General features: G+C 39.4%; 10 protein-coding genes across 10 annotated transcripts in view; 4 read left to right on the top strand and 6 right to left on the bottom strand.

Moving 5' to 3' along the window:
- gpc5a (glypican 5a) overlaps window positions 1–29,119 on the bottom strand; it is a gene marked incomplete at both ends in the record, with an annotated part of 180,721 nt that extends 151,602 nt beyond the window's left edge. Inside the window, 2 exons of the mRNA XM_083900499.1 lie at window positions 20,240–20,401; window positions 28,975–29,119. Coding sequence (XP_083756625.1) covers window positions 20,240–20,401; window positions 28,975–29,119 — 307 coding nt within the window. The remainder of the gene's footprint in view (window positions 1–20,239; window positions 20,402–28,974) is intronic.
- A 14,308-nt stretch (window positions 29,120–43,427) lies between these two features.
- LOC310936869 (ephrin-B2a-like) lies at window positions 43,428–52,806 on the bottom strand (the record flags this gene model as incomplete). The annotated part of the gene is made up of 5 exons (XM_083901024.1): window positions 43,428–43,804; window positions 44,796–44,894; window positions 47,621–47,713; window positions 51,601–51,884; window positions 52,685–52,806. The coding sequence occupies 5 exons, from the start codon at window positions 52,804–52,806 to the stop codon at window positions 43,428–43,430; spliced, it is 975 nt and encodes a 324-aa protein (XP_083757150.1).
- Window positions 52,807–56,158: 3,352 nt separating this feature from the next.
- On the top strand, window positions 56,159–71,988 carry LOC310936868 (C5a anaphylatoxin chemotactic receptor 1; the record flags this gene model as incomplete). The annotated part of the gene is made up of 3 exons (XM_083901023.1): window positions 56,159–56,202; window positions 70,062–70,221; window positions 71,044–71,988. 3 exons carry the CDS (start codon window positions 56,159–56,161, stop codon window positions 71,986–71,988), a joined length of 1,149 nt encoding a protein of 382 aa, XP_083757149.1.
- Window positions 71,989–74,732: 2,744 nt separating this feature from the next.
- Window positions 74,733–82,816, bottom strand: cenpq (centromere protein Q; the record flags this gene model as incomplete). The annotated part of the gene is made up of 7 exons (XM_083901022.1): window positions 74,733–74,873; window positions 80,446–80,565; window positions 81,474–81,603; window positions 81,795–81,863; window positions 82,007–82,118; window positions 82,559–82,610; window positions 82,712–82,816. 7 exons carry the CDS (start codon window positions 82,814–82,816, stop codon window positions 74,733–74,735), a joined length of 729 nt encoding a protein of 242 aa, XP_083757148.1.
- A 1,278-nt stretch (window positions 82,817–84,094) lies between these two features.
- On the bottom strand, window positions 84,095–89,342 carry mrpl16 (mitochondrial ribosomal protein L16). The gene is made up of 5 exons (XM_083900981.1): window positions 89,125–89,342; window positions 87,783–87,854; window positions 87,514–87,662; window positions 85,561–85,854; window positions 84,095–84,334 (listed from the first exon to the last, which is right to left on the bottom strand). The coding sequence occupies exons 1-5, from the start codon at window positions 89,195–89,197 to the stop codon at window positions 84,143–84,145; spliced, it is 780 nt and encodes a 259-aa protein (XP_083757107.1). The 5' UTR covers window positions 89,198–89,342; the 3' UTR covers window positions 84,095–84,142.
- Window positions 89,343–90,006: 664 nt separating this feature from the next.
- Window positions 90,007–91,920, bottom strand: txnl4b (thioredoxin-like 4B). The gene is made up of 3 exons (XM_083900407.1): window positions 91,753–91,920; window positions 90,786–90,937; window positions 90,007–90,644 (listed from the first exon to the last, which is right to left on the bottom strand). Exons 1-3 carry the CDS (start codon window positions 91,882–91,884, stop codon window positions 90,479–90,481), a joined length of 450 nt encoding a protein of 149 aa, XP_083756533.1. The 5' UTR covers window positions 91,885–91,920; the 3' UTR covers window positions 90,007–90,478.
- Window positions 91,921–92,390: 470 nt separating this feature from the next.
- Window positions 92,391–93,953, top strand: trmt10c (tRNA methyltransferase 10C, mitochondrial RNase P subunit; the record flags this gene model as incomplete). Its single annotated transcript, XM_083901021.1, has 1 exon — window positions 92,391–93,953. One exon carries the CDS (start codon window positions 92,391–92,393, stop codon window positions 93,951–93,953), a length of 1,563 nt encoding a protein of 520 aa, XP_083757147.1.
- A 1,526-nt stretch (window positions 93,954–95,479) lies between these two features.
- On the bottom strand, window positions 95,480–99,570 carry blzf1 (basic leucine zipper nuclear factor 1). Its single transcript, XM_083900401.1, has 6 exons — window positions 99,487–99,570; window positions 98,400–98,851; window positions 97,413–97,612; window positions 97,018–97,146; window positions 95,956–96,208; window positions 95,480–95,859 (listed from the first exon to the last, which is right to left on the bottom strand). Exons 1-6 carry the CDS (start codon window positions 99,503–99,505, stop codon window positions 95,674–95,676), a joined length of 1,239 nt encoding a protein of 412 aa, XP_083756527.1. The 5' UTR covers window positions 99,506–99,570; the 3' UTR covers window positions 95,480–95,673.
- An 819-nt stretch (window positions 99,571–100,389) lies between these two features.
- On the top strand, window positions 100,390–112,919 carry ercc5 (excision repair cross-complementation group 5; the record flags this gene model as incomplete). The annotated part of the gene is made up of 15 exons (XM_083901020.1): window positions 100,390–100,484; window positions 101,365–101,540; window positions 101,624–101,739; window positions 102,120–102,239; window positions 102,408–102,465; window positions 103,500–103,643; window positions 103,740–103,944; window positions 104,309–105,307; window positions 105,643–105,929; window positions 106,495–106,614; window positions 107,742–107,955; window positions 109,677–109,821; window positions 110,969–111,187; window positions 111,323–111,395; window positions 112,329–112,919. The coding sequence occupies exons 1-15, from the start codon at window positions 100,397–100,399 to the stop codon at window positions 112,917–112,919; spliced, it is 3,555 nt and encodes a 1,184-aa protein (XP_083757146.1). The 5' UTR covers window positions 100,390–100,396.
- A 919-nt stretch (window positions 112,920–113,838) lies between these two features.
- LOC310936864 (uncharacterized protein) lies at window positions 113,839–124,412 on the top strand. The gene is made up of 12 exons (XM_083901019.1): window positions 113,839–114,119; window positions 115,821–115,960; window positions 116,052–116,169; window positions 116,261–116,358; window positions 116,440–116,753; window positions 119,769–119,822; window positions 119,937–120,037; window positions 120,119–120,240; window positions 121,677–121,800; window positions 122,018–122,154; window positions 122,494–122,611; window positions 123,104–124,412. The coding sequence occupies exons 1-12, from the start codon at window positions 114,068–114,070 to the stop codon at window positions 123,505–123,507; spliced, it is 1,782 nt and encodes a 593-aa protein (XP_083757145.1). The 5' UTR covers window positions 113,839–114,067; the 3' UTR covers window positions 123,508–124,412.
- The last annotated feature ends 19,767 nt before the right edge of the window (window positions 124,413–144,179 follow it).

Genomic DNA, 144,179 nt, shown 5'->3' with positions numbered 1-144,179 from the left:
ACGTTAAGTCCAAGGGTCTGGAAGTGGTGATCTGTGTAATTTGACTCCATGATGACCCGGTTAAAACGAAAATGGAAATAAGACTATGGTCTTGTTTTGTAGACACAAACAAAACTAAAATGTGACCTAAACCAGCTATAAAGTCATTGTTTAGCTTATTTATCTTGTATTTTGCCTAAATTTTTCCTGTATTTGCATTTTTTTAGTATTATTATTATTTTTAGTTTTATTTCATTTTTATTTTATTTTATTTTATTTTTTATTTACAATTTAAAGCAGTATATAAGATTTGGTGGGATTGAACATAATAACCATTTGAATACCGCTTGCCTCATATCAAGCAACCAAGGAAATATCAGAGCAAAAAATATTGTTATATTTCATGGCTGCAACGATGATTAGATTATGAATAAATTACTAAAATACACTTCAATTATTATTGATAATCGATAATTAGTTGGTTTTTGAGTGTTCTGATTTTCCCAGTGTCATAAATGTGAATATTTTCTGCATGGTTTCAATTAAATCTTTAGAACCAGTGGGGCAGGATTTCGGTATGACCATTTAAAAATGGGAATTCATACATATCAACAAGAAATTATACTCATGTAATTTGTGTTTGCAAATAAAGAGTAGAGACGACTGTCATTTTCATTAAAAACACTAAATATAATAAAAATTAATCATGTACATACTCTTTTTGTAGGTTATTGTGCTGCTGCTCTGGCAACCCATGCTGACAGTATACCCACTAGACCACACTACACCACTGATTAGAACTGAACATTTTTGGTTTGTGGACAAAACAAGACACTTGATAACATCATCATCATCGTCATCATCATTATCCCGAGGTTTTGGGAAACACCGATCAACATTTCAAACAAATACTACATTAATAAACTGTGAAACAAATGGATAGCTCTAATTTCAAGGTGTGACAATGTATTGATTCTTTGTACCAATATGGAAATGTTCTGACCACTAGTTGGCAGCAGGTTTTTGATCATATAACTCTCTCCTTCTCCTCACACTCCTCACTAGACAAAGTGTATATTGTTCATGCAATTTTTATTTTTTATTTTTAAGTAGAGGAAGAAACTCAAAAAGTGCCTGTATTTTTGGGGGAAATATTTAACATTTTCTGCCATTTTAGTCCAATAAAAATGATGTGTGTCTCTCAGCGACATCTTAACAGATCAGGATGAATTCTGAATGTATGCCTATGTTAGATGGTAATCGCTATAAGCAGGTTAAGTTATATACAGACACAGAAAGTTCTTCGGCATCTATGTATCTCTGTAATTCTTCCCTGTACTTCCACTGTGAGTAAATCAGCCTGAAAACTGTGGCCGTGTATTTAGGAAGTAAATGACAACAAACAAATGTGAAAAGATGTTGTTCTTCAGTTTATCTGAGCGATGGGACAAATCTAATTTATAGACGTATGACCCTCGCTGAAGAGGACATCAGACATTTGACTCTCGGCAGCGCAAACGACGTTCATTTGTCACTCATGCCAGGATACTGGTGATAAGCAGCAAAACAATTATGCCATTATATCAGCCATGAAGGGGAGACGGACAGGATGAGGGGGGCGAGAGGGAGGAGTGGGAGCGGACAGTGCGCTTGGTGTGCTGCCGTGTGTTGCTGTGTTTAGGATTTCAACGCCCAGACGACCGCGGCCTATAATCCCTGGAGACTCCTTCCTCACATAGGAAATACTTCCCTCCGTCAAAACTGACAGGAGGAGTGATTTCTCTTCTCCAAAAACAACTGCAGTGAACCAGAGACGCGCGATGCTGAGAAACAGACCGAGAGTGAGCAGGGAAAGGAAATTGACACTGATGTTTTCATGAAAGCTGCAGTGACTTTGTGCTTAAATCATGCTTTCACTTTCCTTTTCTCAGCGTCAGCTGTTGTAGAAAGCTATTTTCCTCACTCGCATTGTAGAGGGAAAAAAAACAACCCCAAATTGCATCTGGTTTACCCTTGAGTTAACAACTAAATTATTTGGAGAGCGACTGTATAAACGAGAAGGCTACTTTCGAGAGGAAAAAAAAGCAGCCATTATGGCCCGAACCATTCACTTAACATACCACCAAATCAAAGTAACATGGTTTGTGTGGAGAGCTTAGAGTATGAGCCCGGCCTTTGCTAACTGTTGCACTTTTAGCTGCACAGACCAGATCTCTAACGCAAACATCACACTGCAGTATTACTCTGCTGGACTCCAACGACAATGTGACTCAGTGTCGGGAGGGAGGAAAAGCCTAAATTTATCATAAAGACACAGTTTATGTTTAGCAGCATGCTTTGTCATCTAATCTAGGATATGGGCCTAAGACAACAGCCAGCAGCCATAAAGCTCCATTTCAAACTGGCACACAAGAGACTAACAGTGTAAAGTGCTGACAAGTGGGTGTATTTTTAGGGTTTCATCTCACTGCAGTGAGTGGCTACAGTCAGAGTGTGTGCGAGTGCTTGTATATGTTGTCTCTTTGGGACGTTTTCTGGCATAAACACTGGCCTATAGTCAGGATCAGAAGTCTTCATGGAGACCAAGGGTGAATTCCAATTCCTTCCTTAACCCTCAATCTTAACCCTCAATCTCAAAAATGCGCGCTCCCGCTTGTGCAAGTGCTGTCCCGATTCTCAGAAAAATTAAGTTGAGGGGCAAGTTTATCGCCCTCAATATTGAGATTTTCCGACACCACCCTTGGGAGCAAGGGCTACCCAGAATGCATTGCATGTTTTCACATAAGAAAGATGGCGTCGAAAGCAGCGAAGCGAGTGCGATACAGATTAAGTATTTTCTTTGTTAATAGAGATATAAAAATTATGAAAACCATTGTATTATCTTAGTTTAGGCCCACATTATGGATTACTGACGTCATTGTTGCGTAACATTTATTTTTATTTTACGATCTTTTGTCAATACCCGGCCGGTGCGGACACGCGATCGTTCGCTATCGTTTACCCTTCAATAAGCCGTGGTGTGTGGTAACTGTCAGCTGAATATGTCCATGGTTGTGGTATTTCTATGAGTATCATCTTATAACTAACTGACAACCTAATAACTTGACTGAAATAAAATAATAAATAAATAATCGTGACGTAAATGTGTTCTTCTTCTTCTTCTTTTTTGGAGTTGACAGACTGGACGCAGCTTTCGCGTTATTCTGCCCCCCACAGTCTGAAGACGTATCTGCATTTAAGGGGTGTCCCATTTCTAAGTGACAAAATAACCCTCAACACTTGGTTTTGAGGGCCAGTTAAGATTAAGGGTTGAGCTTGAGGGTTAAGATTGAGGGTTAAGATAGGAATTAGAATTGGCCCCAAAACACGGTTCTGATGAGACAGAGCCTCATATCTAAAGAAGTTGTTATGTTTGGATGTGATGCCACAGTCACACTTGGACGTATTGCAGATTTGTCAAGCGGTGAGTTTACATTTACAAAGTCAACGCACAGATGTGACACATGAGCAAAAACTTCCCCTCATACAATGATGCGAAAACTGAAACTGTGTTTGAAGTCCGCGGTGAGATTCGCCGACCGATATCCGTGTTTTATGGTCAACCAGACTCAGTCGGGGTCACAATGTGTGTTCATCTTCATAAACTGTCCAAAAAAAGAAAAAGATTGTAATAAAGTCTCAGAGGAAGTCGGTAGTACATAAACTTACAGGATATGGACAAAAGTTTCGACCTGGTAGACATAATGGACGAAGTGCGTATGACACAGATAGGTGTTTTGTACGATGCAAAAATTGACATTCCGTCAAACTGCAGCGCAAGATTTGAATTGTGGTGAGGTTAAAGGGATAGTTCTGAATTTTGGACATAAGACCTATTTTCCAACTCAGCCGGTGTGATGGAGACGTTTTCAAGAAATTTCGTTCAGTTCTTCTAGAACTGCCGAGTTCGCTGGTGCTATGGCTAGCGCAAGTCAATGGTACAAGTTAGCATGGCATTAGAAACACTCATACCGACTCCACAGTGCACCGAGGCAAATCGATTGTAACGGCAGACTATCGATGTACATATCTGTGTTGATAGAATGTTTGAAATAAAACCAACCTTGCAATTTGAAGGATTTATGTCTCAGCAACAGCAGCAGCGTGTCATACGCTTTGATACCAAAAGTGGCCATTTTTTGGTAAGATTGAAGAAGCTAGCACTGCAGGCTACTCTGCGTCTGTAGCAATGACAGCAGGTAAACAAACTATTATAGAACCGGTAACTTATAAGTGCTAGGTGATATCAGTCCGCCGTTGCCATAGCCTAATAGGAAGTATGACTGGCTATGGTTAATGTAAGGGATAATGGTTTGGTCAGGCGGTCACATGAATGGAAGGCAGAAGGCAGTGTCCTACGAATAAATAGCAACGCCAACCTACGTCTTGTTTAAGACAGAAAAATGTGAGCTAGAGCTGGGCCAGCTTGTAATCAGTGAGTTGCCAGTTCAAATCCCAATTGGTCAAAGACTAGGGTACTTCTGAGCAAGGTGCACATTGATTAGGTTAATTGGAACCCAGCCATGGAAGGCCATATCCAGTGTGTATTCCTCGTGTCTGTCCCAAACCTAGATAAATGGGAGGGTTGCGTCAGGAAGGTCATCTGGAGTAAAAAAAATGTCTGCTACATCAAATATGCATATCCCTGAAAAAGCTGCTGTGGCCACACCATGAGAGAGAGAAGCCAAAATAAAAGGGTGAAAAAAGAAAAGGTCATCCATGCCGAAAACACATTGCTAAATAGTTTGCATAGTTTCAGAAAAAAAGTCATATGTTATGGGGTTTTGTTGAAAAAAATGAAGCTGATATTATATTGCTGATTCTTGCTCCAGTGACATCATTTCGAGCCACAGTGGTCAAGGGGTGGAGTCATGGTAACCTCTCCCGCACATCCCATTTCCCCTGCTTGGGGTATAGGAAGTTCAAATGCTGCTATCAACAGAACAATGCTGCCATCATCAACATCATCCAAACAGTTAGCATTTCACCATGTCCTGAGAGACCGAGTGCGATAATTGATTGTGTACATCTGGAGGTTACATTTGCCCAAACAAATGAGCCCCGAAATGTCAAACTGTTCCTGCAGGCACCCGAGAATGATAACACGATTAGAAAAGTGCTACACTAACTAGCATGAAAACAGTCCGGCTACTTAGCAGCGCGCTGAACGCCAGGCATTGTTGAAGGGTATCGAGTCTGAATAATCCTGCTTCCCTCTAAATCCTCATCCCCTGACTTCAAACACTGGGCAAAGACTTTCAATAGAACCTGGCATCCGCCCAACTTTCTCTCCATCAGTCCCTCATTCTTCTTCTTCTTCGCATTCTCTTTCACCCTCTGTCCTCCCCAGGATCAACTGTCCGGCCTCAAATCACAAAGCCAAGCCCAAAAGTCTGTGGGAATCAAGAGGAGAGGCCCCTGTGTTCGCTGGCATACACACACACACACACACACACTTGTAAGTGTGACAACAAAGACAGCATGGCTGTAGACCGTTGGACAAAGAAGGTCCCACACAAAGGAGCAGAGAGCAGGTTAGAGAGGATTTCAAGGCCAGCTGTGAGAATCTACCTATGAAATCTTCAAAACAAATCCCACCATATTCTATTCATTCAAGTATTCATCACACATTCATCTTGCAAAGTCTGCATGGTTGATGCAATGCTACTCATGTGTTAACTCAAATTCAAGCCTTATCGCCACCTTTCAGTTCCAATCGCTGGTCAACATGGTTGCATTTTGGTTCGTCTCAAAGACAGCTGATGTCTTTTCTGTCAATGAAAGAACTTTAGGACGCTCCTGTCACAGTGTGTACGCTGCTACAAACTTCTACTCCAACTTCCACCAGAGCCTACGATTTAACAGGTATCTTCACTATAAAGTCTATGTGCGTCATGACGTTGTAGTCGTGCCCATGTTTATTAAAATCAGGTCCCAAAGTGTGATTTGTAATGAGCTTGTGCAATCGTTGAAACCAAAAGGTCTATAGGACATTATCAACATTATCCTGAAATGAAGAAGATTTATTTATTAAAGGTTTGTTTAATAGGGGCAGATACAGTAGCATGTACAATTGTGCTGCAATATATCACTTCATTTGTAGCTACTGCTATGTCGTGCCCTCTTTTGACCTCAAGAATACAAAAAACAAAAAAATGCCAGTACACACACATATATACAAACAGCACATACACTATACTATATTCCCAGGTGCTGAAGCACAACCATGGCACTTATTCCAGACATATTGTTTGTCAGGGTTAGGGTTGAGTGTTGGTGGGACAGTTGGGGACCTGCTTGCGATGCTAGCACTTTGTCTGCTACACCAACTACATCTGTCTGAGGTAAACTATCTGGACAAAAGTATTCAAAAAACTGTTGGTGTACCAAATTTAACATCTCTCAAAAATAGCACATTAACACTGAGTAAAGACCTCAAGATTTCAATCTAGGCCTGAAGCTGGAGCTAGATTAAAAGTTACAGTATTGTTGTTTATTTTAGTTCTTCCTGTTGGGACAACTTGAGTAAATTCCATGACTCATTCGATCGCAGCAGAGATATATTTCCCACAGAGCCACAAGTGTCAACCTCATGGTGGTGCTGGAGGTTATGTCAGGGGATCAACAAAGTCATTCATCATCATAAGCTATAAATATCTCCACATCCAGTAGATTCACACGGCGACTGAAACATTTTACCTGCTGGTTTTCGCCAGAAGAAAAGTAAAGGAAGTGAAAAGTCATTCGGGGGTCATCCTGCAAGCTAAATGAATGACTGCACTGACATTTAACAGTGAGTTATTGAGACACTTCAGTGTGGAGACTGGACTTAAGTGGTGGACCAAATGACCAAGTGACACAAAGAGATCATCAACCCTATAGTCATGCCACTAGAGTGGCTACAAAAGAGCTTTAATGATCTACAAACATGCCACCAAGATGGCATTCTGTGGATAACCTCCAATCTTTTTAAAGAAAGACAAAACGACAGCAAAACATGTCCCTGTTTACTCCCAAATAACTCCACAACTCCCATCTTTTATCTCCTATTTCAGTATATTTGTAGTACCAGGAGATGTTCTTCCATGAGGATTAAAAGAAATGACTCAATAAAACAAAAAGCACCATCTACGAGGGACGGCCCGGTGTTTCTTGAGGGGAACGTAAAATGAAGAATGTTCATGAATGTTCAAGACAAAAGCTGCTAAAAAAGCAGAGTCCTATAAAAAGCCGCATATTTTCCCCGACTGAGGCAGGCAGCCAATTTGTGACCAACATAGAAACTTTACTGGAAGGAAACAGTGTGTTACTGTAGTCAGTGATGCGGTGCTGATCGGGTCTGCTCGCAGCACAGTATCTGTCCTTGGTGAGAAATGATTGTTTTAAACAAAAATACCTTGAAAAATACACAGGGCAAAGGAGCACTTAGGTAAGTGCGATGGCTCCTGAGAGACAATTATTGCTTTTGCTTTGACCTTGCTTGAAGAGTGACCTGGCATACCGCTGAAATAATACAGTAAATACTGAAAAATAAATGTGAAGTTTAAACTCCCAAAAGAACTAGTCAAGTGACATTCCAAAGTGTTTTTTTTTTGTTTTTTTTAATGTTAGAACTTGCACTAATTGAAAGTACTATACAACATTTTAGGTGAAAATACTTGGGTCAAAAAGGTGAGGTGGATTATAACATTTTATTTCTTTGACTGCAGCAGTTTGATATATTACCATTTACTATTCATCTTTACTGAAGCCTGTTTCTTGCTAAAACATAGTGGGTGTAGCTATAATTTGTGAGAATTGGTGAAACCACTAAACAATTCAACTATTTTAATAACTGATTAATCAGTTTTTTTTTTATATATAGTTTTTTTATATAACAAGTTTCCTGATTTTCCAGCTTCTTAAATATGAATATTGGGTTGTTGTTGTTTTTTTTACATACAACAAAGAAATAATTAAAACCCATTAATTTTGGATGGTAGACAAAAAAAAGGACATTTGAGAACGTCGTAATTTCATGGTTTAGGAAAACACCTCAACTCATCAACATTTTTTGACATTTTACGAACCAACAACTTTCGCGTATGATCGCGAAAATTAACGTCAGTTTATCCTGTGGTTCCTCTACTTAGTGCACGTGTCAAACTCAAGGCCCGGGGGCCAGATGTGGCCCGCCACGCCATTTTATGCGGCCCGCGAGTGATTAATTGGTCTCAAAAAGCTGTGTTAAAATAGGTCTATGCTGCTTTAAGGTGTGCGTCGACCATAAACTACATTTCCCACAATGCATGGCGATTTCGTTACCTGCAAAGTGTAACTATGCAGGGTGACCATTTTCGCAGTGTATATGCATCATGCGACGAGCGACTGGGTTACATCTATAATGCATCATATTTGTAACTCGAATAAGTAATAAATACAGAAAGTTATTTAGCAATATGTTACGGAGTAGTTACCTTTATTTTATATTGTATTTGATTACATTTAGTTACATTTATTCTGTATGACAGTTGCATCTGGCCCTTTGAGGGTAACCATTATGCTGATGTGGCCCTCAGTGAAAATTAGTTTGACACCCTTGACTTAGTGGTTCTTCGACCCTGTGATGATGTGCATGAATGTTGACATCATGGACACACTGGACATGCTAACACTCAGGAGATCAATGTGGGTCATATCTCTGTGGTAGAAATTATGCACGCCGAAAATTAAGACAAAAAAAGAAGATGAAATGTTAACATGTTCAACCAGGTCTTCACAAAAATGTCGACCAATAGAAAAAAACCACGTGCACTGAAGTTATTAGACCAGAAAGTGAATACAAATTAATTACATTCCCATGGAAATGTGGTAGAGTATCTCCACTCACTGTAGTGAATATTTAATTCACCTTCACGTTTGAGAGCTTTTATGTTTTTCCACTACGACCAATGTCCATCACTGTTCTCATTTCAAAACCACTCTGTGTGAAAGCAGTGACACGACCTCCAGTCAGAGCCAAGTTTATTAACCAAACATCAGATACGCGAGTGCAACTGCGGACACTGGCTTTGTGTGAGCAAATAGATAGTTTAAGTCCATGAGCTACACAGAGACTGGATGTTGTTAACAGTACATCGTAACCCAGATAGAGTTTTTTTCTGGATGATCACCAACCCTTGGATAAAAAGTAATGAGTGGAATGAATCCCTTAAAATAAAAAAAAACAACTTAAATATTTAGCTACAGGCAGCTGCTTTAAATCAATTTCTGTCAGGAATGTGCAAACAATTTTCTGTCCATCTATCTGCAAAACATTTTCCCGTAAGAACTGATGGATTAAGTGTTATTTCATGAATTTGATAAAATTCCCCTCCTTCTCCAGCAAAATAAACTATCTAGAAACTGGATTAGTTGAAAAATGCACCATCACAGGGAAGCAAATAATTAAAGGCAAACATTTTCACAGTAATTGCAGCTGATATCAACGTCCTCGGCTATTTGCTGTCTGAGTCAAACATTCCTGATAGTTTGCATCTTCATACGTGGTCTCTGATTCAATTCAGGAATTATACTTTTTTATCATTTAAAGGGACACTGTGTAGTATTTATGGGTTTATATAACCCAAAATCCACTTTTTTATACATATTATGTGCTCCTGCATTGTCTAGTCGCTGTATAATAGTTTTTGTTTCATTTTCGTAGTGTTTCAAAAAGTCATGTAAAATAACATGGTCGCGGGTCGCGGTTGCATAGCCACTGTTAGCAGCGAGACGCCATGTTTCTACCGGAGCCTGTAAGGAAAAACGCGAGAGAACAAATAAAGCGTCTCTTTACTTGTAGCGGAAGTCCCGCCTCCACTCTCTCCGCTTCGTCTGCTACGGCCGCGGTAGCTCGCCCTCTCCCTCGCCTCACGAACCTCATCTGCTGACACGGAGAAAGACGACGAGGACGACATTTGACCAGCTGCGGATACCGTAGCGCTCAGGGAAGGGAGGGGGTGAGCAGAGGAGCAGTTCTTTGTTGTAAATTTCAGCCTCTCCTCTAGATGGCACTATAAACTACTTACTTCACCTTTAACAATTAGGTTCAGTTCAAATGTATGCGATTAGGTTTGATGCAGTACATTTATACACCTACGTTCAGCTACAAATTAGAATAAGTGAATCTATAAAAGTATAACTTCTTACTGAGATTTCTACAAACCATTGTGTTTATGACTTAGACAAAGCATGCAGAATGCCAGTTGCTAAAATGCTGATTGCTAGTTCCAAAGTAGCTGGCTGCTAGTTGCTAAGAAGCTGAATACGGGACCGTATCTATGTTCCCCGGGTCCTATGTTCCCCGGTCACATACAAAGCGGGGAACATAGGACCCTTGCTCTAAAAAAGGGTCCTATGTTCCCCGCTGTTCACCCAAAGGGTCCCATGTTCCCCGCTTTGTATGTGACCGGGGAACATAGGACCCTTTTTTAGAAAAAGGGTCCTATTTTCCCCGCTTTCACCCAAAAGGACCCGGGGAACATAGGACCCTATCCATACCCCTACCCCTTACACTAACCCTAACCCTAACCCTTACCATAACCCTAACCCTTTACCCTGGAGCTCCACACCCAGGCTTAGGACCTTAGGAGAACATAGGACCTTTTTTGGGAGAAACGGGGAACATAGGACCCAGGGAACATAGGTACGACCCCCTGAATACTAGTTGCTGAGAAGCTGGATGCTAGTGTCAAAAGAGCTGGATGCTAGTTGCTAAGAAGCTGGATGCTAGTTGCTAAGAAGCTGAATGGTAGTTGCTGAGAAGCTGGATGCAAGTGTCTAAGAAGCTGGCTGCTAGTTTAAAGACTGGTATACTGAAGCTTTTTATATCTTTATACAGTGGTTTGCCAACATATTTGTGTTTTACTTGAATAATCAATTACAGATTTGCATCTCTTATCCTATGTTACACAAAATCTACTTTTAATTTCTTGTTTGAACTAACAGCACAACTGCTAGCATGTTAATGCTACGTCTTTAAACCCCTAATTGTCTTTTGAATCCATCCATCTATCTTCCACCGCTGTATCCTCCACATGAGGGTGACTTCTTTATTTGGTTCCTATTAAATTATAAATATTCTTTTATAGGATTGAAACCCAGGATGTTGTGGTTGCATGGTATGGGCGTTAACTGAATGAAAGCTGACTTTACTGGACTTAACAAGACCAGAATTTGTGCACTGAAATAGAAACTCTCAGACAAAGAGTATGGAAAACATCATCCACCCAATTAGCAGCAATCAAAACATAACCCCATCCCTCACTCCCCTAACGCAGACCTTCTTGGCACAGAGTGTGTTGCACTAATTTGACGGCTGACTGTGGTCTCCTCTCCAGTCAAGCTGTGGGGGCCACTGCCATTCAACCATGTTCCTTTTTCAGTACAAAGAGTGAAAGATGTGCAGTGGATCCTTTTAAAAGCTGGTAAACAGAAACACAATTAGCATTTATGGGTGCAAACAGCAAATCCTGAGCACAACAGGCTGCCTTTCCACTTCAGCGAGAAGCAGCACTCAGTCTCCGTTTGAACGTGAGGTTTATCAGCAGCACTGACAGAACAGAAGCTCACAATTAGACCCATTTGCAAATAAAAAGAAAACAACAAAAGAAAAAAAAGAAGCTGACTGACTGGATTTCTGTGTTTCATGTCAAACTTTTTTTTCTTCCCTGGCTCGAAAAAACCAAAATGTTATATCGACTGGAACGAAGCCCACAAGCCACAGAGTGTTAATGGTCACAACAGCTTCATGCCATAAGAGATTCGAGAAACGGTAGCATTAAATGTATACCAGCTGCTCTCAGCTTTCTCAGCACGTGGTCAGAGATGAATTATGAGATATTTTCAAAACGTACGCATTACTCAGCCTGGTTGTCCCAGAGAAACGTCGCTGTTTTTACTCTTCTGAAAACCACAGGAAATGTTACATTTGGACATTCTGAGCAGAAGAAGAAAAACGTTTAAAAGCAAGCGGTTTCAATCATGTCATATCAACATGTGACGTCAATCTCAAGTATTTCGGGTAAAATTGACGAGGCGGCAGCAGCGCTGGTGTCTAAAGCCCGTCCCACACTATTGGCCAGATTTTCTCTGGATTAAAACACTGAACATCGGATGAAGTTTATGCATCAAATCAAGTCTGACTTGAAAATCCTCTCGTGTGGGACAGGATTGACTCAACGCTCAGACTGTGGGCAAATTAGATCGTTTTAGTCAAATTTTAGCAGAGTTAATTACAAGTGATCAAATAAATGTTTGTACCCAAGCAGAAACAACCTATATGGCATCGATGTAAACAGAAATATTTGATGCCGACTAAGGCAATGTAGGTTCTCCAACACACTCGGAAGGGAATTAATTCATTTTGCACACAGTAGGCCTTAATCCAGGGCCACAGCAATTAGCCAACATGACCAGTGACTAAAGCTCTATGTTTACATGGACACAAGTAATCAGAAAGAAAAAGTCTGATCACGAGTAAAATATGCCAGTCCAAAAACTCTGATATAATACAACCTATTCAGAAAAAAAAATGTTTTCAGAGCAGTTTGTGGGAGTGGACTAAGAAAGCCAATGGAACATTTTAGTTGCTATTTGAATGCAGTAACTGGTGTTTGACCTTAGGGGGGCAGTAGATATGCCGATGTTTGTATAATTTCTATAATTTGACATTAAACTGTGAAGATTTGCACCAGGATCAGCAAATAACATGACTAAATATCCATATACACTGGATTACACCTGGAAAAGTGGTTCAGGTGCTTAGTTATAATTTAAAGGTGCCATATGTAAGAATGTGGCCAAAAACGGTTACTACATTGAAATTCAAAACACAGAGGTCTTTTAGGTTTCGTTTTCTGACGTAACTGGCAACCCGTGGTTGCTCGGCAGCTGAGACTCTACTGACTGCTATGATTGGTAGACAGCAGTAGGTGGCGCCACATGCCAAAACATGGTTTCAAAACATAAACATGATTTGCAGTCTGCAAAAGATTTTTTTTAATGCAAATATTTTGTCTGTACTGTTGTTGTTGGTGAGTTCAGTTTGTTATATGAACATTATTCCTGAGTCTCTGTGACATATTAGGAGGATTTTATGGCCAGTTGCTTTAGATTTGTTACAAAATGTACCTTTAATCCTTTTAAAAATCCCATATGCAAATAGGAATGTTAAAGTGGCAGCTGGTTTTCATTTGGACAAGGACTCACCAGCAGGAGCTGTGTTTCTAACGTCGTCTTCCCCTCATTACATCACATCAGGTGCAATGAAAACTATTTACAGAAGCTGGAGCATCCTTCAGTTCTGCAGTCAGCAATACAAGGCTCTTCAAACAGCTGCTGAGATAAAAGCTCGTCCCAGAGGAGGCCATTACTGTGATCTGATGATCTCAAACCATTTCACTGCTCACACACTTTTCTCTTTTCGCTGGCATTTCAACAGCTGATTCATTGTGGTGCGTCTGTTTGACTTTTATGTGACTCCTGCACTACGGGATGCTGGGATTGCACAGGTCGGTTGCCATGGATGTAAGACAAACCTGCGCAGGATAAAAATAAAAAAAAAGATGTCCCCTAAAGCCCCCCCTGCTCAGCAGGCTGCATATTTCTGCATTGTGAGGACGAAGTGCTGGAACCTCACAACCGGTGAATGAAAACACAGTCCTGAGAGACTCACTGAGAGAGCGAGAGCAAGTGAAATCTCACAGGCTGTCGGTTTGACAGTCTGCCATCAACATGGACTTTATTCTTCTTTCTTTTTTGTCTCCACCACAGTTGAAATGGCTGTGAAATGACTTGAAAGGCAGCGGTTAAGATACTGAAATGTTATTTTTCTAGGAAAGAAAAGGGGGAAATGTAATGAAACATTACTGCTTTGAAGCTCCGGCTGTAATTAACATCTCAAGCACTTGTTTTCACTTATTTGCATTGCAAATATTGCTGAAAGTACCAGGCAGGTTTTTCTGCACAAAGGGTGCCCTTGAAGTTCCCTTTTTTTTGTTTTAACTGTGTCCAATTAAAGCAGAAAAAACACGAGCTTTCAGTCCCACAGAGACAAAAAGAAACATCTTAAATAGCATTTTATGGCTTACTTTTATTTCTCAGTGTCTCCTCAGTGTTATCCATGCACATTCCTCTAATTTCTCTATTCCCCTCTGCCTTCAGCTGCATCACATAAAGATGCCCTAATTGAAGGCTTTGCACAAAACAAATGACCACATCAGCCGGCCCCCTTTTAACTCGTCCCTCTTCCTGTCTGTGGTGGTAATGCATTATACACTCGGCCTGTTCCGCGCCGTCTCTCAAATTACTGCAGCGAGCTGCCAATCATTTGGAGACTAAATCTACGGGACCTGTTTTTCCCTGCGTGTACTTACAACCCACCTACCTCCTCAAACACAAATCCTTCCTGTCAAATGTTCCCTTCCTGAGCGCCACAGAAGTATTTAGGGCAGAGGACTAATGTTACAGTGGTAATAATAATACTGATGATGACGATGATGATGATAAGGGCGGAGGGCAGATGCTCGATGTAACATTTGATTTCAGTTACAAGAGGAAATCAATAAAGATGTTGGCTCCATTTCCAGTTTTTTTTGGTTGCTACTGCAACCTGAAAAATCCCTGAAACAAAACCCAGCAGATGGAAAAGCAATCGATTCATTCACGTTAATTCAACACTCACCGGATATGTGAGTGTCCAATCGGAATGCTTGAGAGTGGCTTTTTCTTTTAAAGGTGAAGTAAGTAGTTTATAGTGCCATCTAGAGGAGAGGCTGACATTTACACCAAAGACCTGCTCCTCTGCTCACCCCCTCCCTTCCCTGAGCGCTACGGTATCCTCAGCTGGTCAAATGTCGTCCTCGTCGTCTTTCTCCGTGTCAGCAGATGAGGTTCGTGAGGCGAGGGAGAGGGCGAGCTACCGCGGCCGTAGCCGACGAAGCGGAGAGAGTGGAGGCGGGACTTCAGCTACAAGTAAAGAGACGCTTGATTTGTTCTCTCGCGTTTGTCCTTACAGGCTCCGGTAGAAACATGGTGTCTCGCTGCTAACAGTGGCTATGCAACCGCGGCCTGCGACCATGTTATTTTACATGACTTTTTGAAACACTACGAAAATGAAACAAAAACTATTATACGGCGACTAGACAATGCAGGAGCACAAAATATGTATAAAAAAGTGGATTTTAGGTTATATAAACCCATAAATACTACACAGTGTCCCTTTAAATCTCCACACGAACAGTCACTACCTTTAAGACACACGGAGACGCAATGCAAGGTTTTCCCGCCCAGTTTGGACAGTCGGCATGGCTGTGTGTCAGGGCTTCAGTCGCACTCAATCAAATGTGTTATTTTTAGCTGATTCTGGACACAATCGGGTAGTGAGTACCGTTTTAAATGAGTACGACCCAACGGCAAAACACAAGTTGCCAACAGCCAATGAGAAACAGAAGGTGGGACGCAGGAAATAGCATCAAAAGACCACAGGAAGTAGCAGGAATATCCACCGGCACCATCTCGTAGACTTGCGAGAGTCTGCCGTGTTCAGTTGGCTTCGGTCGGTTTGACAAACCGTGCAGTCCACGCAGTCGCTAAATGTGCGATCTCCAGTCTTTCAATCGTCATTAAAAAAAATGTTTCACGTACACACTAACCGACTAACTTTTGAACATTGCTAACGACTACGAAAGTTGTGTAGCTTAAGCTCGACTGAGTCAGGCAATGGGACAACTTGCCGAGTCCGGGTACATACATGCGGAGGAGATATTCGTGGAGTGTTTGACTCCACCTCCATAGGTGGCGCTGTATCTCTATAAGCTTGAGTGTTGACCTTTACGTCAAAGAAACCGCAAACTGTATGTTTCTTACTTGTGTATGTTTGGCATAGTTTTGTTTGTTCTTTTCCGGCATTACAGTTTATATGTCGTATGTTTCTACTTAGGGGTCACAGATGGAGCAGATGAAGATGTCTGACTCCAGTCCTGTTAAGCGTATACATGCTGGAGTAATCGGACTTTGAATGGACTTATCCAGGTATGTTAGTCCGACTAAGAATTGTTTGATTTTACTCGGGCAAACAGCAACTTAAGATCTCTGCACATTTGTCCCTTTGTGCTTCCCGTACATATGGACACAAAGGCTCCTGAAATGATGAAGGCCAAATGGAACAAAAGCAAGACACAACAATGTCAACCGGTATAAAGAGGAAGGACGGGAACAGTAGACGCACGTAGATGTCATTAAACCATTTATACACGACAAAAGACAGAGACAGACGGAGCCTTTTGTCCATTATTGTGTACGTTTGATGTAGATGAAACAGGGAATCAAAAAACTAAAACTTTGTCAAATACATTTCTGGATGACAATAAGGGCAATTTTGATGTTTTTGGAAATTACAATTTTATATCAATACTAAATGTTGTTTATTCAAACATAACAATTAATTACAGCTTTGATCAAGTTTTTTACATAATTAAGTAATAATCAACCGACGCCAATAACAGGAAAAGGGGCAATTTATTGATTTATTTATAATTAAGAGAGACAGATCATCATACCATGTTGGACAGCAATTATTCTACAAATTAAGATAATAAATGAACACATTAGGACTACAGGAACAGCTTTTTTAAAGGAAAATCCTCAATCCAGAATGATATCACCACCAAAATGTAATAAATTCTTAATTTAGCCATAGCCTACATCTTCCTAAATGTTCACCCAAATCCATCCATTGCTTTTTCTTTTCTTTTTAGCTATGGTGGTCACAGACGGACAAATGATGCCAAAAACAATAAGCTCTTTGGTGACAGTAAAAATAGCCGTGAGCTGCAGCCAAGGAACGAAACGAAGTTAAACTGAGTGATTGTGCAACTTAAATGGCTTAAACTCGCGCTGTCTCTTGTGCTGCGCTGTGCTGTGCATTGGGTGGATGTTGGAAGCAGCTGCTACTGTTTGCTGACTGATGAGAGATGATGTTGACAGGGAATTCTGTTTGGTTTGGCAGGGGCGCACACACACACACACACACACACACACAAGGGCTGCTGCCATTCCACAGATGAAACCATGTGAGTGGCTGCCCTCTTTTTTTTGTGAGTGTTTTCAAACAGCGACCAGGCCCTGCAGTCTAAACTGACCACTGCCCTGTGTAAACAAAAAACACTCACTCCATGCACTATTATGAGAACTCTGCGGGGCAGAAAGGGAAAAATACACCTTCGCAAATTCAAAAAGGGGGAGTTTAAATGATGCAGGAGGCACGGTGAGCGTGGCACATAATTTCAGGCTCCTACTTTTGCCGCCCCAAAAAACACCAGTTCCTACTCTGTGAATCATAGCAGATATGATCACATGATAGTGGGATTGTTTTTCTTTCTTATGTGGGGTCAGAAGTTTTCATTCCTAAAACTGAGTCACAAACTCAGGTCTCACAATCAGCTTTAGATTACATTTCTCTCCGTAAAAGCAGAGATAGGGAAAATGAGGCCTTTCCTTTCATGGAATCTGGTCCTGGGAGACTCAAACTCATAATCCTCATCCCTTAAAAGGAGTTTAAACATTGATATATTTTCGAATATACAAAAATAAGAAATTAACTGATCAATGAATGCCTACTTATTGTTTAAACCTTAGGGTTTTGCTTGGTTCACATTTTACGTGCTTTTCATTCTTTGTCTTTATAACATTATGATAAATGATCATTTTGACTGTGTTCAGGCGAAAATACATCATGTACAAAAAAGTGTTCTTAACTCAGACCGTTAAGTGCAAAAAAATGTCCCATTGAAACCCATTCAAATAATAACATGCATCTGGGTGTCAATCTGGGCTTTTGCCTGGGAATTGATCATTTTTACTACTCTCCACCAGATGGCGTCGTTTTTGGCCATATTCTGCATATGAAGCGAAAATGTAAATTCTGCTTTCAAAACCCATAAATAAGACATTACTCGGTAACTCAGTAATCTCTATGCATACTCACTAAAATACTAAACAAGTATGAGTACAAATAACAGTTTTTCTTCATAAATAAGTAAAATTAAAGAATAGGGGCCGGGTCAAAAATATCGATTTGGTGATATACGTATCGTCGTCCTTTCTTGTGCGATACTATAATCACTAAGCAAGGGCAAGTATCGATATTGTGGTGGATTATGGTGGAGAAAGCTAAAGTTAAGAGATGCTTAACATAGACTTGATGACCCTTTCACGTTAATGTTTTGTTTTCTTCAGTTAGACAGATATCTGATGTATCGCTATATGATTGTGTTGCACTATAGTGACAGTCACAGAATCGCTGTATCGTGATATTATTGGTATCGCGGACCATGTATCGCGTATATCGTGAGGTACCCTGTGATTCCCTCTTGTTTCCTGTTATTTTAGGAATTTATTTAGCAATTTCATTTTTTTAATTTGTGACTTGATTGACACGTGACAACTATGTCCACTTCTGTGCTATTTTCTCTGATATTTCACTACAGCAAACGTGTATCACCTGCCTCATACATTAAAAAGAAGTTTCATAAGACTCGCAGCGTCAATGGGTTCGGTTTCAAAGCACTGGTTTCCAGAAATCCCCATTCTTTACAAACGTCAGCATAGATGTTAAGTGTTTCAGTAAACATCAAAACCAGAGTATACACACATGAAACGTCTGATGACAAAAGGCGAACCGCGACTAAAACACTGTGATTACGCGAGACTCTCCTATAAATCATTTGAGTTTAGGAGGAGGATAACAGCACGCCTTTTAAACTCAGAGACGTCGTTAAAGTGAATTGGCGTAATGACATGTCTGAGACTGTACATTTCGAGTCATAAGCTCTGTGTTTGTTGCACACGCCGTCACGTGACGGCCTCTTAGCTCCAGTGGGAGAAACGTCCCACACTGGGCACAAACACACAGAGCAGCAAGCTGCTGCCTGTGAGTCAGCTGTCAATCACCGCTGAGAGAAATAAAGTAATTGAAGGGGGGGGAAAAGAGTTTAAAGACAAATGAAAAGATAAATACTGATGTTTTAAACCAAAGCCGCTCCCTGAGACTGAGCCTTGAACCACATAATGGTCATAGGAGAATTCCCTCTCCAGTCCTTTCCTTAAAATTTAATTAAGATATGTATCATTTCTGCATTAAAATATCTAAAATTGACAAAGGGACCGTTGTCATTCGTCGCCTTTTAATTACTTCATTCAATTTGCAATGTTTTAAATACTTTGCTTTTAAAAGTGTACATAAACAATAAACTTTTAAACAACCAATAACAATAATACCTGCAAAGATTTTCAAAATAAAAGCCTTGTTGAAAAACAAATGAATGGAAACAAAAACCGAAAGTGCTTTTACTTTGAAACTTTTACTTTGACTGAAAGAGATGTCACAAAAAAAAGAGCAGATGTTGTACAACATATGTAATTTAACAAAAGCTGGAAATCAAAGCAACTTGAGGAAAAAGACTGAGAGGATCGGTCACTTCATCAGGACGGTAGCTGAAGCTCATGATCCCATCAAACAATTCACTGGTTTCATTAACAGGCTCCCAAAAAAAACTTATATTAGTCAAATAATGTGATTTGGATTATTTTTTTAGTCCATGTAAATCACAGTTAAAATGCAAAAATAATCACATATACCAATTTTGAATCATATCACAATCACAGCCTCAATATGATTTCTTTTTTTTTTGCATATTCTGCAACTTTAGCTCCTGCCACAGTTGACCAAATTGGGTCACGAAGGTTTGTCATGTTTAAAAAAAAAGAAAAGGGGGGAGGGGGGGGGGGGCTCCCATATAGAGTTTGTGAAACACTGGCCTAAATAACAGGGTTTTGTGAGGATTTAAGGCAGCAGGACACATATTTACCCTGACACATGGCCTCCTGAGTCTCCTGCAGTAACAGCCAACCTGTCTCATGATCAGAGTGAAGTGCTAGATCTGCGAGGAGGACAGACCCTTCTCTGTTCGCCCTTCAGCGGAGCCTCACTGCACGCACACACACACACCTACACACCTACACACACACACTCTGACTCATCCACTGTTTTTACTGCACCCACACAAACCCTAACTCCTCAGCGTAGACCCAGAAGTACAAACAAACATCTACACACATACAATTATCCACATAAACACTGGAGCACTCATCTCAGCACAAGTTTGTGAAGTTTAACCCCTTTGACCCAGTTAGCTCTTACCTTGAAACGCGGCCACATTGCGAGAGATGAGATACTTGAGGCTGGTGCTGGACATCTGGAGCAGATTCTGGATGTCTCGCCGCGCTGCCAACTGGTACTTCTCCTCCATCTTTTTGGTGCAGCAGGTCAGGTTCCTGGACATGCAGACTTGAAGGTCTGAACCTAAGAGTCACCAGAGAGACATTTTTGTGTGATTTGAGCGCGTGGAAAAAGCAAATAATCGTTCACACGCGGTCAATTGAGAGTGTCCAATTTACCTAATTCCCATATTACATGTTTTTGGACTGTGAATGGAAAGCGGAGAACCTGGAGAAAATCCTGCACATGCACACGGGAAGAACATACAAACTCCATGCAGGGTTAGAACCTTGTTCCGACCGGGTCACAAAGCCAGGTCTTCTTGCTGCCAAGGCAAGAGTGCTAACCGCTACACCAACCGCGTGGCCCCGACATTTGTGCCATTTCACGTAATTTCAAAGACATAAATTATCGTACTGTGTAACAAATATTACTCTCCCATAATGAGGAAATAAGCAGCAAACAACATGACTCAGCTAAAATGCTTCCATTTTAGTGCTGGGTACATTAACGGCAGTTCTCAGCATCAGCAGCATCAACATTAACGGACATTGACGCATATTGCGTTTCCAAGATGACTGACCGGAAAAAGACGTACATGACGTCATGTTTACGTGCCGCAGCACTGCAGTCCAGGCACCATTTACCACTTAGCTCCGTTAGCTACGTTACCTCCTTTAGCACGCCTACAGTCGAACTGGATCGGACTGTTTATTAAACAAAAAGAGCAGCGATACAAATAACCTGCGTACCTGTGTACTGCGTTAAAGTAACGCTAAACTTTAAACTCATTTTAACAATTGGAGTCACGTAAACATGACGTCATGCGTTAATGTGCGCTAAGGTTGAAGCCTTTTACGCCGTTAACTGTCGTTAACGCATTAACGTGCCCAGCATTATTATATTTGTATCTGTCCGATATCCGATCCGGGGATTTTTACCAACATCGGGCGAATACCGACACCGAGTAACGCATCGGCTCATCTGCAGCCATAGTTAGCATAACTCCTCCTCCTCAAATTCTGTATCGATATAAAAACCCTTGAGCGAGCTTTTATGAGCAGTTTACCGTTCACTCAAGAGTAACTGCACGGGCATGGGTCAAAATATCGATTTGGTGATATTTCGTTCTCGTCGTACTTCTTTGCGCAATATAATAATCGATATTTTACAAACAACAAACACGTTAAAGGTTACATAGAGTGGTCCTGTTGCACATAAATGTTAGTTATGGAGGTCTACTTACATATATTAACTTGTTTTTATGGTCAAAAACCTCCTAGTTTCTGTAAACGAGCCGATAGAAATCCTCTTTTCTGACGGTGTTTTTCTGCTGCGAGATTTCAGAGTGAACTTTCACCCCCAGAAGACAGAGTCTTGTGATTGGCCAGTACTATCCAGCACATCCGTTCTCAGAAGCACAGCGCCCCCCTCTGGAACGGTGGATGCACTGCTCCTCATTATCAAAACATTGTTTTAACAGTGTTTAAAAATAGCTTCTTCACGACTCCCCGCCGCAGTCCCTTTTAAAAATATTGGGTTTTATTGTTTGAAAATACACTTGTTCTTTGTGCTCCCTGATTTCTTCATTGTGCCGTGGCTTTTTGTTTGTGCGCGGACCTTAGGAAGCTGCCTGATGATTGGAGACTGAGTTTTTTAGCGATAGCTGAATGGACCGGCATCCGACGACATAATTGTAAGCATCTAATGTTTATAATCTGACAAACATTAGATACTTAGAATTATAAGTTCTAGAAAATATTGACACAAATCTAATTCCATAGGAAACCGGTGGTAGAGTCGAGGGAGATCATTTTACACACTCTTTAAAAGAGTCAAAAACAGGAATGCTTACAGTGGTTTACAGGATTTGACAGCTCCTGCCTGTGCCTCTCTATGTGTTACTGTGACATTCCACTCACTGAGATAACCATTTGTTTTGGGTTTTTTTTTTTACTTTCGAGTATGCAGGATTGTCAGAAAAGACTTGGAAGAAAAAAAACTCCTGCATTGACTCAAAACCACTTCTTAAGTTGTAACAGTTTCTAATCCAGTTACTGGAGATGTGTCCTTGAAAAATAAGAACATGTACGCATGGTATAAATAGTAACAAGTAACAACAGTCAAATATAAGCTATAATGTGTGAATGGCTCAGCCCAAATAAATTAAGCAGAGTTTCTGTTTCTGTTTCTTTACCTAAATGTATTAAAAGTACACACGTTGTCAGTTCTTCTAATTATTTGGTCAGTAACAGTAACAGACAACACGTGTATGACATTCTCCTTGAAAACAAGTTCCAATATTAATTATCGATATTTAATAACTTCTGTTTTAGTCGCAGTGGATGCTGCACTTCGCTGTTTTTCAAACACCAACAGCATTTTTGGGACAAACTAATGCTAATATGCGAATATAAGGGGCAAAACCTAAACCTCTCGTTTTCTTCAAGACGCTCCACTTTGCCTGTGTCCTGTAAAGGCAAGTAAGGCGAGTGGATGTGACACCTTAAAGCGCTCGCAGGTATGGATGAGTGAGTGTGTCAAACTATTTTCAGTGTGTGGTATTTAAACATCAATCATCATCTCCCGCAATACAAATAGGATTTTAAACAGTTACAGGTTAGCTTTGACTCCAACTCAATTAAATGAAAAAAAAAAGAATAAATCACTCCACTCCTCTTAATCAGCAGGAAAACAACAGCCACGGGGATTAAGAGATAATTCAGGTTTACGAGAAGTGGTTTTATGATGGATTGACACATTTCTGTAGTGATAGCGCTGCCAAATCCAGTAGTACTGAAGTACTGAACGATTATATAAAACAAGGAGGTTCTATGAAGTAATGATGAAAATGACATGACTGATACCAAACTGAGTGGAGTGGAGTATAGTGTCCAATGGAAAAGTGCCAATAGATTTTAGTCACTTAACAAATCTACGCCTGCTGAAGTCCATGATCTCTTACGAAGTGTGTTTGCTGCCTTCTCTCATCGTTAGATGAGCCATAAACTTTGGGGAACTCGAGTTTTGAACTCCCAGCTCCCAAACTCCATAGAGAAAGTCAGGAATTTTACATGACAGCACACAGGAGTTCCTGAACCACTGCTGCCCCCATTAGTAAGTTCAAATGTGTTATTCTTTCACTCTAAAACAGAGGTGTCAAACGTACGGCCCCGGGGGCCAGAACTGGCCCGCCAGAGGGTCCAATCCGGCCCACGGGATGAATTTGTTAAAATGTCAATGTCAAATCCAATATTTTTGTCTTGACTTGAGATCAAATTGTGCTGTATGTGGCCCCTGAACAAAAATGAGTTTGACACCCCTTTGACATCCGATGTTTGGATTTACCCAAGTGACACAACCTTAGCAAACCAGGCAGCAGTAGACCAGCAGCTCCTGTGTCGCCACGAACCAAAAACGTAGGTTTTCTCTATGGACTTTGGTGCAGGCGAGTGGTTAAATTACACATTTTTGTTTCCAGTCTAATAAATGTATTGTTAAAATATCAAAGACTGGATCAGGCAGATACTTAAGTTGCTAAATGTCTGTTTTTCCTACCACAGGGTTCACAACCGCAAATAACCCGAGGGCCACAGCATTTAGTCTGGTCAGTAGGGGGGCGGTCAAGGGAAAAGTACAACTTTTTTGGGGGGAAAAAGCAGCCATAACAATATTTATGACAATATTTCACAATAAATGTGTATTGGAAATGTTGACATGGAACAATGTAACGTTCACAACAAAAACACATATTTATGATGCACAATTAATCTCTTTTAGAGCGTTGCTAATTAGCAATAACATCTGTCGTGTAGAGTATGTTTCAGACCGGCCCAACGAGCCTTTATGGTAGACGTAGACATACCAAAAACAATCAAGCCGTATAATACCTGTGTTTTTGTGGCAGCTCACAAGTTTAAAAAATGCTCAAGCGGAGCGAGAAAACCAAAACACCAAAGATCCCGAGGGGAGATCAGAGTCAAACGCGTTATCGCCTCAGTGAGCGATGTCTCAGATTTTTGTAAACAACCAGTACGCGCATATACGGGGCAATCAAAACATCCTAAGAGCTGCCAAAAACTGTGCACAAGCCCCTCTGACAAGCCTAGGCAGAGCTCGCAGAGACGTTTCCACAGACACTATCTGGGGGGGGGGGCAGAGGAGGAGGCGATGGCAACACACGCGCAGGAATTCAAACTTTTCCAGATAAAGGCCACATTATACTTCTCCGACTGCGTATGCGTTATCCGTCTGCGTCACCACGGAGACGCCTTGAGCATTTATACTTCTGCGTCGTGGTGACGGACACTCGCTGCAATTTCCCGCCCGATCAGTAGGGGTCGCTGCGCAAGGTTGTTGTGCTTCTGGCTACAGTGAGCAATGGCGTCCGAGAAAGAAAGAGAGAGAAAGACTGTTGTTGTTGAAACAGTGGCCGTTTCTCACTTTTCTGTGTCACTGAACGCAGTTTTAAGATAATTTGAGGCGAGAAATTGTCCATTTAGAGTCTAAACATGTGCTGTGTGTGTTAAGATATGACGTATTTATAGTTCGGCAGCGGCGTTATCGGCGGGGATCAGCTCCGCCTCTGTCAGGACGCCCGGAGCGCACTGAGAGCCGGCACAGAGCAGCTTAGCTCGGCCTGTCCTGAGGACCAATCGCAGCTCTTGCCGTCTCCGTTGTCCCTTGACGGAGTGACGGACACTTAAAAAATATTCCGTGCAGCCGGAGACGACGCAGAGGCTCTTCGACAGGTTCTGCGTCGACGCAGAGGACTCTGCGTAGCTACGCAGAGCACTTTACGCAGGAGTATAAATTGGGCTTAAGACAACAACGAAAGCACGCAAAAAAAAAGCCTTGCTTTTCTAAACCCCCCAAAAAGCTTCCCAGAACTGTTTCCACGTCCACACCACAGACACAGCTTTACTTTGGCTGAGACGACGCGACTCGTGCGACTTGCTGTGATCTGACCCAACGTGAAGGAAACGCACTTGGATTCCTGGAATTTCTGGAGGCCCACGCTCACTCGTAGATAACTTCAGAAATCACGCCCGTGGGGATCCGAATCTGATGTAATCCAGCTCCCTGCCTCCATCGCCCAGGTGAATTTGGGAGTTGGAAGAGATTATGCTAGAAACAAGTAGCAAGTGTTTTTTTTTTTTACAGCATCGCTACTGAATCGGGAGCTTATCGACGCTTGAACTGCGCGAGGCAAACAAGTCGCCACAAAGAAAGTCCTTCTCCGCGCACAGCTCTACAAAGAGAGGTTTAAATCCACACAGGCTCATTACTGGGGGGGAAGAAGTCATGATGGTATTATAAGGGGCTATTTAGAGGTTTAAGAGGCGTTAAAGGGGGTTTTTGTGACAAATACGCAGCCAAAAGGAGGAAAAAGGAGCAACGGTGGTTTATAGGGAGCACTTTGTGGCAGGACAGTAATCAACACCATTAAGATTTACTTTTCCAAGAAGAGCTGTAGAGCAGCGGCGGCAGCAGCAAGTGGACCACTCAATTACAGTCCACATGAAATACCCATAATCCTCTCCCCTCTGTTTTTGTACAGAACTGTGTTGAAGAACTGCAGCTTGGGTGGTGTTCACACTGTTAACGTGTCCAGAGTGTCACATTAAGCAGGGTTTATTATTGGCAGAAACTAGTATACGCTTCCCATAAGTATGTTTGTATAAGTGCATAATTGCTTTAAATAAAATAAAAACAATAATAATGTTTGCCTTTATCTAGGAGAGCTAACCCAACAACCAATCCTTGGTTTAGGAGTATATTAAGGAGACTCGTATGTGTGTGACACTGTTTCTGCATTCGCTCTTATGCCTCTCTCAATCTCCATTCCCGACCTTGAACTTCTGTACGGACACCGTTAAGTCGGCCTAATTACATGACATTAGAAAAGAAAAAAATCTAATTAGTGTGTTAATCCGGCAAAGACCAGACTTTGAAAATACATGTAGACATGTTAGCCTGACTGAAATTGTGTACAATTGAATTGTTTTCGGTCTAACACGACCGGCTTGTGCGGTCAATAGATGTTCAACTGGACTCAAACTGGACTCAAACTGGATTCAATCTGGACTCAAACTGGACTCAATCTGGACTCAAACTGGACTCAAACTGGATTCAATCTGGACTCAATCTGGACTCAATCTGGACTCAAACTGGACTCAAACTGGATTCAATCTGGACTCAAACTGGACTCAATCTGGACTCAATCTGGACTCAAACTGGACTCAATCTGGACTCAATCAGGACTCAAACTGGACTCAAACTGGACTCAATCTGGACTCAAACTGGACTCAAACTGGACTAATCGGGACTCAAACTGGATCAAACTGGGCTCAATCTGGACTCAAACTGGACTCAAACTGGTCTCAAACTGGACTCAATCTGGACTCAAATGTCCCACAGTTCCCAGAGGACAACATCGAGGCCAACGTGGTTTACTTTAATGGTTCGCAGAAAGACACAGAATTGTGACTTACGTGCTACCAACTAACCACCAGCTCACTTAGTTTGGGTCTGTAAATGTAAATGGAAAACACCACATAGGAACGAGCTGAAATTCAAGCATATCGCCACCTAGACGTGGTTCTCAAACTGTGGTACGTGTACCACCAGTGGTGCACGAGCTTCCTCTGGTGGTACTTGCAGGACAATCAGTCATACAGTTCAACTGTATGTACCGGGGTATGTGATCGGAGCAGAGCTGAGGACATTTGAAACAAGAAAAAAATTACACAAATAAGCTCGGGAAAAATCGACCACGATACCAAAGAAATGACGATGGTGAATGCTGCTTCGATTTGACGAAAAAAGACTTCAAATATTGTGTAATTTGCACAAAAAAAGAAGGAAAAACATGTCTGTTGTGCAAAGGCCTTTAGAGTCACCTCCATCTTCATGTAATTTCACTATACCAGTGTCTGAAGCAGGTTCTGAACTCTGCTGCCAGGGTTCTCACAAGGACCAAACCTTGGCAACATATCACTCCCACACTGAAACATCTGCATATACATATATATGTATACATACATACATATATACATATATATATATATATATATATATATATACATATATATATATATACATACATTCCCACATATACTATACATTCCCACTTAAAATACTGGCAAAACAAACAACTTCCCTGTTGCTCATCGTCAAATGTTAGAAAACTCGTCCTACAACACGTTTCATTATGGATTCACAGAACGTACGTACAGACGATCACAAAGTACAACTTCAAAGATGAAGCGTGACTTCAGTGAGCTCTAATCATGTGATGATACAGGACACACACACACGCCGCCGCCGCGTTTTCCCTGTAAATGTCTTGATTTTAAAAGTCTCACACAGAAGGATGTTATTTGACAAGATCAGTGAGTCGACTCGGTCCCTGTGTTCTGCTCGTCTTCTGTGTCATTATCACGACTGAAGTGCACACACACACACCCCCCCCCCCCCCCCCACACACACACACACACACACACACACACACACACACACACACGCCTCTGAAATGTGTTTGGAGGGAGAGAAGAAAAAAAGAGAGGCTGCGTTTTTAAAAGCTACAAAGAGCTCACAGAAGAAAATGACAGGTCAAAAAGCTCCAAGTGAGGATAATGAGCTCTTCTGTGTGTGTGTGTGTGTGTGTGTGTGTGTGTGTGTGTGTGTGTGTGTGTGTGTGTGTGTGTGTGTGTGTGTGTGTGTGTGTGTGTGTGTGTGTGTGTGGCAGCTTCATATTTATGTTGAATAATTCAACCGTTTAACGAGGACATGCTTTCATATGTGTAAAAGTGGTGTCACTTGTTAATGGGCACAGTTTAATTTAGGATTATTATGCGATGATGATTCTGGGGTAGAATTTTTATTATTTGGGACACAAATGATGTAGAAATACATAATATTGTGGTTTAAATCCATATATAATGTAGTGTGTGTGTAAATTGATGTAAATATAAGGGGGAGGTGTCGAAAAAAGTGCAATCATTTGTGTTACAGGCTTTTTTCACACATTCAGTGCTGGCAAAACAGTGAATTGTGAGGAAAACAAGTGACAACTTCTAATTTGACTTACTTATATTGACAATAAAGACTCTTTTCCTGCAAATAAATTGCTGTTAATTATAATTAAAAGTATAAATACATTGTTGTTTATTTAATTGTGTATTACAGATCTCACATTATGGGTGTAAAGTAAAGTACAAGCCTTGACTTCTTTCTGCTACTTTGGAATGTGAAAGTTTGTACTTTGTTTTATTAACGCAGGTCAAAAATGGTAATAATGTGTGTTGAACAGGCTAAATTAAAGGGGGAAAACTTATGATTAAGACTCTTTTTATCCAAACAAAATGCAGCAAAACTAACATGATGAACAAAATAAAGTGCAACTTTATAAATATAACTCATTAAAGGAGAATGGTCAGCATTTTTAAAAGTGATAGTGGCGAATTGAACAAGTCTTGACTTCTTTTTCCCCCTTGTTTATACAATATATTGTGTTTATAAGCATATGTGTGTGTTATTTGTACCCTAGTTAATGGAAATACAGGAGGAAAACAAGTGTTAGAGGCTGATTTAAGGGAATTCCACAGCAGAAAAATCATCCTTTCAATCACTCACATCAGTGTGTGGAGTCTTACCTGGTCTGGGGCTTAAAGGTAATAATTGGTTTGGTCCGATTTGTCTGAGTTGGAAAACTTTACGCACTTCGTCGCATCCGTTTCCGAACCCTAATCCACAGCAACACGCCAGGAGGAAAACGCAGTGCGTCCACAGTGGGTCCATTTTCACCAGATTTGGGTCCCAAATAAAAAAGAAAACAAACACAAATCAAAGGTTATCTCTCTCCCGCTCTCTCTCTCTCTCTCTCTCTCTCTCTAGAAGTGTATGTTTTCCTCGTAAATCTTCTGGTCCAGGTCTCAGGTGAAGGCTCGTGTTACGTCCACATGTCTCACGGTGTCAGAGTGCGCGTCCTCGCTCGTTTGAGTCCACGAGAGACGCAGCTCACGGCGACTTCACTTCAGGAGCAGCGGACGCGCAGGAAGTTACTGCGGCGCGACTCGCTTGAAAAGCGGCATGTTGGACAAATTGGTTGGACCAAACAGCGGAGGCGGTGCCGCAGACGTTACCTGCGCGCGTCCGCAGCTCAGCGCCAACCAAACAGCGCCATCTGGTGGACGCACGTGGCGTTACAGTAAAAAAATAGAATTTCCCTAAGTGGGGAATTAGTGGTGTGATTAAAAGTCTCAAAAAGTGTCAATTTTGTTGGGTGTTCGATTTGTAATGATGTGGAAGAAACTGTACATTGAAAGTTGTCATAATATTATGTTGATTTTGGTATTTATTTTATGTTTGTCTGGTTTATTTTAAGTTAATGGATGCATTTATTTTTTTGTTATCTTTTTTTAATCGCATTTATCAGATGGCATGACAGAAATTAATGAAAAAAGAATAAGTGACAACTAAATGAACATTTTCACAATAAAATGTTATTAATCCCAAACTGGGAAATGAGAGTGTAGCAGCAGCAAGACATACACAATAATAAAATAGAATAAAAATATAAAGATATAATGCAATTGTATATAATGTAAGGATGAGGAGTGTACTGATACTAAATATGTAGTAAAGTGCATCATTTTACAGTTCACTACATATGTATTATTTATTACACTCCTCATTCTTATGTTGTGTACATACAATTTCATTCTATTTTTATTCTATGTATATTGTGTGTCTTGCTACCGCTACTCCAATTTCCCAGTTTGGGATTAATAAAGTACATTTATTCTATTCTAAAAATTATAATTTAGTTGTCAGCTATTCATTATTGTCACTTCTGTCATGCTCTCCGACATGTGACTTTAAAAATACATCCATTAACAAAAAAAAAAAAAAAGACACCCTTCTATAATACACGTATAATTTCTTTCAGATGATTACAAATCTGTTTCGTCATAAACTCTTTGTTACCACAAACAGAGCATATTATTGTGCAGTTACTGCATTTTTCCCCTCCTTGGTCGACATACGTAAATAGCTGTTAAACTTGTTTTGAATCATTATCCTGCCTGAGGATGTTCAGCCACCACTGGCTACAATACAGTAAACAATCCTCTTTTCTTCTTTTTGACACATTGTCCAACAACATCATGAGTGGTAAATCTTTGACAGGGTTTCTAATACACAAATCCTCACTATAACACAATAATCCCTTACACTAACCTTTGTTTGACCAGGAAATCAAGGTTATAAGTTAGAGTCCTAGCCAAGAGATTCAATAAGTACTTATATTACTATAGTACTATATTAGCATGCTGTTTGATTTTATATAAAGTACTTAACAGATTTATTACACATCCTCCGACATCAGTAATTATGAAAATAATGTTATGTTTCTGTTGTAAATACACAATCTCTTTCACCAAATTATATTAATGTTAAAACAATCACATTATTCTCAATTAAGACGTCAAATTAGTTATTCACTTCCTGAAAATATGTATCGTGGTTGAATGTTTATGCTTGATTCATTCCAGACTTCTCCGAAAAGAAGTCCAGAGAGCCAGGAGCTAAAAAGGCAAATTCAGTTTGAGATTTGCCAAATTAATAAAAAATTTATGTTTAAACAAGTTTGAGAGATTTCTAAAAATTTAGCTTTCTTGTTTTTATGACAGGTGGTCATGGTTAAGAAAAGCAGAACAAACCGTCTCAAGTTCTTATTTTTACAGTTGTACTGTCGTATTTGGAAAGGGACAAGGTTGGACTTCAACATGTGGCCCAGCACCTCGAGCTACTGTCATTTTGAAGGCAAATGTTATTGAAATAGATTTTTTTAAAGAAAAAAAACATGCTTCCAAATGGGTTTCAATTTTCTACTGAAATTATAGCGAATTATAAAGGTTTCATATTTGATATCGAGTTCCGGTTTTGCTTTTATCACAAATTAGCATTACACCACATTTCAAATCTACCTGAAATCCACTACTTAGACTGCATTTAACAAAATAATTTTGACTTACATGACACATTTAAGACAAAAGGCTTTAAGAAATTTCAGTATTTTATTGCCACCAATTCAAACATGTTTTATAATTCATGATATAATCATAGAAGCATTATTTTTTGTCAACATTCAGGGTCCAGGTCAGCTCCATCTCCTCGTTCCTACACAGGCCGGGACAAGTGCAATACCTCAATGTACACAGCATTGCTACTAATCCCCACCTGCACCGGAAGGGACACCTCGACAAATCCAAAACATCACACATGCAAAGTGTAAATATACCCACCATAAAGCCAATCATCTCGGTGAAAAGCAACCCCCCCCCCCCCGACACACATGCACCACAGCAGCGAGAGAGAACAGTTCATCAACCTGGTCAGTTTTGCATGGATTTGCACAGCGAACATCAGTTAAAGCTGAATGCAAACCAGCAAAACTGACCAGACGACGACAAAACAAGACGAACGCTCTGGCGACCAGTGGCTGACATCCCACCTTCAGAAAGACGCGGGTAGTTAGAAGTACTTCAAGTGCTTACATTGCAGTAGATAGGAGACAGAACACTACCTGCACTATAAGCACTTTAGCACTGCTGAAACTGAGGTCAGGGGAGGAAGAGAACTGTCAAATGCTCCTGCTTTAAGAGGCACGCTAAGCAATCAGATTGGGTTCGATGCCCCCAAAAACCAAGCATCTTAACAGGTGGAGAGCAAGCAGGCCACCATCAGTTTTGCATAGATTTGCACAACTCATCTATTCTTGTAGTGCAACTATGCAAAACTAGCAGAGAACTGCGAGATATTTGAGCCAAATTGGAGATTAAAAATGGTCAGGTGGAGCATATCACAGCCCCTTATGCCAGAAGGAGCACTTAGGGCAGTAGGTGCTAGTCTATTTCACTATCTGCACTAGATGCACCTTAGCACAAAGACAGTACTTCAAAAAAGAAAACAACGTCAAAGAATCTGCACATCAGTGTCGGGGTATTGCTGTAAGTGCCTCCACTGCAGTAGGTATTACAGTGTACTACCTGCACTGTAAGCACTTTGACAATACACAGACTGATTACAGCATCACTGCCCTCCAGCACCATGAGGGAAACGGTCACACTGCTTCACAGACGGGGTCCTGCACATCATGGTGGACCTGAAAGCACAGAAGGACACGTGGTTCAGTTCAATCAAAGCGACTTTTTTAGAGATGCACAGCAACAAGTTACATGTGCAGATAGTGCAAGTGTGCGCATGTCTACTCAGCGAAATTCGGTCCAAGTCCGGTCAGACTTTACTCGTCTCCCGTGTTCCGTATTGATTTGTGATTCGTCGGCTAATTTCGCCGCGTTGCTGCAACGGTGCGCGATGTTATGATTTCTCGCGGCGAGCACGAGGTTGGGTGAAAACATGAATGAGCAGCGGAGCCTGCGGCCCGCGTCTCTGCGACACGGGAGCGCCTGCGCGGGACACAGTGTTGTTCACCCCTCCCCCACCGCCTCTAACATGGCGCCTCGAAGTGCGCCAACCTTAGCATAAAATGACTTTTGACCGACTGTGAGAGACGCAAACGCGGCGTTGTACACTTAAAAAACGCCGACCTGCTCGCTTGTTTGTTTGTTCAGCAAGAAAAAAAACCCAACGGCCCCGTGGTTTCGCAGCTTCTTCAAATCTGGGCTAAGGGAGCCGAGGCTAGCAGCACGCAGCAGCCGTGTGCTAGCGCTGTTTGAGCTGATAAAAACATGGCAAGACCACGCAACTGTTACTCCAGTTTAACATAACTACGCTGGAGAGTGCCAAAGGAGGAGCACGCAGAATATTATCTGTAAAAGTGTAGACGTATTTGTGTCTTAATTCGGCGGCTGGAAGTGTGAGCTTTAAGAACACTCGTTAGCCGCTTACCAACAACAAACTAGCACATTTGAAAATACACAAACGGCACGCGTGTGCCCGCATTTACTCGAATCCTACATTTAACCCACAATTCTACACATATGTATGTGTAACGGCGTGGTTGTGCCATGAAAACTCCTGTATTTAAATGCATGCAGTTAGGCTAGCTGGGCTAAGCTAAAGCGCGCGGCCTATTAGTGCCCCATGTGCTACTGCTTTGTTCTGGGGGGCACTTTAACTCACACACCACTGCACTCGAGTCCGAGCAGCGAATTTAAAAACACTTGCAAACTTATTTCCCCGAATCGTGGAACTAGTGTGGCTTCTTTAAGCGTTGTTTTGTTGATAACGAGGCCAAATAATTTCCCTCGATAGTCGCCACGGCGCAGCAGTGAACGCTCCCGGACGAGCTTTTTCAAATCTCCCTCATTCCCTCAATGGTGGAGCCGAGGGGGCTGCCATGCGCCTCACGTTACACTGTTTTCATCGCCAACATCTCATTTAATTCCCCACCACTCCCGCCGCCGCGATGGCGAGAGACGTAAATAAACGTTAAAAAAAACACACCACACACGTGTGTAATTAATTTCACACAAACGCAGAGGTTTTTCTTAAATTCACAACAACCCGAAACGCGACTTCCTTGCCGATAAACATGCGCTCGGTCAGACACACTCACCAGCCGAAATCCACCATCTTCTCTCACTTGCTCGGGCTGCCGCGTTAGTCTCAAAAAAAAAGAAGAGAGAGAAAGAGACAGATAAATACACAACTATCCCGAAAACTTTTCTACCGGCGGACAAAAGCAGCACACGGAGCGAAGTCCGAGGCGACCGTGCGTGGATTTGCAGCCCAGAAACGCTGCCTAAAAGACGGCAGCGGGTTTGGGAAAGTGGCGCGAAGGCGACCAGTTGGTAACCATGTGGGTGAATGAAGGGCGGCTCCCACTGAACGTAAATATCTAGCTACAACCCCCAACTCTCCACATTAGCATACATAAACTACGATACTTCCGACACACACACACACACACTCGGCTCCCAGCAGCAGCAGCAGCCTCTCCCGAGAAACGACAGAAGAAGAAAAAAACAACACAGCTGTTTGTTATTATATACACATGTAAACATATGCATACAAATGTATAGAAAAAGCATTCGGAAGTACATCGCTGAGAATATAAACAATATCAAACCACGTTTCCCTTTTTTTTATTTATAATTAAAAATAAAATCTAAATTTACATTTATTTTTAATGTAAAATAAATATATATAATTGCTTGATTCCACTGGAAGAGAGTCAAGGTTCTGGACACATTATCTGAGGCAAGTCAAGGCACCTTAACTTTCAGTGTGTTTTCAAATGGCCAACATTTATTCCTATTTTCCTTTAATTGTTCTGTGTTCTTGTAATTAAAAAAGAAAAATGTAAAATAAAATAAAATAAAATGATGTGCACACAAACAAGGAATTTGACTTAATTTCACTTGTTTCTTTCTAATTCAAACATACAAAGACAAAATAAATATAGACAATAATTGTGTGGTCTAAACTTATTTTATGAATACCAAAACAAAAACAGCAAACACAGTGAAACTGTATAAAAAGAGAATTAATCAACAATGCATACACATCATATGGATACATACAGAATATATATATACATATATATATATATATATATATATATATATATATATATATATATATATAAACTACGATACATATATATATACATATATATATATATATATATATATATATATATATATATATATATATATATATATATATATATATATATATACATACTGAAAATTAAATTGTGTTCACTAAAGTTAAAACCTTGTTGGATACATTCTGCCAAACTGTTCAACGGGAAAACAAAACAAAAACATGAACAACGCACAGTCAAAATGTGCAATTCATGACAGCATTGTTTGAAAAAGAAGAATGTAAAAAGAAATGAAGAAAAAATAAAGGAAATTTAAAAAAAAAAGAAAATCAAAGTTTCACCAGAAAAGGACCTCAGATTGTTAGGAAACTTAAGGTAAAAGCACTTTAAGATAAAGGTGATCAGACCTAGCACTGTTTGGGTTATTCCTATAGTAACATTGATCTCAGTGTTCTCATAAGGTTCTATTAAATTATACAGATCTATAATACTTTGTGGAGTAAAAAAATAAGGCAATAATGCAACATTATGGATGTTTTTGGGTTTTTTTACGCATAAACACATTTCCACAAACTCAATTTTCCTTTTAAAAGTACTAAACTAAACTAAATGAATTTATGCACACAAATCTGGAAGAAGGTGCAGCGTTTGTATCAAGAACACGACTCCAAACGGATTAATCTCACTGGAATATTATAGCGAAATCTATATGGAGACACAAATTGCACCGTTTGTTCAAACCTTCAAACGCAGACCTTACAAATGTAAAAGAAAAAAACAAAACACAACCACCAATCAGTGTCAGTCATGTCACACACCTGTGTGTCAGAGTATCAGAGAGGCCTCAAATGACTTTCTGTACATTTACGTTGTTAACCGTGCACAGTTTGGTCATTTGATTACACACAAAAGGTGACATTTGTGCTCCATAAACGATGTGATTTCACTTCAGCGAAATGAGAAAAGGTTCAACCTTTTTCTAATCTAATTTTATTAGATTTTTTATTGTGTTTTCAAACAATTATTTTTCGTTTTCAAAGAGTGCCAGGCCGTTTGAGTTTCACTCAGTGTCAGTGTATGTTTAAATAGAAGTATGTGAATCCTGAATCCACATCGAAATCATCACTGAAATCTAACAGTTTACTTTGGACCTTAAATTACTTTCATGTTTTTTACCCTTTTTTGGCAGATTAAAGAGAGGCAAATGTCAGCATAAACATAAGGTAATAATGTACACATGTAAAACACTGGGTTTAAACACAAAAAAAGCTGTAGCAACTTCACTGAAAACATGTCAAAGCTTCATTATTCAGATAAATCAGTTCTGGAGGTAAAATCAAAGACTTCTTTAGCTGCTTTAACTTTATTCTCTTAGTAAAGTTGTTGCCTTTTCATCCAAAATAACTTAAAATACACAAAACCACAAAGTCTTGTCTTGTGTGACGTGATCCAAAACAATCTAATTTGCTTAAGGATTACATTACAAACATCTCCAGAGTCGTGGCCCCCTTCCGTGTTTTGGCGTTTGCCTTGAGAAAGAAACCGAAAATATCTGCGACGCAGTCAAATATGCTCACGCCCTGCTTCTGCTTTGCTCTCAGATTTTTTCAAATGAAGCGTCGTGGACGCTGTGGAGGCTTTTACGAGCGATGGCATGAGCCAAGAAACCACAACAGAGGAGCGAGTGGAGTTCTGCGACAGACCCGAGGCCGTCAGACAGGATGCAGAGCCCCCAAAACTCCACACTCGTTAAAAATCCCACTTCAAAATTTAATATGATTGAGAGATTAAATAGTTGTTAAGAGACGCAGAGCCGTAGATCAATCCGACCTCAAATGTCTGAAAACACTCACTGTATTTATAGAAACTGCAAATGAGCCGACAGTATTTGTTTACGATCAGCTGCACTTTGACGACACAGAGTTTTTTATTTACCAAAACAAAGTTAACCCTTGAATAAAGTATATATGTATATGCGTACATGCCAATATTGACGCTTATTTCTGCATAAAATGTGAAGTAGAAAACAAATTGGTGCACATTCCCAAGTTGTGTCAAGAGTTTGTATCTGAACAAAACACGTTGTATCAATACAATTTAAAACTGCATCTACTTTTAGAGCTGCAACTAACGATTATTGTCATGATTAATCGAGCAATCGTTTGGTCCATAAAATGTCAGGAAACGTTGAAAAAACGTAGATCAAATCAGGAAATTGTTTTGTCCACAAACTAAAATGATTTGAGTTTTAATGATTTCTTTGTTATGTGGAGCAAAGGAACAAAGAACATATTCACATTCAAAAAGCTAAAACAATCAGAAATCATGTATTAATCACGAAAAAAGCTTCAAAATATCAAAATAGTTGACGATTAATTCAGTAATCGATTAATCGAGTAATTGTTTCAGCTCTAAACCCTGTAGTTTTAAATGATTCCTTAAGCCACAGTGAGTTAAGATTGTCCAGCATTTTGCATTTTGTTTCGAAAGTTTATTTTTAAGTTCTTTTACTGATAGATAACATATTCATTTGCCTTTGCAGCTTCAAGAATAATCCAGAAAAAACTATCTTATCTCTGTGTTTTTAGACAAATTCAGTTAAATACATAAACAAAAATAGAGGCTTTTCAAAAAACAAATTAGATACGAATTATTCTGCTTTATCACATCGTGTGTTTGATGAAATTCTGTAAGAAGTTGCTGAGTTTCTATCATGTGTTGAAACATGTTTGTGAAATACAGTATGAGCGCACGTGTGTGTGTAGTAGTAGAGTCTAGCAGCTGACCAGCAGAGGGAACTATAGCAAACTAAATACTGTACCTAAACATGATATTATGGTTCTTCAACTGTAACAAGAAACACTCACCACAGCTTCTTCATCGCCGGAGTTCCTGTAAGAAAAATTCACAGAGATTCAGGGAAAAGATGGAAGAATTTAATGGAAAGTTCAAAATGTCCACTGTATTTTTTAATGTAAAAACCCCTTTGTGAGGCATGAGAGCGTCTCTGATGAGTGTTTCTGTCGTTATCGTCGAATGTTGACTTTCAGGTTTAATCCACGCAGAAGGAGAACTTTTTTCTCAGAATTCTGGGATTAAAGAAGAAGTAAGATTTTCTTTTATCTCTTTTTTTCCCCCTCAGAATTCATGCTGACGTTTTCTCTTTCTTTCTTTCAATTTTTTTTTTTTTTTTTACATGTGACCCTAATACTCTAATATTAAATTGCGACATCGCAATAATAATAATTTTGACAATATTTCAAAATAAAAGTGTTTTGAAATGGAATGATATATATATAAAAGACATAGAAATACAAAACATATAAAAATAACTACGGGCCGTATGAAATCGAATTGGGGGGGCCGCATGTGGCCCAAGGGCCGCAGGTTTGAAACCTCTGTTCTAGAAGCTGTTATTGACTGGTTTTGCTAATAATTGCTTTTCCGACTTCTTTCTGGAACGCGGTGAACATGGAGGTAAAGTTTCTCCTGGGCTCCGACGTCCGAGTTCCGACGTAAATGTAATGCAGCATTGAGCTATGATGTCAGTGTTTTCCTATACAGTTTATGTGTTGTTTTAGGGCTCCAAAAATGCCAGATACATAAGGGTTAAAAAGTCGGTGCGATACATAACTTTTGTAGATTCCTCTAATCCTTTAACACAGAGTGTAACTCAGATGACATTTTTAAATAAACGCACTTTGCGTTACTGGAATTACAAAGCTGTTTGAGCTATCGAAAAAATGCTAAAGGTTTCTGAAAACTGAGAATTTGCACGTCGAAGCCGACAAGCGGTTATTACGGTAATTTCACTCGTGTTGATGTGAGAGGAGTGTTGGAAAAATGCCATTACGTAAGTTTCCTCTATTTTTGGCCTTTTTTTGCACATTGAAACAAAAACTCAAACAAATAATATTTTAAATATGTTTTTTACGCTGTATTTCTGCCAGATTTTGTAAGTTATTCTGGAAAAATGGACAAAAGCACCAGAAAATTATTTAGAAATTTAGAAAAATATTTTATGGCTAAAATAAGCAGTGTTAAAGCGGGGATATGGCTACTCCGATAAGTTCTGACAGAAAGTATAATATAAAACAAAGTCAGACACAAGTGGAGCCTTTAAACGAATGGAATAAAAACAAAAAAAAGTTTTCATATGACAAGAAAACATCATAAAAATATGTAAATCAGGAAAGTACAGCACAAAAGATAAGTCATTCACGTCCCTTACATGTCCTCTAGCAGAAGGGGAGGAGTTAACACCGGAGCCACGCCCTCCCTCACACACAGGGGACGCCCACAAAAACCAGACAATAGGAACAACTGAAGACTAAAGTTCCACATGTCTCTCCCAGGTGAAACAAAGGACTATTTCCACAATTTTTTTGTGTGGTTTTATAATCACATAAACGGATACCAGAAACTAGAAAATGTGTAAAATCCACACATGATTGTGTTCTTTTCCACTTCCTCTGTGAGTGAGTGAGCACTCAGTCATGACTCCCCCCCACCCCCCCTACCAACCCCCCCACAACACCAGTGACCCCTGGTGGGGTGAGTTCCTCTGCGTATGGAAGTGAAGTGGGGGGTGGGTGGACGAGAGAGAGAGGCTGTAAATCCACATTGTCCCATGGGTTGAGATAAAAGCTTTGGCCTTTTCCTCATCAGATGAGAACGATTATTCTCAAAGGTTTCCGTACAAATGATAGTGGACGATTTATCAAAGGAAAAATCTTATCTCTTGTAAATGTGTCATTTCAGGGGCCAGAAATTAAAGCAGAGGTCATTGAAATGTCTAAAAGTATCCTTAAAAATCCACTTTTAATGCACTAAGTGATTGTTATACTGTATATGTGCATTTTTTCTTTCATTATCTATCCATATATGATTGTTTGGTCTCAGGAAGAAAACATAGTATCCACAGTGTAAACAATGGTTAATCATGTGGTAAAAAACAAGTCAGTGTGTATAAAAGATCGGCCAAAAAAACGAGGAAAATTGATTTATAGAGACAGAAACATCACACATTTATAATTCAGTGGTAAAATAGGGCGTCTTCTGAAAGTATTTTCCATAATTTAACATGATGTAAAACATGCCACACCCACAAACAGTATAAGAGTATAATTATTTTTATTATTATTTTGTCTGTCATGCAACATCATTTGGTGAGTATTAATTTTCTAGTTCTTAAAATCCTTCATTTAACCTTCTCTCGTTTTTTTTAAAGACAATAAACTATTGTGACAAAGCTAAATCTGTGCCAAAGAACTCTTCTATAGTGCCGTTTTTTACATCTTATAATATTTTGATTTGGTAAACTAAACTTTTATGAGAGATATGCTTCATTAATCAACCACAGCTCAATTTTTGGCATGTTGTTTCAAGAAAAAGGGGTTGTAACCTCTGGGAAAAAGTGATTTAAACTGTTTAAATAGGGCATTTTAAATTTAATTCCATTCTCATAATGTCTTTAAAACTCAGGAATTTGGTTTGGTGAAGCCTGAGTTCCATTATTTGATAAATAATCACCCTGGAAATGATCTCAAATGCTACTGAAACAGCAGCAAAAAAAGGTTAATTTACAATAATGTAAACCCCACGAATCTAACAGACAAAGAAGTCACTTCACCGGTCGCCAGTACCTGAGATCCAAAACATCCCGTCGTCCCGATGCAGCTACCACACATCTGCCCCCTTCTCTCTGAAATGGCCTCCCACGTCTAAGCCCCTCCCACCAGAGGGGGGGAGGGGGGGCGTGAGTCTGGGGGTCTCAGTCTTGTTTTGTTCGGGGGCGTCCACCATTGTCTCAGCGTGACCCCGAGGTCAACTGAACTCACCTCTCCTGACCACGGCCTATTCAGCTGCGAAGCTTCACAGGAGACAAAAACATCACACAAGAGCGAGGCGCACACTGGGGGGTGGGGGGGGGGGGGAGCACACACACACACACACACATACACAAAAGAAGCAAACTCCTGCTATATTGTGTTTTTAAGACACTACAGGTAATTCAAAGTAACACAAAAACTGTCTTTTAATGCATTAAATATATTTTTTTAAGAACACACACTGATTGGACACAACTTTAAAGCTGCAGTACGTAACTGTTGCTGATTTATTTTTAATGTTAATGTTCTGCCTGTTTGGCCACAGACAGAAAAGGTTGTTATATTATTAGTATGCTGCGAGTGTATTTAAAAAAAAAAATTTTTTTATATATAATATAATATATAATATATATATTTCCTTTTACTTAAATAAGCAAAAAATAACAAGAAGAGAATACTTTAAAGCGCTGCAATAAAATTGTCTCGAACTGTTGACAACATAAGTTTAACTTTGTGGTTTTTTACTAATTTTGTGGGCCCTTGCTGATGCATGTGTTGTTTTATTGTACGTAGAAATTTCAGACTCTACAGCACAGATCTTTTTTCTTCTGCGCTCTTGAAAAGATTTTCCCGTAAACACTGCAAACAAGCACCCACGACGACTGTAAATGCATGAGGCCTGTGTGTGGCGCTATATCCCTGCCACACTGACATACAGTACGTGAAGCAAAAGCGTAAAAGTAAAAATGTAAGTTCTTTGCACTAAACAGGGCTCCCACACCTTGGCTGACATCGAGTTCAAGCACTTTCCAGGAACATTTCCCTCAAATTCAGGGACCAAAGTGAGCTCATCAAGTCATGATATAGAGATGATATAAGTTAGAACTTCTGTTAGCGACTACATGTCTATAGTTTTTGATGGATCAGTCTGAATTTAAACGTGAGAATCTTCCCACTGATGACGACAAAATTGAGAATGTGACATTTTCTTGTGTATATAATCCAGCATCTAAATATTATTGACTTACCATCACATTAAACAAGGACTGTCCTCATAAAACCATATATTTATCTACGTGTGTGTAAGAATTAGTGACCTCTAGTGGTGACACTGCACTCATCAGCTTACCTTTCACTTCTTCAAGCAAGCCGGGCAAACTACGGTGGCCTGTGCATACCGGAAAAAAAGCTCTGCTTCAAAAATGTCTCGTGGATTCAGGCTGCTGTGGAAACACAGTTGGCATAAGATGGTCGTCTGCGTAAAAGCAAGGCCCTGACACACATAAAAGGAACACATTCTAATATAAATACTGTACGTTTTATTTCAAAGTATTTATACACGGATACAAACATACTTTTGAGTTGAATGTTCAATTTCAGTCCAATAAATCCTCCGAAATGACCGAAACTGACATAGTGCGAAATGCGGGGGGTTCACACCCTGGACAGATCACCAGTAGCTGCTGATTTAGAGTCAGGCAAATTAACTTCACCTTCATTTTATGTACATTATTTCTTTTTCTGCATTTAATCAATTCTTTTTACCCACCAGGAGTGAACACACACACACACAGAGCAGTGGGCGGCAATGAGGGTTGGGTACCTTGCTCAGCAGTGGCACCATAGTGTCTATCTCGATATTTGAACCAGGGACCCTCTGGTTTACAAGCCCAATTCACTTCTACTTGGCCCTGGGCTGCCTGAAAAACACATACACATAAATCTTTACTAATGGCTAGTGCTGGGCACGTTAGCGCGTTAACGGCGGCAACCTTAACGTACGACGTGTTTCAATGACGACTAATAGGAAAAAGACCAGCATGACGCCATGTTTACGTGCCGCGGCACCGAAGTTCAGGCACCGTTTACCAGTTAGTTCCCTTAGCTGCGTTAGCTCCTTCAGCGACGGCTAGCGCGACTACAGTCGAACTGGAGCGGTCTGTTTATTTAACGAAAAGATCAGCGCTACAATTAACTAGCTTACCTGTGTACTGCGTATGTGTGCATCCGTTTTTAAAGTTAAGCGTTACTTTAGAGACTCATTTTAACAATCGGGAGTCACGTAAACATGACGTCACGCACGTCTTTTTTCTGGTAAGTCATCATGGAATCGTGTCATGCGTTAATGTTGATGCCGCTAACCGCTGTTAGCGCTGTTAGCGTGCCCAGCACTACTAATGGCACTTTTCATTATACAGCTCGACACGGCTCGTGTCAACATTGAACAGAGGAGTCTGGTGTATTTAGCGATAGCACTGATGAAAGCTGCCGATCGTGAGTCAAATCGCAACCCGTTCAGCTGTATTTCAGCTCAGTGACTGTGGTGAACAAATGTTTTTGATCGATTCTAATTATTCAGTTTCATCGAAAAACAACTGCTTCACAAGTCACTAGTTTGTGTGTTTGTGTCGCGTATAAAAAAACGTCACAGCAGTTTCGCGCAGACGTGCTATGACGTATAACTATGAAGTCATAGAAAACAAACTCTCTGATACCAAACCGAGTAGAGCCGAGTCGTGCTAGTAAAGTTTGGAAAATTGTGCAGATTTGTTTTTCAGACCCCAAAAAATCTCCCGTGACCCATCTGTGGATCCCGACCCAGTCTTTGAGAACCACAGTTTTTTAAAATGTATGTATGTAGCCCGAGGCCTGAGCGCGTGGAAATCACGACCTCTGACGTCTGATGTTGGAGTGGCAAACATTACACTTTGTAGTAAATGTTGGTGGGCGCCGACGTGGGCGTGACCTCCTGAACTATGTACACGGGCGCCCCGTAGTCTCCGCTGCTCACGCGCTCGTAGTGGCGGCAGATCATGCCGTCAGAAGGCCGCAGCGGGAAGACGACGTCGCTGCGGTCCGAGCCGTTGTTGTCGCTGCTGACGCTGTCCCGCTTGGGCACGGCCAGAGTGTTGAGCGACACGGATGCCGACCGCTGGCTCCCCGCGGCACAGCGGCGGCGCCGGTGCCTCCACAGCAGAACCAGCGCGGCGACGACGAGTAGAAGGACGAGCGCGCAGGCGGAGAGAATCCACACGAGTCGCCGTGTCTCAGAGTCACTGGGGTTTGTCTGTCCGGCGTCTGAGAGGACAAGAGGAGGACAAAAACGCTCAAAGCCGGACACTGGAGAAGAGGCTCTAATCCTCACTGTATGAGAATCCCACAATGTACTGTATGTGCATTTACATGATTATGAATGCTACATGCATGACTTTACTCAGAGCCCTTACTGTATCGCCCTCAATATTGAGATTTTCCAAGACCACCCTTGGGAGCGAGGGCTACCCAGAATGCATTGCGTGTTAAGCACAGCAAAGATGCCGAAAAGACGCCGAAAGCAGCGAAACGAGTACGCTACAAATTAAGTATTTTCTTTGTTAATAGATATATAAAATTATGAAAACCATTGTATTATCTTAGTTTAGGCCCATATTATGGATTACTGACATCATTGTTGCGTAACATTTATTTTTATGTTACGATCTTTTCAATAAGCCGTGGTGTGTGGTAACTGTCAGCTGAATATGTCCGTGGTTGTGGTATTTGTATGAATATCATCTTAAAACTAACTGACAACCTAATAACTTGACTGACAAACGGATCGTAATTAATAATCCTGACATAAATGTGTTCTGCTTCTTCTTCTTTTTTGGAGTTGACAGACTGGACGCAGCTTTTCGCGTTATTCTGCCCCCCACAGTCTGAAGACGTGTCTGCATTTAAGGGGTGTCCCATTTCTAAGTGACAAAATAACCCTCAACACTTGGTTTTGAGGGCCAGTTAAGATTAAGGGTTGAGCTTGAGGGGTAAGATTGAAGGTTAAGATAGGAATTGGAATTATCTCTTTCGATTCTTAGATTAAGTCTGAGATGAATCGAAGAATTCTGACAATAGTATCAGAATTATAACTATTTTCTGAGAATTCTGACTTTTTCTCAGAAGATTTTTTTTTTTCCTTTCTTTCAAATATTTATTTTTTACTTGTGGCCCTAATACTCTTCCGTAGTAATATCATACAGCCCAAAATAACAAAGACCTCTGGATATTCTTCAGGACATAATTTAGTTTGTACCGTGTTCTGTCACAGCAGTGTCCTTGGCCTTGGACTTTGGTCTCTTGGGCGGGAATCTGGTGGGAGACTCCTGCAGGGTTGACACCGGATCCGAGGAGTCTGGAATGTGAAGTGGAGCAGTTAAACAATCAATCAATACAAATCGTGTCTAGTTGTTGTCTCGTCATGACAAAGTGTCTCTGTTTGTTGACATTGTTTTGACAGTTGTGGAATTTTTAGCGTGTGTGCGTGTGTGAGTGTTTTTTTTTCTATTATTCAGATTATTATTATTCTGAGCCTGCCACTCGTTCAGGTAAAAACACATCACAGGAGAAAGTCGGGGAAACGTCTTCTTGTCTCATTAAACCACAGGAAGTGGCATTTGAGTCACCACTGAGACTCACTTGTTCTTGACGGGAAGAATTATAAACTGATATGTGGTCACACACACGCACACGCACGCACGCACGACACATAACAATCCACTTCTTTCCAAAAAGGTTTTAGGGGAAAGTAAAGGGGCATTCCAAAAATGTTATTGTTATGTGTCTCCTATGAAAATAAATGAAGTCGCCCCTTAGTGGATATTTAATACAATGAATGAATGAGGAAATAAATAAAATGAATGAATGCCAGCCATAAAAAAAACATTGACAAATACATTTCTTCAGTGTATTTATTTATAATTGTATTTATTTATTCATTCATGTATTTATTTCTGAAATTATTTATTTATTTTTTAATTCACCTATTTATTTGTAATAATTGTAATTATTTATACATTAATTTAGCCACCTCTATTTATGTATTTTATTTATTCATTCATGTATTTATTTATTTATCTATGTATTAACTGATTAATTGATAAATTAATAATTATTTTAGTTTTTTCAGATTAATATTATTACTTTTAATTATTCCTTTCACTATAAAAAACAAATGGGTATATATTAACATTTACTTATCACAATTATTAATTTCAGTTTAATATTATATGAAAAAAACATGATAATGTTTCCAGTTCCACAGGCGCCAAATACACTCTTGGGACCTTTAATACGCTGTTTGCAGATATTAATAGGAGATTACACCTTAATCTGAGTTTAATCTGAGTGAGAATATCATCTGGTGCCGTTACAAGTCTGTTTACACAAGCAGGATGAACACATATTTCTTCGTATCTCAAACCCAAATTCTTGAATCATTTATAAATAATATTCCTCATCGCTGAAGCAAATTAATTCCACTTTGGAGCTTTAACAGATTACGGCTTTTAAAGTCTTGGAAAAACACACAGAAACATGTTGATTTTATCTCATCATGTGACGCTCAACAGCACAGCAAACGATGTTTCCTCTTATATTTATCCCTTTAAACTGGTGTCTGTGATAATATCGCAGTCTTATTTTAAGGAATAAAATGCAGGGATTAATCCCAGGACATGTAAGGCAATGGCGTTGAATAGTGTTCGTTAAATTTTATGTATAAATGCACAAATACAAACACATGAAAATCTGCTATTCTGATGTTAATCCAGGAAGAAAAAGATTATTGAATGCAACAACCAATGTAAATCATGGCATGCAAGATAATACTGATGTTCTTAAGCTGCCAGGGGGGTTGAATTAGGGATTTCAGATAATTTGTGATGGTAATCTCCCTTCCAGAGAATGAATAGATTATGGAGATTATTTCACTATTTAGTAATTCCAGAGAGAATGTGATACAATGAAATAATGTGAACTAAACGGTGATTTAATTGTTTCTTTTAAACTTATCCCTTTAGCACCGAGCGGATCGCAGACGACACGCTCGCGAAAGCACACTTTGCATGACCGTAATTGCACCGCGGTTTGCGCTATCGGGAAAACGCCAACGATTTCTGAAAGCCGAGAAGTTGCTTGTCAAAGCCAACGTGTGGTTATTACGGTAATTTCACTCGTGCTGTTGCAGGAAGCTGACGAATCAGCGTCTTTGTCATGGTACTTAGTTTGCATATTGAGACAAAAAACTCAAAGAAATGTTATTTTAGATATGTTTTTCAAATTTAACATGCACAATCTGGTCTTCGTGTCCAACTACAGTATTATTTTCCTTCATTTTAAAGGTGCATTATGTAATAGATCGAAAGCAACTGGCCATAAAATCCTCCTAATATGTCACAGAGACTCAGGAATAATGTTCATATAACAAACTGAACTCACCAACAACAACAGTACAGACAAAATATTTGCATTAAAAAAATATATTTTGCAGACTGCAAATCATGTTTATGTTTTCATGATTTGGCATGTGGCGCCACCTACCGCCGTCTACCAATCATTGCAGTCATTAGAGTCTCAGCTGCCGAGCAACCACGGGTTGCCAGTTACAGTATTTCATTTGAGTATTTCAGTATTGTGAATGTGAATGTAGTAACCGTTTTTGGCCACAATCTTACATATGGTGCCTTTAAATTGTTAATACAATATTTCAACATGCAGTAAATTGTAAATAACCAGATATTGAAAGTTATTCTGAAAAAAACCCAAAACATTTTGAGGCTTAGGTGTTAAAGGGTTTTGAATTAATGTTCTTTTTTGCAGATCGAAGAGCAGCAGCATGCTTTTCTTTTCTTTCAAGGAAGTGACTTTGATGAGGATTTTTTTCGTCAATTTTATTTATTTATTATTAATAAATGATATATATATATATATATATATATTTTTTTTTTTTAAATCGCAACTTCCTCTGTTGTTTTGGGAATGATCCACAGTATGATGATCACATGACACATTTATCTCTGGAATTAAGTAAAAAAAATATATATATTTCCTGGGTGAAGTGGCCTTGGAAACACTACTTACTTTGTCCGACTCTCAGCACCACCTTCATGGACTGTGTTCGACACGCTCCTCCGTTAGTGTTGTCCAGACCTCGCAGAGAACCTGTGGATGTGGCTGGAGAGAGAGAGAGAGAGACACGTGTTAGATTACTGCTTCAATCAAATCCATCTTTATTTATCAGGGACAATGCAGTGAGACAGAGTGCATGGATCAGATTTACTGCACAGACAGAATTACATTGCTGTTATTTGCTTGTTTGCACATCGGCAAATCAGTTTCATTTCATTCGACGTTGAGTTCCAGACCCGAATGTGGTTCTGTGAAATGTGGATATTTTACAGTCGTTACTGACAGAGCTCCTGGTGAGTCTGCTGCTGTCCTGTCTTTGGACGAAACCACACATTTCACATTGTCTTTGCACGAGATTATCAAACAATGCACAGTTTCTTTATGTATAAGTTGTAGAACGTGGTGCCAGGAAACATTAAAAGATGCACCTATTATTGTGTTAATCTGACTAAAAACGCAATTTAGTGATAGTCTGACCCATAATTTTAAGATTTTACACATTGGACATTTAAAAAATAAATACACTGTTAAATCAACATATAATAGACAACTCTCAATGACAAAAATAAGCACCACAAATAAGTGTTAGTTGTAGCTGTACCTAATAAACTGACACAGTAATGGCTTTGGGGTTGTTTTCTAATTCACTGATGATGCAACTTAATTTATAGCAAATGTAACTTAAAAATTATTTCAATCAGGCAAAATAGTTGTTAAGAAATAATTCTAGAATTTTTTTTTAAACAAGATTTTTCACATTTGACCTTCAAAATATGCTGCATTGTTGAATCAACACATAATAAAGTCTCAATGACAAAACAAACACCATCAAATAAGTGTTAGTTGTCGCTTGGTGTGCCTAATAAACTGACCCTTCTAGATGCAACGTAGAAGAATCAATACTTTTTTTGCCAGATGAAATAATTTCAACATACTTTTACACACCGGACGTTTAAAAATTAGTCTCAAAAAAGTATTGTATTTACTGATGATTTCAGTTCTAGAAAGAAACTTCATTTATTTTAAATACAAATGAGACAAAAAAAAAACTGTAAAAAGACGCACAAAGAACTCTGGTTCACCCCAGTCACTTCCAAACACACACACACAGACTTGTTAGCAGCATTTAGGTCAGATAACAACATCATCACGAGCCACGTTGCCATGAAAGCTCCCTTCAAATCTGCCTGATGCTGTAAAAGCCTGGTGTGATTTGGGGCATGTAAGCTCTTGAAATCACACTGGCCTGCCAGAGCGAAGTGTGCTGTCAGACAGCGCCGCCACCGCCGCCATCACCACCGCGCTTGGATGAGGCTTCATTGTCAGACTTACTCTCTGTCTCATGCATCACTTGCCACTAAGACGCTGGTTTTAAGTGACAGCGGTCCAGAAACCAGGCCACGCTTCTTTTTTCTTTTTTGAATCTCACGCAAACTGACAGATTGAAAGGGAGTCAATGATGGTGGCTTCCTTTTATTCCAGGAAGAAAGAGGGACGGGGGTGGGGGGGATAAGAGTAAACACTAAGTGACACAGCTAAACCTGTAGTTTTACGATATAATAACTCCTTATTCAAGACATTATCAGATTGTTTTCCCCATTTGACAATTCAACCAGATGCTTTATTTGATATTTTTTGTGGGGGTAGCAGGCGTAAACAATAACAAGTTGTCCTGTATTAAATCGGACCTAGACCGGAAGTTCCTATTAACGCTGTTTTTTTGGTGTGTATCTGCGTCATTACCTTGTTTACGAAGCCCTGACGGTTCGAAACAAACAGTTCAGCCATTGCTGAGAACGCTGTGTTTTATTGTAATCTCGGTGCTCAACGAGATCACTGAAAATCCCGTAATAGTTACGTAAGCAGCGGTTCTCCTGAACAGCAGATCGTCCTGCTCCGGGCGGTAGTCCAGGCACATCCGATTACGTACATTGAACCGCAGAAGAAGAATAACGTCCGTTGTGGAGGTGTTTCACGAGCGTCAGTGTCTTCTGACTCTGGTTTAAAGTCATAAAAGGGACTGCGGCGGGGAGTCGTGAAGAAGCTATTTTTAAACATTGTTAAAACAATGTTTGATAATGAGGAGCAGTGCATCCACCGTTCCAGAGGGAGGCGCTGCGCTTCTGAGAACGGATGTGCTGGATAGTACTGGCCAATCACAAGACTCTGTCTTCTGGGGGTGAAAGTTCATTCTGAAATCTCTCAGCAGAAAAACACTGTCAGAAAAGAGGATTTCTGACGGCTCGTTTACAGCAACTAGGAGGTTTTTGACCATAAAAACAAGTTAATATATGTAAGTAGACCTCCATAACTAACATTTATGTGCAACAGGACCACTCTATGTCACCTTTAAACTCAAATTGATAAATGTGTCACTGCTGGCACAAACATTGAACCCACGTCTGCATCTCAAACTTGAGAAATTGAGAATCACGGTGCACCACAAAATCTGGCAACTGTTTATTCCTGTATTTCATCTATTTTACATATTTATTTATGATAGTTTTTCTCTATTAAACCCACCTCAGTGAACGAATATTCTGACAGAGAACTTACGTTCTGTCACTGCCTGTCACTTCTTATAGTACTATTGACCTCCGCCAGGAGGTATATGTTTTTGCTGGAGTTTGTTTGTCTGTCTGTATGTCAGTCTGTTAGCAACATAATTCGAAAAGTCGCGGACGGATTTGGATGAAATTTTCATCCGCAAATGGTACCCGGAACAAGTGATTAAATTTTGGGTGTGATCCGTAAACGTTGCGCGCCAGCAGGGTGTATTTTGTAGGAACTGCGCTGCCTTGGCGGAGGTCTGCGCTCTCTGAGTGCTTTTCTAGTTTTTTTTTTGCAATATATATTTAATTTTTGATGTTCTATGTTTGTCGTGTTGTTGATGTTTTGTAACTTTCGATTGGTTGTTTATGTTTTGAGCTATTACAAAATCCAATAAAATATGTTTTCACAAAATATATATTTCTGACAAAATGATCACAATATTTCAGTCACGATTCCATATCGCAATATTTCAGTCACAATATATGTCACGACATTTAAGTCAGAACTCGATATTATCACGATATTTAAGTCACAATGTGATATTATCACGACATTTCAGTCACAATTCCATATTATCACAATGTTTAAGTCATGATTCAATATCATCATGATATTTCAGTCAGAATTCGATATTATCACGATATTTAAGCCCCAATCCGATAATATCATGATATTTTAGTCAATTCAATATCATCACCATATTTAAGTCATGATTCGATATTATCCCAATATTTCAGTCAGAATTCAATATTATCATGACATTTAAGCCCCAATCCGATAATATCATGATATTTAAAGGTGCCATATGTAAGAATGTGGCCAAAAACGGTTACTACATTCAAATTCAAAATACAGAGGTCTTTTATGTTTCGTTTTCTGACATAACTGGCAACCTGTGGTTGCTCTGCAGCTGAGACTCTACTGACTGCAATGACTGGTAGATGGCAGTAGGTGGCGCCACATGCCAAAACATGATTTCAAAACATAAACACGATTTGTAGTCTGCAAAATATTTAAAAAAAATTATTTTAATGCAAATATTTTGGCTGGACTGTTGTTGTTGGTGAGTTCAGTTTGTTCTATGAACATTATTCCTGAGTCTCTGTGACATATTAGGAGGATTTTATGGCCAGTTGCTTTAGATTTATTACATAAATATACATAAAGTATTTGCGAAATCATATATATTTCATATTTGTAACATCAGTTAAAAAATCATATGCCAAAAAAAAATGAATCCTTCAATACACCTCAAAAGTAATATAATATTGCCTCACAAAATATATGCGATATTTCACTGTATTGATTCCCTACCCCTATTACTAGGCACTGACACACACACACACAAAGAGAGGCAGATGTAATGAATCATAACTCACAGGTGATATAATAGTCCTTCCCCTTGAGGAACTCCAAACCCCACAGGTTGGGGCTGAACTCCTGAAACTTGAAGGTGAACTTGACGTCCCGGTGAGGCTTGTCACAGTTCAGCAGGGGCGTGTCCATCTTATCCACGGCACAGCTCTCCATCTGGCTCCTGGAGACCAGGTAAACTCTGTAGAACTCCTCTTGGCCACCGGAGGAGGCATCTGACCGAGGACACACGATGTCCATCTTGTCCCCGATCTGAGGATACAGGACCAGACCCTGACCTGGAGCAAATCTGTGTGGGAGATTTAGAAAGTCATAATTCTGAAATTAAATGTCATGATTCTGAGATAAAAGGTCCAAATTCTGTGATTAAAGGTCAGAATTATGACTTTTTTTCTAGAATTCTGACTAATCTCAGATTTCTGAATTTTTTTCTCAGAATTCTGACTTTAATCTTAGAATTCTGACTTTCTTCTTTTTTTTAGATTAAAGGTCAGAATTCTGAGATTAAAGTCAGAGTTCTGACTTTTTCTAGAATTCTGACTTTAATCTCAGGACTCTTGACTTTTTTTCCTTTTTTGAGATTAAAGTCAGAATTCTGACTTCCATCCATCCATCCATAGAATTCTGACTTTTTTCTTTTTTTGAGATTATAGGTCAGAATTCTGACTTTTTCTAGAATTCTGACTTTAATCTTGGGATTCTGACTTCTTTCTAGAATTTTGATTCTTTGAAAAAAAAAAAAAACTCTACTTGTGTAGATAAGCCAAACATTAAGGTCATATTTGTTAAATCATCTGCTGGGGCCAAATACTGATGCTGGCAGGCCAGTTTTGGCCCACTTTCCACTTATTGCTGACCACTGTCTAGACTAGACAGAACTAGACAAGTCTAAAAATGGCAGAGCCGTCTGCGCTAAAAGAGAGAAAGAAGATCCAGAATCGAATCATGAGCTTAAAATCGAAAATCGAATCGAGGATTTGGAGAACCCCGACACATAATCTTCATCAGCAGCATCAGCATCAGCAGCAGCAGCAGCATCAGTACATGCACGCACACACAAAGTTGCATTGACCTGACTCCTCCACCTACTGTGGGTTAGAGTTGCTCCAGTGGATGGACTCCAGAGTGGCGGCACCGGCGCGACACCGGCACGCGACGAGCAGCAGCAGGACGCCGAGGACACCGCTGCTCCTCCGTGTGCGCCTCCCCATCACGCACTCAGTATCATCATAACACTACAGCGTGGAAACGGTTCAAAAAGTGTCCACGGCGCGTCATGTCTCCAGGTGCACGCGCTCACCAAACAGAACAGAGAGAGGGAGAAAGAGATCCAATACTGCTGCTGATGCTGCTGCTGCTGCGCTTGTATGAAATATTCCACATTGTGCGTAAATGGCACAAAAACATCCCTCACGTGACGAAATACATGAATTGAGGACAGACTATTTCACGTCAGCTGACTGACTGCTCCGCCCACTTTCAGTGTGTGTTCGTGTGTGTTTTTGTAATCTCCTTAGGAGACCCCTTTTTCTGTTTTTCTTAGGACCAGTAGTCCCCATGGAGACCAAAACCTGGTCATAATGAGGCAGAACCTCATATCCGAGTTTACAAAATCAAGTGTGTGTGTGTGACTTGTACGGGTATCCTTGTGAGGACCAAAAACAATGTATAAACAAGTGGTCAGCCCTGGGGCCCAAACTGGCCCGCCTGCATCAGAATCCTGTTCTGGGTGTTCTTTTAAAGCAGGGGTTCTCAAAGTTTTGATACCTGAGGGCCAATTTAGGAACCCAACATTGGACTGAGGGCCGCCAAAGGAACAAAAAAGGAAGAAAAAAACTGAAATAAATCCCATTTGTAATCATTTTAATGACCAGATTGCAGTTCTACAGTTTAGCGTTAAGTAATATAAGTGTTAATATAATGTAATTTAAGCATTAATATAATAACGCTTTATAATTTTTTTATTTTGGCTATTGTTTTTACCTTCTAATTACAGGTTAATACCAAGTAACACATTTCTGTTACCATATATTTACTGGGTAAATAGCAAGTAATTGGGGGCTGTAGCTACCTGCTTATAACCAGATTATAACCCAATAATACACTAATATTCACCATATAGAAACCAGGTAAATACCCAGTATTTTTACACTTATTGGTCTGTATCCAGTAATGTCCAATAAACATTTAACAAGGTTAGTAGCTCCTGGATTAAAACTATCTACTGTAATTCATTGAGGGCCGCCAGAAATGTTTCTGCGGGCCACCATTGGCCCCCGGGCCGCACTTTGAGAACCTATGTTTTAAAGTGATTACTGAGTGGATAACTTCCTGTATCTTCAGCATCTATCGGAGGCTGTAATCCCCTGATATTTGAGAGAATCTAAACTAGTGACTAAGTGGTTTTTTTTTGTCTGTTTTTTTATTAAAGATAATTCACATGCAGAGTTGCTGTCTCAAGACTAAAGCAGCACAAGCTGTCTCTGGCAGCAGCAAACTCTGCTATCCTTTCAGGATCAGGCCGGGATGTGCTCAAAGTGCCGTCAAGATCTGTCATATTCATAATTTATTCAAATTAAATAATTCATTTTTTGTAAGGAAAAGGCAGCAGGAGAGATGTTTTTCTCATGTAAACACGAAATTGTACGAGTCTGGCTTTTGGTGTGTGTGTTTTTCTGTGATGTTAGATTTTCCTGTCATGTCATTCAAGACTGAACAAATCCTGATTCAGCAACCAAGCAATTAACAAAAAATTAAAGACAGTAAATACAATCATACAATGAATATAGAAGAAGATTAGGGCCATACATTTTTAAAATGCCATAATTCTGAGGAAGTTTCTCTTTGAGAAAATTAAGAATTTGAGATTTAAGATGAATTCTAAGAAAAAAGTAAGAATTCTAAGAAAATAAGTCTTTGAGATTAAAGTCAGATTATTTTTTAAAAGGTGATATATATATTTTTTTTTCATTCATTTCAGAATTCTGACTTTAATCTCAGATTCTGACTTTTTTTCTCAGAGGCAGAGTTTAGTCATTACATTCAGAATTTGAAGAAAAACAATCAGAATTTAAAGTGAAAATAATCAGAATTTGAAGGGGAAAAACAATCAGAATTTGAAGTGAAAATACTCAGAATTCTAAGAAAAAAAGTCAGAATTTGAGATTAAAGTCAGATCACCAAAAAAAAAGTCAGAATCCTGATATTCAAGTCAGATTAAAGAGGTTTTTTCACTGAAATTAAGAAAAAAACTGAATTCTGACTTAAATCATCATTTAATTCCCAGAATCATGATGCTAAAATGTGAATTCTGACTTCAATCATTCAGAATGGGTTTAAATTCGTCATCAATTAAAAAATATATATAAATCAAAGCTGGATTAAGAAAAAGGGGGATTTTTTTGTTCCAGTCGCTGAACAATATGATATGACAATATGTTGGTGCCACTCAGAAGATAATTTTGGTTTAAACAAACACAAAAAGAAGTCTTCATGAAGTTCATTCAGTCATTAAACCTTTATTATTCATTTACTGGGAAGATTGAAATCTCCTTTTACAAGTCAACCTGGGAAGAAAATCACCATCACAAACAGCATCACAGAACTAAAAGTACGATAATGAGACAATAAAACAAAAGCAGCTCCGACGTGTGTCGTCCTTTATCAGTTAATTAAATCTGCTACAACTACAACTTCCTTTATTCCACGTTTAAAACAATTAAAAGTGACACGGGGATGGTTGTGATAATGTGTCACTGTTCTTGTTTATTTTAACACAGGGTGGATATTTAGGCTGTAAATAAAATTGTTTGTATAATGATTTTGCTATAGATTTATGGATAAGAGGTTTGTATACATAGATATATAGATAGATACAAGTTAAATATCACCATCAAAATATAAATCTCCTCTGTGATATGTGGTTACTAAAAGTTTGGAAAAACAAGGTTTTAGGAACTTGACTGTCTTGATCCTCAATTTATGCCAATGAACCCTCCGTACAGGCAGCCAAGAGGGGAGTTGTCAAGGCTCGAAGGTGCCCCTGAGCAAGGCGTTCAGTTTTTTTTTTTACATCGCAGAAACCAAGACTGTGGAAAACTTAAGGGTTATTATTAACAGAGGTTGGGTAATGGATCTACAATCGTCTATTTACAAAGTTCTAGAAGCTCACCTGAGGAGTGGGGTGTGTCTGGGGCGGTGGTGACGCTAGCAAAGTGTTTTTGGCGACTGAAGTTACACACAGGAGCTTTAAATACAGAAGTTATCTTCACTATCACTGATTATTTTGTGTGTGTGTGTTATAATGAGAAACTATAAATGTTATGCACTGGACCTTTAATGAAAACTGTCCATTAGAGGCAGTAGCTGCTGCGGCATTGTACTCTATATCAGTATTATGTAATTATTTTGAATGTACTTCGAGAAATGTTTAGTATTTCTCCTTTTACTTTTAATCTTAGAATATATACATATATAATTATCTATAAACATGTTTTTTTTTACTGTCCATATTTGGTGAACCGAGTTTGTTTTTACATGTTAGTCCACTGAAGTTTGACCGTCATGTGTCCTCCCATCCAGCAGAGGCAGCAGCAGCATTTCCTTTCGTGAGATCTCCCAAAGTGAGGCTAATGCTAACATGCTAGGTGTCTGCATAAGAACAACCCCTATCACGATTAGCATTAACCTCAACCTGAGACTCGACTGTTTTTTTGAATCCTGTGCTGCTGATGAAATCCTGCAGGGGGCGACAGATACAGTTGTTAGAGGAAACACAGAGGAAAGAATTGTTGTGAAAACCTGATTATTAGGGACTGGACTGCAAATGGTTTTTAATCCCAATTTATAATAGAAATCATTTTTAAAAAAGGCAAAGTTGAGCAAAAAATATAACATTTATATCAGTATTATACAAATATATCTGAATTTGCTTATTTTAATGTTTTGGTTTTAATGTTAAAGGTGCATTACAAACACGTGCTCTCTGTAACAGCTAATTTTTTTTTTTTTTTGAATTAGTTAACAAGCAATGCCCAAGAGGTGCATTTTATGTTACATTTATTTAAAGGGTTTGTAGTGTACATACAGCACCCCTAAATAAATTTAAAAAATAAATAATTAACTAACTAAATAAATAAAAGGCTATAATTTCTGCAAATCTCCAAGTGGTTAAATATGACTCAGGACATTACAAACCAGTGAAAAGAACAATAAACACTAATTTAATGAGCAGAAACTGTGGACACAATGTCCTTGAAAAAGTTGAAATTGCACCTTGAAATTTGCAAAAAAAAAAAATAAGTTCACTTTTGCAAAGTTGAAAATGGACAGCTGGGCTTCCATAGCACACACGTATCCCATCACTCTGAGGATTAATCTAAGGAGTGCTAGAGAATAGAATAAATGATGTTGTTTAATTTATCATTTAAGAAATAAAATGTTGGTCTGTTATGTAACATAATTTTTAAAATGTAAAAAATTGTAGGCCTTATAATAATCCATACAATTTCGACATTTATGTGTACAGTTTTTTTTGTGACGGTAGGTGAATACCCAAGTATCTACCCACTGATTATGTCACATCCACATCTTTTAATTGGCAAACATTATATATATATATATATAAAAAACATTATCTCTCATCAGATTTCAACAACATTTGGTACGTGCATGCAGGATTAGACATTCTGCCACAAGACTAAATTTCATCCACATCTGATTACGGATTACAGATTTGGCATATGGTTCATGGTTCCGTCCCATTGAATAAGTTCAGATGTGTACACGTCAGCGACATCTCAACAGATCGGGATGAATTTTGTTGTGTTTATGTCGGATGCTAAAAGCTATAATATAAGCAGGAAAAGTTCTATACACATCCAGAAAGTTCTTCTGGATACAGGAGATTTCTCCTGACCTTTTAGACAACTTAAATGTTTTTAAGTTCTAATTTAGTCACCAAACATGTTTTGAATGTTAGGTGTGACATGGCTGCTAAATTAGTTTAGCTTCTTCTCACAACTTAATTTTTGCAATCTTTTAAAAGAGTATCTGCATTTCCTATTTATTTGAAAAATGATATTGGTATTTTAATTTTCCTCTAGTTGTGACCCCCAAATGCCCAGAACAGGATTTTTTTCCAAATAAGGGTTTAAAACATGGACTTGTTCTCTGGTCGCTTTATCAGGTACACGCAAATATAAACTCAGCCAATCACACGGCAGTAACGCGATGCTTTTAGAGCGTGCGCGAGCACATGTTTCACAGAGAGAAAAGAAAGCGACGCCGGCTCTTGAGGTAAACGCATGTTGACAAACTAAAAACAAAAAAATTATCATTAGCTTTTAACTCTGACATCTCCACACGGAATAGTTTGTTATATGACTTTAAAACAGGCTAATAATCTGACGTTGAAGAGTCAGGAAGTGAAAAACGGTGTGTTACGGTGTGTACTGACCTGTCTCCACAGCGACTGCACTTCCTCTTTCAGCAACTGCTGTTCCTCTCCTCCTTTTGTTCACAGCTTCTCCCTCTCTCTCTCTCTCTCTTTCTTCCTCTCTCGACACCTCGTCGTATTCGCTCCCTCCGTGTGCGTCTCCCAGTCGACAGTAAACCATAACGTGGGTTTGCATGTCTTTTATAGGCTAATGTGACTCATGCGAAAAAAGTCCCCACCGCTAACTGAATGACTCTCAAAAAGTGAAAGAGAATCACGCAACAAATTGGAAGTAAGATGCCGCTCTGTCTTTTTTTTTTTTTATGTTAATGCCGCCTACGGTCGACAAAGAAACGCTCATTTACGGTTATGTCGACTGTTATTACGGCGGTCGGCGATGGCAGTTTAGCGTTAGATGAGTAAAATGTCACTGTTTACATTTTTTCACATAGGCAACAGCTCAAAGATTTGTCAGTAATGCGTGTCAAAGAAAATGACTTACTATACGGTTTTATGACTGATGGATTTTCGGTGTGACTATGTTAAATGTTAAATTAATCTGATAGTGACACCAAATTTTACATAATAGTCTAATGAATTACACTTAGGCTCTTTCTGTCGAAACAAAAGTTTCTTTTTACAGTGCTTCTTTTTCCAAGATGGTGGCTGAATACATAACGATAACTCATGGTTCATGGGACGATGTGGAAATGTTTATATATGAACAAAATAATAATAATAAATGTGAAAACGGAATAAAAAAATATTCAGTAAAAAAAACAATATTTTTATCATAAAAAAACAAAACCATTTATTGTTGAAAAAAAAAAAACTAAATGATACAAAAATTTCGCAAGAACATGACTTCCTGTCATTTGGGGGCGGGGCTTTGAGCGGAATGCCGTCAGGAGTGGGAGGGAATTGATCAATGAAATTTTTGAGTGACCGTTAACGGACAGAATATACAGTGAAATCACAGAACTCCACCTTTTTTTGAATTTTTTTGCATTGTTGATTGGACGCATGTGGCTCCACCATGTGGCAGTTAAATCAGATAAATCACTAAGAGTGTACGTTGGCGAGCAAGATGTCGTTTTTTCAAGTCACTTCTACGTTCGCCATCATACCGATGATGCTCATCAACTTTCTGTGATAGTTTTTTTTTTTGTTCACCATGGTGTAAAGCTGAAATTGAAGCTTTTAAAGATAAAGATATAGATATAAATAAATAAATAAATAAATAAATAAATAAATAAATAAATAAATAAATAAATAAAATATAGTTTGTTTGATCAGCAGCAGTACATTTTATTTTTAGATAAAACTGGATGAAAAAAGGAGAATAAACAGCTTTCAGTTGTCATTACTGTGTTAAAACTGATTGCACAATATAACAGCGATGGCAAAGTGACATCATGGGTGTTTATTTTTAATCTCCCATGAACTCAGAAAGTGGTTTCCGCAGGAAAATGGCGACAATAATGCATAAAGGAATTTATAGCATGAAGGAAGTTCAATTTTTTTCCATGTAATGTAAGTGTGTGTAATGTGGCCTGACAATTTCACAATTGCGTAGAGTTTTTAGAGAAAGCAGTGACGTTGAGTGCCGGGAGCCACAGGTGCTGATTTGCATGGGTCCCTGGGAAATTCAATGAGTCCCCAATAAAAATGAGTATTTCTTGAGAAATGTTCCTTTTTGATACTGGTATGTAAGAATCTTTAGCCATGACATGATATTAATGGCGTCAATCCATCATATGTGCCCACCTAAAGCATTTCAGTACAAGAAGACACATTTTTCAGATTGTCAACATTGTTTAAGATGCAGATTAGAAAGTGTTCAGAGTGTGGAGCCGCTTCACAAACGCACAATAGAATCTTTAGAAAGTTAAGAACCAATGAAGTTAAAAATGGGAAATTAATCAGACACATTTTTTTCATTTTATTCCAATGTTAGGCATTTACAGTCTATGCTGAATTGGGTGATGTTTTATCATAATAATTATAATAATAATAATAATAATCAATGTGTTTATATAATAACCTTTGCTATGTATATCAGCGGTGTAGTGCCCTCTACTATTCAGCCAATTTGTTTGGTCTCCCGCGACCCATTTGTGAGTCCAAACCCGTCTTTGGGACTCGCAGGATGAATTGTGGGTATTCAAGATGGCGACTGTAGTTATCAATAGTTTCTTTGATTGGTGAGCTGATATCTTCCTTCCTGTCGCTGCAATAAAGATTTTTGATTCTTCCAGTATTCGTCTACATAGTTAATTTTTAGGCGCATATAGTTTTTCAGGTTTTCTGGAAGGCCAGGTCGCTTCCGACACGTTATTGGTTGTAACTAATAAAGTGGACAGTCTAACGAGGGACAATTACGGCGAAGCCGAAAAAAGAAATTCGTTTTCATATTAACACCTCGACTCACACAAATACTAAGCGTCCGTGCCACCTGTGCGATCGCTGTAGCAGTTATGACTATGCGCCATCATGAAATGATTGGGAGTTCTCATTGTCAGTTATGGGATTGTCCTCAGTGGGGATTTTGAAAGAGACCCTTTTGACTAAATGACTGTGACCTTGCACACTATCCTCTTCAATAACAGCCTGTAAACTGGCCCAGGACCGTGAAGCCCGCAGTGTTTGCTTGTGGTAACCCAGTAACCAAGTCATCCCACTACGTTTCTGAGAAGACAAGGTGCCTCCCCGTGCATTTTTCGCTACCTAACCCCTCCCCCGACGCCTCTCCGGCACTGGGGCTTCACGCAAAATGCGGGACTTTGTCGCGCACTCTTCACTGCATCCCTGTGCGAGTGAGTGCTGAAGAGGAAACAAAGATAGAAAAGGACAGACTGGTGATGAAGTAGTTAAGGGAAAAACGGCTGCACGTACATGAAGAGGTGGGGGAAGAAAGTGCGACAGGGACCCCCCCTTCCTTCACATACTGGAAATTCACAGTGTGTAATATGGCAGATGAGCAGGGTTCAAACGTGACGCTCACTTCTTCTGTCTGGTTTTTCTGGCTTCTGTCTTCACTCCTCTGCTTTATACATTACAAATTCATGGAGGAAGTCGCTTTGAAAGTTCCCCCCCCCCCACCAATGATCAGAGGTGGCAAAAGCACTCGCAGTCTAAAGTCATGTACAGTTATATAATACATAAAAAAGACTCCGGTTAAAGTAGAAGTAATGATTTAACTTCCCCACTGAGATAAAAGTTACAAAAAAAAGTACAGGCTCTGGGATGAGTTTAAAGCTGCAGTGCGTAACTTTCAGTCATAAACAAATGTCTGTGTCCTGATTAATCTCCTCGTGCTCCACATGACTGCGTGTGACTGTTTAGAGCGGTGACATTTATATAGATACTGGTACAGTTGTTCATTTGTTAGTGAATTATACAGTAATTGTATAAATTGACATTGGATCAGATCAGTAACAAACTGACCTATCTACCAATACTGATATCACGAACTCCACTACCTATCGATATCGACATCCCAAACAAGAGTATCCACTGATACCGATATCAGAAATAATATTGATCGTGTGATCGGCGGTCTCAAAGGAGCGGCATCGTCTCCGCTTAAGTCCGCTGTGTGAGATCATTTAGGATTCAGCGTAGATTACGATGAGAATGAGAAAATCAAAACCGTACCGATACCGTGGATATCGAAACCGTATCTATGCAACTGTACCGTTGCATTCCTAGTATCTACTGATACCACAAACTTGACTTTCTACTGATACCGATATCACAATCTCGAGTATCTACTGATACCACAAACTTGAGTATCTACTGATACCGATATCACAAACGTTACCCATATCACAAACTTGAGTACCTACCATTACCACAAACTTGAGTATCTATACTGATACGGATATCACAAACTCACGTATCTACTGATACCGATATCACAAACGATACGGATATCACAAACTCAAGTATCTACTGATACCGATATCACAAACTCGATTTCCTACGGTTACCACAAACTTGAGTATCTACTGATACCGATATCACAAACAATACCCATATCACAAACTTGAGTATCTATACTGATACGGATATCACAAACTCACGTATCTACTGATACCGATATCACAAACTATACAGATATCACAAACTCAAGTATCTACTGATACGGATATCACAAACTCGATTACCTACGGTTACCACAAACTTGAGTATCTACTGATACCGATATCACAAACGATACCCATATCACAAACTTGAGTACCTACCATTACCACAAACTTGAGTATCTATACTGATACGGATATCACAAACTCACGTATCTACTGATACCGAAATCACAAACGATACAGATATCACAAACTCAAGTATCTACTGATACGGATATCACAAACTCGATTACCTACGGTTACCACAAACTTGAGTATCTACTAATACCGATATCACAAACGATACCCATATCACAAACTTGAGTACCTACCATTACCACAAACTTGAGTATCTATACTGATACGGATATCACAAACTCACGTATCTACTGATACCGAAATCACAAACGATACAGATATCACAAACTCAAGTATCTACTGATACGGATATCACAAACTCGATTACCTACGGTTACCACAAACTTGAGTATCTACTGATACCGATATCACAAACGATACCCATATCACAAACTCGAGTACCTACCATTACCACAAACTTGAGTATCTATACTGATACGGATATCACAAACTCACGTATCTACTGATACCGATATCACAAACGATACAGATATCACAAACTCAAGTATCTACTGATACCGATATCCCAAACGATACCCATATCACAAACGTGAGTACCTACCATTACCGCAAACTTGAGTATCTATACTGATACGGATATCACAAACTCACGTATCTACTGATACCGATATCACAAACGATACAGATATCACAAACTCAAGTATCCACTGATACTGACACAAAGCTTTTAAACTATGAAGCTGTTATTATTTGTATTGTATTAAAGTTAGAATTCTGAGATTAAAGTCAGAATTCTGAGTCAAATCTGGCAACCAGGGGTGCAGGGGGGCAGAGAACAGCCAGTATTGTACATATATCATCTTTAAAAATGGCAACCAAGTGCTCATACTTCATGACGTCCCGCCTCTGCAGATGATGCTGATGAGAGAACCTGAGGAAGTGACATCATATTATTTACTGATGTCAGGAGGAAACTGCCGTTTAAGCTTCCTGTAGGCGCGCATGTGTATGCACGTCATGCGGACACAACCGCCACCTTCACTCACAAGCCTCGACTCCTCGACAGAGGAAACCAGAAACGAAAACCAGTGTGAAAGTTTGTTCAAGAGTGCAAAAAGGATTTTTGTTTTTTTGTGTAATGTTGAGTAAAAAATATAAGCAGTTTGAGAGTTTCTTTTTCTCTGCTTCCTCAGCTCAGATTCAGTGTTTCCACGTGGGCAAACCAAACCTGACTTCACCCTGTTTTCCTGTCCTATGTGGGACAAGCATGAGACAAGTGACGCGACACACACACACACGCACAGCTGATATGATCTGATAACAACTATGCCGTCACACTCTGTCTCTGTCTGTGTGTTTGTGTCCTGTGAGGTGACAAACAACACAGGGAACATTTCAGCAGACACTTTTCTTAGGAATCACCAAACATTTGCCACCAAAATCAGCTACTTCTTCATCTCACACACACACACACACACACAGTATTTACATACAAAACACAGAACAAAGAGAAAGAGCTGTCTTTCATTCCTGCTCTTTCTTGGTGACATATGAGAGCGCTTTGGTTTCCCCCTGATCAAAACCCCAGCGTCTAAAATTAGCAGGTTTAAAGGAAGTGTAGGCGAGATTCAGAAGTGGAAAGACCAGCGCTGTTTAAGATTCAGCTCTAGAAACCAGTTCGAACAGACAGACACATACGCACACACACACTTCTGCAAAAAAAAAGTCTTTAATAAGTATTTTCCGCATAAATTTAATTTAAATACTGATTGCAAAAAAGCACATTCATTTTTCTGTATCAGAGAGTAAAGATTTGTTTGTGATAATAATGTATACAGTAAACCACTTTTTACTGTAAACAATTTTTTTCTTTGCTTACTTGGTATTAACGTAACTTCTTCACTTAGTCCACCAAATGTTTGTATTGTAAAGTACTAAGTTCACTATGTGTTTACTTAGTAATAACTTAACATTTTCCCTTAATGAATCATTATTACCTATTAGGTTAACTTAGTCTTCACTTATTTCACCAAGTGTTAATATTATTAAGTTCACTTAATAAATTAATGTCTTCACTTAGTTCACTTAGTGTTAATATTATGTATTTCGTTCATTTCGTAATACCTTAATGTCTTCACTTAGTGTTAATATTATTAAGCATTAACTTAACATCTTGACTAAGTGTCAGTATTATTAAGTTTTAACTTAATGTCTTCACTTAGTGTTAATATTATTAAGTATTAACATCTTCACTTAGTGTTACTATTACTAAGCATTAACTTAACATCTTGACTTAGTGTCAATATTATTAAGTATTAACATAATGTCTTCACTCAGTGTTGATATTATTAGTATCTTAATGAATTTAATTTCTCACTAAAGAAATGAAACCAGCTATTATCTGGTATTATTATCATTCATAGATAAGAGCTAATTATACTGATAAATAGAAATTTGGGGTATTTCGGTGGAAAATTGGGAGGGAATTTTTGATGTAGCTGAGAGAGAAATAAACAGAAATGTCCCCTGTAAGATGTGGACTGTAAGATTAGACTTTTGGTTAGGCTAAGGCTAAGGCTATGGTTATGGTTATGAATGGACATCAATGTGAGTCCTTAAAAGGATATTTTTAAGGATGCGCAAACCTGTGTGTGTTTGTGTCCCCAGAGGCCACGCCCCCAGAGTCTCAGCGCAAAGAACGTTGCTGAATTTCACATGATTTGAAACTTAATATCAAACATTTAGAAACGAAAGAACGAACGAAAATGAGCGAAAGAGTAAGAAAAAGAATGAAAGAAAGCGAAAGAAAAGATGAGTTTTTGTGACAAATTTAAATAACACATAAATTAGCTCGTGTTAAGAACTTAAGTTTTTCACCAAGTTAATATTATTAATTATTAAGTTCACTTAGTAATAACTTAAGGAAGTACGTTATTACTAAGTGAACTTAGTTCACTATGTGTTAATATAGTCAAGTATTAAGTGTTTACTTAGTAATAACTTAATATTTTCTCTTAGTGAAATTAAGTGTTAATATTATGAAGTATTAAGTTTACTTAGTATTAACTTAATGTCTTCACTTAGCTCACTAAGTGTTATTACCAATAAAAATTAACTTAAAGTCTTTAATTATTTCACCAAGTGTTAATTCAGTATGTAAGTATAAACTTATAATCTTCACTTAGTGTGTGTTAATCGTATTAAGTTCTCTTAATAACTTAATGTCTTCACTTAGTTCACTAAGTTAATAAAATTAAGTTCACTGAGTAATGTCTTCACTAAGTGTTAATATTATTAACTTTGTAATAACTTAATGTCTCCACTTAGTTCACTAAGTTTTAATATTAACAATTAAGTTCACTTAACGTCTTTACTTTAGATATGATTCCATATTTAGTTTCATTTACACGTGGAAATGTCTTTTAGTTTTAAATAAACAACAAACTGACAGTCAATATTAATACAAAACATATTCATCTTAATATGACTCATTTGAATCCGTTTAGAGATAATGGATAAGGGGTTTTGTGTCATGAAACGTTGTCATGACAACATTTCTACTGCTTCAGACCTCATCTCATCCATTTCTGTGTGAAAGCAAATAAATAAAACCAGTTCTTTTATTTTGCCTGTTTGTGTTTTTTTTTGTTTTACTTCATCACATGTTGAGAAAGGACATGAGTGCAGCATGAAGTGACCCTCAACACTGACTAAACCCTTTAAAACGTTCTTGTATTCATGAGAATGAATCATAAATGGACTGAGATTTAGAATTTTATCTTTGAGGAACTGAACACAGTTTTTGTTGTTGACAATTCTTTCACAAACAAGAGAAGCAACTGTTAAAGACCTAATTAGCAGGTTACGTTAAAACATTAATATTCAAATTGAAATGATACCAGATCAAAGGTGGCAATGAATAAAAAAAAAGGACACGTAACAAAGAAAGTGTTGTTAATTAGCAAAAATTTTACTTTTATGATTATATTTAGCTAAGAAAAGAAAATAATAATAAAAAAAACAATGGAAAGAGTAAGAGAAATGTAACGTAAGAATGTAAGATGTAGGAAAGAATTGGAAAAGCGAACGAAAGAAAGAGAGCGAAAGAACGTGAGAAAAAGTGAAAACGCGAGGGAAAGAACGAAAGAAAGAGAGCGAAATAACCTAAGAAAATTTGAAAGAGCAAGCGACAGAATGAGGCAAAAAGCAAAGAGAGTTCGTAAAAGAAAGAACATACGAAAGTTGAAAAGGACATAGTAAAAGAAAGAAAGAAAGACAGAAAGAAAAAGAGCGAAAGAATGTAAAAAACTGAAAGAAAGAGTTCGCAAAAGAACGAAAGAAACGACAGTAAAAGAAAGAATGATACGAAAGTGAAAGAACGTAAGAAAAAGAGTGAAAGAAAGATAGCGAAAGAACATAAGAAAAAGTGAAAGAGCGAGCGAAAGAAAGAGGTAAAGTAGGAAAGAAAGAGACGTCTGTAAAAGAAAGAACATACGAAAGTGAAAAAGACAGTAAAACAGAAATAGTGAAGGAACGTAAGAAACAGGGAAAAAGCGAGCGAAAGAAAGAGGTAAAGTAGGAAAGAAAGAAAGAGGTAAAGTAGGAAAGAAGGAATAAAGGCAAGAGAGTTCGTAAAAGAACGAAATGACAGTTAAAGAAAGAAAGAAATAACGTAAGAAAAAGAATGAAAGAACAAGAAAAAGTGAAAGAACGAGCGAAAGAAATAAGTAAAATAAAAGCAAAGTAGGAAAGAAAGAGATATTTTGTAAAAGAAAGAATGAAAGAAAGAAATGACAGTAAAAGAAAGAAAGAACATACAAAAGTGAAAAAGACAGTTTGTGAATGGAAGGAAGAAAGAGAGAAAGAACATAAGAAAGTGAGAAAGACAGTTCGTGAAAAAAAGTAAGAAAACCTACAAAAGTAAGAGATAAATAGTTTGAAATGAACGAAAGATCAATAAAAATAAAAGGTAGTAGTTTTTTAATTTTGAATAATTTATTAATCCCTGAGGAGAAATTGGGAATTAAATATAACACAGGATTAATAACTAGCAACGTTCATGATGTTTATATCAGGATTATTATTGTTTAAATTGTTTAAAGTTCACATTTTCAGGAAACACTGAACAAACACCTTATTATTCTATACCATACTCACTTGAATAATAAGATGTATAATTTAATTATAATTTAAAGCAGTGTTTATGCTTTAAATGAATAATATTCTACTTCAGTTTGTGGCTGTAACTAAAGGTCATCTTCATAATCTATGAATCAGTCAGTTTCCAGATTAATGGATCAGTTATTGGATCCATAAGATGTTAATTGATGCTACAAAAAAAAGAAAATATTCACTGAAAAATCTAAGAACTTAAAAGATGAAGCTATTTTAAAATCAAAACTGATTAATTGTTGCTCAAAATATTTAATTTAATTATTGATTAATCAGTGAAAAACTCCCAAAACTCATTTAGACATAAATGACGAATGAGAATGCCAGTTTTACCAAATAAACAATATCGCCACCTTCTGGTGAAGGCCAACAAGTGCATCACCAGTGAGAAAAAAGCTCTTAAATGGAGTCTGAACTTGACATTACCGTCAAAAAGGGATCGATTTTCATTTAAAAATGTTTAAGAAAACAATTGTGTTATTGTGTTATTGTGTGTAAGTTGTTTTTTTATTATTATTGTTATTATTTAATTATTACTTTCAATAATAATTATTACGATTATTTCACAATTGGTTAAAACACAAAAGGGACAAACCAAAGTCCAAAGGATTCACTCACTTTTCGTGATGTAATTGTTCGTATTCAAAACTAGTTTTAGTATTTTAAAAAACATTCCAACTCCACCGCTTATTAATACTTAACTTATAGTATACACATAAATGGAAAATTAGACAGGAAAAGCACACGTTAACATACACACAGCTTTGTTACAGTCACGTACTACATTCGTTTATTTTATTATAGGTAAGAAAAGAGGATTTAGGAAGGAGCCCATAAATGAGAATGAGGGGGAAAAAATATATATATATATAAACACTTTTACTTTGAAATAGAGCTGTGACGTTCACAAACGAGTCGAATCCCTTGAGCGGCTCTTTAAAAAGGAGTTGCGAACCGTTGCTTTGAATCTTACCTTATTAATTACAACCAGTGATTATTGTCTTGATAAAATCCCCTGTTTCACTTCTAAAGAATAATTGAATATAAGAATGAGCCACGACTCTTTAAAGAAACGGCTCCTCAAGAGCCATAGAAATCACAGCTCTACTTTGAAATTCGGTGAAAGATCATCATGAAGATCTTCGATGCAATAACATGATGGAATATTGTGCTCACCCGCTACTGAACAGATGTTTTTTTTACCCGGTATTCTCTCTTGTCCGGCCCCCTCTTGACCACTCCTGGACCCTTTTTACTCCAGTTTCTGTTAAAGAGGCAAGATGTAAAACATGTTAAACGGCGGCCATTAGTGTTTACAGCAGGTACTGCAACCACAGGTGAAAAAGCTGGAGAGCAAAATTCAATCATGCATTTACTGCACACTGTAAAAAACAAACAAAAAACTATTTTTGGACAGTTTCCCAGAACAAATACCTCAAATAAAAAAATAGAACAATGTTCTTTTTACGATTCAGGGTCAAACATAGGAAATGGCTTTTCCTTGACGACAAATGTGCGTGATGTTGGTTGGTATGTTGCCAAGAAAGATTGTGTGAGATGTGTCGCAATCACACAGAGAGAGAGAGATAGGGGAGGGAGGGAGGTAGAGAGAGTGAAATTTCTCTTTTAAACGCCTGTCGTCACACCTTCTTTCTTTTATTTCCTGCACTGTTTCTCCGAGCAGAAGGAAGATAAAGGAGGTAAGAACAAAACCCTTTAAATGATCTCCTCAGACTCTAGACTTTCTTACTTGATCACCTTTGAGTCGTCATTTCTTTACAAGCTTTTAATTACAGAACTCGCCACTGCTATCATTAACTTTGGCACAGAACAGATTTTTAATGCCGCTGCTACGGAGCTAATGGAGGTGTGATTATTAACACATGAATGCTGATGTCACAGTGGCTCAGTCTACATGTGTGGATTCATCCAGAGCTTGAGGCTGCAGGGAAAGAATTCCTACGTCTTTAATCATCACTGCTAACACAGTTGACATATGTGCATGTATAGGTGTGTGTGTGTGTGTTTTCACATTATCAAATACTGGTCCTTGAATGGTTAATTCTTAAATTGTCTAATACAGGCAGAGGGTCACAAACGTCTTACTTTGAAGGGCCAAAATTTCAACTTGATTTAGGCCAGGGCCCAAAAAAAATTCAACAGTCTGGTCACTTTTTTCGCCATTTTCTATACAGTGCTCCGCGCACACTTTCGGAGTACGTATTTTTACAACACAGACGTAAACATCCATCTATCATCTACCTATTTAACCTGACTGCTGTAAAACAACAGTCCTGACCATGCGTATCCGAATCCAACAAAAGCCGTTGAGCCTTGTCCATGCCAGTCGGCGTCTGTTTTTCAATCAAGACAACAATAACTCTTAAAATGGCTCAAACATAATGAGAAATTTCGTAGAAAGGTTAGTAGAAAGCTTAAAAAATAAAAGCTCAGTCACTCTATGGCCATAAACAAAGTTGTATTTGTGGCTCCAAAACCTCATAATCCCATTCACAACTAGTACTAAATACTATAATATAACCTCTCTAAGGTAGCCCTGTACATGCAATAGTGTAAACTGTTTTATATTTCTACAGACTGTTATCTAAAATGCATGTCTCGTGTGTTCCAGCTCGCTAAAGGTTGATACCAGCTCCACGGCCAACATGAATGGGACACAGTTTCCTGTTCATGAAGTGAACCAGCCACTGACCAACGCCACCGGCCGCTTTTGGCAGGTGGAGCCCATCAGCCAGGGCATCCAAATTGCCGCTACCCTGATCATCTTCCTGGTAAGATTCTACCCATCAAGCCTGTGCCGTTAATGTGGTACACTGCCATTGCATGTATAAGGCTAGCATGAAGAGGCTGTATTATGGCACATGATAATAACTGGGAAAGCGATTGTGAGACTGTGGAGTAGGGGTTGGTCAAATATTGATTTGGGGATATATTGTTGATCCTTCCTCTCGCACAATACGATAATTGATGCAGCAGGGAAAATATCAATATTTGAATGAACAAATTGAGTCACTCTACTTAGTAAACAGTCCCCACCAGTTATACTCACCGGGCGTCGCTACCTCATTTCTCCTCACGGCGGCGCTGCACAAAGGAATGATGCCCCATCCACGTTCAATACATAGACTTTATGCACAGAATCGTGCGATATTGTGATATTTTTGGTATCGGGGACCATGCATCGTGTATCGCATTGTGAAGTACCATGTGATTCCCGATCCCTGTAGCTACCTATACTGTGCCCAAAACCCAATTTGCATCACACGCATGTGTTTAGTGTGGCTACGTCCCATCAAAACCCTCGCTCTAATGTGAACCCTGAAAGCAACCTTGGTAACAGGATGTAGCCACACTTTAACATGTGCAGAACAAACTGGATTTCCTGTATGGATTGGGAAGTTAGGACCACACAATTAACTTTTAGTTTCAGTTTCACATCATCTTTGGTCTTATAAATCCTTCCTCTTATTTTTAAGGTTAAGGAATGTTGTGCAGTTGCAGATTAGTTCTGCTACAAAGTTGAGGGATGCTGGTCTGGATTGATATCATAGCCTACATCTAATTAACAGCCGTCTCTCTTGACTCCACTTCAGGTGGGCATACCTCTGAATAGCCTGGTGGTGTGGGCTCTTGGATTTCACGGTCGTCGTCACCTGATGCACAGAGGCACCAATGGATCGAGGCGTGCTGCCAGCAGTTTCCGTATATATGTCCTGAACCTGGCCCTGGCTGACCTGGTGCTGCTTGTGCGTACGCCTCTCATGTTGGGCTACCTCGCTAATGGAAACAGTTGGCCGTTTAGTCACGGCTTCTGTCGTCTGATCATGTTCCTGCGCGGCCTGGGGTTGTACGCCTCTGCCTTTCTCCTCTGTGCCGTGGCATTGGAACGATGCCTGTGCCTGCTGAAGCCCATGTGGGCTCGACTGCAACGGCCACCCTGGGCTGTTCCTCTGGCCTGTGGCATCTTGTGGCTGGTAGCTGCCATCCTGTCTGCCCCATACTTGCATAGCGCCACCCTTTTGGAAATTAATGAGACTTACCAGTGCCTAGAGAGTGGGAAGTTTAACATGGGCCTGTTTGTAACAGAAACCGTGGGTGGTTTCATTGTGCCCCTGCTGGTGTTCATTGGAAGCAACATTGCCGTTTTACTCACCATTCAGCAAGTAGCGCCTCCAACACCCACCTTCTCCTCCACTTCCACCCCACGCAGGATGATCAGGATGTACCATGTGCTCTTTTTCACCATGCTTTTTTTCCTCACCTGCTGGGTGCCCTATTTTCTTTGTCGTTTCCTACGAGTCTTGGTAGAGGGACGACCTGACTGGACCAAACTGTATACAGGAGCATTATATGGCACATACATATCACTGTATCTGGTGTACATCAAGAGTGCACTAAATCCTGTGCTGTATGTGTTTGCTGCCAGAGGCTTAGGCCGCGCCGTCAGAGATTCACTTGTCTCCACTATTGAACGACTTTTCAATGATGACTCCTCAGAGTCCCTACGAAGAAAATCACTTAAGAACTCACAGATTTGACGGGGAGTTTAGAGTTTTTGGTATATTAAATTTGATCTTAGGTTGTCTCCAGATAACCCACAGAGCTGAGCTCGGTAAATATTACTCCATTTAGATCTGGTATTAATATCTTTTCTCAGAAATCTGCTCCAATGTGCACAACCAAAGTGTGATTCCACCGTGAATTTTGAGTAACATGGTACCGGTACAGTTGGAACGGCTCCACCCAAAACAGCCAGCTGATTGAGCGACAGAAATACGTTACTCCCTTGCGATAGGTGTAAATATTTCAAGGCAGAGTCTTATCTCATAAAAATGGATGGATGTCTTGTCGAGACAAACAGCCACAAACCGAGCAGGAAATAAAGAGCTGCTGGATGTCCTCCTTTGTTGTCTGTCGCAACACAGCCATTGGCACAGATGGCCACGCCCCACCTACCAAGATACTGTTCGCAGTCTAAGTGGAAGTCTAACTAGGGCTTTATCGTTCCAAACTGAACCGTGCCATGATGGAAACACCGCTTATGAGTGCTGTGTTCACATAGAAATTAATGCCTTATTTGTGGGGCATGTATTACCACAAACACATCATCAGAAGCAAGCTTCAAGTTTGCGGGATGTGATGAGTCTCTTGAATGCATCTCAAAGCCACTGCTTTAGGCCAGTATTGTTAATATTGTGGTGGTGGCTACACATAAATTAAAGCATGGACGACTGAAGTTAGAGCTGTCTGCATGTATGTTAGATTACTTAGGACAAATATCAATATGAGGTCTAACAGGGTCTAAAAGTTATGTTTTGAGGAGTTGGATAGGAGGAGTTCAAATTTAAATTAGACCAAAAATCTCAACACATTACGATCTCTTGTCATGTACATGGAGAGGTTTTCCTACAGGCAGACTTGATTGATAGTTTGACTGCAGCCACTTTTGTCATTAGTACCATGTAACAAACACTTTGACGATATATTGGCAGGATAAAGTAGACAGAAACCATAACCAATACTTTTTTCCAGCCAGACCGCGAGTGTAAAAACATCAGCACCAACAGAGTGGTACAGAAGGACAAACAAAGCCACACAGGATTTCTCCACCATCGGCAAAAGATGACTGATGATGTCAAAAATGCTGCTTGTGTTGCTACATGCTGAAGGCATGGTCATAATTGGCATGAAAATGTATTCATGCATCATCTTGTCGATTGGTTTCATAGGCAGGAAACATCCTCTGCATAGATATTAACCTCAATGTCACTGATTCCAGGCCACAGAGCAACTTCTGTCGCATTACAGCCTCTAAAATAATTTTAAAAAATAACAGTATATTTGCACGTTCTTGTCCTGAAACATGGTTCTTAATGTGTTTAGTCAAACGTGAGATTTCCACGATAGAATTGGTCCTAATCTACATATCTGGTGCTACCTGCACCCACTGAGTGACATATTGAAAGTCTCTAAGCTCTAACACGACTAAGTCATCAGGATGTAAATATGTTGCAGGATCTCTTGTTGCACTGTAATTTAACTGCATCTATGACTATTTATGAAAAGATGATTGCATTATTTTTTTGTTAATAAAAGCAGAACTATCTTTTGTCATTTTGAAACAAAATAAACTTGCATTTTCTCTGCACAAAAACATTTTAATTAGACCAGATCAAACAGTCACTACTTCTCCTGTACTTCATACTTTTTTACAGCACACAAGCAAACATGAGCAATTTGTCTTCACTGGCAAGTACATGATCAGTTTTAATGAGGTTTAGATATATGAACTTTGTTGTCAAATAATAACCTTTCAATGAAGATACTCACATTTAACTAAATGCTGAACTGGAGGCAGAAAATGAAAGTGGCCATAAGCAACATCATTAAGCGCGAGTAAAAGTTTATTTTTAAGCAGACCGCAACATTTCTTTACTTGTTTTAACTTCTTCTGTTGTTGTAGGGCAAGTTGAGGTTTTTTCAAGTGTTGCTGTATGAATTACTGACAGATTAGCAACACCGTCTTTGCAGACGGTGCCACCGCACCTCCATTTCCGTGAACTTGCCTCAGATGCTCTCAGTGATATCAGGAAAATGGAACATGTTTCAGGCTCTTAACAAAAAGCTCATGTTAAAAAAGAATACAATATCTTATGAATACGGTTGATACTTTTTCTTGCCACTAGACAGCCTTTTCTGGCCAGTTTGCAATACGGTCACTTTCTTGTGCCAAAGCCCATAGGGAGAAATCCGCATTTTTAGCTTACACAGGAGCTTCCGGTCTACTGCTGCCTCAATTAGAACATTTATGTCACTTAGGTGAATAGAAATAAAAAATAAGACAGGGACATGTTTTTAAGAGATCATAGACTAAAGCAGATGTAGAATTTATTTATTCTTGGCTAAAATCGGTTTTCTCCTCCATCCCCATATTAACGCGGACCCGCGTTGGTACACAGATATGGCAGCAGCCGCAGCAGTGTGCTCGACAAAGCCAGTGTTGGCACCTTATAAGACCGTAAATGGCACTTTATATGGATTACATCCAATTATTTTTGTTGGATTTGTTTAGCGCCCATGATATTAAACCACAAAAAGTACAGCTATGTGACACTGAGAAATGTTTCCCCGTCACACTAACATAGCAAACATTGTGTGCGCACTGCTTACACCTGTTCACTTCCCTTTGTTCCAAGACTTCAGAGTTCAGAGCTGTGTAAACAGAGATTGGGCTAGCTTCCTTCAGAGTGAGGTTCACCACTGATCGGAGTAAAGCCAGCAGTTACAGTTCATCAGCGTGTTTGTGTGCATGAAGAAGCAGCACCTGTGCATTCTGTATGGCCTCCGATTTCTGCAGGAGTTCTCCCAGTCTTTGTGCAGTGGCCTCACGCTCATTGTCTGGTATTGTTTTTCTCATTAAAACCTGGGGAGGAAACACAAGATATCATTTAGCACTACTGTGCGATTCCACGAGAATGTGAAATGAGTCATCCACAGACCTCTGCACTTCACATTCTCTCTGAGACTTACGAAATACACTTGTCTTTGTTTTTTACAATAAACAGAAGTTGCATCAAAGTGAACATGTTTAGACTTACCTGTCAGGAACTGACTCGGACACATTCATATCTTACTCACAAGAAAGAGAAAATAATTTGAATAAATATCTGTATTGCATTACATTTGTTGTTTTAGCAATACTGTAATGACCATACATTCAATATTTTTCAATCTCTCTATTATAATACAACTTGAAAATAGAGGAAATATGTATGCAGCATAAGAAAACAGCTTATTCAGGCTCAATTGTCAAGTATTTTGTATGGCCTCCTCATACTCAGGACTATATTAAACCTAAATGGCCTCCAACCCTTAATAATGTAATTGGCAATTCCTGAATATAATGGCTGGCTTATTTACGACATACTTTAGCATTGCTTATAGGGCTGCAACTATTGATTACTTTCTCGACAAATTAAGTACTTGTTTGGTCCACAAAAATGTCCGAAAATGTTAACAGATGTCTCGTTTTTTCCACAACATGATTCCATTTTAACGATTTGTCAAATGTAGCAAAGAAACTAGAAAATATTCAGATTTAAGAAGCTTGAAAATCAGAAAGCTTGTTTTAATCATTTAAAATATAATAATAATAATAAAAATTGATTCTGAAAATAGTTGACAATTCATTTAGTAATCGATTCATCTTTGCAAACACGTTTGAGTTTTACGGAAGAGGATTAGGGCCACGGAGGAAAAAAAAAATTGAGTTCTGACTTTAAACTCAGAATTCTGACTTTAATCTCAGAATTCTGACTTTAATCTCAGAATTCTGACTTTATTCTCAGAATTCTAACTTTATTCTCTGAATTCTGACTTTATTCTCAGAATTCTGACTTTAATCTCAGAATTTTGACTTTATTCTCAGAATTCTGACTTTAATCTCAGAATTTTGACTTTATTCTCAGAATTCTGACTTTATTCTCAGAATTCTGACTTTAATCTCAGAATTCTGACTTTATTCTCAGAATTCTGACTTTATTCTCAGAATTCTGACTTTATTCTCAGAATTCTGACTTTAATCTCAGAATTCTGACTTTATTCTCAGAATTCTGACTTTAATCTCAGAATTCTGACTTTATTCTCAGAATTTCTGACTTTAATCTCAGAATTCTGACTTTATTCTCAGAATTCTGACTTTATTCTCAGAATTCTGACTTTAATCTCAGAATTCTGACTTTATTCTCAGAATTCTGACTTTATTCTCAGAATTCTGACTTTAATCTCAGAATTCTGACTTTAAAGTCAGAACTACGGGTACACCGTAAGGACCACTTCCCTTTTCATGCAGGTGGGAGAAACGCAGGGTGGCAGAAGATGTCCATCGGCGATTTTTTGCGTGTTCGGGGGGTCCCAGAGGAAGCTATTTCTTTAATGGAAGACCAAAAGGTGAGTGAAAATGAAATACGTGTTGTTTAGGTGTTCGGAGTAGCACGCCCAGGTTAACACCCGCTTACACATTAATGATGTTAGAGACAGTAAAGACCCGCTGCGGTAGTCGGCTAATTTTGGTCTTTGTGTAGTCAATTGATAATAATGCATTTATTTTGCATACGGACCAAAACAACATAATGGCATGGTCACGTTCATGTAGCAATAACATACTATCCACCACTTGTAGCTTAGCTTCCGAAGCTACTCCCGTTTGCCAACATAAACAAACGGATATAAACTAAGAAAACACAAAATCGTGTGGCGCATATGTACTTTTCTCAACTAAGATCTTAGTGATAAAGTAGTGATTTGTAGCGTTTGCTGGGCTGCGGTCAGTGCCGCTCACGGTACCACTGCTGTGTTAATTTCTTCTTTGTGTAGTCTACTACAGCGTCCGTCACTCATATTTCCAAGCCACTACTGCCCCCTATTGGCGGAAAATGGTATAGCACTAGTTATTTCAGGGGAGTTTCAAATACTAGAAATGTGACAGAAACCCATTTGAATAAGAACAAAACTATACATATACAAAATACCGTTCATCTGTTTATCTAAATAATTACACAGGCATGCCCCTCCTTACAATCAATTGGCCTGTCAATTTGTTGTTTGATCCAATAACAGAACATTGTTTCGGTGTGTTAAAGTTTTATTTAGAATGATCCAGCCATTTAGCTCCATTCACCCTAATTCTCTCAGGTACCAGAGGGCTGGTCAAATAGCCATGGATTTCCCACTATGAAATGGTTTGACAGAAATAAATTAGATAATATCAGGTCTGATTGCAGTATTCAGATACTCATAATAAGTCAGTGAATGTGTAGTCTCACATTGAAAGGGTTATCACTACCTAGCTTGACACCAGTGTACTGATTTAAGGGGCTTAACCTCAACATTATGTTTGCAATGTGTACGTAGAAGAAAATAATTGTCTTTTATTCATTCTTCTTCACAGATTGACAGTGACGTCATTGAACTGATGGATGATGTGACTCTGGTAGACCCATGACTGGAGACCAAATTGCCCTCTCATGATTATTAGATAGATAACAATGCCTGCAATGACAGAATTGGATAACTTGATTAAAATGGAAGTGTACTCCCAAAGGCCAGCTTACATGTGATGAGACTGTTTTTGAACTGTGTTGTTTGCTGATGGAAGAGAAGAAGGGATGGGATGCCCCAGCAGATCCTCTATCTGCAACTGAACTATACATCATGTTAAGAGAGGAACTACTGAAAATTATTTGATCAATGGACAAATCCAATTTTTACGAAATACAACATTAGCCCCAGTGATATAATTTAATAGTATTTGTCTTATCTTGTCAGTATGGACAAGTATGGCTATACTGCAGGTGTTTTAAGAATGTGAAGTAATAGTAATTAAGTAATAAAGTAATGCATTTTGGGTGCAATCAAACACAATGCCTCCTTTTTGTTTTATCATCTTTCACTATTGTTTTTCAATCCAGCTGACAATGAATTAATTTGTAACATTCTATTAACACTGTATTTTAAACCTTATTTAGCCCATCACTTTTTACAAATGGATAGGGAGCTTCATCAACATTCAACTGAAGAACTTGATACAAATGTGATTGAAAAAGCACTAACCCTAACCCAAAACATTTTATTAACATTAAAGTAACATTCCAATGCATAAAGTAGCATTTTACAGTCAACGAGGCTTTACTAGAGATCTCAACTAAAGTAATAGTCATGAGCTAAAAGCAGTTACTGAGTGAAAAGCATACAATTTAATTTTGATGGTAAATGAAAAAACTTAAAACTTTAGCCTTAGAGAGTCTCATGTAGCCTCTTTTTCATAAAATATCTTCTACATCAATGACCTAATGTAACATATTAACATTTCAGGTAATACCAGCTACTCAACTAGGGTCTGTAGTATCACAAAATACCTCCCATTTCATCCATAAACATGGTGTAGAATAAAGGCAAGTGTTAATGCGTAAGAAGATGTGCATACAGCTATACTAAAGCTATACTCCAGACTTGCTTATAGCAACAAGGAAATACTTTCTGGTATTGTAATGATAACAAAACACCTGAAAATATAACAATGTGGAACAAGGAAGACTCAACAATTACAGCACCTGCTATTATCAAATTGGTTGACACATTAAGTGTGTAATATAAGAACACAAAATTATCAAACTGAATTGTTTAGTGCTTGTGCAATAACAATCATATTGTCCAAAATTAGAAGAGATTACATCAGTTTGTGGTCTGTTAATATGAGATCACGACCAATAAGGACAGATGCAGAGTAGCTATATCTTCATAAGATTCAACTGAGACGTGGTGTCACAAGATACTGTAAGACCATCATCATTTTGGTTGATGAACGAACATGTGGTACCAAGAAAATATGACATATACATCAGAATAGCTTCAGTATTTACTATATACACTAATTTGCTTTTGCTATCTAGGAAGTGATATTTTAGCAGTCATCAGCTAAAGTACCTGCATGAAAAGGGACTCTCCCGCGAAGTGGTCCTTATGGTGTACCCGTAGTTCTGACTTTAAAGTCAGAATTCTGAGAATAAAGTCAGAATTCTGAGATTAAAGTCAGAATTCTGAGTTTAAAGTCAGAATTCTGAGATTAAAGTCAGAATTTCTGAGATTAAAGTCAGAATTCTGAGAATAAAGTCAGAATTCTGAGATTAAAGTCAGAATTCTGAGAATAAAGTCAGAATTCTGAGAATAAAGTCAGAAATTCTGAGAATAAAGTCAGAATTCTGAGATTAAAGTCAGAATTCTGAGATTAAAGTCAGAATTCTGAGAATAAAGTCAGAATTCTGAGATTAAAGTCAGAATTCTGAGAATAAAGTCAGAATTCTGAGATTAAAGTCAGAATTCTGAGTTTAAAGTCAGAATTCTGAGAATAAAGTCAGAATTCTGAGAATAAAGTCAGAATTTCTGAGATTAAAGTCAGAATTCTGAGATTAAAGTCAGAATTCTGAGAATAAAGTCAGAATTCTGAGATTAAAGTCAGAATTCTGAGTTTAAAGTCAGAACTCAATTTTTTTTTTTTTCCGTGGCCCTAATCCTCTTCCGTAGAGTTTAACTCAATAGAAGATGATATCAGAATTTGTCAGATGTGGGAAGGATAGACATGACTAACTTTGCAAAGAACATCAAAAGCGAGCCGCAGCCTACAACCTTTGCACAACACTGACAAAAAGTTTCTACATGCACAAAATACAAAAAAATGTCAATGATTCATCCAATATTGTAATAAAACTTGTATAATAACAGAACAAGTCAAGACTAATATGTTTCACCACTCACCTCTAATGTTGGTTCATCTGCTGGTGGGCGATGAGGGGGAAGGTTGAGAACTGTTTGTTCACTTTGCTGTAAGCTCTGTGTAAACAGACAGGAAGACAAGAAGTTCTGAGGAAGTAGTATTTAATACATTTCTCTCCCCATTTAAAGGTCCAGTGTGTAAGGGAATCGGGGAAACGGTGGTCCTTTATCTCTGTTTCAGTAATAAGCTTCCACTTCAAAATGCTAGTTTGTCCATTCAGGCTTCTGTAGAAACACAATGGTGGCCTCCAAACAGAAAGACCCTCCTCTAAATTACATAACAGCCGTATTCCAAGGCTAGGAGAGACACAAAAAGCAATTATACACTTACACAAACATACATATCGTTACCTAGATGTTACACACTGGACCTTTAATGTTAAGACAGAGAAGAAACATGAGTTTTTTTCCTGATTGAGAACGAAACAAAGACAGAAAGAACCGAGAAAGAACAAAACCCCGTCAGACCACAGAAAAAAGCCACATTTTGACAGCTGAACCACCAACACTTGCTGAGAGACACACATGTCAAACCCTCGGTTATTTCTAGAAAAGTGTAGAAGACGCACTAAGGAACAAAATCCTACAAAGTGAATGCAGAATTTTTGAAACATACAAGCCTGTAATAAGAGCCAGTTCAGCACAAACTTTTTTTTTTTATGTACCTCTTTGGCTTTCTCCTCCTCATCCTCCACCTGGTCTCTGAGCGTTGCGCATGTTTGCTGTAAAGACACGGTCTCTTCCTCCGTCTTCTCCAGAGCAACTATCACAGATTTCAAGTCGCTCTATAAACAAAAATACGCAGAAATGTGACATAAAACCAAGATACTACAGACACATTATTACTCATTCATGACTGGCACTGACTGATACTCATAGTGATTATTTCTCCTGTTGTAGAAGTAGCATTCATACAGCAGAGAACATCTACACACAGAATACTGTCAGCTTCACACAACTCTCTCTGAGGTTGTGTCGGGCAACATTAGATTAGGTTAGACTTTACTGATCCCACACTGGGATCATTTGCTTGCCAAAGCAGCAAAAAATGTCTGAGATGGACTAGTGTCAAATTCAAAGAAGAAACTAATAGAAGAATATAACGCTATGCTAGAAAATATTCACATTTACTCCCATCTACACCTTTTATGTCAATATTGAACTAGTAAATTGAGACTGCTGCAAACAAGTTGCAGGGAAAACACGGAACACAAATGCAGTATGTGCCCACAAACGTTTTCAGAAGTGAATCCTACTGCTCAAAAGAAAAAAACACTCTCTCAGTCAGGTCTGATAGTATTGCTGGACATAAACCGTTTGCAGAGAAACGACAGCATGTAAATAATGTTACACTGTTTTTGTTCACGGATGCAGAAGTTACACACTGCAGCTTTAAAAAGTGGATTGTAAATTCATTTAGCATTAAAAGTCTAATGAACTGATCATAAAACGGATTGAGACCTGAGACCACAGAAGAGGTCAGATTTCAGATTTCATGCAGCCCACCACTTAATGAGTTATTTTTCTCCATGTTGGTTTATAGATATTTTTTGCATCATCAATGTTTTTCTTGTCAGTTGCATATACTTACAAACATTTAATTATGAAATTCTGTCACATATTGTTATTGCTTTATCACTCTGGAGCAGGTCATTTGAGTTTGGGACCCTTGGACTACAGTGAAAATATTCACCTCCAGTTTTTCCAGAGTCTTCTTTCCAACCTCCAAGTTCTTACTCTCCCTCTGCTGGTGGTGAGATGAACACTCCATATGTTTATGTTTCTGGACTGGAACACTGAGCTGTGCACACTGAGCCAGGAACCTACAGCAGTTTGTAAAAATATGTCATTTAAAAACAGAAAATCGATATTTATATAATGTCATATATTTCTCTTTCTGACACAAAGCATAATATTGGTGTAGTGACAACCAGTCGTATTGGGTTAGAGCTAGCTATAACAATTTACAGCACTTCATGCCACTTATTTACATATATTTTGACCCACTGCTCACCTGACTTTCATCATGTTCAGATGTTCCTGACTCTCTTTCTTCTGTGTCTTCTTCAAAGCAAGAGTAGCTCTGTTAACACAGGAGAAAACTAATTTGGTTTCACCTTGGTTAAATAAAGAATGTGTATCCACCTGAACATCACCATACAGCATAAGCCAAATCAGTCTTTTTTTTTTTTCAGAATATCTTCAGTGCTCATCTGTGATACTTACAGAACTGATAGGTCCATTATATTCTCCAGAGCAGTGATGGTAGACGGTGGCATCAGCTTCCAGTTTTCCTGTCCTTTAACTTTCTTAGGTAGGGATGACGATCGACCAACAGCTATCAGACAAAATAAAAATAAAGGCATAAGTGCTGGTATCTGGTTTCTTTTATGGACCAAACCTACAGTATGCTGGGGTTGGGGCAAAAAATACTCTACAGACCCCTTGCATGTATTATTCACTGAATATGAGCTGTTGCCATGAAATAGACGTTTCAGAGAACGCCTGCTAAATGAGGTGGAGTTGAAGTAGGTTTAGGGGTTACACTGTGTGCAGTATTGTACTTCAACCAAAATGTTGTGTTGTGATGACATATACATTGTGTGTTAGGTTTGACGGCAAGTGCTGTTGTCCCACGTCTGATGTCATGTGTTTGGTTCAATTAGTTATCCTATGCAGACATGTGTTTGTTTGTGTTGTGTTTGGAAAAAAACTAATTTCAGAGTAGTCTGAAGTAAAATCTAATAATATAATAAAGCCTAAAATAGCATCTCGTACCTTTTCTCTTTTGTCCCGGTTTGGCACCGTTGTTTTCACCGAGCTTCTTCTCCTGAAGTAAAAAAAAACCAAACAAACAAAAACACATGAAGCATTGGGAGAAGCTAACAACTGTTAACCAGATGCTAAAATAGGGCATAGTCGTTATCTCACCTGTTGTCCCGTTTGTTTTTGTTTCACTGTCTCGTCCATTTTTCTCTTTTTCTTCAGGTTTGGAGCTTTTGAAGACGTCCGGTTTGACCCTCGCACAGGTTTCATATCTGCTAAACTAGTTTCAGGAACAACGTCAATGCAGAGCAACGAGCAGGCTAAGCTAACGTTACAGTTGCTGACCCTGGTTGAGGAAACGACACAAATGTGTGTTCTCTGTGTTTAAAAGCGAGTATTAAACGTCAACCGTTGCATAGCGTTGTCAACAACACGGTTGTTTTGGTCAAAACAAAACTCTTTCGTCTTTCCCGCTTCTATTTTCGAATACTTCCGCTTACAGCAGTGCGCGTGCGCAAACACTGAATTGTGGCGTGTGGTCCAATCTCACTTTTAAATCTAAATAAACGGATTTTACTACATATTATGGCAAGGCGCTGATTTATTAGCTAGTCTGAAAAAAAATTCAGGCATATACAATGATATTCTTTACTCTTTCTTGGATGAATGAGACCAATTTTCTATGGAAGCTCATTTTCACCAGTTGAAAAACAAAAATACATAATATTAAAGTCATAATGACTTATTTTCTCACAATTAAGACTTGTCTCATAATAAGTAATCAATTTCATAATTTCATAAAGTCATAATTTTGAAAAGGTAACTCATTATTATGATATGGTGTCTCATAATTATGTGTTTGCCACTTTAAAAACATGTGTATGTATGTAAAAATATATGTATGTCATAATTACGAAATAGGAAGTAATTGTAATTAAGTATCTCATAATTATGACTATTAGTAAGTCATATACTGTATATGAGATAGTAAGTCATAGTTATGATAAAGATTATCATTAGTATAATATTGTAAGTCACAATGTCATAACATTTCATAATTATGATCTTTTTTCCTCATAATACTTTTTTTTTTTTTTTAATAATTAAAACATATTTAAAATCAAGTTTTCAGACTTTTCTGTTCCTCAAATGTGAATATTTTCTAGTTCCTTTGCTCCGTACCACATAAAGGAATCATTCAAACTGAATCATTTTGGTTTGTGGACAAGACAAGACATTTGAGAATATCATAATTTCCAGGTTTGAGAAACACTAATCAACATTTTTTGACATGTTACGCACCAGTCGATAAATCGACTTTGAAAATAATTGTTAGTGGCAGCCCTAGTATTAGTCTTGTGGGTACAAAATTACCCAATAAAAAAACTCAAATTCAAGTGTGTTGCAATACTTTGGTCACCGGATGAGGAAAGCTTTCAAAATCTAGTTTATTGGTTGTTTTGAACAGAAAAGAAGGGTAAAAAAATGAACATAAACCAATATAAAAATCCAAATATGACATGACTGAAAGACAGAGGTTTCCAAACATCAAAAACAGTGTGGTCAAGACGATTGAATTTAGGTTTGTGAGGTGGATCACACTCTCCCCGGCAGGTGAAATTTTCCTGTGAAACGTCCATGGTTGTGCAAATCATTGGGACTGACCACCCTCCTGATCCCAAGCATGTTTCCCTGCACAATCTCCTTAAATGTCCAGGGATTCTGGTTGTTCTGCTCGATTTCCTCCTGCTTCTTGTGCATGGTGGCTAGGCTCTCTCTGCTCATTACCTGAAACAAACAAAAAGCAATCAAATAGTCTAATCTATACACGGCAAAGAGGAAGTAATCATCAGTACAAATGTCTTATATATACTTATTTCAAGATTTGTGTAAAAGAAATATCAGTCACACATATAAAGTAACCTCTCAATAGTGTTTTTGTGATGATATCTGAGGACACATTGAGGATGGTTTGGGAGCATTAGACCAGAAACTTAGAGCTGCCAATACTATGTATATGGGATGTACGCTATTATCATCTTTAAGTCTGGTTCTGTCAGAGATTTCTACCTGTTAAAAGGGATTTTTTCTCTCCTCTGATGCAGAGTGTTTGCTCATTGTGTGAATTGCTGGGTTTCTCTGCTCTCAATGACGTTGTATATGTACAGCACCTTGAGATAATGTATGTTGTGATTGAAATTGAATTAAATGAACTCTGCAGTTGGGGAAAAACATATTAGGGCTTAACAATTAACAGAAATTATATCGAAATCGCAATACGGCCTATTGCAATTTTCAAATCGCAGGAGGTGCGATATTCGTTAAAGCCAAGATGTGTGTCAAAATATAATTTTTGATTAATTATTGTCTTGATCTATCGAGCACATTTTACTCTACAGACTGAATAGAACATTGTGTCTTAAAGATCTGCACAAATATCAGAAAATAATCCTTTTAAAGGTGCCATATGTAAGAATGTGGCCAAAAACGGTTACTACATTCAAATTCAAAATACTGAGGTCTTTTAGGTTTCGTTTTCTGGCAACCCGTGGTTGCTCGGCATCTGAGACTCTACTGACTGCAATGATCGGTAGACGGTGGTAGGTGGCGCCACATGCCAAAACATGTTTTCGAAACATAAACATGATTTGCAGTCTGCAAAAAAATGTTTTTAATGCAAGTATTTTGGCTGTACCGTGTTGTTGGTGAGTTCAGTTTCACTATTCCCTTAGATATCGCAAATCATATCACAATCCTATCGCAATTCCTGTCCAAAATAATCACAATAAGATATTTATATATCGGTATTGGTTATTGTCCAAAGCATTCCCAATATATTGGTATATCTGATATTGGCAAATATGGTGCATCCCTAGTCCATACATGATCTGATCGCTCAGGACCAATGTTAACACCACGTCCAAACTCGGTCATATACCCCAGTACCATTACTATAAGATTAGATGACACAGCAATTGGCAAATAATGTACACACTATATATCTGTCATCTCACCTTGGCAGGAAACGGGAGCTTCTTTGCCACTTCAGTCAAGAACTGCTCAACCTCCGCGAGCTCCACCTTTCCTCCCAACTCCACGATCAGACGACCGTAGCGGACCGGCGTCACGTAGTGGTCGATGGCTCCCTTCCCTCCGCCCATACGCTGCCCCAGACCTTTACGCGTGATGGGTTTGTACGGGGCACTGATGCGCCAGCGGGCAAATGTAGTTTGGGCATCCATCTTGCGATTGATTGTTAGACGAATCATCTCGATGTGGCCCCAATGCAGGTAGCCACCTCCCATGGCCTGAGGGAAAGGAAATCGAGCGAGAGATAAGGTTAGTTAAAGCTGTAGTGCGTAACTTTCAATGATTTATGGTGATATTCTGCCTCTGTTAACAGGTAAAACATGGAATATTATTTGTTTGTCGAGTCCTTCATCTGAAAACGGGGTCTGACAAGCAAAACTATCAGACCTGACTGATGGAGAGTTTGTGTCAACTATTTTAATTAAAACGATTAAATCAGTTTGAGTTTTTAGCTTCTTAAATGTAAATATTTTATGATTTCCTTGTTGCCATCAAACAACAAAATAAGTCATTTGAGAACATCATCATTTTGAGGTTTGGGAAACACTTTGGGAACATTTTGAGGAACAAATCAGTACTTGATTAAAATATTTTTAATTAAAATAATTAACAGATAAATCAATTATGAAAATTAACGTTAGTTACTGTAAATCCACTAGGGATGGGGCCGATCCGATCCAGTATCGGTATCGGGTTCAGATACAGACGAAATTGACGAATCGGAAATATCGGATCCAACTGTCAAGATGTCCGATCCGATAAGTCTGTGCTTTAATGTTGTCTGCTGAAATGTCTCCACAAGTGATTCCCTGGCTGCTCTGCTAGCTGGCTGCAAAAAGTGGAATGGATTTCCTATATGGAGGCGTGTCTCAATGAGGCGCGGAGTAATGATGCACAAGCCGTTCAGGAAATCTATTCCAGGGTTTACAGCCAGCTGGCAGGTGCGCATGATTGACCAGGAGTTCACCTGCAGCTCCTCTGCAGCCAACATAATCCCAGCCGTCACCATTTTAAAACACCTGCTCGCTGAGGTGAACATTACTGACAGCGGCATTAAAAAAAATGAAAATCACACTCCTCCAAGCCAGGGTTTGTGTTAGCCGGTATTTGTGGTTTGTGGATTGAACATCCACAGCTCGTCTGTTACTCCGTTTATGTGTGTGTCTGTGTGATTCTCCGTAAATAAAGTAAGATGGATCTCACTCGTGCGGCAGAATTGTGTGTTCGCAGTATTTAGGTTTATGACATAAAGTCGGTGGATTTGTCACTGTAAAGTCGTTCATATCATACTTCCCTGTATAAATGAGTTTAGTTATTATTAAAGCCTTATATAAAATCAACAATAATGACGATAATATTAAAGCAAACAGAAAACAGCAAACAGAACATCCATATCGGAATTGTATCGGTATTGCCAGATATCCAAATTCAGGTATTGGATCAGAAGTGAAAAAAAGTGGATCGGTGTGCCCCTAAAATCCACCTTCCATTTCAAAATAAAACTGCCTTGTGCAACCTTAAATTATAATGTTATTTGAATGTAGAGCCGAAACTAAATGATTATTCTCATAATCAATTCATCTGTACATTATTTTCTTGATTAATTGAGCCACTTGTTTGGTCCATAAAATGTCAGACAACCTGGAAATTGTGCTTTTGAATGTCTTGTTTTGACAGACAAACCAAAATGATAATTTATTTTTTTTATCACATTTAAGAAGCTGAAAGATTTAAGAAACTTAAACAATTGTGAAAAGTATTTGAAAAACACTAACGAGCCCAACAAATCACTTGCGGGAATGTCACTGGGTGCCGCTAGATCTAAATGTCGCTACACTGACAAACACAAACTTCTCATATGAAATAAATGTACTTACCACAATAGCGTACTGTCCTATTGTGAAGGTATTTGCTGCCTTTGCTGGACCTTGGATATCTCGCAGCTTCTTCATCTCTTTCGTGGCCTTTTTTAAGTTTGGCACCTTGTTGATGACCTTCAGTTTCGGTTTCTCCGGCAGAACCACATCTTCATGTGTTTTAAAAAAAAAAGGGCACGAGGAATCATAAGAACAAAAATTAGCACACTTTAATTTTCCGATGACTTTTGAAATCACCACAGATGAATAACTAGATGATGATTGATTACCACTGTAGTCTGGAGGGATATCATATGTCTTCAGCCCGGCAGCCATGACTTTCAAATGGCTGAACAAGGGGCCTGTGAAATGAAAAACGGTGAAAACATTTTTGTGATCCTTGACACTTAGATTAAATGATTGAAATGAGTTAAAGTCGTAAAACAAGTGTACGACACGATTAAGAAGGTCTCGAGTAAACATGGTGTAAAAGACCTTTTTCATAGCAGATATTAATATAAAAAAAACAGTCGGACAATCCCAGGTTTTACTAGTAACATTGACGGAGGGTTCTACTCCAGGGAGTGCCAGAGTTGTGCTATGGTTCAAGGGTAAATTACGCTAAATACTTGACACTTAAACCTATGGAATATACAGTATGTACCATTTCCTCAAGAAATTGTTATTTTAAAACTGCATACATGTTCCCCATATTTTCCCAATAAAGTGATTTAGGAATAATTATTCTGTAGAGTCATTATAGCTTGTTTTAAACAAAATCTTATTCTTCAACATGCAACATAGTCAACAGTCTTTTTTTCAGTTCCTTTAACTAAATGATTCCACAAAATTCTCCCACTATAATATTATCTTTTTTATTGTATGTATTGATGACTTTGGCCATTATCAGACCTACACCATAACTTATATTTATCTTATTTAATTTATATTTTTTACCCTTTAAATAATTCAATTTGACTGTATGCTATGTGTTTGGTTTTTAATGTCTCTGTACAACAGTGTAAATTCGGACTGCAACGATTAATTATTGATTGATAACTACATTAATTCATTCATCATCAACTATTATAATGAACAATTACATCAGTTTAATTGGGGGGTTTATACTGATTAAAACAGGTTCTCATTCATTTTCACTAAATAAGACGTTCAAAGAACATCATCATTTCGAGGTTGGGAAACACTGATCTGACATTGTGTGATCTTCGATTATTTGAGAAAAATAATCTTCAGATAAAGCCATTACAGGGCTGCCACAATAATCGATTACTAAATTAACTGATTTTCAGCTCTTATAATGTGAATATTTTTCTGGTTTATTTGTAAATTTGTAAATTTATTTGTAAATTTGTAAAGATGAAAACTTAATAATTTTGACAAGACATGTGGAGGTTCTGTCAACAAATATAATCAACAGATTAATCGATTATAGAAAGAGTCCTTTTCAAAATAAAGCTGCATTACAATATAACGTTTTAATCGTTTGAGGGCGACGTTGAAGAGCGATTACAAGTGTACAGTTATTTGCGTGTTAATGTGCACACTTAACAGTTTAATAACGTCGATACATACACCTCACAAACATTATTTGCCATTTCATTAGATGGTTACCTTGCCGGTGACCGCAGGCTCTACATACAGCGGTCAGTCCGCCGACAGCAGTCTTCGTTATGAAGGAAAACATTGTGTTTTACCGTGGAGAAAATACTAAAATCCTTCCTGTAATCGCTATGTCAACATTTACAGAGACTTAACTGAACTGAAAACTACCAACATAGCTGAGAAGACCATGCTCCAAACAAGGTCGCTGTTGCCATTGCTGCTGTGCTGCTTCCTTCCGGCACCACAGTTAAACCGGATGTACAGATCTACAAACTTCCTGTACGCTAGTTTTTCCATAATAAAAGCATAACCTCACATATTAATTTTGTTGATGAATCCAGTAATCGTTTTCCATGAAATGTCAGAAAATGTAGAAAAATAGTGATCAGTGTTTGTCAAAGCTGGAAACGATGATGTTCTCAAATGTACGGTCTTGTTTTTGTGCACAAAGGAAAATGATTCAGTTTTAATGATTTCTTTGTTTTATGGTGCAAAGAAACCAGAAAATATTCACATTTAAGAAGCTAAAACAATCAGAAATGTTGTTTTAAAAATGAAAAACCAATCATCAAAATAGTTGACGATTCATTTAGTAATCGATTATTCGAGTCCCAGCTTGCTGAAGATATATTCATGGACAAGTTTTTTCCAAATCCGGCTGAGACACAAGTCCTTTAATCCTTGATATATTCTTAAGGTCGTAGTAGGCCGACTTTGTAACTGTTTTAATGTGGCTGTTGAAGTTCTTCTTTACGTGGTATAATTGTTTCGATCTCCAAATGAACAAGAAGTGAGAAAACAAATAACTGGATGGTTCTTGATGAAATATAAACGTTTATTATCACAGCACACTAGAGTACACTAGATCTTTAATATACTGTACAGCTCATTTCCATAGGAAATATTGAAATATTTTCAGGCATTTTCAGATTTCTTTTAATTCACGTCAAACAGAGTTATAAGAGAAATCATAAAAGTAAAAATGTCCTATTGGTAATAAATTAAACTAAGGGAGCTTTAGCAAATTCTATGCCACTGCATGCATTTGTCATTCAATCTCAAACGAATGATCACAGTCTCACACTTTGAGTGAAGTGTTTTGTGTGCTGCGAACAAAGTTTGTCTTAATATTCAGGTCAAGGGTCGTGTGTTGTTTAGCTTCTATTGAAAAACGGTGGTAGATGCCAGTTAGAGAGAAAACATTGTGATCGCAGAGCGCACACACATAAACACAAACACAGTGGGCATATTCTTCTTCTTTGGGCGTCTCCCTTTAGGGGTCGCCACAGCAGATGTCCTCTCCCTTGTGTCCTCTTCTGTCACACATCTGTCCTCGTGTCCTCCTGTGGACGCACCGATGAGTCTAAATTCCGTGGTAGAGCAGATCATACTTGGGAACATTCCGAGAATCTATTGGACTCTGAACAATCATCTTTCCTCGCATGGCTCCTCTGTAGATGACTTCTATCAGATCAATGAAATCCTGCTTCGTCTTAAAACTGCCGACAAACTTGGTGTGATCTGGGGAGCTGGAAGCGAAAAGAGGAAACGGTTATTCATGTTAAAGGAATAAATTATCTGTGACTCTGTGGTTACGTCACTCCAAACTGTAAATAAAGCCGTAAATTATAGTGAAAGGAGACAAACTCTGATACGGTTAATTCACTGACCCATAATCCACTTTCATGTGCTGCCCATTGAAAAAGAAAACAGTGGAGGGGATGTAACTGATGTCGAAGTATCTAGTGTAGACCGGAGCTTTATCCACATCCACAATGTAGATGGACGCCATGTTGCTGAGGTCATGGGCGGTTTTTGACAACTGTGAAAAAAACATATAAACAAGTGAAAAATAAATGTTTACAAATCCCCAGGCAATGTGCATATGTCATCATTGTTCAATATTCAGTTGCATTCAAATATGTTATCGTTTTGTGTATGTCCATACATCCAGTGTTGTAATATAAATGTGTAAAAATACTTTCTGTACAAAACCCACGTATCAGTATAAAATACTGATACGTGGGTTTTGTCAGTATTTTATATGTAAACATATGTATGTATATAAAATACTGATACGTGGGTTTTGTACAGGAAGTATTTGTACTTTGTTATATTACAACACTGGATGTATGGACATACACAAAACGATAACATATTTGAATATACATACATATATACATATGTATGTATATGTATATATATACACACATATATATATTCCTCTATCTATCTTTGCTATTCGTTACTACCAAATCAAATCAGAAGAATAAGAGTTGCTAACGGGCTATGGAGCTATTCAGTCTTAATGAGCTGCTAAACGCTATAGTTTTACCATTCACCCACAATCTTCAAGTTGAAAGACAACTCGTTCATCATTTTTGAACCATGGTAACCGTAATATTATAATAAGTGACTTCAACTTCTACCAAGTTCTGGTAAGACACTTGTACTTTCACACAAGTTTCCCTTTCGGGTACTTTATACAAGACTACATACACCCCTATACTTTGCTCTTTTTCTTTTTTATATTCCTTTCTTTGTAAAGCGTGTTGTCGTTTGACCATACATTTTTCTTGTCGTATTGCATGTGTATTGTGTCTTTTCTAACACACGGAGCAAAAAAATGCCACTTACTATCTCGTCGAGCTGGAGACAAATCGAGTCTTCGTCTCTGCCGAACCTCAAGACAAGGACTTTCTCCGCAACGCATTTGATGACTTCGTCGATGTCTTTTTTACAAGTTAATTTGGGCAAAAACAGGCTCATTTTAGCAGCTAACTAAACTAGCGTATGTCGGTAGGAAATTACGTCATTGTCGCTGTGTGTGCAGCGCCGTAAAAGGTCCACCTAGAAACTACATTCATTTGAATTTATCGTAGAAATAAACTCAGATGAACGTTGCCTCTCTTTTTCATATTGAGGTGCCATGTAGAAACAAACATAAAGTAAATATTTAGTGGGCTGAAATGTTGCCTTTTAAACTAGGGTGGAAAATCTAGGCAGTACGGCATATTTTAGTGTGACACCATGCAACAACGTGACCTTCCCCTAATTTTGACAAGCATGGACGCCGAGAGGAGCCAAGTCAAGTCGGGAGGATATTTTAAAGCATTTTGTTGGATTTAATTTGCTTTTGTGACCTTTCTGTAAAATGAAAAAGAAGCGGGGGCTCTTCAGTAAGTTATTTTGTGTCATTTAAGTGATCCCTGACACAGTTGCAGCCTGTGTTCCGTAGTTTTCAGTTCTCAGCAGATTAAAAGCCACATATCGCGATGTTTCGGCTCTCCACCGCCCGCAGCCTCCACGAACTCTACAGATATGGAGAGTTTGTTTCATTCCGTCTCCCAAAAAAGCAGCTCATAACTTTCCACCACCCAGTGTGTCGTCACAGAACAGTCACCCCGATCCTGGCTCACCCCTTCTGCTCTGGGAGCCCACTGTGGAAAGATGTCCTCCAGCCTAAAGGAGACACGAGTGAGGAGGTGGAGACAGTTGATTTGGACAAATGGAAATCTGTAATGAGATCAAAAGCTGTATCAGAAGAGATGCAGCAAGTCAACATTGACGAGGACGCAAGTGATGGTGATGATGGAGACCTCACACAACCTGAAGGCGACTTAAAGGGCCAGTCTCTTCTGGAGGCAACCAGGGATCTTGTTGTGATGTGGAAGCAAGCCGGGAAGCTCGTACCTCAGCAGATGACCGACGAGGAGCTTGAGGAGCTGTCAAAGCTCACCACGAAGTCCTCCAGAAAAAAGTACCTGAAGTACCTGGCAATCAAGGAGGGCCACAAAAGGGCGCGCAAGGAGAAGCAGCAGCGGATAAAGGCAGAGAGGGAAGTCATACTGGAGCAAAAGAGACAAGAGGGCGGCGATGTGGAGGTGAAAAACACATTCCTCCTCCAGTACTGGACCCGCTCCCTGGACAAGCTTCTAGCCTGGAGGAGCGCCCAGGCCATGCTTTTCAATCAGCCACTTGTTTTTGACATGAGCTATGACTCCAATATGTCCAAGAGGGAGCTGGAGAACACGGCGACCCAAGTGTTGGAGGTGGAAGGGTGGAACCGGCGTGCCACTGAGCCCTTCCACCTCCACTTTTGCAACCTGCAACCAGGTGGGGCCTACGAGAAGGAACTGGTCAAACGATACGGTGCAGAGGCCTGGGACAAACTGTTAATTACCCCTACTGAGCGTCAGCACGTGGATGTGTTCCCCCGCGAAAGTCTTGTGTACCTCACTGCAGACTCCCCCAATATCCTCCGCAACTTTGACCACTCCAAGGTCTACATCATTGGAGCTCTGGTGGACAGGTCCATTCAGTCGGGCTTGTCTCTGGCCAATGCGAAGCGTCTGAAGCTGGCCACAGCTCGCTTACCGCTGGACCAGTTCCTCCATTGGGAGATAGGAGCCAAGAATCTGACTCTGGACCAGATGATCCGCATCCTGCTCACTGTCAAGGAGACGGGGAAGTGGGAGGAGGCGTTGAAGTTTGTGCCTCAGAGAAAGCACGACGGCTTCCTGGATGTGCAAAGACAAAGAGATGTCGTTGTGCAAAGCAGAGTCAGAGGAGTTGCTAATAACAGACCAGGAAAGTATAGTGACCGTGTGTTAAAAACTAGGGAAAGAAATACTGAAAGGACATTTAAAAATGTGGATCAAAGTCTGTACAGGATGCAGAACGAGTCCAGGTCACAGAGCAGAGACGGTACAGCTGGACTGTCCAGTGACAGAGACAACAGACCAGCTCGAACCACAGTACGGGAATCGTTTAACAGCAAAATGGTGGCAAAAAAACAGGCAGGCAAAGGCAAGACGTGGTGGCGTGATGATGAATGAAGTGATTAAAGTCTGGGACTGAAACACTAAGGAAATGTAAAAAATAAAAAAATCATAATAAAAAATAATTATGTACTTTGGTTGTACTGCTTTTTCAGAGGTCAAATGCAGGGTTATAAACAAGAACGAGACAAGAAAAACATAGAAACTACTTTGGTCTTTATTTTGGTCTGATATACAAATAATGTTTTTTGTTTTGGGGGGGGGGGGTTCTGGGAAGTAAACCACCACCATTGCTTTCCACAGAGATGCATAAAACCAAAGTAAAACACAGCGTAGTTTAAGAAAACTGCAAAACGTGTGCAACGTACAGCGTTACTCGTCATTTCAGAGTAGTGTACACTGAGGCAAAAGTTAACATAAATAAAATGTACTTAAATCATTTCAATTCATTTTTTTCTTTCAAGTAAAGCCAAACCTAATTGACAAAAGGTGTAATAATGCTATTATACTGTTGATATACATCCAACCTCTTGAATGTAACACTGCAATGCATTTTCATCTCACAATAATATATAAATTACATTAATACAGTGTTGAAAATCACACAGAGCAACTGGGGCTCAGTAATGCTGTTGCTGGCTGACACTGATGTATAGAAGCAAATATAAATAAAGCACACCAGGCTGAAATAATCACATTTGAATCGAGTAATGGTGTTGATTCACCTCGTAACACTGACTCATTTTGACCTCGCGTCCCACAAATAAATAGCTCTTAGCACAGATTTAATCCAGGCTGCAGCGGAAATGTAATCAGTATTATCTCAAGTTCTTTAAAAGGGAAAAAAAAGAATAAGAAACATCAAGGAAATAATAATAAAAAAAACATCTGAAATTGAAGAAGTACAATAATTAGAAACTGCTATGCAGTGAAATGGGTTGTACCAGCTTTAAAATGTTCCAGCGAGTGTACTGCTGTTTCAGAACATTTGAAATAAGCAGCAACGCTGCTCTGGAGTCAGACGGGGGAAGTGTTGCTGCTCTTTGGCTGCGTATACACTTGCAGGGTGCATGTGAGGCAATTCACTTACAACTGCCCCTGAAATATAATGCGCCCTTTCCATTATATGGTTCTAGCACTGCTTGGCTCGACTCGGTTTGGTGTCAGGCATGCGTCGCTTTCCATCACTTCATAGCAAAATCACTTTGATGGTGTTTTATAAGCGACAATAACAATGGAGGACATTGGTGCTTGAACTGTAAAATGGAAAAGCGCCATAAGCCAGTCCTTTAACTTCCAGTCAGTTCTCGCCATGGGGAAAATTGGACTTTGTTAGCATCTAAAACATTTGATATAAATCAAAAACATTGTCTTTTAATAGTTAGCCGAGAGGGGGTTCAACACCTACAATGAAAAAGGTGTTAAAATGTCAATGCTGTGAAAATGTCTATAATTCATCACTAAATACTACGGGTGGGAATCACCACGATACAATATTATCACGATCATGGAAAATACTGACGATATACTCACGCAACAGCTCTACTGAGAGTGAGCACTCGGCACCATCTAGTGGACTGAAATGTCAATTGAAGGTTTAATGTTTATAACCTCGTTATAAATAAACTTTAAAAAAAAAAAACCCTAGTAAATGTTCTTGGTAACCTCTGCAGACACTGAATGCAGAACATCTCTGACGGCTTACTAGAAATAGATGGGCTGGCTTACTGAAAACCAGGAAGTGACATCATGCGTGTGTAAAATCAGTCTATGACGTCTACAGCACCAGGATGTCCCCCGAGCAGCGCTCGCAGCAGTTAAACGTGATGTTCTCGTAGCGCGTGTACGGGTGAAACCTGCCAATGCTCTTCTTGTTGTTGTTGAGAAAGTTTGCTGGGGAGTCGCTGAGCTCAGCCTCGGTCTTGCTCTCAGAGCAGGAGATAGGATCTAAAATCTTCAGCACCTGAGACAGAAAAGACCAAAAAGAAATTACCCATTTGAGAACATCAGGATATTAGAACGTGGTCAGATTTGTGTGAGGATAGAAGAGTTTAAAAACCTTCTCCGCCATCTTCTCGGCCGGTGTGCTGCAGAGCTGCTCAGCTGTGGCACTGCCACTCTTCACCACACTGTTGCTCTTGCTGTTGCTCTTGCTGCTTTTGTTGCTGGTGTTGCCCAGCAGGTGGGAGTTGATGGCGTCTGCCAGCTTGTGGTTGGCTGCTGCGAGCTCTTTGGTGCTGAGGGGCTGAGCACTGGGGTAGTACGTCTGCTGTCTGCCCCACTGCAGAGACACCAGGAGCTGCTCCAGAGATCTGTAGATGGAAAAGAAAGCAACAGCATCACCCATCAACTAGGCCTATATATTTGATATTCTTACTTAAGCTAATTACTACAAATTATGCATTTATGTTCTCAGAACTTGATAAGACTTATACTTAGACTAGACTTTTAGTGATCCCTTGGAATGACTCCCTCAGGGAAATTAGATTTCAAGCAGCTTACAAGTGAAATAAAAGTTAACTCTTAGCTAAATATACAAATATAGACAGAATAAAATAAGTAAGAAATAAATGCTGCTATGTCACTAAAACAGTTTTTTGGGGGAGGGTTTAATTTTCCATGTTTTTAATATTTAATTTTACACATTGTCATTATTGAAAATACTATACAGTGCACAGCTCATCTATTGTTAGCATTACAGGCAAGATTTCCATCTTTGCTCAAATTATTTGGCTCTGCCAGTTCCTTAAATACTAAATAAATTCATTTGCGATAAAGGGTTGTTTTTCTTTAAAAGGCACAAATCTCAGAAAAGAAGAGAATTACAGTCACAGTTTAATATCAGAATCTCTGATATTAAATGAAAATTTGTAGTCAAGGTGTATATATAAAAAGGCAACAAAAAACATAATAGTCATAATAGTAGCAAGAACAAGATCCTTATAATTTTCCATCCAAACCTTGTCCCGTTTGAGACGTTTAACAAATTTAAATTAACATTTTAAATTAAAGAATCTCTCTGTTGTCATCAGACCAAAGGAAATCCTGGTGATTTTTACTCGCTAACTGTTATTAGAACTCATTTATAGTTGGCCTAGTTATGGTGCAGTGGTGATGTTACCTGTGTGTGAGCACCATGTCACTGGAGAAATCGTCTCTCTCCAGCAGGAGATCCTGAATTGCTCCTTGTGCTTCTCTGGTCTGTCTCTGTAAAGCTGCTCTGGCATTTGTCAGCTCATCGGCCATGACTCTGAAAACACAACATGTATGTTAACACAACAACAGCAGTTCGTCCTACGGAGGCCAAGTCTACGTTCATCAAGCAGTGCAGGGTATGAAACTGTAGGTGACGTCGTAACAAAAAAATATCAATTTAACTTCTTTCTTGCAAAAATGTCAAAAACTTTCAAAGGCCTGTGTCTATTTAGGGCAATTTTCTAAAACCATTGAGGGCCTTGGGGAAAAAAAACATATGGATAAAAAGCTGATACACATTATCTTCTGTTTTTTCCATACCTGCTGGCCAAGAACTTGCTCCTCCAAACATCACACTGGATGCTCATTCGCTCCAGCTGCTCCGCAGTGTGAGCCAGGCTACGGCCCAGAGCTTCGTTCTCCAGAATCAGCTGGTTCTTCTCTCGCGCGAGTCGCTCAAAGTGATACTGAAGGTCGTCGCCCACAGACGCCACCAGCAGTTTCTTTAGCTCGCGGTTCACCTGCAATGAACACAAGGAAGGTTGACGCCAAAAATTCCTTTCACAAGTGGAGACATGCAGAAACAAACGGCATGTAAAAGCGCTCATTCACTGGGAGGAAACCAGACACAGATATCTTGTTGACAATAAGTGGCACGCACAGACTACACTGCATTTTTCTTGTCATTCTTCCTGCGTGCTCACCCCCTCCCTTTCCCAAAGCATATCAAGGAACTACTGCACAATATGTCACACTGTCTGTGTACTCAGTATCTGCTTGAAAATGCAAAAACATTCCGGTACAAGATGGCATGTCCTTGTCTCTGGTCGAAAAGTACAAAAGGCTTATTCTAAGGCTACCAAAAAGCACCTTTATTTTGAAGTGATAACACGATTATACAAATAAAGTTATAAGCAACTTCAATTCTTCCACTAAACCCTCCTAAATGTTAGACACTGGACATAAGACTTGAAACAACAAAAAACATGGATGTGCAATCTTCTGGTTTACGGCTGGGTAATATGTCCAAACACGTACGTTACAATAAAAATAATGAGAATTAATGTGAGCAAAATGTCTGACAATTAAAGATTAAGTTTCGCTCTCGAGTTAAAGCTGGGGAAACTTTTTTTTTAAACAGTGGTTTTAAGGGATAGAAAACACCACATTGAAGTAAAACCACATTATAGCTATTGTGTGTGCTTCTATGGTGCATCAACATTAGAATAGAAAAATAATTATTGCCCAGCCCTGACCTGGTGTAACTTAATATTTAAATGAAATTAATCAGTTTCAAAGGGCCTTTACCTCTGTCTGCACCCGGAGCTGATTGGAAAGCCCATCCATGTCCTGCAGCAGCCTGCGCTCCGAGTTCTGCAGCTTCTTCAGCTGAATTCTCCAGTCCTCCACCAGAGGCAACGGGGGAGAACCCTGCTCCTCACCCTGCTGCGCCACCTCCCCTTTCCCCTCGGCAGGTCTTGCACGGCTGCAGCGACTAATGGCCGCGCGCGGGACGACGATCCTCACGGCCTCCACCTCTGTGCAGGCCTCGCGGCTCACCTTCCCGAGGTGGAGAACCCCGAGAGGCTGAGGAGCGGGAGGATGCGAGGACTTCGGGCTGCGTTTTGGACTGGCCACCTTCAGAAGGGGGACTTCAGGTAGACACGGCAGCAGCGAGTCTGTGTTCACCTCCGGGTTTGCCAGAGGTTTTTCAGTTTCCATGCCATCACCGGCGCCTCGGACAGGCACCCTGGCAGAATCTGGGAACAGTAAATGAGGTCATGAAGAGACAATGTGAGAGAGACAATAAGTCTAATACTATTATAAGTTATTGAGATATGGGATACCCCAATGTTCAAGTTTTTTTTGTTGTTGTTGTTTTTTACTTTTAAAGGTTATATTTGTATATATAAAAACAATTCGAAGAATTTAGAGTATCCAAGCCTCAAACAATGCAAATTATGATATTTAATCCAGGTCAAATGAGCCATATTTTCCAGAAAGTGGAAGAAATTGGGTATTTTTCCCAAGACATTTCAAGGCTTATAACATGTGTCAGTACCAAATAATGGACTGGTGTGCCCTCATTTTATACATGTTAGTATTTTAAAACAAAAGAACTTTGTTATAGACAGTACAGCCAGTAAATTGGATAAGTGGGAACATTATGTTTTGGCATTTGTGTTTGCCAGTCAACACTAACACTCACTAAATACTTCACTAATCGTAAGATAATTGTAGCTACATACTTCATAAGGGAAGGACTCGGTCCCTGTTTTTCAAGACTTAATATAATCATGTATGCATGTATTTTAATTCACAAAGGAAGCCAGTGTATTTGTGTATGTATATTATCCTGAAGTAACGTGACAAAAAAACAAACAACAAAACCAACCTCTCACAGCAGCAGTCATTGTGGAGCTGGCGTTCGCTGAAAGAGAATCCGGTATTTTTCCAAGTGAAACCAATGGCTCCTCTTCGTCCTGTGAACATAAACAGGAGAGGAAGTGTTTTTCGTCAACATTTATCTCATACAGCGATGGGGAGGCCGTCGATCAGAGGTCAAAGGTAAGATAACGCACTGTTGTTAATAATATTTACTGATTACACGGTGGCTAGCCTGTGGCTAGCTTCACTTGCTAACGTCGAAGGAAGGTTTTTTACGAACCTCTTCAACAAAGACAACATTTAATCTGCCCGGTGAGCCATGAGATGTGTGTTAGGACTTATAAATAACATACCGGGTAAAATGGATGCGTCTCCCTCGGTGTCTGTCTTCTTTTTGTCGCCGGATACAGTTGGCTTCTGCCACTGGGGGTTTTCTCTTCTTCTTTTTTCCGATGGAAACCACGGTGCATTATCGTCACCTACTGGACAGGAGTGTGGGGCAGGCGAAATGACAATTACGCAAATATCTAAAGAAAATATTTGCTCTAAAGTGTGTTAAAATATATGATAGTATGTATATACTCACCGTCCCATAATTATGAGGTTGAGATTTTTGGCTCCCAACTCCAAATCTGTTCAATCACTCTCCAATCCAGTAGGGGGCAGTAATGCTGTTTAAACTTGTCACGAATTAAAACAACCGGAGAAGAAGAAGAGGCCGGAACCTTCGTGTGTAAAACATTTGTTCCAGGGACGACGGACGGACGGACACATTCGCTGTTTCAAAACAATGGTGTTACTATTTCGCTCTCGGTGGAAGCCACCACCACGGTGTTTCCGTTGTCATAGATATTAATCGATGAACTCGTTATCGTTTCACTATACTGTAAATTAAGTTTAATAAGTGACAGTTAGTGATGGGAGTCCACGGACTGTGGAGGCTGCTGGAGAGCACAGGCAAGCCCGTCAACCCGGAGACACTGGAGGGGAAAATCCTCGCTGTCGGTATCCTCTTCCTCTTCTTCTTCCTCCTCTTCTTCTTCCTCCTCCTCACCTGTTTGTCACTCAAATGCTTCCAATCAATAACATGGAAGCTGCTCAAACACATAATAATAATAATAGTAGATCATTATAAAGAGATATTGAAATTAAGAAGTTTATATAAAAAAAAACCAATCTCTATTACATGTCACAAATAGGATTGCTACATGTAAATGATTGCACATTTTGATTTATATTAGACGTAGATTAATAGTTGGACCGGAACTAAAGCTCATTATTCATCAGATACTGCCTCAGTTTATCAATTTAATTGTTTTAACAATGTTTATCTCTAATATGCAGTCAAAAAATACTCTGTTTTGAGTGTTTCAGTCTCAAAGAAGCAGAGGAACCATAACATATTCACATTCAAGGAGCAAAAACCAGATACATTTTTATTTGATGAAATTAAATCCATCAAACCAATGAATCAACCATAATATATGTTTATGCATTTAGTTGCATAACATATTTAATTTAGACAATGTGTGAATCATTTTTTTCAGTATTAAACTGTTTCGTTATAAGATGGAGGAAAATGGGTGTTGTACATCAGCAGCCCTGATTACTAAATATCAATGTTGGCCATAGAAAAACAAATATAAGTTGACCTCATATTAATATTGACCACATCGGTGAGTATTTGTGTTGTTTAACGTCATTGAAGTAGTCAAGTACATTTTATTTATAAAGCGCGACATCACAAACACAAATTGCCACGAAGGTCTTTACAGTCTGTACAGCAGACTGCTGACACCCTCTGTCCTTAAAAACTCCAGTAATGCAGATACACTGATGCAACGTGTGTTAAACCACAGCATTAACCTTAACCAGACACTTCCAGACATCAGTATCTGGCTGAATCAGGCTGTGAAGGGGGTGAGGGACCGTGAGGGCAACAGTGTCCAGAATGCCCACCTCCTCACCCTCTTCCACCGCGTCTGTAAGCTGCTCTTCTTCCGCATCCGACCCGTGTTTGTGTTTGACGGAGACGCACCGCTGCTGAAGAAGCAGACTCTGGTAGGTGAATCATCTCAACGTCAAACAACATTTCCTGTGATTCTTTTCCCTTACCTTTGGCGTGACTGTGGCCTTTCCTGCAGGCTCTGAGGAGGCAGAGGAAGGAGGAAATGAGCCAGGAGTCCAAGCAGACCAACGAGAAACTCCTGAAGACGTTCCTGAAGAGACAAGCTATCAAAGCTGCACTTGGAGATCGCAGGTGAGGGACAGGAACAGTGTACTCTCTTCAACAACTCGAGCACCCCTGAGCTTTGACATGGTGTGAATAAAGTGGTTAAATTGAGTCATAGCAATGCTCTAGAGCAGTGGTTCTCACACTTTTTATACCAAGCACTACCTGAGAAAATAGTGAGCTCTGGAAGAAGGGAGAGATATAGTGACTTATAATTATTATTTAATTAATTATTATATGTTTCATTTTCTACACACTCCAGTCAAAATCCCTCCTCTAAGCTCCCCTCTGATCACATACTCTGGTATATAATACAGTGGAACAGTATTTCTGATATTTGAATCTGCAAAGGGGAAAAACAATGTCATATTCCTCGTAATCCCTGTTTTTTTGTTTTTTTGTCACAGTCAGGATCCTCTGCCGAGCCTCTCCAGCGTGAAGAGAAATGAGGTGGACGACATGTACGTCCTGCCTGCTCTGCCACCTGCGGAGGAGAAGGACGAAAGCAGATCGGAGGCCGAGGAAAGGTGACGTGTGTCTCTAGTTATTGTGGTAAAAAGCAATTAATTCAACTTAGCTGCATTTTTCCTGCAAAACATGTATGAACGCTGTCCTTAAAATTGCTTCAATTTAGTGTTATTTCACTCGTAACTCAGACATTTGGATCATTGTATGTTTTTTTTCCCCTTCTTCAGTTCAGGAGACGAGGAGAGGAGAGAGTGGGAGGAAGAGGACACTTATCACATGTATCAGGTAAAATAAAAATATCACCAGTAGGAGCAGCAGATTATGTCGCACCAACATTAATGAGACACATTTTTTTATGTTCAAGGATACAGCGTTTTAATGTATAATCCAAAATTATTTTCCAAAAACCAACCTGGGACCAGCAGAGTTGGAAGGGAAAATGGATTTTTGTCATATCTTCAGAATATATTCACTGTGTTTTCTTGCATTTTACAGTCATTTCCTACAGGAAAACTGAAAGTTTGTAAACCTGTCACTCTCCTGCACCAGAGTTCATTGATAACATTTCTGATTTTAAATCATGGCACACAGGATTTCACTCAGGAGATCCAGTGCTGCTTCCATCGCTTCGTTCCAACATGTTATTTAGTGAGGTTGGGGTTTGAAGTTTTGAGCTGCAACTAACAATTATTTAATCGATAAATAGTTTGGTCCATAAAATGTTTAAAAAAAAAAAAACCTTGTTTGTCAAACCTGGAAATGACCATGTTCTCAAATGTCTTGTTTTGTCCACAAACCAAAATGATTCAGTTTTTATGATTTCTTTGTTATGTGGAGCAAAGAAACAAAGAAAATATTCACATTTAAGAAGCTAAAACAATCAGAAATCATGAAAAAATGTTTTAATCATGAAAAAAGCTTCAAACTGATTAATCGATGATCAAAATAGTTGACGATTCATTTAGTAATCGATTAATAATCGATTCATTGTTTCAGCTCTACCTGTTTCACAAAATTGCTTAAAAAAAGGCAGCGTTAGACCAACTGTCTGTGTCTCTGTGAGCTAAAAATTATGATTTTCTCTATGGACTTTGGTGTTAGAGAGTGAGCAAGTTTCTAGCCAGAAAAGGCCGTCTAATGTGAGATAAAGCAGTGGATACAGTTTTAAGATATTGTAAACATAAGAGGGTGTAAATTTGATTGAGTTTAATGTCCTCCTGTCCCTGCTGGCTCCCGTGTCCATGGAAAAATCTGTGTTAATCATGTGTAGCAGTTATTTTATGTTCCAATGTTGGTTAACTTTGCTCGCTGCGTTTCAGGGTGAACTGCACGGAAACCCCAACTCCGTGGACATCAACTCGGACGAGTTTTCCTGTCTGCCTCCTGAAATGAAGCACGAGATTCTCAAAGACATGAAAGAGTTTTCCAAAAGACGTCGAGTCATGTACAACCCACCTCCAGAGGTCAAGCTCCTTCTTTTACTAAAACTCACACCGGCTGCTCACCGATCTACTCCTGCAAACACCGACCCCTTCTTCTTCTCCTTCTCTTCCCGCCAGGCTTCAGGAGACTTCTCCCAGTACCAGTTGGCCGGCCTGCTGCAGAGGAACCAGCTGAACCAGCGTCTGATGAGTGTGGAGAAAGAGATGAGTGAGCAGAGCGCGGGCAGCGCTCCACAGCTCCACCAAGAGGACGGACAGGATCACAGCGTGGAGTCACGTCGGCTGGTTTCAGAAGACAATTCTCACTATATTCTTATTAAAGGTGAGAATCCGGACCATTGTGATTTCGTCAAAGAACCAGCAAAACTGTTTTCAGCTGTGCTAACATCATTGCACAAGGGTTTTCAAGGGTTTTCTAATCATCCAATAGCCTTCTAACATGATTAGGAAACACACTGTACCATTAGAACACTGGAAATGGGCCTAATATTACATATACATGTACATATTCTATTAAAAACCAGACGTTTGCAGCTAGAATAGTCGTTAACAACCACATTAACAATGTATAGAGTGTATTTCATTTAATGTTATTATTCATTGAAAAAAAAAAAAAGAAAGTGTTTTCCTTCCATACGTTTGAACAGTAGTGTATTGAACACACCACTATGTTTGTTTCCACTCAGGCTCCACAAAGACTAAACCCGTCCCTGAGAGTCAACCAGCAGCTGCTCCCTGGTCCGGTAGCTCACTGTCAGGCTGCAGGAAAAGAGCAGCAGACAAACCCGAACCTCTGTGGCGTACCGTGTGCGGCGGAGAGGAAGAGGTGCCGAGTCTTTTCTCCAAAGACAGCAAACACTCAAAATCACCTGAGGGAGACGCTTTGCCACCCTCACCTCGTACACTGAAGGCAATCCAAGCTGCGATGAGTGACGGTTCAGATCAGGAGACGGTGGACGAGGACAAGAAGAATGGTAGTGTGTCTCCACGTACTCTGCTGGCGATCCAAAACGCTCTGGCTGAGGAGGAGGAGGAAGACTCTGTCATCCAACGCAGAATAAGAACCACTGACTTGAGTGTTCCCCGTCCTGTGGTCATCAGCAGCTCAGAGGAAGAAACCGAAGAACCGAAGGAACCGGATTCTCTGGGGAAGTCAACGGGCCGGAGTCTGCACGAGAAGGATATTCTGTTAGTTAGTAGTTCTGAGGACGAGATAGAAGAGGTGATTAGTCAGAGAAACAAAGCTCTTCACCTCGCTGTGCTGCAACAACCTCACGGGACAGAGATGCAGTCAAAGAACGAAGATCTGACCGAAGATACGAGGAGGACATTAAGTGGAAACCAGACAGAAACACAAAGGGAATCAGAACACGGACGCGTCAAACATGGAGGGTTTAGTTTGACACAAAATGCTGTTGCTGCCCCTGCTGCTGCCCCTGCTGCTGCCCCTGCTGCTGCCCCTGCTGCTGCCCCTGCTGCTGCCCCTGCTGCTGCCCCTGCTGCTGCCCCTGCTGCTGCCCCTGCTGCTGCCCCTGCTGCTGCTCCCCCTGCTGCTTCCAGTCAAAACACACAGTCATCCATCCATCTTTCTGAAATCCAGAGAAGTAACTTGTCGCCTGAAGCTTTGGTGGAGAAGGACAGAGGTGATGTGAAGTCAGACGATGGCGAGGGAAGCGTTTCAGAAGGTAAAACTCTCACAAATCACACTCTTTTCACCATTTCCCAAAAAGTGCATAATGTTATTTTAGCTACTTAACAAAAGGTTCGCTAAATGCCTGCTTAAGTCTTCAATGTTTGTCTTTGAACATTAGCCATCTTTTTCTGAGTGGAAACTGAAGTTTGTTGACCGCTCATTCTCCAGCACCAGAGTTTCTAGTCTATTTTGTACGTTGCACATTTAAAGTTACTGAGGGATGGAGTCAACAACTCCTGTGTGCCAAGATGTAAAATCGTTGGTTTCCTCGATGGACTTTGGTGCAGGAGAAAGAGAGAGGTTAATGACTGTATGTGTTTCTTTCAGAGAGTTTCATCGAGGTGTCAGACGAAGAAATAATTGAAGAGCATGAATCGCTTGTGAAAAATCCAGAGGAAGTAGTTTCTCCAGCTCAGGTCGACAAACACGAGGCGGAGAAGAAAGAAGAAGAAGAAGAAGAAGAAGCAGAGGAACGATTGAGCGAAGCTCCTGTTGCTGTGCTGACATCAGAGGAAGACGAGGACGAAGAGATTGAAGAGGAAAAGCCGAAGGAGGCGACAGAGACAGAGTCCAGCTCGACTCCAGCTTTCAATGAATGGGAAGACATGGACGTGGTCAGTGGTCAGGGATTAACAGAGACACAGGCGGCCATTTTGACATGTTTTAGCAGGAAGTGCACAAGTGTTACTGTCTAGTAACTTTATGTTCATCAGGTCAGTGTAACAATGAAACTGGGGAATCTAAATGGAACTCAGCCACCACCAATGCGACTGTTTACACCTGTGGACTTTCTTACTGTGACCTGTCAAAATGGCTGCTGTGCATCTGTTCCTGCATAAATTGTGAAACTTAACGCAGCTTTAACCCCTGCAATGTGATAAATAGCTGATATTAAGTTAAACAGAACTTATTTTTCTATTGGTAATGCTAGAATATGTTGTCAGGGTTTGGAGGATTCATAATCATGATCACCATGTCTACAGTACATGTCTAAAAGCAGATTAATGTGGCTGATGCGGGTGTTGTTTTCTCTGTGTGTGTGTGTGTGTGTGTGTGTGTGTGTGTGTGTGTGTGTGTGTGTGTGTGTGTGTGTGTGTGTGTGTGTGTGTGTGTGTGTGTGTGTGTGTGTGTGTGTGTGTGTGTGTGTGTGTGTGTGTGTGTGTGTGTGCTGTGGTGCAGGAGGAGCTGGAGGCTCTGGAGAACGCTCTACAGGTGGAGCAGAACAGCCTGACGGAGCAGAAGCAGCAGCAGGAGAGGATGGCCAACACCGTCACCGGACAGATGTACTTGGAGAGCCAGGTGACGCCATCACAGGGACACATATAGAGACAAACAAGCATTCACTCTCACACTTATGGTTTACCTAATCCCTATATTGCATGTTTTTGGACTGTGAGAGGAAACCAGAGAACCTGGAGAAAACCCACGCACACACAGGGAGAACATGCAAACTCTGGGTTCTAAGATTAGTATAAGAAACTTGCAAATCAAAAGTATCCACCTATAGAAACCATTAAAATTGAATACGGAAAGGTTTGTCCTGTCTTATCTAGTGGTAAAATGTGACATTGCTTTGGAGTCTTTGGGTCATATGACATGGGAGGTATTGGGAAATTTGTTTTTATTGTTGATATTCATGTTCATATGATATAAAGAAGTGCAACAATTCAAAATATGAATCTAAAATGTTCATTTAATAGCACCTAAAAAAAATTATAAGGTTACTGACAAGATGACCATTTGAATCAGGTGTGTTTGTTGAGCTAAAATGCAGGACAGTGGCCCCCAGGACCAGGAGTGAGAAACCCTGCATTAGGCAGAGTTATTTACTTAATGTAAGTCAGTGGGTCACGTGGTTTGGAAGCTAATGGTAAAAAAAAAATGCTTGCTCCAAGTTTCAAGTTGAGCAAAACATGAGCGCAGACCCTGTCACTGTCTTGAGATCTGACAATCCAGAGCAGGTGGAACTAATTGGGGGGGTTTACATTTCTTTTTTGTGCCTCTGCCAAACATTCCCGGAGCTACCGCTACATCACCATGTTTACTGTGTGCTAGCGTGAGAAATCACTCACACTCTTACACTGTAAATGTCTCAGGCTGTCAGATATTTGTTTATAATGTCAATCATTTTCAAAAGATATGACGTGATATTATTTCAGTTTAACTGGGAAAAAAACTGTAATTTTCATTTAAAAAAATCTAAAATATCCTTTTCTATTCTTTTTTTTTTTCAAACTCTCATAAAACATTTCATTTTTCATTTTCAAGAGCTTTCATTTTCTCATTTGAGGAGCCAGATGTTTTTGGCTTTTGATTCTTGTAGCACTGGTTTATTGCACTTAGTCATATTGCAATTTAAATTTAGCTCTCAGTGTAAACCACGGTGCAGATTTTCACACGTGAATGTTTCCCCGTTTTGAAACCAGGAGCTGCTGCGGTTGTTCGGCGTGCCGTTCCTCGTGGCTCCGACTGAGGCCGAGGCTCAGTGCGCGGCGCTGGACCGGGCCGACCAGACTCACGGGACCATCACAGACGACTCCGACGTCTGGCTGTTCGGCGGACGCCACGTGTACAAAAACTTCTTCAGCCAGAAAAAATATGTGGAACACTACCAGTACAGCGACCTGCAGAACCAACTGGGTCAGTGCTCGCCGTCTCTGGTGTCAGCTGACGAGTGTGTAACTTTTAAAGGTCCCATATTATACCCTATTAACCCAAGTTAAACTAGGTCCTGGTGCCCTAATGAACATGTCTGTGTCATGCTTTAGTCAAAATATCATAAGGATGAAGCACAATAGCAGTTCAATAACTCTGCCAAAACAGCCTTTTTCAGAACGCTCGGTTTTGTGCCTGGTCATTTACATGTGAATGAGACCCAGGTAAACGCACACCCACTGCTTCCAGGGGAGTTTCGCTACTTATCACCTATTGTCATGCACCGTCGCCACAACCCCCGCTCCATATACCCCATAGTAATGTCCGTTTACCCGTTGTTACTGCGTTTCACCGTAATGCATAGAGTGACCACGATTTTGGCTTCACGCGATCATAAAAACATTAAAATCGAAGAAAAACGATTAATGCGCCGCGCAGCGAGTATGTAAATTCCCATGCTAGAAAAAGACCCTGAACGCACCAGTGTTACTGCGGCTGAAAGTGAGGTGTGTGGATCGACAACACGAGGAGAGAACGTGGAAACACGACAGAAAGGAAGCCTTTGGTTGAGAAGAAATGTAGGACAACATCTACATCTTTCTGCAGTGCTTTCAAACGCGTGCTCCTCATATCACCGATCCACACACGCCACTCGCTAACCGCAGGCACGTAACTGGTGCGTTCAATGTGTCCCTCCAGCATAGGAATTTACACACACGATCAACAACAAAGGGCTTGTGAAGCTTGTGAACATTTTTAAATAATAATAAATAAAATATATCCACTGGACACAAACATCCTCTGAGGCTGGAAGTTTGTGTAAAACACAGTGCTCTGCTGTGCAGCCACTCTTCCTACCTCGCCTGCACTCTCGTAATTCACAGGGACAAGGGGGAGCTACGGTGGAGCTGTGAAGTACTCTGTCTGGCGGGGTGCCAACATTCACGGTGAAATGTCCGCACTGTCGTCACTTGGTCGGGAGGTGTAAACATCGCGCGTTTTATCGCCTATACTTACACAAAGTGGAACCACTAAAACATGACTGAGTCACGTTTTTTCACATTTTGGGGACTGGTATGGCCCACTGAGTCCCAAATATAAGTACTAAAAGATTAAAAAGTTGATTTTGCACAATAGGGGACCTTTAAACAGTTACATTCAAACCATCGTCAAATGAGTTCACGCAATACTAATCGGGTCTATCAGCTCCACCTGACTCTTCTCTGTGTTTAACAGTATAGCAGTGTTTAGAGCCCATGTTGCCCGGCAACCTTCCTGCGCTGCACACAGGAAGTGATTAAGTCAAGACAGATGGAGGCTATGGCAACATTGCGCAAGTAAAGCAAGACGGCTGCAAACATAAATAAGCTCCCATGAAAAGTTACAGAGGTATATATATATATATATGTATATATATATATATACATATATATATATATGTATGTATATGTGTGTATATCTCATGTGACATCATTTCACTTTTCTAGGCCCTGTTTTGGCAGAGTGAGGGCGTTGGAATAGTGTTAAGAAAACATCACAACAGGAATCTTATAAGCTAATCGTGGGCATATCAGGGGCAGGTGTTAATGTTGGTGCTGAGTGATATTCCTGTCAGCGCGAAGGCCGCAGAGTGCATGAGGCTTTACGTCGTGCTCTCAACTCAGCCCTGTCTACAATCTATGTCTCTCACTGTCTCTCTCTCTCAGGGCTGGACAGGAATAAGCTCATAAACCTGGCTTACCTGCTTGGGAGTGACTACACAGAAGGCGTGCCGGGTGTCGGATATGTGACTGGCATGGAAATACTCAACGAGTTCCCGGGATCGGGTTTGGAGCAGCTGGAGCAGTTGAGGTGTGTGTTCGTTTTAGTGTTCTTATCGACACAGAACTGGTCATTTTCTCACTTCTCACTGTATGAGAACAAATTAGGAAGTGAATGTGGTGAACTTCATTTCCAAAGGTCTTCATTTTCCATGTGTTTTCAAACAAAAACAAAGTGGTCTCGATTTAACAGAACATGCTTCCAAAAGTGCTCAAGAAGATCCTCAGTTGTGTCATTTTAGGAGATGAGCAGATAGTTCAGGGTTCCCACAAGTCCTTGAAAACCTTGAAAGTTTGTGAATTTGAAAACTAAAATTCAAGGCCTCTTAAAAGTTTTTTTGAAAATTGCCCGCATGGGTCATTGAAAGTGTTTTGGGTTTTTTTGTGCAAGAAAGAAGTTAAGTTGATATTTAGGTAAATGTCTCCCTTGTTTGTTACGACGCCACCTACTGTTTCATGCCCTGTGTTGCTTGATACATAGTACGTAGACGAGGCCTACGTAGGACAAAGGTGGACTCATAATTACTAGCAGTGTTGTGGACACTGTCCACTGTCTCTCTCCGCCATTGACGTGAGATTCTGTGCAGAACTATGAGCGAGTAAAGTTAAGTAAGAGAGAGCAAATGACGACGTGATGCCTGGGAAATGACAATTCCAAGCTCTCTGTCTCACCAAAGAAAATGACAAAGACTGACTTTGACCAAGGTCCCAAGGAGAATCACTTGCAAATCAGTAAAAGTGGACGCCGTGGACGAAGCGGCTCGCACAAGTTCTCCTTCCATCATAAACCGTGTCAGCACAGTCCTCGAATTTGAGGGAATTGGTCCTGGAAAGTCTCTGAGAAGTCCTTGAATTTGAAGTCAACCTGGGTGTGGGAACCCTGACAGTTACTAAGCACAAACTCAACGGCCCCATTCAAACCTGGTGCTGTAGTTTTAGACGGACTTTGTGCTTCAAGGTTGTATATTTTGAACGTGATTTTAACACGCGTTGTTGTTGTTTTTTTCCTTTTTGCCTCACAGCGCCCTCTGCTGGACCATGCAGTATTTACTTCAGATATCATTGACATTTAGCTGCTTTCTTTGTGCGTTGTGTGTACTCAATCTCTCCCTGCTGTCATCTGTGTTTTGTACGTTGCAATTTTTAATGTCTTTTTTTGTCATTCTTTTCCCCTCCAGCTCATGGTGGTCAGAGGTGCAGGACAAGAAGCGCCTAGTGGCTGATCCTCGGCACACCAAGGTGAAAAAGAAATTGCGGGACCTGAAAATCCATCCCGGTTTCCCCAACCCGGCTGTGGCTCAGGCTTACCTGCAGCCTGTGGTGGACCAGTCGGACAGCTCCTTCTGCTGGGGACGCCCACAGCTCGACATCATCAAGGAATATCCTTTAGCTCTTGTGTGAGTGAGTGAGTGAGTGAGTGAGTGAGTGAGTGAGTGAGTGAGTGAGTGAGTGAGTGAGTGAGTGTTCGTATGTTTGTTCATAAATGTCTGAATTTTGTTCCTGAACTGGTGTTTCTCCACGTTCTGTCTGAGCCGCTTTGGTTGGAGCAGTCGAAAGACGGAGGAGACTCTGCAGCCTGTGATCAAGCAGCTCAACACCACGCAGGTAATTTGACAACATTTCAACCCACGGTTCTTAAACTGTGGTGCGTGAGCTTCCTCTGGTACATGGAGGAAAATCAAAAATACTGTTCTACTGTGTCTATCAGGGTATGTGTTTACTGAGAGAGATCAGTATTTTCTCATGTGGTACATGGTATAAAAAAGTTAGAGAACCACTGCTGGACACCATTTTTCTGAATGAGAACTTCACAAAGTGGCCTTCAAGATTTGGTGGCGTGGTCTCTTCTTCATACAGGTTGTCCCTGCATCCTTAAAAAGTCTTAAAAATTACAGTCTGCATTCATGTATCTAAAATTAAGGCCTTAAAATGTCTTCAATTCATTAAAAATGCTATATGCTGCTGGTCTTAAATACGTTACTCAAAGGTCTTCATTTTTTCAGGGCAGGACTATTTATTTAATGTTTTTATATATTTTTTCTTTTTCTCGTGGGCCTTCAAGGAGGAGATGTCAAGACTAGGATGTGCTATATTTTTTGTATATTTTGTATTTTTTGTTAGTGCTGGGCACGTTAACGCGTTAATGGCATTAACGGCGCCAACGTTAATGCGTTTCCATGACAACTGACCGGGAAAAGACGGGTGTGACGTGATGTTTACGTGACTCCCGATTTGTTAAAATGAGTCTCCAAAGTAACACTAATATTTAAAAACAGAGGCACTCACACGCAGTACACAGGTACGCTGGTTATTTGTAGTGCTGCTGTAAACGTACCACTCCAGTTCGAGTGTAGGCGTGCTAAAGGCACTAAAGCAGCTAACGCGGCTAACTGGTAAACGGTGCCCAGACTCCGGTACTGCAGCATGTAAACGTGACTGTCAGTCGTCATGGAAATCTGTCTTCAGTAAAAATCTTAAATTTGACTTGCTGAAACCTGCACATACCCCTGTTGAATTTATCGATTTGTTTGCGTTCAGACTCAGTTGCGGATCGACTCGTTCTTCCGCCTGGAACAACAGGAGAAGCAGGCGATCCGCAGCCAGCGACTCCGCCGAGCGGTCACCTGTATGAAGCGAAAGGAGAGGGACGGAGGCGAGGAGGACAGCGAGGTGGAAACGTGTTCCCCCGTCAAATCTACCAGTGGGAAAGCGACCGGCAGAACCCCGAAGAGAGGAGGAGGAGCAGAGAAAGAGATGAAAGGACCTGTGGCAGGAGGAGGGTTCCTGGGATCAGAGGTGACCGCAGAGGTGACCGCAGAGGTGACCGCAGAGGTGACCGCAGAAGTGACCGCTGTATCTCCGCTGCCACCGATACATAATGTGAGCAGCATCAGAGAGGAGTCTGTGTCGGCTAACTCTGTCCCTCAGTCTCATACGACTCGACCTCAGAAGGTCAGGAGCAGCAGCAGCAGCAGCTCTGGTGAGGACAGCGATGGCGACGATGAACCTGCCAAAGTGACAGCGAGATCTGTGTTTGAAGGCAACATTCGAGGCCGCAAAGCAAAAAATACACAGCACAGAGGAAGGGGAAGAGGAAGAGGACGAGGGAGAGGGAAGAAAATGAAATGAATAGTAAATCGAATGTCTAAAAACTGTAATATTAAAGCTGCATTGTGTGATTTTTGTTGTCGATGATATTATTCTACCCCCGTTTGGTTTTCATGAACAGAAAAAATTTAACTTTTTTTTGCTGCGTCCATCTGAAAAGTAAAACTATCACACCTGACTGAGGGAGTGTTAATGTGTATACAGCAGCAGCGCAGGGCCCGCCAAACTGCTGAATGACTGGGTATTTTGAACAGAAGAATGAAATTATGTAATTTTTCATGGCCGCTTCCCTACGTCTTTAGCCGTCTCATTTTACTAGAGCAAAGTTGCTGTTCTCTTCTTCTGTCTTGGTATAAAACAAATCACTTCCTGTGTGCAGCGCCGTACGTGACGAGATCCATACTGAGATATACTGTTTTCTCAAAGGTTTAGTCGACGCTGTGTGAGCTCATGGTTTGAAAGAAACAGAAGTCCATTCATACTCGGAAGTTACGCACCATAGCTTTAATGTATATGTGTAATGTAATGCTGGTTTAGGCAGGATTGTTTAGTGTTTTTGGCCAATAATTACCTCTAACCTTTTAAACGAAAATGTGTTTTTCTTTGGTTAGAAAGCTTTTAAATGGTAGAAAAGCAGCTGTTAGTCAAGGTTTCTGATCTCAGTGTGACTTCCTAGTAAAATAAAGGTACGAAACAGAAGAGACGGACTACAGCAGCTGAAGACCACACCTGATGTTTTATCAGCTATGTCTAATAAGTGGCTGGTGAGTGGGTATCAACTTTTGCTTATTCTTGCACCAAATTCAACTTAATGTATTTGTTCCTTTGTTTTAACTTAAATTATATGCCTCCTCCTCGTTCTCTTCCTCCTCCTCTTTCTTGCTCCCAGGCTCCAGTTCAGTAGCCTGGCTGCAGCAGGTGTTGCTGTCAGTCACATTTACAGCATGAGTGAGTGGGTTTAAGCGCAGCCAGGGAGTGCGAGAAATGTGGGCAAGAAGCAAAGAAACCCAGCCTTTGTGTGCAACTTAAAACCGGCAAAGATCCAGCTGGACGTCCGGACTTCGATCTGGATCCAGAGAACATCATCTGGAGCTACAAAAGCTGGTGTCAGGTTAGGTTTTTCTGCTTTGGGGCGTCCCTGCCCTCGTGGACGTTGGACGTCTTCAGACATGGACACTCAAGAGTCCAAGGCTGTGGAGGAATCTAAGCGTGAACAAGAAGGTCAGAATTGGTTTTCTCTCTGTTGTTTTAGTGACACTAACGTTTTAGTGACACTAACGTCCCAGTTTGCAAGAAGTGTGCGTTGAAATATTGATCGCCTGTGAACAACTTTCTCTCTCCTTGTTAACGACCAATATAACAGATATTTATAGACACACAAACCTATTAAAGTGATCGCCTGTCAGGTCCTCCTCCATGGGCTCCCCTGACCTTTCCTCTAAATCACTGTTATGCATAACTGAAGCTGTGCGTCATAGTCTCTGAGCAGAGTGACACATAGCTGAAGTCTGACCCAGGAGCGTGAGGTTTCACACCAACACCACAGGATCAGATCATGGGCCTGAACGTGTGATCCGTTTATAGAGTGGGGAAATGAATGTTACCATGTCATGTGATATGATAGGAAAACAATGATAAATCATCTGCCTGCTTCAATTCAAGGCTGCAGTATTTCAGTGGTCCAGCGCGCTTGGAATGGAAGTGTGAGGAGAGTGGTGTACGTGCATGTACTAATAAATGTTGCTAAATTTTACAAATTGTGCCCTTGATTTCATTTGCGTTCAATCAGAAGAACACCGACAGCGTGTGATGTCTCGACAGCACTCTTTACTGCCAGATCACAGCCCAGTGTGGGCCCCGGAAGGCTGACAATATGAGTCCCAAACAGGATTGTCCTGCCTGACTCTACTCATTTTCTTTCTTGCTTTTCCATAAGTGATAATAGTACCTGCTGCTTTTTTTGGTATCTGCTCTGGCGAGGTTCCAAGCGAGCTGAGCCCATCAAAAAAATGGTTGGTCAGAGACTCTTTAAGCGAACAATGCCGTACTGAACTGTGCATTTTAGAGTCCATTTTAAGATTATTTTATTTGCTTTTAAATCTTTAAATGGTCTTGCTCTGCCTTACCTCTCTGAGCTTCTCCATCCCTACGCTACTGCTCAGTGCTCCTGGAGGTACCGAGGTCTAAACGGAAGCTCAGAGGGGAAAAGCTTTCTCCATTGCCGGTCCCAAACTTTGGACCGCCCTTCTGCTCCATATTAGACAGGCCCCCTCACTGTCCATTTTTAAAACTCATCTTAAAACCCATTTTTATTCTTCTGCGTTCAACTCAGCATGAGACTCTGCTCTTGTTTTAGTGTTTTGTTTTCAATATTTAAACATTTTTATTGTTTTATAGTTTTACTGGTTTTTTATTCTTTAAACATTGTTATTGTTTATATATATATATTAAATTGTTTTATTGTTTTTATTTTGTCTCCTATGTTTTATGTGCCATGTTTTATTTATTGTATTGTTAAGCACTTTGTACCAGCTATAGCTGCCTAAAGCGCTCTATAAATTGAGTTGAGTTGAGTTGAACTGTAGAATGTTTAAAAGACTTAAAAAGACTGAAAACATGCGTTACTCTCCAACGTTTAGCTAAGGAAACATCTAAGTTTCTCAACATTTAACAGAGGAGTCTGGTGTATTTATCTATGTATTTAGCCATCGTGAGCCCGCGTCGCAACCCATTCAGTCAGTTTGGTGAATTATTCAAAACTTAATTTGATGCATGTTGTTCAAAACATATACACATAAATCTTAACTCAAAGGTTTGAGAAATTCAGCAAATTTCTTTGGGCACCTAGTAAAAAAAAAAAATCCCCAGAGACCCATTTGTAGCTTCATAACACATGACGTCTGTCTCTTCTTTTGGACACAGAGTTGGCTCAAACAATAATGGCTCGGAATTTCCACCCGTCTGTCATCGGCCCGGAGGCCTGGGAAGGCTACATGTTTTCTGATCTGGAGATCCGCATCAAAGAGTCCACGGACCTTTACGGAGCCGTGCTCTGGCCTTCGGTGCGTCCAGACATTTTACTGACTATTGGTCACCTTCTGTGTATCCCTCTCGCTTTCAGCCAGTGAAAAGAAATTATGTGTCTCCCAACAGGCAATGGTGTTGTGCCATTTCTTGGAGACCAACCGAGAGAAATACAACCTGACAGACAAAAATGTGATCGAACTGGGTGCTGGGACTGGACTCGTCACCATTGTGTCGAGCTTGTTGGGTATGAAACCTGCTCTGAGTTTCACTCCCTTTGACTAAAATATTTCACTTTTAGATGTTTGCATCTAATTAGCGTCAATGTTTCTCCTCAGGTGCTAAGGTGACCTCCACTGACCTACCAGATGTCTTGGGGAACCTCCGGTACAACGTTGTGCGCAATACCAAGGGTCGATGCAAGTACACCCCAGTGGTAGGTTTTTCTTGTTGTTTTCATGTTGTAGGGATGAAAAAATAAACAAGTTGATATAAATCAACTTTGAATCACCTCCAGGTCACTGAGCTCATTTGGGGTCCGGAGGTGCCGAAGCGTTTGCCTCGCACCACACATTGTTTCGACTACATCCTGGCAGCCGACGTGGTGTACTCACACCCTTACCTGGACGAGCTGATGGACACCTTTGACTACCTGTGCCAGGAAAACACACACATTTTCTGGGCTATGCGTTTCCGCCTGGACCCAGAGAACAACTTTGTGGATCGCTTCCAGCAGCGTTTCCACCTGGAGGAGCTGTATGACCTTCCCAGCCTCAGTATCAAACTATACAGAGCCTGGAGGAGGGACAAGAGCACCACAGACCCTGAAGTGTGAAAAACAGACTCACAACACATGTATGTGACGTCATTAAAGACCCAGATGAGTCTCCTGAGTAATTTTCTCCAAAGTTGGAGCCATCGCCGATGTTTATTTTTGAGTTAGTCATCAGGGGAACATTAACAACTGTTCACCTCCTAACATGACGAACAGCTGATCATTTGAGTACAGCTAAATATGTATCTTAGATTGTAAATGTGTGTGTGACCATGTAGCAAACGGTCCTGACATCACCCATAAAAAAATCTGAACTACCGTTTTTAAGCTCCCAGAATCTCAATTTGGGCAGGATTATGTTGAGGTTTCGCATCAGGAAATTCAGAGACGTCTGTTGGACGATAGCGCAGGTCAATGTCGACTCAAATGTGCCGAACTTTGACTATTTTCTTCTAAATTGAACAAGAACTGAAACTGTAATTAATACCCAAGTGTGGTCAGATTCAAACTGAGTTGTTTTTACAACCTGAGCAACTATTGAATAGATGGCTATTCAATAAATTGCTACTTCTGGGATAGATTTAGCCAGAAATGTATCATAGAAATATAATAATAATGGTTAAATTTAGAGGTAAAGGTTACAGTTAAGGGCTAAGGTTTGAGGTAGGGTTATACGAGATGTAATGCCAGTTGGCTCACTGGCCAGCTAGCTAGCTAGGGGACCGTACCTATGTTCCCCGGGTCCTATGTTCCCCGCTTTGTATGTGACCGGGGAACATAGGACCCTTTCTCTAACCCTAATCCTAACCCTAGCCTAGGTCCTATGTTCCCCTGTCACATACAAAGTGGACCTTTTTTGGGAAAAACGGGGAACATAGGACCCGGGGAACATAGGTATGACCCCCTAGCTAGCTAGCTTATCAACCATGTTTACACATGTCTCAGGAAACTGATTTACTGTATAGTCTGTTCTATTGTGACTCAACTAGCTTTACATCCCAAAAACTTTAAGGTTGCTGATATATCAATGTTGCATCAACACCTTGCTCCCAATCATAAAAAAATGTCCCCAAGGGGACGACAAATAAACTTATTTATTATTATTACTAAACATATCGGCTATGTTTTTTGATCAACAACAAACTTAAAGGTGCATTATGTTATAAATCTAAAGAAACTGGCCATAAAATCCTCCTAATATGTCACAGAGACTGATGAATAATGTTCATATAACAAACTGAACTCACCAACAACAACAGCACTGCCAAAATATTTGCATTAAAAAAATATTTTGCAGACTGCAAATCATGTTTATGTTTTTGAAATCATGTTTTGGCATGTGGCGCCACCTACCGCCGTCTATCAATCATTGCAGTCAGTAGAGTCTCAGCTGCCGACCAACCACGGGTTGCCAGTACTAAAAGACCTTGGTGTTTTGAATTTGAATGTAGTAACCATTTTTGGCCACATTCTTACATATGGCAACTTTAAAAGTGGAACTGACATGACTGCAAACTTTTTGAGAACCAAATACCACCTGTAGAGAAACATAAACAAAAGTCCCAAGTCCTAAGATCACCAGCAAAACACTTGGTTAACGGAGGTCAAATTAAAGATCACGTCCATATTGGACAGTTTGCACTGCTTCAGTAACATGAACACCACTGTCACCAATTTTTTGGATGGAGTCGTTAGGAACCACCTGCTTTTATTACTATGTGACCTGATACATCTGATCTCCAGTTGTGATTCCAAGTCCTCCAACATCGTCAGGGTAATTTTTTATCCTCTTATTCCTCATCCTCACGTGGTGATACGTGTAGTACGATTACTGAAAGAGAAGAAGCAGAAAGAGCCGGATTAAAGATTCTGCGAATGCTGGAAGTGAAGCACCGCGTAGGATTGTACGCTCAAACAGATATACGCTCCAGCTGGAAATGGAACAAACATCCCTTCAGTGAGATGCAGAGCTCAGGTGTTGCCTCTTGTGAATAAAACGGAACATACTGTGTTTTGCCAAATAAGGCTGCACTAGACCCTGTGCTTCTGCCCGATCCCTATTATCGTGTCAAAGGATGGAGACGATACCTGAAACTTAAACTTCCAGGCTGATCCTGTTTCCTGCCATGTTGAGTGAAGTCAATCAGGGCTAATGCAGGGCAAGTTCCAGGCCACATTTTTAAAAATAGGTTTTGATGATTTGCAACAAGAAGACCTGAGTTGGCAAACCCGTTTGGAGCAAGGGCCTTTCTGCATGGAGTTTGCATGTTCTCCCTGTGTGTGTGTGTGTTCTCTGAATTCCTCTCGCAGTCCAAAAACATGCAGATATGGCAAATTGTACAGTCTAAGAGTGACTGTGTGAGTGGATGGTTGTTTGTCTCTATGTGGCCCTGTACAGGGTGCCCTAACCTTTTGCCCTGTGTCAGCTGAGATTGGCACCAGCGACCCTCATTGACCCTCATTGGCTTGCGCCAAATCACTATCTCAAGGCAGCTGACAGAAAGTTCACGACCGTTCGTTCAATGGTCCTTTGCCAGGATGCTTTCAAACCAAACACAAGTCATGTTTTGGCCTGGTGCTCAGCGGTGCTTATCCCCCTGTGTCACTCTCTGAGGACGACCGTGCAAATCTAATGCATTCCCAGTGAAACGTGATCTGGACTTGACGTCCAGTCATCGAGTTATTTTTATTTTTGGTTAAAGCTAGAAAACTGTTGTTTTACAACTCATCTTATGATCGTGCAGGTTATATTTAGTATGACGTTACAGACCGTGGAAGCTTCCAGAGCAGCAGCAGCAGCAGCCTAGAGAGGTCCATGAGCGCAGATCTGCAGTCGTAATGTGGCAGTCCCGCCTGGCTCCCTCTCCAAACTATCTTTGTTGTTGTTGTTTGTGTGTGTGTGTGTCTGTGTGAATCTACGTGCGCCCCATTCTTGAAACCTGCTCGTGTTGATTTCTCTTAGGTCCTACATCTAAAAATACCCTTGTGATGAAGATGGGTGTGTCCAACAGGATGCTGAGGGTATAAGCTCGCAGTCCGCGATCTACAGATGCAATATTTTCACTCTACAGATCCACGCATTTTAAGTGGGAAAGCAGCAGCAGCAGCAGCAGCAGCAGCAGCAGGTAGGTCATAAGTTGCAAATTGGGCATAAACATTTGACTTTATAGTTTTGTATGAGTGAATTATATGTAGACAGCTTTAAAATGTGGATGTAATGTTCGATGGTTTGTGAACAGAACTTTCTACATGAGTCATTTGTCGACATCTTTTGTGGAGGATATAAATTACATGAGACCCAAAACGAAGGAGGAAGGAGGAGGTGAAGATGAGGGAAAATGTAAGAGGAACAACTCAAGGTGTATTTTCTTTTTTATTGTAGACAAATGTGAATGTCTGACTTTTATGGTATGTTTATCAGATGATTCTCAAATCAAGGAATTAGCCCTCCAGATGACCTGGCCTCCATGTTTCTTCAACAAAGCAGAAGAAGAGGATTTTCATGTTGTGGGACAAGAAATAATCACTGAAGAAACTTTGGACGTGAGTACAGCAATGTTTTTGGAATCTGGAACATCATATTAATACATCAGATGAGTGTCCTCTTACGCTGGTTGATACCAAATATTTTAATGACACTTTTAGTCTCGGGCACCCTGTCAGGCCTATCTAGCACTTGATATTCATGACCAGTGCACATCTTTGGCTGATCTCATACACCACAATGTTAGCACAGCCGCAGAAGAAGAAGAGAAACACTGGATTAAGGACTTCTGAGCTCTAAATCTAAAAGAATAATCTGTTATTGAGATAAAAAAAAAAAAACACATCCCTCAACTATTTCAGCCCCAAGTGCAGCACACCCCCCAATGAGCTAGCTGGTCAGTTAGCAGCTATTTAGCATCATGGCCACATAAATATAAATATGAATTACCAAGACAAAAAAAACACATAAATGGGGCGTAGAATGTGATTCCAAGAATGACAGTACTATGACAGACAGTAAACCAGTGTATCTCCCTTATGCCTTACTCAGCCGCCAGGGGACCGTATCTATGTTCCCCGGGTCCTATGATTTCCGGGTCCTATGTTCCCCGCTTTGTATGTGACCGGGGAATATAGGACCCTTTCTCTAACCCTAATCCTAACCCTACCCTTTTTCAAAAAAAGGGTCCTATGTTGCCCTGTCACATACAAAGTGGACCTTTTTTGGGAAAAACGGGGAACATTGGACCCGGGGAACATAGGTACGACCCCGCCGCAAGTCCACTTTTTAGCATTTTTCAAATCAGGATTTGGGTGGAGTTAGCTTCAGAAGAGGGGCTTTGGTTACCATTTAAGACTTGTTTCTACCTAGCAATAGACTGGTTCAGTTTGGTGTTATCCATGTATTTGCTTTTCGATTGTCAAAAGTCGCAACGCGTTTGGGCAATAGTAACTGTTCCGTCCCATTTTCCTCCACCCTATATGTGCTAGCATTAGACACTTCCATCTCCTGAAATCCCTATGTTCCGAAAGCACTATGAGGTTTGACCTCCTTACCCTGTTCCGACCAGCTCTTTGAGATTACAATGTAGTAATATTTCAAATACCGACCATGCCAGGAGGAGGCAGCAAGAGGTCCTAGAGATGGAGATCTAGTCTGCATTTAAGCCTCCTGGCGTGATGGTCCTGAGCCTGTGGATCCAGATCCTTTCCACCCTCTTTTTCTGCCCGCAGGTCCAGTGGTCATGATTCTCTAATCCAGAAATTATGAGATGAGTGGGGGAATGTTCTTGAAAATGTTTGACCAGTGGAGTCTGGAGTCTGCCTTCCCTAATGTTGTAGAGGTGTTGTTTTAAGCGGGTAAGGTTAGGGTAAGGTTTAGCATTCTGTATTCTGTAAGGCTTTCGGAACATAGAGATTTCAGAGCATAGGGATTTTGGAACACATGTGTGTAGTGTAGCCCACTAGACTCTAGTCTGTTTATTGGTAAACAGGGACATGTCTCCCAGGGAGGAGATGATGAGGAAGAAAAAGACGTATGTGATGTAGAGGAAGAAGATGACAAGGCCTGTGATTCAAACTGCAGCAGCTCCACAGCCAGCACTGGAGATGTTACAGGTGAGTCAACCTCATTCATTCATCTGTTATCTTCTACTTATCCTATGATGATCACCCAAGTATGTTCCCATTCAATTAGTCATTTAGTAAGAGTCTAAGAATTAGACAGAAGCAGAAAGTTCTTCTGGATCCTTACTGTGGAATTAAATTAATTCACATACAAAGCGATGCTATACATGACAAAGTACTGATTTGCCTGTTCTGTGTGCGTTGACAGGACAAACACAAACACAAGCTCCAGCTTGGCGTCCCAGTGTAATCTGCAGCCTTGGTAAAGACATCTACAACTACGTAGGACATGATATTGTCATTTATGAATCCATAGACTCCTTTGGGGCTGTCATGTGGCCAGCGGTGAGTGTTTTTATGCTGCAAACCTCATTTATCTGATCATCTCACCTCCTGTTATGTACACGATATGGACAAAAGTTGAATTCAGGTGACATTTTGGACAATGCTATGCTTCCAACTTTGTGGCAACACTTTGAAGAAGGTCCTTTTCTATGAACAAAGCTACTGTTAATTGAGTTTTCTCAATGCTCTACCTACAATGGACTGGCGAACTGACCAGGGTGTACCCCGCCTATCGCCCAATGTCAGCTGAGATAGGCACAGCACCCTCCATGACCCTCTGGTGGAGGATAAAGCGGTAGAGGATGGATGGATGACTTTTTTTTCTACTCTTCCACTCAGGCGTTAGCTCTGTGCTCCTTCCTGGAGAATAACAGGGAGATGGTGAACCTGCAGGGGAAGGAGGTTCTGGAGCTGGGATCTGGAACAGGACTGGTAGCCATCGTGGCCAGTCTCTTAGGTAACAACTGCATTTATACAAATGATATGCTAGTGTATAGTATCCACAATTCATTAGGTTGTACTGCATGACATGTTACTGATGTACGTTTTAAAGAAGCATTATTAGATGTAAATATTTTCCAGGAAGCGAAGAATCTTCCTGGAATATTAAGCTAAACTAAGCTAAATAAAAGGGATAGTTCAGTGTTTTTAATAGTGTTTGTATGAGGCTTTTTTCTTTCATGGTCCCTGCTTTAAAACTGGACACGAGCCATTTATCAAAAGGTTTGCTAAATAAAATGTTCACCTACTTTAGTTTATCAGCTCCACTCCGATCACATGCCCTGGTGTGCAGTTGAAGAGTACAACAGTTCTGATTTCCCTCCAAACACCACCAGAGGGAGCTCACGTACCACTGGTGGTGGTACATGTACCACAGTTTGAGAACCATGGGGGTCAATTTGAAGCACTCTGAACAAACTCTGTTCTGTTCCTTCTCTTGTTTTTATAGGAGCCTCAGTCACAGCCACAGATTTACCAGAGGTCTTGAGTAACCTCAGGGCCAACGTTTTGAGGAACACCAGGGGGCGATGCAGACAGCTGCCCCAGGTGACAACTCTTTCCTGGAGCTTCGAAATGGAACGCACCTTCCCGGCGTCCGTCTACCGGTACGACTACGTGCTGGCGGCAGACGTGGTTTATCACCACGACTTCTTAAAGGAGCTCCTGGCTACTATGAAGCATTTCTGTCAGCCGGGGACGACTGTGATCTGGGCCAACAGGGTCAGAATGGAGTCTGATCTGACCTTCATTGAGAACCTCAAAAAGACCTTTCACACAAGTTTACTGTGTGAAGATGGAGACATGAAGATCTTCATGGCAACCTACAGAGGGACAGAGACAGTGGACAGATAGGTGGACATGACCAATCAGATAAAAACTAATGACCCAGGTGGTAAAAAGGCAGAGACAGTTCTGAAAGTGTGCTTACAGCTTTTGTGTTATGTTAGGAGTAACAAGTTACCCTTAGGAGTTCTGTGTTTGTTGCACTCTGCAGTCTCACCACAGGATGTCGCTAATTTGCTGAAGTCAAATAATATCTTGAGGCATGGTTCTCAAACAGTGGTCGTTTCACTAAACCAGTGTGTGAAGTATATGTGTACGGAAGAGTGTGATGGCCACATAATAAAGAAAGAATAATAAATTGAAAGAAAAAATAATAAAACAGCATGAATTCTGAGCTGAAAGAGAGAGATTAAAGTCAGAATTCTGAGATTACAGAAAAAGTCAGAATTCTGAGAAAAAAAATCTGAATTCTGAGACGAAAGACAGAATTCTGAGAAAAAAGTCAGAATTCTGAGATTACACTTTTTTCAGAATTTCAGAAAGTGTTATTACTTTTTTTTCCTTTCAATTTGTTTTAACAGACTGCTCTAATCCTCTTCTGTATATGTGAGTTTGCTTTTCTATTTTTTTTATTATATATTTTTTTACTGTGATTGTTTTATTCTTTTGTATTTTTATTTTATAATTTTATTTGAATCCCTATTATTGTGTGTGCTTTCTTGTATTTGTCACCTCTAAAGGACATTTTTTTGTCCCAAACCTGGTCCTAATCAGGCAGACCCTCATTTCTGAGGAACTGGTTAAGTTTGAATAATGGTTAGGTTAAGTTTAGGATTAGGTATTAACCAGTTATGGAAAAAACACTTTATTTAGTCTGTGTCCAAATGAATAAAAGTCAATGCAGCAACCTCATAAGATTAGCTGCATGGACTTGTGTGTGCATGAAAAGTGCTTTACAAATAAAGAATGATTGATTGAGCAAACAATTGCATTATACATAAGCTGATTACAGTAATATTTCCTCCATATTATTATCATCATGTTATTAATGTTCAGTGATGATTTTTTTTTATGTTTAACGCGCTTGGACGAGTTTGCTCATCCAGTAGGTTGCAAATCGCCAAAATGGACGCCAAAAGTCAGAGTTTGGTTACAGTTTACTTTTTTGTTCGTCTTGGTCTATATCATCTTTTGTATGCCGAAGTCAGAGGGAACTTCCTGTTTCGTGGCTAATGGTCGGAATTTGGGCAAACTTTCGACAACTTTTCACCTTTAATGTGTCTAGTACACATTGGTGTTTTTTTTTTAATGTCGGTCTAACAAACACGATCGGACGAATTTGCTTATTTACGTCAGGTGCAAATTTCCAAAATTGGACACCAAAATTGAAGAAAATGGCCTAGTTCCTGTTGAGTTGAGGCCATGGTTACGGTCGACTTTTTTGTTCGTCTTGGTCTATAACATCTTTCCACCAATTTTCAGGAAATTCTGTGGAACTCAATTTTGCCTCTGTTTTCACCCTGGGGGCGCTACAGGGGCGCTGCCCTTCGTGGCTGGGGCCCAAATGCACCACGAGTGTGAGTGCTTGGGCCCCAATACTGGATAAACACTTATTTTTTATGTATGTATTTATTTATTCAGTTAGACAAATATCTGCCTTTTTTTAAATTTATTTTTTTATAATTTTTTACTTTTTTGTTCCAACTTTTATTTGAAAGGATTTGTACTTAAATACTCCCATACTATAATTAATAACATAAGGTTTTAGGTTATTATTCAAAACAATGAAGTTGCTTACAGGCGTCTGCCCTGGTGTAATTCTATGTACGACCACTTGGGGGAGCTGGAGTGATACATACATCCCGCCTCACTCCACCGCCATCATCATCATCATCATCAGATGGGAAAGCAGTGGAAAAAAAACTAGCACCACCATCCCGAGAGGGTAAGCAGGAGGAGATGAATGAATGAATGAATGAATGAATGAATTAAAAAAAAAAAGAAAATGAAATAAAGGTAAGTTTGTAACTAATAATGTCAAAAAGCCTGAATTAAACTTCTTCATCCAGAATATTCTTTGGTTTCTTTAGTTTTGGTCATACATCAACTTAAATAAATCAATCTATCTATCTATCTATCTATCTATCTATCTATCTATCTATCTATCTATCTATCTATCTATCTATCTATCTATCTATCTATCTATCTATCTATCTATCTATCTATCTATCTATCTATCTATCTATCTATCTATCTATCTATCTATCTATCTATAAAAATGTCTTGTCTTGATTGAGTAAAAATGGTTACATCTGATTGGTTGCCAGCAATTTGGCGTCGCTGTGACGTCATCGCAGGAGGAAGCGTTTGGGTAAAAGAGAGAAGAGGAGGAGAGGAGGAGAAGAGAAGGAGGAGGAAGGGAGACACAACATCATCAGCAGCAGCAGGAGCAGCAGGAGCAGGGGAAGAAGAAGAAGAAGGAGATCCACGCTGCAGAGCGGATAAAAACACGCGGCTCTGCTTCACGAAACCTCATCATCACAGGATACAAAGCTCTTTCACCCACGGCTCACAGCGCGTGGGAGGCGCGAGATCGGCTGCATGGTGAATGCTGTATGTGTGTGTGTGTGTGAGAGAGAGAGAGGGGGGGGCGGTTATCCATCTGATCCACGCGCTCACTCACCTGCACATGAGCTCAGATGATGCTGCTGCTGCTGCCTGCACGGGCCACTTATACCACAGGAACCTGTGTCTATGTGTGTGTGTGCGTGTGTGCGTGTGTGTGTGTGCGTGTGTGTGGAGGCGAAGGATCCAAGCAGGACGATGGAAAGTGAGTGTTTGAGTGTTTTTTTTTTTTTTTTTGCTCTGATATTGAACACATCATGTCAAACAGATAGATAGATAGATAGATAGATAGATAGATAGATAGATAGATAGATAGATAGATAGATAGATAGATAGATAGATAGATGTGTGTCCGTTTTCTCCTCCTACAAAGAAAGTGTCGCACACTCGCTGTATGTCAAGGAATTTAATCCGAGTTAGAACCGCTGACGTCACACGCACGTACTTGACAAAGAGAAGCGTGAGTTCACATGTTATTATTCAGTCATATACATTATATTCACAAAGATGATTGTCTTCATTCATATACAACTACGTGAAAAAGAATATAAATACAAAATAAAATGAAGTCAATTTAGTCAAACTGATAATAAGTCACAGAAATATCGACTCATTATCAGTATTATAGATTTATATATGGATAGATATAGATTTGGCACAGACTGAAGTTTGCATTTCAAGTCATTTTATGTCACACTTTATTTACACAATCGAAAAAAATAGGTAAATGAATTTAGTAAAACTGTTCATCTGTAAAAAACAGAATCACATAAATATCCAAGTATTGATCAAATCATTACCATCATTGTTACCAGTATTATAGATTTACATTTCACACCGAATACACAAATTCAAAGTTTCAAATTCAAACCACAGGTAAAAATGAACGTCCATTAAAGTATAAGTCAAAATAAACCAGGTTGTTAGTTCAAATCTAATAAAATCACATCAAATTTGAATACCTTAAGTGTGTTTTTAAGCAGGAATTCAAAAAATAGGATTGTTTTAACGAAGGTCAGTGTCTTTTTGTTGGCTCAAAATAACAAATAAATAGTTGATACCGAAAAAAAAGAGTTAAGAATTGATCTGAGAACATCTGCATTTCCAGGTTTGGGAAAACTAGAAAACATAGACAACTATTAATATATATATAATATAAAAACACAAAAGGTTCATAATAAGGAAGAAATATGTGAATATAAATAATTTGACTGTTAAAAATGAGTGTTAAAGTTTTGAGAATAATAAGGTTAATAACTAATGTATACAAAATGAGAAAATGACATTTAAATAAATTAAAATACAAGAGGAGTGTTAGTGTTTGTACATTTTAATTTAGACTAAAATGAATTAAACAGCAGTAAAGTTAACAACACAAACAAAATGCTGAGCTATGTGCAACAAAATGTTGTTGTGTTAATGACAATAAAGTTTGTCAAGTCTGATTTTGAAATATACTGGATAAACACTTTTTTTAAATTATGTATTTATTCATTTAGACAAATATCTGTCTTTTTTTTTTAAAGAAATCTTTACTTCTTGGTTCCAACTTTTATTTGAAAGGATTTGTACGTAAAAATACTCCCATACTATAATTAATAATGTAAGGGTTTAGGTTATTATTCAAAACAATGAAGTTGCTTACTGGTAAAAATGAAGAAAGAAAAAGAGAAAATTAATTTATTTGACCTTGTTTTATTGTCATTTGCACTGTAAAAAAAAAAAAAGTAGTTTATTGTTTCAGAATTGAAAAAAACAACAAAACATGATAAGAAACTGCAAATATAAACAAACAAATATAATCAGAACTTTACAGAATACAGTAGAAGACATGATGATCATTTCAACGATAAATATGTGTTGATCCACCAAAAAATTACAAAAGTTTATCAAATATTCTCAACCTTATGAACTTTATAATGAACTTTATTATGAATACTTTATGTTTATATATTATATCTATTTAAAGAAATGAATGTGGGGATGTTAGCTGCTAAATTAGGACATTTTTCATCCTTCCATCCTTGGCCCCTTCTCCTCCTCCTTTTCACTTTAAATGAAGTTCAAAGTAAAATATTCAAGTTATATAAATTAACTTTGTTCATTCAGGTGTTTTTTTTGCAGAGTATATTTAATTATTAAAATTTTATTTATTTTGTTTGTTTTGCAGGAAACCTTTTGAGAACTTTTTGGTCGTCGGGACAAAGCCCAGCAGAGCAGACCGGAGCGTGTTCCTGTCTTTGGTTATCTAGCTGTATGAGTGTTAGCCGTCCTTCATAAAGCTAGATAACCGAAAGTAGGAATGACCTCCATGACCTTCGACCTCCTGCCGTGATGACAAGACAAGAAGAAGAAGAAGAAGAAAGCGAGAAAGAAAAAGCCAGAGACACAAGAGGACATAAGGAGGAGAGTCTCAGGTATTTTAACTCAAAGCATAAATAAGCCAAAACTTTCTCTAAATCAAACTTCACATTTGGAGAAATTACCCTCCAAATAATTTTCTCATGAAAGTATTTTTCCAAGTGACACCAATTGCACTCAATTATGTCACTAAAACAGACACAAATAAGAATTAATTTTTTTCCCCTCAAGTGTAACGCAGGAAGATCACGTGACAGGTTTAACTCTGCATCATGAGTCAGAACCTCATTCCTGAGGCACTGGGTGTTTAAGTTCAAGGCTTTAGATTTACATTTAAGTTTGGGGATAATCTTTTGATTTAATCTGTCAAAGAAGAACTTATCTGTGCAATGTTAATGAATGACGTTCACACAACGGTTGACAAACTTATTCAGGCTGAGCTGAGGCCGCATCCTCTTCCTCCTCCTCCTCCTCCTCTTCCTCTCTTGATTGAAGCATATGAAGGTCAGAGTTCATCCTCACTGTCTGAACACTGTCATCGTGTGTGTGTGTGCGTGTGTGTGTTTGCATGTGTGTGTTTGCATGTGTGTGTTTGTGTGTGTTTGCGTGTGTGTGTGTGTGTGTTTGCGTATGGAAGGAAGCCATCTTGACGATGGAGCTGTTGTGCTGCCTCTAAAATGGATGTGTGTGTGTGTGTCATCAATGATGTCGTGTGTGTGTGTGTGTGTGTGTGTGTAGATCATCAGTGACGTCACATGCTCATTAGTGAGGTCACATGAGCGAGCAAGGCCGTGTGAAGGTGAGTCATTGCTTGAGTCAGTGTGTGTGTGTGTGTGTGTGTGTGTGTGTGTGTGTGTCTGTGTGTGTGTGTTTGTGTGTGTGACAGTAATGAATTCCTGCACATGTGGTCTGTGATGATGTCATGAATGGACACATTCTAACAGGTGAAAGGTCAAATAAGTCTAGTCCACTCGAGTCTATTGTAACACTTTTATGAGTGATGGCCTAATTTTAATGGTAATGTTTTTGTTTTTATAGCTGATATTGTATATGTGTATGTATACATATGTATATATATATATATATAAATATATATATATATATACATATTTATATATATATATGTATATATATATACATATATATATATATAATTTAAATTGCTCACATGCAAAAGTGTTGAGTAAAGTAAAAAGAAAATGAAACAATTAAGTAAAGAAAAGTCGCTGTAGCACCATTTAGAATATCACTGCATAGGAGAATGATTGATAAACTGAAGTGATCAAAGTCGCTGTTAAAGTGTTATTGTTTAAAATAACTTCAATAAACTTCACTCGTTTCTTAAACAGAAGTCATTTCATTTTTTTTAATGTTTGTCCATCGTTTTTTTTTTTTTTCAGAGTGAAGCGTGCATGATGGGATAGATGAATGAAAACATTCAAGTCAAGTCACTTTGGTTTTACACTTAAAAAGACTTTAAAGACAAACATCTTATACACAAATAACACACACTAATATGTGAAATAAATAGTAACATTATAAAAGTAAATGTCAACTGCGAACACAATTATTTGCAAATGAAAAATAAGATTTCCGGAGAAAATTAAAATTGGTAAAAAAAAAATAAAAATAAAAATCTCTAATCAACAGTAATAACACTGTAAAAAGTGTATTTTTATCATTAATATTATTATTATTATAATTAGCAGTAGTAATAATAAGGAATTATCTCATTATTATTATTGTATGTTATTTCGTGTTCTGAAGGACAGTAAAGTGAACCTTAAAATGTGAAGAAACAGAAACCGAAAACGGGTAATTAATAATATTATAATAATAAGAATAATAAGAATAATAAAAATAATAATAATAGTAATAAATAAATAAATGGTTCGGGTATCTTTATTATATTACATTATATGTGAACATGCTCGTGTGTGACATCACCAGGGAATGAATGCAACCACCAACAATCTATTTATTTTTTATATTTATTAATTTCTATTTTTAAAAGTACACATAAAAGTGACGGGACGAGGAACAGACGCACATTTTGTTGATGAAGATTTCAAATTAACGAATTATAATGTATGTATTAAAAAAAAGCATAGGCTTTCGTAAAAGATTAAAAAAATATTTAGTTTATTTAAGGAAAAACTATTTGTATGTTTCTCACCTTTACAAATATTTAAACTTTGAAATGTCTTCTTTCCTCTGTTTGCCTGAATTAATACTGGCTGCAGATTTATTTATGTATTTAATTAATTAATTATTTATTGCACGTGCGCATTCAACCAATCAGAAAACGTGTTCTCGAGGAAGTGACATTAAGAATATTCAAATGAGCAAATCGTGCACAGCGGAGAATTTTCACCAACAAATCCTTATTTATTTATTTGTTTATTTGTTTGTTTGGTCATGTTTTAATGTTGTTGACCAAATATTTTGAATTCCATTTTATTAAGGATTACAAATATAAATGATGTAACATTAAATGCATATAATCGAAAAGGAACATTTTTCCCTTGAGTGTGAAACGAATTATAGGATAATTATTCGTGGAGGATTTGCTGTTATGCAAATAATACATTACATACTTACTCCAACACACAGTTGTGTACAAACGTAATAACACATATTTGTAACTAAATAAATAAAAGCTGTAAATATTAAGGCCACTTACAAAAAGTCTTTTAATCCGACAGTCGCGCGCTCTCTCTCAGTTGGATTATTTATTCTCTGCCAGGCCGAAACTGCGGCGTGAATAAAAGAAAAAGAGAAAGAGGGGAAAAAGGCAGCAGGGCTTCTTAAAAACAAAAGAGTGACCCATGAAAAGGTGGGAAATAAAGGACAAGCAGCGCGCGCGCGCGGCTCCAGCCTGTAAATGAACAGGACGCGACGAGCTCTGCATATTAACATAATTGCATAGAAACGAAGATGAGAGAAGATGAAGATTTAAAGGCGCAGCAGCAGCAGAATCACAGTCAAGCACAAGTTATTCACACACGTCTGAATCATTTATCGAGTTTTTATTTCATAAATAAGTATTTCGAAATATGAAATAATGATTGCAAAACAGAAATTTTGCAAGCAATATTTTAAATTCAAATCAGACTTTAAATAAAAAACAACGCATTTAAAGACAGCACACACATCAAAGATCCCAAAAACACAAATACATTCATATTAATACAATATTATACAAAACGTGTGTTTATATAAAGTTGCAATCATTTCTGATATCTTCTTATTTTATGAATGAATCAGTGAATTTTATTTCAGTTTGTTTTATTCTTGGAAAAATGTTCTACATACAATTAATGACCAAAAAATAGGAATAAGCTCAATTAAGGTTTATATTGGCTAAACGTTATAAAACAAATAAATGTTTACAAAGTATGGGTAATTAAACTGCATTAATGCATATAAAAAAACCTTTAAAAATAAGTAAATTCCCCAGCTCAAATTGAATCTGTTAACTCTATATTAAATCTCTCCATTCAAAGATTATGACTATTTTTTTTAAATTTTATTCACTGCCTGCATTTTAATTTCTCATGGATAAATGAACGACTTAAAAGTATAAAACAATTCTGCATACATTAAATATTTTATTAAGAGCCTGCATTCCAGTTAAACTGTTTTTATTTGTAAATTCCCCTCTTGTGTAAAAACAGATTCAATCGTGTATCAGTTCTAATTGAAATCATTTAAAAATGAATAAATAAATAGAAATACGATAGAGCTGCAACTAACGAATATTTTCATAATCAAGTAATGTGTTGAAAATAATGGTTAGTTGCAGCTCTATCTCAGTGGACAGACTGCCGGCCACTGATTGGTCAGAGAGTGTCGTCACAGGAAGAGTCATTTTTGCTCGATGTCAGGAATCAAAGCGAACAATGCCGAACTGTAGATCAGTTACGAAGAAAATGTTCACATTTAAGAAGCTGAAACAATCAGAAATCTGGTTTTAATCATGAAAAAAGCTTCCAACCGATTAATAGTTGAGGATTAATTTAGTAATCGATTAATAACTGATTAATCGAGTAATTGTTTCAGCTCTAAGTATCGGCTCAGCTCGCTTGAAACCTTGTCAGTGCAGGCTAGTACTCGTACACTGTGACAATAGTTCAACGCAGTGTAGCACATAAGCTCAGCTTCACACTGCATGGAAGTTTATCTGGCATTAGCATAGCATTATCTGGATGTGTTAATCTAACGTTAAGAAATTAAGAAACTCCTTAACTTCCGGTCAGTTGTTACGGGGTAAATTTGAGTTTCTGAAGGATTCAACGTGGCCAAAAAAATGGAAGTATAGTGTTTGAATTCCAGTTTCTGCAGACACCGACTCTCTGCATCGTTGCCTGAAATCTTACTTGAAATTGTCGGCCCTGATTATTTAAAAAACAAACAAGGAAGTGAACATGCACATTGTCAATTTAGTACAGTTTCAGTCAGACTTAAGCCCCGCCCCACACTAGAGGATAATTGGTGCCGATTTCAGGCCCAATCTTGCTCTTCCGACGATCGTGGGTGTCTTCTGATTCTGAAGTCACGTTAAATCACGCGAGCCAGCTAGCGACACAACATTTTTGATTTGTCGTGACCTTTGCCTACACATGTGCAAAGCACTGTTGTTGTTGTTGTTGTTTTTTTTCTCGCCTTCCTGATGCACAAACACGTCACAGTCTGATGCACTGATGCACAGAACCTGTTGGTTAAACAGCAGCGTCTACACATCATCATTCTGATCCTGGCTTTGCTCCACAATGGCTGCTCTGTGAAAGCAGCACTTGACAAAGGTCTGACACCTTTTTTTATTTTACTCCCCCAACATTACATGTGTGATGTGTGAATGTCTGCAGCAGCAGCAGCAGCAGTGAGGTGCAGACTTCACACTCCAGACCAGACAGTGGCAGATGACTGCATTAACGCTGCAGCCGTGAGAGCGTCTCCTGCTCAAAGTTAGCCCTTTGTCTTCATGCCTCCTTGTGTCTGTGAGTGACTCTCTCACAGCGACTGTGTCTGTGTGTATGAGTGTGTGTGTGTGTGTGTGTGTGTGTGTGTGTGTGTGTGTGTGTATGAGTGTGTGTGGTCAGTCACATACCTGAACTAATGTTTATGAACAAGAACAAAGGAAATTAGGATACATATCTGTCCTTCTTTGCCACATCTGAATACCCCCCCCCCCCCCTTTTGAAAATATGAAGCTTCCCTAACATCTGCTTAGAAATATTCTCAAAAGAAAAAGGAATTTGAATTACTTTTAATATGTGGCCTGCAGTTTTCTGAAATGAGGTCATTCACAAGTATATGAGGCAAAGTCTTCATAATTGTAAATATATCCCACCACAATGAATCACAAGACATAAATGACACATTCCGAGGTTAGCTTTGTCTCATAAATATCTGTAAAGTCACATAGCGTGATCGACAAACGTACACAAGTGCTTTGCTGTCCACAAATACAACATTTGTAAATGAATCAGAATCAACGCAATATATATCTACCCCACACACATCACTTGACATAAATACTGTGCTAGAAAATGCTAACTTGAGCTGTGACGGCCTACGCTTGTTAGCTGTCTTTGCTAGTAAACATAAACGACGGCTAACATGCCCATAGCTGTATGTACAACTTATATTTATAACACAAGTGGTTGTAAACTGTATTGCAAGATGAGAAAAGCTTGTGGAGTCACTTATTATCAATCAATCAATCAATCAATGACAAACGCATGTTGCTAGCTTGGTACGACCCCGTTCCATTGCTATATTTGTAGCAATGAAATTCTTTGCTAGCAAGGAGACTTGCTAGCTTGTGTAGCCGTGTTTCCATAAAGACCTGGTTCAGGCTTGTGTTTCGAACAAAGAACAATACCTCGCATAGAATGCTGACGTGTTATCTGTTGAATGAATTCCTCTGCTAAATTTACTTGCGCTGTGTTTATAAGTGAAAACCAAAAATACTGTGATACATATTGCACGGATTGCATTGCAGTTAGTGGAGTCGCCTCCTGGCGGCTAACTGCTGCTTCCGCCCCCTTTTAAAACCAGAAATCTACTTCCATTTTACCTATGGTCGTGTATTTGTCTTTCTTGAACCCATTGAAGGACGGATTGACCCCCCCCCGTTTTACGTTGCGGTAAAAAAAACGCACAATCAGGGTTCACCGTTCCAAACTGTACCAATAAACACACAACTTCAGCCCCCGTCCACCTCCACCAGGACACTGCAGCTGCAATCCTGTCTTAATCTGGGCGGGATAAACGCGATTATCCTGCTACGGCTTGTTCTTGGCTTTGTAACAGCGACGGGGAACCTTTCACGGCTCCGTCTTTCCCATGGTTGAGTGAGTCTGAGCAGCTAAGACCCCTGAAGCGGACCAGTCCCCCATTCACAGAGCTTTAGGCCTCAGCAAACAGGCATATCACACAGATCCCGAGGCTGATGGAATGAGATAAACTCTGAATATTATTGAGCTGCAGCTCCTCACCGTCTTTATCTGGACTGTCTCAGGAGATTCAGCTGGAACTCAGCTGCTCCATGTTCATATACTGTGAGACTACATTGCAGAGTGTGGAAACACTTCATCATTTTTATGAAATCTAATAGTGCTAATACTATTTTTATGATATGCTATTCATTTTAGAGTTATTTTACTTTTAATTTCAGAATAACATAATTATTTTTAATGATCTCCATGATTATTGTCATCAAAAAAACAGACCTTGGGTGAGATTCAATTTTATTTATCAAAAGATTTGTCATCAAAAAGATTGATCATCTCCACAATTTCAATGAAGTACCTTACTTTCATTTCACGTTATAAAACCGTATCTTTGTGGTGACATTTGAAGTAAACTATACACCTGGAAAATACTTCTAAATATACAGTGTATTATTGTCAGTATTTCACTATACAAAATACAGAAGATACACAGCAACTTCTTGTGAACATACACAGTCATTATCTATGTACAGATACATTGTATTTTGGTCAAACTTTATAAAAAAAATTCACACTCACTTTCTATCATTGTCGCTGTTAAACATCGGCTCATTCGTTCGTTACATGACAGGTTTTTTTTTTTTTTTGTCCCTCAACGTGTTAAACTTTTTCAGAAGCTGAAAAGTCTCCCAGGACTGGATTTCCATTCTCCCCAGACAAGTCAGTCAAGTTCAAGTTCATGGGGGCAGGAATGTCTCGACTCCTCATTCACTCCTGTCATTCCCTCCCCCTGCTGTCTCACCCCTCCCTCCCCTCCCCTCTTCCATCCATCCATCCTCAGGCTCTTTGGTGTCTGCATGGCGTTACAATGACAGAGAGGCTGTGTCGTTGTTATGGCAGCAGCCCGGGTGACCTGGCTATGTGCTGCTGAAAAGCACAGCCTGTCAGAAAGAGAGAGAGAGGGAGAGAGAGAGACAGACAGAGAGAGAGAGAGAGAGAGAGAGGGCGAGAGACACAGGGAGAGAGAGAGGGAGAGCGTCCCAACAGCTGGACACAGGCTCGACAGCCTCCCTCCTTCTTTTCAGACACTTCCCAGACCCTGGGAAAAACGAAGAATTTGACATTCATCATCCAAACACGCACACATGCGCGCGCGCGCACACACACACACACACTGGTTTCCATGACTTCAGAGGACATTGCATCAGTCGTGTATAAAGTACCTTAAAGCGATACTTGAGTAAAAGTACAAATATGTTACCAAGTTGATGAAGTAAAAGTATGACAGAAAATTCCTGGCTCTGCTATGTGTCCCTGAGTAAGCATGTTAATGGGTGAAAACTGTAGTGTAAAGCAGCTCATCAAGACTAGAATAGCTCGGTATGAATACAGACCATAATACCAACTATTCTTCTTCTTCTTCTGATTTTATTTGGTAGTAATGAGTAATGAACAAAGATAGTTAGTAAAACAGTAAAAAGTTAATAACAGACTAAAGTACAGATATGTGATTTTTTTCTTTTTTTTTGCGTTATGGTTATTTGATTCGAGCCACAATGGTACAATCCCAACGCCTCCCTAACCCTAACCCTAAGTGCAGTAAATGTTATATACTTTAAGACTTTTACTCAAGTGACGTCAACTTCTACCAAAGTCATCTGGTATGACAAACTATCCCTTTAAAGGTGAAGTAAGTAGTTTATAGTGACATCTAGAGGAGAGGCTGAAACTTACAACAAAGAACTGCTCCTCTGCTCACCCCCTCCCTTCCCTGAGCGCTACGGTGTCCGCAGCCGGTCAAATGTCGTCCTCGTCGTCTTTCTCCGTGTCAGCAGATGAGGTTCGTGAGGTGAGGGAGAGGGCGAGCTACCGCGGCCGTAGCATACGAAGCGGAGAGAGTAGAGCGGGACTTCCGCTACAAGTAAAGAGACGCTAGATTTGTTCTTTACAGCGTTTGTCCTTACAGGCTCCGGTAGAAACATGGCGTCTCGCTGCTAACAGTGGCTATGCAACTGCGGCCCGCGACCATGTTATTTTTGAAACACTACGAAAATTAAACAAAAACTATTATACAGCGACTAGACAATGCAGGAGCACATAATATGTATAAAAAAGTGGATTTTGGATTATATAAACCCATAAATACTACACAGTGTCCCTTTAAGGTACTTTATACAAGACTGTTTAAATGTGTGTGTGTGTGTGTGTGTGTGTGTGTGTGTGTGTGTGTTCAATTAACTTGACTTTTTCAGGTCTCGTTGTCGTCATGGAGACCAAAGCCTGGTCCTAATGAGGCAGAAACTCATTTTGACAAACTGGTAGAAGAGAAGAACTCAGATGGGAATAATCTGGGTAGATTCTGCGACTGCACGATGTAGGATTAAAGTCAGGCTGGTTAAGCTTAAGGTTAAGGTAAAGGTTAAGGATAAAGTTTTTGTGTCGCCCAAATGAAAATGCACTGTCCTCAGAGGAATATCTGCACAAACCTATGTGTGTGTGTGTGTGTGTGTGTGTGTGGTGTGATTTGTTGAGGTCCCATTCAAGTCTGAGCATGAAAGACCTGATCATTTGCATAAACTACATGCTGTCTGAGGGTGTGTGTGTGTGTGTGCGTGTGATCGTGAATTGTGTCGCTGCAATAAAAAGAAGAAGAGAGAATGAATTGAGAAAGAGGGTGAAAATCGGCCCAAAAAAGAAGGATGAGACCATGTGACGCAGTGGGATTAAATCATCCAGGATCTTTTTTTCATTTAAATATAAATTTGGTGAATGTGACAACAGTAAGAACCTGCTGCTGCTGCTGCTGCTGATGATGATGATGATGATGATGATGATGACAACACGTGGATCATGTTCTGTGCTGATGTGCAGTTAAAAAGCTGTGTTTTTTAAACTCATATTTATTGTTTTTCTTTTCCTTTAAGACGATGTCACTGTGGACGACCTTCAGCGCTCGCATCATGGATTCACCAAAAGCTGAACATCATCATCATCATCATCATCATCATCATCATCACCACGATCAGACGACTGCAGGAGAATCCTCCCTCCTCGACAACCGTGTTCTGACTTGAAGAACTTTTTAAACCACTGTTCATGCACTGAATCAGTCTGGTACGGTGGCCTGGAAGTGCTTTTTTTTTTTTTTTTTTTTTTACAAATCCCCAAAACAAAGCAGCAAAAGACACAATTGTCACAAAAAGGGATTGCACATTATAAGCAGCTGACAGGATGTTTTTTTCTTTCTTCATACACAACAATCTTATGTAGCACCACTTCCTTTCAACCTGGCTTTCAAAATAAGAGCCACTGACTTTTCTGGTTTTAAGATGTCTTGTATCAAACTTTTCAAACATTCACTGTATAATGAAATAAAATAAATGTCATTACACAAGCCTTGTCTTGGCAGTTTGTGTGTTTAATAATAAACACACAAACTGCCTGAGTATTTGGGCTTTTGTAAAAGTGTTTCACGTTTTGTAACCGTGGTTATATAATAGTCTGGTCGTCGCTGATCCTCTGGAACACAGACGGTGGCTTGTCACCAGCAGATTCTCAGCAGTCATCAGGAGCGTCATCATCAGGCGTCGTACGGCAAACACCACTTGGACAAACCACATCAGACTGGAGTTAACGTTGCCAAACATCAGTTTATTCACGCAGTTACAACGGTACATTCGTAAAAAGGATGTTTTCATCATCGTTTACATGTTTTTCTGTCATTTGCTGTTCATAAAAAGTATGTTGACGTTTTGCAATAAAGTATTTTTTTTAGGGGAAAAATGGTTTGTTTCTGGTTGATTTGCATTGCCGTGTATGGCAAGACCACAAGGACAAATTTGTTAAATTGTCTCAACTGGATCATTCCACATATATTTTTCAGTAATATATGTGGAATAATTGTTCTGTGTAACGTTCAGTTATTTTCAAAGAAGCGTTGGGAAACGTGTCCTCATGGAGACCAAAACCTGGTTCTAATGAGGCCGAACCTCATTACTGAGAGACTGGTTAATTTTAGGGCTAAGATTAAAAATTGTTGTCATAGTTAAGGTTTACCCACTTTTTAAGTATAACAAAATAGCGTGAAAATAATTAACTCAAATGAAGTTCACGACAATAGATGTTTGGCAAATTGAGAATCAAAACTTTATGCTTCTTTTAAACTAAAAAAAAAGTTTGGAGCGTTTGTTCGGGGACCCCCAAAAAAAATTACCTGCAACCCATTGGCATTAGTTTTGCCCTCCATAGGTTTGATAAAACAACACAAAAACAGGAAATATGAATATGAATAATCCCCATTATTGACTCAATTCAGACAAAAAAAAGTCATTTTGAGGCTTAAATGAAAGAGAGAGAGCAAAAAACTTACAAAAACACTTACTCTGTTCAGTTGCTGAAGCTGCTGAAGTTTCTGCTAAAGCTGCTGGACTGAGGGAGTCGTGACCTTTCACCCCTCGAGGACATGAACTGACCTTGACACAAGCCACAGGCACGTGCTTCTTTTCCCCTGACACATCTGTGAGCACCCAAATCAGACATGAAGGACTATAACAAGGAAGGAAGGAAGGAAGGGAGACACATACAGTAGATAGTAAACATAAGTACATTCACTGGAAATTTAGTACAGAAAGAAAGAATATATCAATATTGAGCTGAATTTTATAAGTTGTTCCATATCATAACAAGAAAACTCTGACTCGTGAGCAGACTGGACGCTCACTGGTCCTCAATAAGACACATTTGACTTAACAGCAGAAATAGCTGTAGTTTTTACTGTAGATGCAAGTGGCAGCCATTTTGGAGCTTATACTGCGACTCTTTGAGTTGAAAATTTGAGTAGGAGTAGAAGGAAATCCGGAAACTCCGACTTCCAACGACAACCGGGCCGCACCACTGGCCCCTTTAACTGGCAGTTGAACACATGTTCCTAATAAAGTGGCCGGTGAATGTATCATGCCACTGCGTAAATGAAATGTATGCAAACTAAACCGTTTTTATGATTATTTCTGTACAAACACTGTCCACACACGACATTTCTGACAGTTTTTGCAGAAGAAGGAGAAGCCCGGGCGGCTGCAGACCCTGCAGGGTGGAGCTCGTGCGACGGCTGCGGATGATTGTCCAGTCATTTATATCTTCCAACTCAGTGAGCTTTAGGTCTTGTACTCTGCGTTTGCATAAGAATAGAATCAGGTCCTGTGAACTTCCCCAACCTATTGACCCAGCTCCCCAGACATGAATGGCACTGCTTAGAGGCTCCCCAGCCTCTCAAACAGGCTGCAACCATGCCTTAAGTCCCAATCATGGTAATTTAATATATCTTGAGCCTGTCTGTTCTCCTCGAGCTCCGCCGCAGTTTATTTTAGGCGTTCTGTGCTTATCACCTCATCAGCACTGCTCCGTATTTGACGAATTTAAAGGGTCTGCGAGTTCCCTTTCAGCTGCTAAATAAGCCTCTGTTCCAATTTGAGCGAGAAAAGAAATTCCTTGTTATCGGCGGAGAATAAAGACGAGTCTCACATCAGGGACAGACAAACTGTAGACAATATGGCGCAAATATTCATTTACACGCCATGGAAATTATTTTTCTTATATTTTGTGCCCACGTTAAACACACTTTTGAAGGTAAAATAAAACTTCCTGTGTGCAGCGCCGGGATGTCACCGGGCGACACGAGATCTAAACACAGCTACACCGAGCGACACGTGGAGCTGATAAACTTGAGCGTGAACTCATTTAATTAAAAAAAAAAAAAAAAAAAAATGGTTTGAATCTAATCATTTGTTGATATTTGAAAACAATTAATTCTTCCTCAGATGAAATGAAGACCTCACGGTTTCTGTCGAACATCTGAAATGAGTTATGATTCAAAAATGTGTTGGTCACTTTCTGTTTTTAAAATAAATATTCGGTGGCGAGCTGATTCACAAAGACACGGCAATGTGTCCTCTGTGTTTGCTGAGTTTTGGCATACCAAAATTTGGCTTTCAGACCAGAATAAAAAAGAAAATGGAGCAGTTTGTCCATGCAGCAGTCATGATAAAATCAATAAAAATGTTGAAATAAGAATTCATGTCTGCTTTCATGTTGCCCAGTTGTGTCATTGTCACTGTGGCGCCACCTGCTGGACACACACAATCGGCATTTACCTCCTCACACAACCCTAACCATCAAGTGCCTAACCCTAACCTTTACCCTCACTCTTACCTAATTCTAACCTTAAACCTAAAACCAGGTCTTAACCCTCAAAAAACTGAAAGTTTTGGACCAGCAGGACACACACACACACACACACACACACACACACACACACACACACACACACACACACACACACACACACACACACCATAACTACTGTTGACCTAATCCTAACCCATGACCTCTGACTTAACCCTAACTTTAAAACATGGCTTCACCTTAAAATGTGTGTGTAGCCCTGTATAAAATAATTTAGGATACAGTGCATAAAATGTATGTGAAACAAAATACAATAAAATGTATTAAAAGCTCATCATAAAAAAGGGAAGTTTATAATTTAAAAAAAAAAGTGGTTAAAGTGTGTGCTGAAAATGTTTATATAATGTGCACAGTTTAATAAATTTGACTATTTACAGTTAAAATATAGCTATAAAATATCATCATTCTGAGAGATAAGGAGATAAAGAAGCAGTGTACGTGTGTAACCTAACATGTTACCTGTTTTCCTGTCATTCATTTCATTTCTGTGTTTTCATTGGTTGTTATCGAACTCACGAGCCAATCGGTAAATTCGTTGTTCAGGGGGCGGGACTAGCGCGTGTGTGGCGTAGCAGGTATGCGACAGAGACACTCGGTGTTGGGAGTATTTGGTTTATTCGTGGCGGTTGATGACCACTCGTCGGTCAAAGATAAACTTCTGTGTGACATGAAAGAGATGAATATGATATGTATGCTGGTGTGTTTGTGCCATATCTTACTGTTAAATTCTTAAGTTAAGAGACTGGATGTAAAAAGCGGTTAGCGACATGCTAGCTAGCGGTAGCATATGGGGCTAATGGCAATTCAACAAGAAATAGCGTGTAATATTTTGGCTCAATTATTATTAAGAATATTCTGTAACGAGACAGACGTTGACCAAGGTAACAAAGGTGTGATGAGTGTAATCTATCTATCTACACAAAAGTGTTTTCTTTTAATTATTGTGTTTTCCTTGACACTGTGAATTTTATTTTTAAATATCTTTATTTAATTTTGACATAAAGGTGCAAAATTTTTTATACTAGGAAAATTACCTTTACATTACATTACCTGTCATTTAGCAGACGCTTTTATCCAAAGCAACTTACAAGTGAGTACCAGTCTTAACCACTGAGCTACTTCAGCTCTTCCTTTATTTATTTTAATATATGCAAATAAATAACTGTGAGCATTATTGCATTTAATGTACTGTTGTCGTAATAATTTTTGCAGTAAGATAGTACAGAGTACAGTGTTAGAAGTACCGGTCAAATAGTTATATTTAACTACATGAGTGTGTAAATAGATTTAGGTCCCCACAACATAAGGAATACCAGGTGCACACACGCACAGTAACATGAGGATAAACATGACAAATATAGTATATATTTGATGTCACTGATTTAAGATTACAATAATGTTTCCTCCACCGATATTCACTCGTTATAACGATGATTATTTAGAACCGTGATCGTGCTTATGACCACACATAATCGCTGTGAATGTTTTCTCTGTTAAATAAGTGTCAACGCTTAAATTATCCTTCACTGAAGAGCAGAAATCACGTCATTATGGCCACAAACCGATTTTAAAGTTGTATTTTGTGACAATTCACGCTTCAACAGCGCAGAAACAACATGGTAATAGTTTTGTAACAGAGAAGTAATATTATTGTAATAACATCTTATAATACCAGCTTTATAATAACAATGTAATTGTGTAGTAATAAGGAGACCATAATATTTCCAAAGTAATACATGAGAATACCTATATAATATTTGTAGGAATTCATCCTTTACTTTTCGGTAATTGTTATTACTGAACTATTAATCAATATTTATAATTTCACTTTTAGCTGTTTTTAAAGTATTATTGCTGTGCTGTTATGTAAAGTGTTACCTCTCTTTGTTGCAGCTCTACTGGCTCATAACAATATGTATTTGACAGTAGAAATAAAGTGGTTTTCAGAAGATTGCAGACAAACTTAACTCTGCGTAAAAGCCACAAACTCTTACTCTCTTGTTTGGATGTTTATCCTCATGTAAACTTCATCAAAACCCGTTTAAAAATGCATCCTATAGTTTATCAGGCGAGGCCATAGATAACCGCCACATTCAGTCATGTCAAAAGGACTCTCAAGCGTTCATCTCACATATTCAATGCGCTGCATTGTTTCACTTCTCTGACATGGCTGCTGAGTTTAGAGGGTGAGGGATATTTTCCCAAGCGCAGAGAAACGAGGCCAGTCCTGAAACAAGGACCTCATCAAAGTTCAGGACACACAAAACAGAAAGTCTCGGGACAAAAACCAGCAGCGAGGGCGGATTTGTTCAGGACAACAAAGCGCGCGCTTGTTTTCTCTTTCGCTCGACGTCGACAATCAAAGCCTCTAATGAACACGCTTTCTTCTCAGATATGTGCAGATCAAACCGTCCGCTATTATCCACAAATGCTGATGAGGTGGAATCCCATTGCATTCACGGCTGCATATTGAACAATAATCTCAGACTCAGTGAGGCCTCTGCTGAAAAACTAATGATATTTAATGAAAGTCCAGGACCAGAGGATCCAGAAAAATCACCCATGTTTACAGAAAAGTGGCTTTTTCCAGGGAACAGCTCGCTTGGAACCTCGACAGAGGAGGTACCAAAAAAAGCACCAAGTACTATGGAAGCCTAAAAAAAGACTGAGTAGGGCCGAGCACTGCTTGAACTGGTCAGAGCTTACAGTAGTGTGACACATGGCCGGTTAGCTCAGCTGGTTAGAGCGTGGTGCTAATAACGCCAAGGTCATGGGTTCGATCCCCATACTGGCCACAGTTGTTTTGCCCAAGAGGACAGGAACTGTGCTCGTAAGTAGAAGTTTCCCTTGGCTCAATCCTAGGACAGGTCAAGAGTTGGAGTGCGCATGAACAAGACAGTCAATCCCGCTGTTCACTACTTGCGTGTTATAAAAATGGAGGACTAATTCTAATTCTAAAAATACCTGGAACTTTCCAGGTTAGTCAGATGAAAGTCAGTTCTACAACTTAACCCAAGCGAGCAAGTCCGGTGACCTGCTGCTAACTATTGAAAACGT

This window comes from Microchirus variegatus (genome assembly GCF_963457635.1).
Source record: "Microchirus variegatus genome assembly, chromosome: 14".
NCBI classification, from domain to species: domain Eukaryota; kingdom Metazoa; phylum Chordata; class Actinopteri; order Pleuronectiformes; family Soleidae; genus Microchirus; species Microchirus variegatus.
Note: the sequence above shows the minus strand (reverse complement) of the source record. Positions and strands in the feature narration are given on the sequence as shown.

What these genes read in the sequence shown, in the direction of transcription:
- mrpl16 (XM_083900981.1), bottom strand. Translation starts at nt 89,197, where the DNA reads ATGTTTTCCTTCATAACGAAGACTGCTGTCGGCGGACTGACCGCTGTA. An exon ending in TATCCCTCCAGACTACAGTG is followed by an intron (nt 87,663 to 87,782) that starts GTAATCAATCAT and finishes AAACACATGAAG; the next exon opens with ATGTGGTTCTGCCGGAGAAA. An exon ending in AGCTCCCGTTTCCTGCCAAG is followed by an intron (nt 84,335 to 85,560) that starts GTGAGATGACAG and finishes TGTTTGTTTCAG; the next exon opens with GTAATGAGCAGAGAGAGCCT.
- txnl4b (XM_083900407.1), bottom strand. Translation starts at nt 91,884, where the DNA reads ATGAGCCTGTTTTTGCCCAAATTAACTTGTAAAAAAGACATCGACGAA. An exon ending in GTCTCCAGCTCGACGAGATA is followed by an intron (nt 90,938 to 91,752) that starts GTAAGTGGCATT and finishes TTTTTTTCACAG; the next exon opens with TTGTCAAAAACCGCCCATGA. An exon ending in CACATGAAAGTGGATTATGG is followed by an intron (nt 90,645 to 90,785) that starts GTCAGTGAATTA and finishes TTTCGCTTCCAG; the next exon opens with CTCCCCAGATCACACCAAGT.
- blzf1 (XM_083900401.1), bottom strand. An exon ending in AGCTCCGGGTGCAGACAGAG is followed by an intron (nt 97,613 to 98,399) that starts GTAAAGGCCCTT and finishes TGTTCATTGCAG; the next exon opens with GTGAACCGCGAGCTAAAGAA. An exon ending in GACATGGTGCTCACACACAG is followed by an intron (nt 96,209 to 97,017) that starts GTAACATCACCA and finishes TTCCATCTACAG; the next exon opens with ATCTCTGGAGCAGCTCCTGG.
- LOC310936864 (XM_083901019.1), top strand. Translation starts at nt 114,068, where the DNA reads ATGGACACTCAAGAGTCCAAGGCTGTGGAGGAATCTAAGCGTGAACAA. An exon ending in CAGCACTGGAGATGTTACAG is followed by an intron (nt 121,801 to 122,017) that starts GTGAGTCAACCT and finishes GTGCGTTGACAG; the next exon opens with GACAAACACAAACACAAGCT. An exon ending in GGGCTGTCATGTGGCCAGCG is followed by an intron (nt 122,155 to 122,493) that starts GTGAGTGTTTTT and finishes TCTTCCACTCAG; the next exon opens with GCGTTAGCTCTGTGCTCCTT.